At 38.3% G+C, this 129862-nt stretch overlaps 15 protein-coding genes across 25 annotated transcripts; 9 read left to right on the top strand and 6 right to left on the bottom strand.

The window, feature by feature from the left end:
- Window positions 1-4233: 4233 nt before the first annotated feature.
- Window positions 4234-10987, bottom strand: LOC141899973 (cell growth-regulating nucleolar protein-like). Of its 2 annotated transcripts, none has more exons than XM_074786636.1 (9): window positions 10860-10987; window positions 10242-10389; window positions 9474-9588; window positions 8843-8950; window positions 8653-8748; window positions 7773-8108; window positions 7045-7156; window positions 6484-6584; window positions 4234-4494 (listed from the first exon to the last, which is right to left on the bottom strand). In XM_074786636.1, exons 2-9 carry the CDS (start codon window positions 10361-10363, stop codon window positions 4354-4356), a joined length of 1131 nt encoding a protein of 376 aa, XP_074642737.1. In that variant the 5' UTR covers window positions 10364-10389; window positions 10860-10987; the 3' UTR covers window positions 4234-4353. The 2 variants fall into 2 exon arrangements, with proteins under 2 accessions (XP_074642737.1, XP_074642736.1); XM_074786635.1 differs by lacking the exon at window positions 10860-10987 and adding an exon at window positions 10607-10687.
- A 159-nt stretch (window positions 10988-11146) lies between these two features.
- On the bottom strand, window positions 11147-18675 carry LOC141899971 (cytoplasmic dynein 2 intermediate chain 2-like). Of its 4 annotated transcripts, none has more exons than XM_074786631.1 (12): window positions 18553-18675; window positions 18000-18081; window positions 17393-17477; window positions 17160-17298; window positions 16281-16410; window positions 15482-15663; window positions 14558-14700; window positions 13813-13892; window positions 13192-13364; window positions 12648-12805; window positions 12230-12435; window positions 11147-11279 (listed from the first exon to the last, which is right to left on the bottom strand). In XM_074786631.1, the coding sequence occupies exons 2-12, from the start codon at window positions 18056-18058 to the stop codon at window positions 11150-11152; spliced, it is 1485 nt and encodes a 494-aa protein (XP_074642732.1). In that variant the 5' UTR covers window positions 18059-18081; window positions 18553-18675; the 3' UTR covers window positions 11147-11149. The 4 variants fall into 4 exon arrangements, with proteins under 4 accessions (XP_074642732.1, XP_074642735.1, XP_074642734.1 ...); XM_074786634.1 differs by having other exon boundaries at window positions 18440-18566; XM_074786633.1 differs by lacking the exon at window positions 18553-18675 and adding an exon at window positions 18440-18508 and having other exon boundaries at window positions 18000-18264.
- A 1266-nt stretch (window positions 18676-19941) lies between these two features.
- LOC141900086 (equilibrative nucleobase transporter 1-like) lies at window positions 19942-25496 on the top strand. The gene is made up of 10 exons (XM_074786817.1): window positions 19942-20422; window positions 20958-21004; window positions 21238-21314; window positions 21431-21523; window positions 22138-22393; window positions 22477-22635; window positions 22709-22810; window positions 23787-23976; window positions 24272-24395; window positions 24666-25496. Exons 1-10 carry the CDS (start codon window positions 20025-20027, stop codon window positions 24795-24797), a joined length of 1578 nt encoding a protein of 525 aa, XP_074642918.1. The 5' UTR covers window positions 19942-20024; the 3' UTR covers window positions 24798-25496.
- A 5369-nt stretch (window positions 25497-30865) lies between these two features.
- LOC141898386 (equilibrative nucleobase transporter 1-like) lies at window positions 30866-34059 on the top strand. Its single transcript, XM_074784244.1, has 4 exons — window positions 30866-31055; window positions 31141-31299; window positions 31374-31475; window positions 33866-34059. The coding sequence occupies exons 1-4, from the start codon at window positions 30866-30868 to the stop codon at window positions 34057-34059; spliced, it is 645 nt and encodes a 214-aa protein (XP_074640345.1).
- A 5594-nt stretch (window positions 34060-39653) lies between these two features.
- LOC141898385 (equilibrative nucleobase transporter 1-like) lies at window positions 39654-47557 on the top strand. Its single transcript, XM_074784243.1, has 10 exons — window positions 39654-40013; window positions 40212-40308; window positions 40532-40608; window positions 40722-40814; window positions 41289-41544; window positions 41630-41788; window positions 41863-41964; window positions 44354-44543; window positions 44986-45109; window positions 47546-47557. Exons 1-10 carry the CDS (start codon window positions 39654-39656, stop codon window positions 47555-47557), a joined length of 1470 nt encoding a protein of 489 aa, XP_074640344.1.
- Window positions 47558-48488: 931 nt separating this feature from the next.
- LOC141899275 (protein FAM136A-like) lies at window positions 48489-51397 on the top strand. The gene is made up of 3 exons (XM_074785475.1): window positions 48489-48680; window positions 49358-49498; window positions 51031-51397. Exons 1-3 carry the CDS (start codon window positions 48597-48599, stop codon window positions 51229-51231), a joined length of 426 nt encoding a protein of 141 aa, XP_074641576.1. The 5' UTR covers window positions 48489-48596; the 3' UTR covers window positions 51232-51397.
- LOC141899273 (uncharacterized) lies at window positions 49848-68369 on the bottom strand. Of its 2 annotated transcripts, XM_074785472.1 has the most exons (18): window positions 68022-68368; window positions 67221-67356; window positions 66324-66500; window positions 66097-66244; window positions 64266-64448; window positions 63833-63920; window positions 63344-63468; window positions 62864-62922; window positions 62673-62742; window positions 62195-62279; window positions 60008-60083; window positions 59639-59704; window positions 58487-58660; window positions 57617-57774; window positions 57336-57486; window positions 56808-56881; window positions 56604-56708; window positions 54872-56092 (listed from the first exon to the last, which is right to left on the bottom strand). In XM_074785472.1, the coding sequence occupies exons 1-18, from the start codon at window positions 68292-68294 to the stop codon at window positions 55979-55981; spliced, it is 2262 nt and encodes a 753-aa protein (XP_074641573.1). In that variant the 5' UTR covers window positions 68295-68368; the 3' UTR covers window positions 54872-55978. The 2 variants fall into 2 exon arrangements, with proteins under 2 accessions (XP_074641574.1, XP_074641573.1); XM_074785473.1 differs by lacking the exons at window positions 54872-56092; window positions 56604-56708 and adding an exon at window positions 49848-49917 and having other exon boundaries at window positions 68022-68369.
- Window positions 52057-54123, top strand: LOC141899274 (leucine-rich repeat-containing protein 42-like). The gene is made up of 4 exons (XM_074785474.1): window positions 52057-52728; window positions 53160-53278; window positions 53358-53627; window positions 53890-54123. Exons 1-4 carry the CDS (start codon window positions 52301-52303, stop codon window positions 54084-54086), a joined length of 1014 nt encoding a protein of 337 aa, XP_074641575.1. The 5' UTR covers window positions 52057-52300; the 3' UTR covers window positions 54087-54123.
- A 1886-nt stretch (window positions 68370-70255) lies between the features above and the next one.
- On the bottom strand, window positions 70256-71007 carry LOC141898383 (uncharacterized). Its single transcript, XM_074784240.1, has 2 exons — window positions 70625-71007; window positions 70256-70436 (listed from the first exon to the last, which is right to left on the bottom strand). Exons 1-2 carry the CDS (start codon window positions 70762-70764, stop codon window positions 70256-70258), a joined length of 321 nt encoding a protein of 106 aa, XP_074640341.1. The 5' UTR covers window positions 70765-71007.
- Window positions 71008-71826: 819 nt separating this feature from the next.
- LOC141900075 (uncharacterized) lies at window positions 71827-88140 on the top strand. 5 transcript variants are annotated; one of them, XM_074786798.1, is made up of 2 exons: window positions 71827-71885; window positions 77389-88140. In XM_074786798.1, the coding sequence occupies exon 2, from the start codon at window positions 77509-77511 to the stop codon at window positions 83791-83793; it is 6285 nt and encodes a 2094-aa protein (XP_074642899.1). In that variant the 5' UTR covers window positions 71827-71885; window positions 77389-77508; the 3' UTR covers window positions 83794-88140. The 5 variants fall into 5 exon arrangements, with proteins under 5 accessions (XP_074642899.1, XP_074642897.1, XP_074642895.1 ...); XM_074786796.1 differs by lacking the exon at window positions 71827-71885 and adding an exon at window positions 74356-74479; XM_074786794.1 differs by lacking the exon at window positions 71827-71885 and adding an exon at window positions 74722-74818.
- Window positions 88141-91593: 3453 nt separating this feature from the next.
- On the top strand, window positions 91594-93577 carry LOC141899265 (protein HGH1 homolog). Its single transcript, XM_074785461.1, has 4 exons — window positions 91594-91713; window positions 91876-92540; window positions 92763-92953; window positions 93307-93577. Exons 2-4 carry the CDS (start codon window positions 91877-91879, stop codon window positions 93526-93528), a joined length of 1077 nt encoding a protein of 358 aa, XP_074641562.1. The 5' UTR covers window positions 91594-91713; window position 91876; the 3' UTR covers window positions 93529-93577.
- On the bottom strand, window positions 93566-95142 carry LOC141899266 (RWD domain-containing protein 4-like). Its single transcript, XM_074785462.1, has 6 exons — window positions 95052-95142; window positions 94600-94680; window positions 94360-94469; window positions 94227-94272; window positions 94035-94142; window positions 93566-93934 (listed from the first exon to the last, which is right to left on the bottom strand). Exons 1-6 carry the CDS (start codon window positions 95073-95075, stop codon window positions 93743-93745), a joined length of 561 nt encoding a protein of 186 aa, XP_074641563.1. The 5' UTR covers window positions 95076-95142; the 3' UTR covers window positions 93566-93742.
- Window positions 95143-102406: 7264 nt separating this feature from the next.
- On the bottom strand, window positions 102407-107676 carry LOC141900169 (uncharacterized). The gene is made up of 5 exons (XM_074786936.1): window positions 107643-107676; window positions 107093-107313; window positions 106774-106971; window positions 105696-105826; window positions 102407-105605 (listed from the first exon to the last, which is right to left on the bottom strand). The coding sequence occupies exons 2-5, from the start codon at window positions 107298-107300 to the stop codon at window positions 102738-102740; spliced, it is 3405 nt and encodes a 1134-aa protein (XP_074643037.1). The 5' UTR covers window positions 107301-107313; window positions 107643-107676; the 3' UTR covers window positions 102407-102737.
- A 46-nt stretch (window positions 107677-107722) lies between these two features.
- Window positions 107723-109959, top strand: LOC141900170 (uncharacterized). Of its 2 annotated transcripts, XM_074786938.1 has the most exons (4): window positions 107723-107855; window positions 108241-108498; window positions 109081-109169; window positions 109247-109959. In XM_074786938.1, the coding sequence occupies exons 2-4, from the start codon at window positions 108260-108262 to the stop codon at window positions 109684-109686; spliced, it is 768 nt and encodes a 255-aa protein (XP_074643039.1). In that variant the 5' UTR covers window positions 107723-107855; window positions 108241-108259; the 3' UTR covers window positions 109687-109959. The 2 variants fall into 2 exon arrangements, with proteins under 2 accessions (XP_074643039.1, XP_074643038.1); XM_074786937.1 differs by lacking the exon at window positions 107723-107855 and having other exon boundaries at window positions 108154-108498.
- A 13848-nt stretch (window positions 109960-123807) lies between these two features.
- Window positions 123808-124968, top strand: LOC141900571 (uncharacterized). The gene is made up of 2 exons (XM_074787528.1): window positions 123808-123840; window positions 124444-124968. Exon 2 carries the CDS (start codon window positions 124444-124446, stop codon window positions 124945-124947), a length of 504 nt encoding a protein of 167 aa, XP_074643629.1. The 5' UTR covers window positions 123808-123840; the 3' UTR covers window positions 124948-124968.
- The last annotated feature ends 4894 nt before the right edge of the window (window positions 124969-129862 follow it).

The following is a 129862-nucleotide window of genomic DNA, read 5'->3' as shown; positions in this document are numbered from 1 at the left end:
TTACTTAATACACCGGGCTCGTTCATTATGATATGACCGCGACCTCAAAAGTATGTTTTAATCTACAGGGTAATTCTAATTAGAAGTTTTTTTCATCAATATCTATCATATTTTAGTCCGGTACCAAAACTCGAAGAAAATTCTAAACAACTTCCTACGCTATAAGGAAAGACGTTATAATGGATAATGGCGGATATTGAATATTTTCGGACTGAAAGAAAAAAACATAGAAAGACCGGAATTTTTATGGAAAAAGAACACGCAAAAAGATGTGTTACTGATATGTATCTCCAACGTCGATGCATTACTATACCTTAAAATTCTCCAAGTATCAACTCCTGGGCGTTTCGCGTAGAAATCATTGCATTTATCATATTTGTACGTTTCCCATTCTCAATAATCTTAGGAGAGAATAATTATATCAAATAGTCAAATAAGAATGCGTACGCGGGCACTATTTATATATCTAGCTAGTAAATGTAATCCTACTCCCTTCAAGTAAAATTGGTGACTCTGCCCCATGAATTTAACGTTTTGGTATAGATTTTGCACCGGCCAACAAATAGATAATTTCAAATTTCCGTTGTCATTTGCACATGCAATAATAGTAACGTATGCACACCGCGTATATAAAGCAATAAAACTTTCGTAAAGAACAATATATTCGAAATGAAAATACAGTTTTTTAAAAGAAATTTAGCGATTTTTCTAGAATGTTCCCTCCAATCGTCTCTATCGAACTATTGTAGCTCTCCATTTTTGTATCTTCATCGTCGGCGTTGCTTAAAGACGATTTGATGATTTCAACGAATTAAGTACGGCGGTATGGAATATGTGTTGCTTTCGCAGTTGCGTTGCTCTATAAATATTGATATATGAAAGTTTCTACGATATTTTTGTGTAAAAACAAATGTAGCACCAGTCGCGTGTGGCGCGTGCGGACGATTTCTGCATTTTGGCTCTAGATTCGCGTGTGATAGCTTTATCATAATATATATATATATAATATGAGTATTCTAAAATCCGATAAAAATATCCATGACAGCTCTCTGATTAACGAAATGAATTACTGTAAATAATCATATGAAAGAAAGTATACTCGTACAATTACGAAGAACGTGAAAATGAATAGAAATGTTTCGCGCGTACTTCTATAACGGCGAGTCTGTGTAAATAGACGGTGACACAAACCAAATAATTTATTTTGTATTTTTTATGCTTCCACGTCTTTGTGTATTATTGTGATTCCATATAGTTTAAAATAAGAAGATTCGTTATATAATAATTGTCAACAGGGTATATATAAATAAATGTATATACATCGCATGGTATATACGTGTATTCGTATATCGGCGTTGGTGTATGGATGAAATAGCGGTTTTGATTGAAAAACGATTCATTAATATGAGTAATGTTGGCGTCGGCGGTTCCTGTATTTCCGAACTTAAGATTGTAGACCCGCGTCAATCTAGCAAATCTAACCAGACATACATCTAAGTATAGCCACTCATTAAATTTAATGATGGGATGAATATTCTAACCACCAGTGTCCAAAACGTTTGATTTTATTACGTAATCGAAGAACAGGGTCGTAGTTTAATTGATTTTAAAGCAAACATTTCGAAATTAGAAATAAACTATAAGGCTTTACGCGAAATCTAATTCATTCTATCTATTCTTCTATATGTAAAATGATTATTTTGATGACATTTTTGTTGTTTTTTTTTAAACTCATTGATTGAGATTTTTATTTTTTTGTTCCGGAAGCCAGGGTCTGTATTTCAAAACCATTTCGTGCATCATATTGTATATGTTACTGTAGCTTTTTTGGGGACAGAGATGCCGTTAGTGGGCCATAGTTGTCGACGAAATTCTTTTAGATATTTTGGTCGACTTTAGGGGATATTCTATATAGCAGATATTATTCCTGAAATTTGTACCAATACAACAGCAATTTCAACAGTTTTGAGTTGAAATTCAACTCTGCTGACTTGTATTTTTGAAAATTCGAATTGTTATACTTATATATAGATATCAATAATTGTGAGACGGGTTCCAGAAAATTACTCGAGCCAGGATTTAGTTATTTAAGCATGTATTGGTACCTGAATCTGTACAAAAGCACCGCCTGCATTATCCCTTATCACGATGAATGCTTTTATGCAGGTACTAAATTTCCAAAAAAAAGAAAAATTATTAAGACATATTTATTCTAATGGCGGCAACTATGGTCCAATAAACAATATATGTGTAAATATATTCTTTGATTGCATAGCTGCTTGTAACATAGGACAATCAATGTTTATGTTTTACTGTAGTGTCATTGTCATAGTATATGACCAAAGTCATAGATATTTTGTACAGGGTCGATTTAAGAAAGCAATAAATAAAAAATTTTACAAAATTTCAACAAATATTTTGTTCCTTGATATTTCTTAATCCCTAAGCTCATTATTACGGGGGCTGAGTTACCTTTCTATTTAAGGTTGCCCTTTTTGCCTAAGAATGTCTTCCAGTTGACTCCCTGTAGGACCGACCGGAAAGTCCTCGCTTGTCAGGGTTTCATTTCATCATTAGCCGAAGCAATAAAGTAGGTTTGAGTCGAACCCAATATACGAGAATCGCGCGTCATATGCGCCTCACGTGCTGGTTTAACGTGGAAATAACCCCTCAAGGAGCTTCGTAAACTATACCATAAAAACCACCAAAGTGATCAAATGACTACACGTTCTGTGATCCTGGGGCCAGTTGCATAGTCATGGCTTAGATTTAAGACTGGTCTAAGACCAACTTAGTTCTATACTCAATCTAACAACTTAAGACCAGTCTTAAGATTTAAGACCAATTTTGGACTTAAGTCACGACTGTGCAACTGGGCCCTGACGTTTCGGGCAGAATGCTTCTATCCATCCCCACTCAGAGTTTGTTCAAAATGAACCTTTTTGAATAGAATCTTATGGTGGCTGATTCGGGCACGGGCCGCGTAAATAAGAAGCACAGAGAATGCAAGGTTTTTTACAGACGCTTAAAAGTCGTTTCATCACGCATTAAAACGAGAAATAACCATGATTAAACGGTATATTTTCGTTTTATCGCGCGATAAACGAGAAAAAGTCGTTTTATCGTCACCTTTTCGTTTTCTTGCCAAATTAAAAGGGAAAATGGAGAAAACGGAAATTTTTGTTTTCCATTTTATCGAGACGTCGTTTTTTCGCGTTTTATATCGCTATTTTTTCGTTTGAACGCGACAATAAAACGAAGAAACGAAAATGTCCTGTTTTATCGTGGTTTTTTTACGTTATTGAGTAGTAATTTTCGTTTTATTGCGCAATAAAATGACTTGTAAGCGTCTGTAAAAAAAAGATTTGCAACGTCTGTGATTTTTTTTACATGGCCCGAATCAGCCACCATAGTTTCCTGAGTTTAGTTTGAATCAGATACTAGTCCAGGGTTTATACGGTTTTCATCGGTGTACTTCTGGAGAGGGGGCGACTGAGGGGGAGGGAAGAGGGTGTGAGACATACGGGGAAGCACCAGCTTCCGTCCAAATAAATTAATAATTGTATAGTTTTTTAATGGTCTCAGTGCACGTTTGGTCAAAAATGGAGCGCGCCCGTCTTTTGTCGACTGCTTGCTATTTAGGCACCGGTATGTTGACTGATTTGGGCAAAACGTAAAATTCGCAAAAAGACACGTAACGCCAGAACGGAGAAAAACGTCGAATTTTCCTCTTTTTTCATTTGGAGTCCTGATGCCCGATTCTGGCAATCCAACGAGAGCTCAGGCAACCAGTCTTTCACTACAATTCCGCGGCAACCGGTCTATTTGATTGGCAGAGTCGGTTCATGTTAGTGTACAAAAAATCCGCTTACGACGAGCATAGCGGCAGCACCTTTTGTTCATTGATATTTCATATACTTATATATCGTTTTGTTTGTCCCAAATGATCCGTATCAAGCGGAATCTACAGCACAATGGGTGTTCATTCATTCCCACATTTTTAACGAATTCATGCCCATGTAATTCCTTCCTAAATCGCTTGTATTCGTTTTTGCCAGTTTCCCTTTTCAGCCATTAATTCTATCCCCATTTCTTTCTGCCTCTAGCATCAGCAAATCCAAGCCTCGCCTCAAATTCATCGTAGAGTTCAATGCAACTTGCAGCTTACCGAAAAGGTTCCGAAGATTCAAGAACAATCGGAAATCCACCATAACATATGACAATATTATCAAATTCATCTTTAAAATATTTATTCATAAAACATTAACATAATGTTTTCACACAACCTCGCACTTGCATTCACGCATCCACCTTATATAATAAATGCATCGTTTAAACCATACACCGCATTCTTCAACCCTCGTCCACCAGTTTCACGCGTTCTTTTAACACTTTAAATCGCGGATGCGCGTTGATCTTATGACTGAATTTAGCCCATAGTTCGTGTTCCGACTTCGTTCGTTTGCCGCCTTTTTCCATGTACTCTGCTATCACCTACATAACAGAAATAAGTATGCATACACCAGTATAAAAAACAACAATCCTTTCTTACCGCCCTCCCATTTACTGCCACCCCCACCTCTAAACAAAAACTAGGGGTCCAGGGACACCATGCCCACTTGGGAAGTGGTTTCAAATGCTCAACAATCTAACAATTTCAATATTCAACGCCCTCTGGTGACCATATACAAAAACCAATGACCTTGAAACTCAATACTATCATAAAACACGTCAGCAGCTACGATTTTGTAATTGATTGTGATAACAAAAAATGCCTCGTTACTAATTTAATATGGAAATACTAAGTTAATCTACTATTCAACGCCCCCTGGTGACCATATTCAAAACCCAATAACCTTGTAACTCACCATATTCATAGAACATGTCATGAACTACAACTTTGCAATTGATCATGGTAACAAAATATGCCTAGGTACCAATATAATAAGGAAATACCAGGTTATTCTACTATTCAACGCCCCCTGGTGACCATATAGACTAATTTCCTTAAAACTCACCACAATCATAGATGATGTCATGAGCTACAACTTTGCAATTGATTGCAAATATGTATTGGTACAAATATAATATAGAAATACTAAGATATTGTATTATTCAACGCCCCCTGGTGGCCATATACAAAAAACAATGAACTTGAAACTCACCCCAATCATAGAACACGTTATACGCTACAACTTTCTAATTCATTGTTGTAACAAAATATGCTTAGGTAACAATATAATGTCGAAAAACTTTTTCCCACCTACGAATGAGTACTAATGACACCAAGATGGCCGCCAATTGCGTCATAATTGGCGGATCAAAAATACCTATCTCAGGTATAAAACATCCCTTTACAAAGAATACCCATCACAAATTGCAATGAGAAATGGCAAACCAGTAGGAAGCTACAGGACCTAGAATTCTGGCCAAAATTGACATTTTTGGGCACTAAAAAGGTCATAGGACGGCCATCTTGAGTCAGATGGACCCAATTTTTCTTATGCTGATGGGCCCTTGGTAGATTCAAATATATTCGAAAGATCATATAGTCTTCAAAGTTTCCCTCGTAAACTTCGAAAATGTGTAAAAAGTCCTGATTTTGGCGAACAACAATGGCTGCCAGTCGGCCATCTTGATTCTGATAGGGCCAGTTCTTGGGCTGAAGATGTGTCTAGGGTAGAAACATGTATAAACCAAATATCAAGACATTACCTTGAAGTGTCTTCAAAACTTCCCAAAATAACTGGATTCCGTCTACGGACGGACGAACGGACGGACGACGGACAAAAAGTGAACGCAATAGCCCGCTGGGACTAAAGTCCCAAGTGGGACTAAAGTCCCAAGTGGGCTAACAAAGTAAAACACCCCCGATATACCGCCATACTCTCTATACCACCAAAATTGTTCTGCACTGATGTGAATGGCATTTCGGGAGTTGACTGTAAGTATTCATCTGCAGCCTGCATGCATCAGTATGTGAAGTCTGTACGATGGCTGTTTTAAAGTGTTAGTGTATTTGGCAATTCAAAATTGGAAGTAGGGTGGGTTTGATTTTCACTGGTACGGCTGGTCCACACTGGTCTGAAGCGAGTTGACATTGATTGGCCCGGCCCATATCTGATGGCGCAAGGTGTCAACCAAAAAATTCGCATTTTTTCAAGGGTTTCGGGGTCATCCCCAGAGAAACTTTGTAAAATGGTTCCGTTTCAAAGACTCTGGGACTATTTGAGACCATTGTTTTCCGGTACCATGATCCACGTGAATTGAGTCACTTTGTTTATGAATGTTTACAGATCCTAGTGTTTAAGACGCAGCTGTTTCATAATCCATCACAGAATACGTTTTCGGGGAGATGGGAGCAAACCTAGCTGAAAAACCTTCATGAACGAATCATCATCTGCAAAACCATTGCCCAGCTCGACCAGCCTTGAGTCAACAAGTGTAAAATACTGTAAATAATCTATGTATCAATCCACTCACTTTCTTTTTCAGCTTGTTTATTCCCATCTCTTTATCAGACTTGTGTTCTAACAGACTGACAATCGTCTTCAGCCAGTTGAATTTCTTACTACACTTATCACCTGAAGAATAATACCGGTACAGCACAAGTTATCAAAGTCTTGTTATTTTTCCAAACTGATCTGATTTTCAACTATTGGCAAATTCGGTTGAAGTTAAAACTGGTCTGTAAATGCTGGGCATCCATTAGGGTCCCTATTGATCAGTCAATCCAGGTTATAAGGAGTTTTAAAGGAAAAAAGTTTTAGATTTCGAGGAAGTGTCTGCATCACTTTTATATCCCAATTACAGGAGACTCCTAAATAGCCACCGTTTATCTTGGTAAACCATTAATTTGGTGGTTTTGTTATCGACAATTATCATTTACACTTCTAAACATGGGTTCTAATTCGATTATCACCTGGTCCCAACTGTACCCATTAAGGTGTAGGCGTAGTAGTACAATTTGCCTATTTCTCAAAATTGAAGGAGTTTTTAAGGAGTTTTGGGCATTTCTTGAGTTAGTATCGTTCCATATCTCACCTGTGTCTGGTTCAACTGGATGGTCGTGATTTGTATTCGGTGCTATACTTGTATCTAACTGACTCGTTTTATTTTTCTTCTTTTCTTTATGTTTACCATTTTCGACAGGCTTCTACAATATATTTCGGACAATAAGTCATGAAACTGTAACAAACAAATCTTCTTTCACATTACAAGACCCAGGGAGAAAAACACTAGTTAATTGGAGGGTAGTAACAAAGCAAGTTAAGAGTTACATAGGCGTCCCCAGGAATTTTCATAGGGGGTTCGAATAAGCATCAATCCAGTAGAGTAGACCTATCCACAATGTTGGGTGTTTGGTAAGCCTACCCAAAAACACTTTGTGACAATTGGAGGCTTTAGCTAGAGATATTTTCCAGGCTCTAAATGAATCATTAGAGTTAAAAGTCTAGTCAAATTCGCAAGAAAAATCTTGAACATTGATTACATAGTATCTTGAAAAGTACGCTATCTCGAAAAGGGGGTGCGTCCGCTACCCCCGCACCCCCTTGGGGACGCCTTTGAGTTAGAGTCAACCTCAAAATCAAATTCAACAATTTTCAAATATCCAATTCTGACTAATGCGTGGTGTATCAAAACAAAACTAATAAGGAATCTCCCAGATCTCCATTTCAAAATTTCATCCCTCAGGGTAACGGTAGATTTAGATTCCAATATCAAGGTTGTGTAAACTTTTTTTCCCTGAAGAGACTTTGACGAATACAAACCTGTTCCGCGTCGGTATCATCACGTTTAACTCTCTTAGCTTCTGTGGTCACCCCTTCATTCTCCTCGCTCTCCGAGTCGTGCTTTCGTTTCCTCTTTTTCTTCGTTTTTTTCTCACCGTTCTCCTCCGCTTGGTCGTGTTGATCGGAATTTTTCTTCTCTTTTTTCGATGCTTTCTTTCCGCTTCTTTCTTCCTTTTTCTCGCGTTTATTCTTTTTCTTTGTCGTGTTTTCATCGTTTTCGGTAGGAGCTTCTACTCGAGTCTCTTCAGGTGTTTGTGTCACCGTTGTAGTTTTTTCTGGCTCTACGCCTTTCTCGGCCTTCTCAGCTTCGGCTTTCTGTTAGAATACAAAATTCCAACTAACTAACATGACTTTGACAAATCCTGTTAACTTCTTTTCTGGCAATAGACAAAGGCTAGCACAATCCTCAATTTGCTTAACCCAAATTTCAACGATACAGTTTCATTTTCCCAATCTTTTCAAATCTTCTTGCAAAGCACTAATCATCCTATCCCCACAAGGGTAGCAACTTTCCACAAATCTACGAATTCTCAGATTTTTCCATGTTATAATACAAAAAATTCCCCGAGTAAATCCAAGGAATTTCTTTGTCGAAAATGAGAAGATTTAATCATTTTTAATGAATCGCGCATTGATAAAGACAAGTGTAGCCGATAACATAAATTTCCCTGAGTTTTCCCTGGTTTTTCATGATTTTTCTGATTACCTGAGTTTTCTAGGTCAGAGACCACCCTCCCCTCGTCAAAATGTTTTAAAATTTAAAATTTGGAAACAATGGTGAGAAAAAATTCATCAACACCTAGCTCAGAGTAATTGCATGTGGCATAGATTGGAATGTATCTTGATATCATCGGTTTACCTGTTTATCTATATTAGCTTCAGCTTCGAGCACCTCCCAAAGTTTCCCGACTAGATATTCTTTGAATTTCAAATTCAAACTACTCCTGGCAAAGTTCTGAAAAGAATTGATGAATCAGTTAATAGATATTGGTAAGATGACGGCAAAATGGACTTTAGTAGAACGATCGCGAGGAAATAAATATCCGTACCAGAAATTTAGCTTTCTTGCGAGGAATATTTGGATACGACTGAAGTCGTATGAGTAAGTCTTTCAGTTGGATGTCGTTTTTATGTTTATCGATGGCTCTCTGACATTGCTGCAAAGAAAGATCAACAACTTTTGAGAATTCAGATTACAAAACAATGTGACAAAGATCAAGCAGGCTTTAGCAATCCCTAATACACCACCTAGCTTTCGATAAACTGCCAAACCCGCCTAACACAAAGTTTCTAAGAATAGAACATCTGTGTTTTGTTTTGGAACTAGTCAAACGTAACCCGTTCACTGCATAGGACGAGCTGGGCTTGTCATAAAATAGGCATTTGATGTGCGCCATCGGCATTTGCAAGGCTCATTGCATCTGATAAAAATTTTTATTCAATATTTCTAGTTATTTTCATCGAAGAAACATCAGGAAATATCATAATGAATACAGCCCAAAAAAATTAATGGTATTCTTTAATTTGAATTTTTTTATTTTTGACCTGGGGACCCCAGCACACCACAGTGACGCAGCGAAAGGGTAAAAGCCTGATATGCAGCCAACCGCTTTAAATCCTAAATCATCGATGTGAGAGGTATATAGGGGGTTGGGAATTGACAGTACAGTTAATCCTTACGTCTATCCAAGCTGACTGTTTCACTTCACCCTTGTTGACAGTCGGTTTGTAATTTTTCCCAGAGTATTTTTCCTGTTCGCTGATACACTTTACGTGTTCATTGTAATCGTTACCCCTGTAAATGAAATAGAAAAAGAATGAAACAATTTTTAAAACAAATACAGGGTGGCTTCTTTCCACTAACTGACACAAATTCCCTGTTTTCCTAGAAAATTCCCCGAGTAAATCCGACGAATTTCTTAGTTTAAAATGTTACAAATCATTCTTTTTAATTAACCGCATATTTATAAAGAAACCCAAATTTCCTGATCTTTCTAGGTTTTTTGTAAAATCTATCAAAATCGTGAGAGATGAAAGGGGTTCATGAGAGAAAAGAGACTCAATGATTTTAAAAGTTTAACGATATGTTTTCATATATAAAAATGTTGTTAAACTTTCAAATCATGTAGTCACTTTCCTCTTTTTAACCCCTTTCATTCAAGACTTTTTGGATATCCTTCAAAACAGTCTAAAATGGATTAGAAATCTATGTTTTAGGTGAACTGCCAGTCCTTTCTAGTTCTAATAAGACTTTTATCAAGTATGTAGCACCAAAACTGACTGAGCTAGACCACCTGATATGCTCTCAAGTCAAGTTGAAAGGATCCGGTTTGAGTTGCTGTGTTCCAGTGGATTGAATATTTTCTTTCTTAAATTTGCAGTCGAATTTTAACCCATAGGGAAACGTCCCATCCCAATACTTTTCTTGACCCAGACTGAGATATTTACCAAAATTCTTTTCCGCAATCAACGCATGACACCACCTGACAATTGCGACATTTTCGACAGTGGTTGTCGACTTGGTTCTTTTTCATACTTTCACCGCACGCATTACAGTTAAAGAACACCATATTTATGGGGTTTCCAACTTCTCACTCTGAAAAGAGAGCGAAAATCAAGCATTTGCGTATCCAAGCGGATGCCATGATGTTCCTGTTTTCGATAGACATCGGGCGGTAATTAGTACGGCATCCATTCTCGCATTCACATTTGACGCCTTGTTTCGACAAAAAAAAACGGTTTTTAAATTCTTCAAAGCATTGATACCCTCAATTAAAATACAAATATAATATATCGGAAGCTTGTTAGCTTACGTCGAGCTAGAAATGGTGAAAAAAGTTCAAGAAATTACACCGAATTCCAACATGTACGTGGCAATGGATATTTCGCGAAGCCCGGCGCAAATGACGTCATCGGCGGTGGATGACGATCGTTCGGGTTCGAATCCGAATTTACCTTGCGACCAAAAATCTCTGGAAATTTAAAACTTTATCTTGATACTAATAGTGGTTTTAAAAACCTGACCAAAGAGCAGAGTTAGGAGCACTGAGAAAATCAAAAACATACTTTGATAAAATGTGTAAATGAACCATACGAATGATTTTATTCTACAAATAGATAAAATATACAATTAAACTACTGTATACAAACAAATAAATACACACTAATATCATATCATACAAGCATCGTTTATATAAATGCTCAATTAGCTGATGACAAATTCTAGGATGCACAGAACGATGTGGACGGATAGAGTTGTTGATTAGGTATTCTAATGTGATCACAGATCGTCAATATCGAAATGAAAATAAACAGTCACGAGTTCATTTATATCCAGATACGAACAGCTTCGAGGATTAATCCACGAAGGAGTCGGCTAACTGATTGAATTTCTCTTCTTCCTTGTCGATTTGCGTTGTTAAGTCGTTGCTGAGCTGCCAGATTTTTATGCACCCGTCTGCTCCGCCAGTCGCCAACAATCGATTTCTGAAATGATGATAATCATGACCGATGTTTTTGAGTTTAAAGACCGATAATTCTGACTAAGGTTTTAACGCTTTCACTGCTCTGGCTCGTTAATATTAACACTACAGGACTGGGCCCAGTTTCGCCAAAAAATTCAAGCCTAAAACGGTTAAGTTCTAATTGTTGTCCTCAATCAAAACATGAAGTAACCAATGGAAATTACACCAAAAATGTGAGTTTAACTTTTTTGTGAAACCGAGCCCAGGGGCCGGTTTCATGAAAAAGTTTAAGCTTAAGACGGTTAAGTTTGAAATGTTGTCCTCATTGAAAACATGAAGTAATCAATAGCAATTACGCCAAAAATGTGAGTTCAACTTTTTCATGAAACTGGGCCTGGAGATAACTTTGTAAAATTCGGTGTAGACGCACTGAAAGGGTTAAATGGATTTGCAATTCGCTCCAAAGGTAATCGATTATAACCTTTTTCAAGAGAGTTTGCGTCCCTTTATGGTACGGATAGTGGTTTTTCTACGTCAATAATTATCATTGGTGCACATTTGAAAAGTTGGGTATGATTAATTGTAATCAGTTGGTAACCAGCAATATCGAAGTACAGTCACCCCCAATATACCGCCCTCCCATATACCGCCAACCCCACAATACAATACAAATACATAGTAAAACACCCTCGATAAACCACCATATTCTCTATACCGCCAAAATCATTCTGCACCGTTGTGGTGGTTTATCGGGGGTTTACTGTACATGTATGCAAGTAGCAAGAATCCTACAAAGATCATAAGTATGCTATATTTGTGGAAAAGATGAACTTAACTCCCTTTATAACTCCTTATTTAGTTAATTCTTATGCGGTATTCCAAAATTCAAGGTATCGATCTTGGAACTCGCCACGTGAGGTTTGCTCAAGACCCCCTGAGTATTTGATACAATAGTTACTGATTACAACTTACAAATGATTGTTGAACTGTAGAGTGAACACCGGAGATTTATTCGCGCTGGCCTCTAGTTTATATTTCGGCGCATTACTCAATTCCAGGTCGTAAATGATGAGATGTCCACTTTCCGATACCATAGCGATCACCATCGGACGCACGGGCGACCAGTGAGCAGAGAACAAATACCCAGCACTAGGTTCGAAGGTCATTATTGGTTTGGACTAAAATGGCAAAACAACACCAGAATTCGACAGTTATTACCATAAAAATTTTTTCATTTGTTATCAAATAAGTTAATTCTAAACAACTATAATCCTAGACTATATCCAAATAATGCTGAAATTAGTCATTTCTAGTTAATTTTGACATCATTCACCCTCAGCTATACCGGCGCTTAAACGTATTGAAGAAAACAAGTTTTTGAAAACCTTACCAGTAACATGCTGTATAGTCTGGCGGATGAATCCGATCCACAAGAAACGAACAGATTTCTATGAAACGGAGAGCAATCGACTGAATAGACCGGACCAGTGTGGGTATCATAACTGAATGTTACCGGTGATGTCAACATTACTGAAGACTTGATGTGACCTAAAATGGAATAAGAAAGAATGACATAACTTTAAAGTCAATGTTCTACTTTATAGTATAGTATAGTTTAAATCTTGATATATCAAACTAGGCAACCAACAAAATTAACCCTTATCAGTTGCTTGCCGATTCAGACTGGTTAGAAGATTGTTTGAATGAATTGGGACCGAAATTTCCAAATCATGTGCTTCGATTTAAACAAAAAATTCTGTATATTAGGCCGCTGATCACGATAACATGAAAAGACCTTTTCAATTGAGATCAGAAACTATTAGCACAAAGGATACGTTTCTGCAGTTGCTGAGTAACGAATTAATTCTAATTCAAGAGTGAACTCTAAATTCACAACTGCGAGGAACTGGTTCCAGGCTACGAGTGGTACTTACTACCAGCCGGAGTTCCTCGCATACGCATCGAACATTTGAATAAACCGCCACACTCCGAACCGACTAAAAATGTCGACTTATCATCACGCGAAAACGATATACAAGTGACGCCCATCTCGTGGCCTTGTTGAGTTCGTGTCGAACGCGGCAGGCTCTCTGTCAGTAATATATGTCTACAAAATATGAAACGCACATTACCTGCATGCAAACTCGCCTTCATCTTCGCGACTAATGTCAATTTCAACCAGACTTTAGAGCAAAAGAGTCTTAATTGAAAGGGGTTCATGAGAGAAAACAGAGACTCCATGATTTGAAAGTCTAACAATATGTTTCCAAGCATACCAACTGTAGTTTGGTGTGTAGGCATGGAAACATATTGTTAAACTTTTAAATCATGGAGTCTCTTCTCTCATGAACCCCTTTCAATGAAGACTTTTTTGCTGTCCCTCAGTACAGTGAATAATGGACTAGAAAACAATGCTTTAGTTCAAATACCACTCCTTTCTGGTTCTAATAAGACTTTTATCAGGTATGTACCACCAAAACTAGGCCACCTGATGTGCTCTCAAGTCAAGTTGAAATAGACATTAGATTTTTAAGTAGGAAATTGTTCGAACTCACCCTTCGATAAGGTTTAGTTTTCGCTTCTGTAAATTCAACTGCCACGTGAGCATTTTACCATCACCGCTGACGCTGACAAGCTAGAGAGTGAAATGAGGGAAAAATCTGCGAGTTAACCCTTTCAGTGCTGACTAATTAATACCCTATAGTGCTGGAGAAAATTTGAAAATTCTAAAAAATTCCACCCTAGTGTGTTGAACAATGGGAATACCACTATAGTGGTATTCCCATTGTTCCACCTTTCAGTGCGTCTACACCGCATTGCAGTGTATAAATCGGTGATGGATTTTGCTAGTACGCTGCACCGCGGTGCATTGATGTAATTAGTAATTAGTTTTTATCTCTATTGAAAAATGGCAGCACCTGTCAAACATAGTGAAATTTTAGTAACTAGCAATACACCGCACCACGGTGTAGACGTACTGTAACGGTATTCCCGCTCTACAACACACTAGGGTGGAATTTATCAAAATTTTCAAGTTATCTCCAGCACTATAGGGTATCAGTTAGTCAGCACTGAAAGTGTTAACTCAGTTTATCTTAAATCGATTTAGGCCTTAATCCTTTTCGTGAAACTGGGCCCTCAGGGCTTGTCACATATCCACCCCTAATGAAAGCTCCGCCCTCGTATCCTGGCAAACACCAACTGATATAATTACAAAAAGGTTAAATAGTAGGAAACTCTGATGGAAACCAGCTATATGTGACAAGCTCCTTGGTAAGTTTACTTTCGTTCAATACGTACGTTATATTTTGTTGACGTTTTTGATTGAAGATCTTTGACCCAATGAACTTTCGATACCGGTTCACGATGAGAATCATCTCCTATACCAGAACTAGCCGCTACTATATCATCTTCATTAGCCGTGTCCCATACAATAACCTCCCCTATTGGATACAATATACAGTACACACCAAATCATCGGTGAATACATCAAAATAATCATAGAGGCTGGAAGCTGAAAGTTGACTGGTGTATGTATCAAACGAGGGGGACGTTTAATTCGACAGAGATATTCACAGGCTAGATTCTGACGGTTGTCTAGTTGTCAGGACTTCTGGAAAAGGGTCTGATTTTAGTCGATGGAGATACTCTGCTTTATGAAATTTGTGCCATGTTAACCAGGACTCAGTTTTATGGACTGGTATTAACTTTAACCCGTGGGTTAACTCAATTGAAAATGAATTGATTTAGCCCCCGGGTCAAAAGGTCAAAAGTTGATACCAGTCTATAAAACCGGGCCCAGGTGTTTATCAAGGATGGATACTGGATTTTTGGCAAGTTGATAGAAGATCCTGTATTCACACCTCCTGCATTAACATGTCTGCTGCCACAGTGATAAAACGGTGCTGCCCCCAACTACCACTAAGAGTATACTCGTAGCTGGATAAGTATTACTCGTAGGTTAGCATTGGATCTGTTACATAGTCGGCGTTTGCTCGAAAATTGACTAATGAGCATCAAGAATGAAGCAGAGTTTGTTCACACTGCCCGTTATTCAGGAACTGTGTCATTCCCATGTGCCAGAGTGCAAATATCTAACTGTAAATAGGAAGAATCAGCTACGAGTATATTCGTAATGGCACTGGTGACCGAACCGGAGTCAGTGGAAATGCATCTCTCTCCTGGCTGACATGGATATTATCAGTAAAAATTAAATCGACCTACCGTTGAATGTTCCGCCCGCAATTAAAGCCGGTTGATTCGGATGAAATGAGATGCACATCAAACAACTCGACAAATCGACGGTTTGCTCCGGTTTATCGGCGTCCAAAGATCGACGATTCAGATTCCAAAAACACAAACTCGATTTATGCGTACACCAGTCCTCGTGATCGTATCTTCCATAACTTCACACTGATTAAGGATTTTAATCTAAAACTTACAGGTATGAGAGCGGAGAAATACCAAAAAGTTGGGAATCCTCAAAGGGGGACGAGAAGAGTGGTGGTAAATTATTGTTATAGTTATTTTGAAATGGCACATTTTGATGAATTCTGACTAGCTAAAGGGTGAGCAAATAGAAGTAAATGAAATTTTTTGTCGCGTTTGCATGGAAATTTTGTGTCCTATTCTCATGGGCATTTATGTCATTGTTAAACAGGCATATTTTGTCCAGCATGCATGGACATTTTTGTCGGGTTTGCCAAACACTTTCTGTCCTGCCCCCATTGATAATTTTTGTCCTTTTTGACGGGCATCTTTTCCCCTGTTTGTATGGACATTTTCAATTTGTTTCTGAAAAGTAACTGTCTTACCAATGTGAGAATCAATCATATGTTCTAAGGTACATGTATTCAAAATGTAAAAGCCATTCTAAAATTAGAGAGTATCTAAGCAGCTTTAGACTACTTCCAAAAATGGATTAAATCATCTATGAAGTCATCACGGGCCTACATACTAACCACGCACATCTAAACAAATTCTTCATCGCAAAGATAAACAATATCTAATAGGTAAAGGATACGCTGCAGCAATCACAGATCCAGTGCAATTCCATGCTAAACTTGTCACCTCTAAATCTGTTAAACTCGCGTTCTTCAAAGTGTGAATACACGAAACTGATGAGTTTTGTTCTTCCCACATAACGCGATAGCCTACAAATAGAGCGATTTAAAAATATTTCCATTCAAGCCTACGACATGTACATATCAAATTAGTCTTTAAGTAAAATTTTACCCTACAATGAAACACTTTAGATCTAATTCAACAAAAAGATGAATTATATTCTAGAACAGTGGAACTTTAGTCAGAGTTAAATGAAAGTATCTCATTACTGAACCATGCATCGTCCCTCGGCAGGGATTCAAACCTGATGGCATCGCTACACTCGGCCACGCCACGAAACCCTGCCACACTAGACCGGGTTGGCTGTGCATGCGCAGGTTTACCACACGAACTTGCGGCACCAATCAGATTGCTTGTTGTAAAATCGTTCAGGCAAATTTCACGCAAGAACTATAAATGGGAAAACTCGGGCTAAATTAAAACGGAATAGGCCTATGTGATTGGCTAATAATGACTCATTGGCTCATTCATCTAAGCTTCAAGTGTAGCTGCGCGATTCGTACCGTGCTAATATCGATGCCATAGGTTCGAATCCCTGCCAGGGGAGGATGTGAACTGTGTAGCTGTAGCCGACATGAATCAAAATACAATCAAACCCGCTAAATGGCTGATAGGCTTAATCCGGATTTCGGTCTGATCCGGACAATATTTGCAATCCATTTGTTCATTAATTTAGGCCTACAAGAACATGTCTTTGAATTCGGATTTGCCATAAACCCGCTGAATTTTGTTGGTCTCAAATGATCCGAATCAAGCGAATTCTACTGTATTGACTAACCATCAAAAGCATGGCTTCTCCTGTTACTCTCTAACTGTCTGGCGATGTACGGCTCCCATTTCTTCAGAAATTCGATCAAATCATCCGAGTCATCGCATATTTCGCTGAAATCTTCTTCAGGCTGTTCGTCGGTTTGCACCTATGATAGTAATATACATGTTTATAACTCAATACAGTTACGAAGAATATCAATCTAGCTCGGGTTGGCTGGTTTAATCTCTCTTTATACTCACTTGAGCATTTGCTTTTGAAACACTTTGGATCCCTATTTCATCCGAAATAATTTCTCGCGTTTGCGTATGGGCTTCTGCCAGTGACCTGAAAAATAGCACCTCGCACATATATCACCATCACGCTTTTTTTTGGCTAACTACAGTAGACTACGCTCAAGTCGGATCCAATCGACAGGGACAACCAATCCATTGCGAAGTTTGTTGAAATATTTTTTGTGAACCATCTACGCAATACATAATATACAACTCGGATATTGTATTGATGCCTAATTATAGCATCTATAATTATATAGGTATATACTATACTATATACTATATTACTCGATATTGCTAGGCATTACTATGGGTTCGGTTACATCTTATTACTTCATATTACTAGACATTACTTCATTTTACTTACATTACATTACTATCAGTTACTCTAGGCCTACTTCAGATTGCTATACATTACTATACGCTACATCTTATTACTTCATACTACTAGAGATTACCATGGGTTACAATACTATTCTACTGAAAAAATGTCATTTTCATGACTTGAATTATACTTGCTTAGTGCTAAGCTTTCCCCCCTTATCATGAACTTATAAATTATAGGGCCTAGTACCTTTCTCTTTTCCATGTCGACTTGATTTCTATGGCATCTAACGATTCATCATTAAACATAATCGACGCCTACTGTATTGCAACTAATCAAATGAAAAACAAATTATGAATAGTTGAGTAAATTCTTTAACATTCTACCATTCACTGCGATGACAAGCGATGTTCGTTCAGAGCATTTAGAAACCCAATTTTCCCTCTTAATGGGGACCCTCAAAACTTTCTATGTTCATGTTGTTTGATGCTTTTGTCTAAGTTACCACGTACAACTAGAAGTAGTCAGTAACCTGACTGTGCCGTGGTTTAGTTTCACGATCGGATATTTTCACAACCAACGATTAGGTAACTAACTAAGTAGGTAGGTAAGTCAACTTGCCTCTCGTTGTTGTAGTTAGTTACCTACTAATCGTTGGTGGTAAGTTTTATAATCGGATGGGCTTATACCTCTACCAATCGGATGTGGTTTGTGAAAATATCCGATCGTAAAAACCACGGACAGGTTACTGACTAACGGTGGCCATGAAAACGATACGATACGATAATCTTAAGTCAAGAACCTTATCTTATGAATGAAAGTCCACTAGCTGACAATTTGGTTGATGTTTATCTATGAGCGGAATGTCTGCAGAGTTTCCAGAACCTGTCAATTGAATTGAATTCAATTTATTTTGACATGACAGACCTTTCACCACAGGTGAATTGAATTGAATTGGTCCCGAAAAAAACCCAAACTCACGACCATATTGCACGAAACGGTGAATTCGAAAATTCAATGCATCCTCACCAACGTAACATTGTTGCAGGAACTACGTACATGAATGAGTAATATCATATCAGCTGAGTCCATCGATATTTTCACTTCTTCGTCTCTATCTAATCCAATCCAGGAGATGTCCTGTCCTGTGGCATGGTGGATAAGGTGTTTGACTCACAACTGAGAGGTTGAGGGTTCGAATCCTAGTGAAACCATGCATTCAGGCAGGACACATATCAGTGTTCGTCGACTCACTGATTAAAAAAAAAAGACGCTGTGGGACAATGCGGGTCCTCCACATTACTCTAAAGAAGAAGAAGAAGAAGAAGAAGAAGAAGAAGAGATACGGACGAAATAAAAAAAGATAATGAACGGGGGAAAATTGGCGAAGAAATTCAACATGCCGGATCCAGCAAAGGAAAGAGATAATAGGAATCAACCCAAATGCATAATATAATTCATTTTTATTACAACGATTTTTTACTGTCTTAAAAAGAAACCTAGCGTAACCATAATTTACGTTTACTCCTTATCGAATGTGCTTTTTTCAACACGCTCAGCCAAGATTTTTGAGGATAGGTACATCCTTTGCCAAAAAGGGCACGTCCTGTTTGCGAAAAAGTACGCAGTAAAAACAACTACTTTGCTAGATTACAAAAAAATCTAGCCTTTTTTGACAGATTTCTTCATTCGAATTCGAAAATCTACAAACGGGAAAATTAGGGCACGCATTCCTGCGTGAAATGGTTAGGCCGGTTTCTTGAAATATTCTTACTTTGAATAACATTCTTCTTGCCTTAGATTTTCAACATACATATTACGCTTGATGCCATTTTTCATCACTTTCAGACACAAAACCCTAATTTCTTTCACTGCCCTTTCTTTCAATTCCAGAAAATTCTCAACGTTTGCCGAATATCCGAAACATCTCTCAGCAGGACCCAACCGTTTGAGGTACACCCTCAGGAAATTCAGCTCGATAAAACATTTTTTTCAAATTCATTTCGATTTTTTTTCGCCTATCCAAAAAGGGGAGGCATGTGAGGTACCCTAAATCCGCTATTGCTATAATTGTGTGATAACTCCATTCATAAAAGTGATCACGTGTCACAATCACCTGATTCGTCATTCACCCGTATATATGATAAAATGACTTCTTTTAGGTCGAATTTCGGCTAATCTCGTGAAAAGATCTGTGGCCCCAAGTCGATTAATTTTACTGTGCTTATCTTTGCTCAATGCGTATACAGAGTAATATCTACTCTAACCGCGAGCATGGAAAATTGTCACCGTAATGAACGTATGAAGAACATATTTGCGTTTCTATTTGGATGGGTGGAATGTTTAATATTTGCTGGCAGTATATTCGGTTGGGTGCCATTAGTTTTTGTCCTTAAGCAAGACGGAGTCTATAGCCATTTGTGCAACATCGGTCTAAAAAACGGTAGCGATACGGCGAGTGATTCGGAATCCAGCAGAAATGAAACATCATTTGCGGAGATCGTGACCAATGACGACAACAATACGAGTGTAGCCTATTCGACTTGTCTCCAACAGAATGACATGCTAATGTTAGTGTTTTCGATAGGCGTAGCAGCTCTATGTTGTTCTGCTGCAGTTATTGGTTGGTTGTTAGATAAACATGGAACCCGAGTTACGCGAATTACCATCATGTAAGTTGATATAACGTATTCAAACGTATGCTGTTTCATGAACGGATCTAGGAAATTTGGAGGGCGGGGTCCAGAAGAGAAGAAGAGGCATTTTTCGGATAGAGAGAGAAAACAAAAGAAAATTGACCGCATATTTTCATCGTTCGTCTAGCTGAACAGAAGATATTTAGGAAATTCGGAATGCCGGGGTCGGGAGGAGAAGAAGAGGCATTTTCAGATAGAGCGGCCATTTCATAGGCTACTATCAGATATTTTTGAAGAAATACGTCAGGAAATATGTAGTTTCCGATAGGATGAATGTCAAAATTGCTGGTTTAAAGATCTTTGACTTAACGAAAAGGGCAATCTTAATGAGCTTTTGGTTTTTTACACGAGAAAACCAAACTTTTTGAATTCTCGGGCGAGAAAACAAAAGAAAATTGACCGCATATTTTCATCGTTCGTCTAGCCATACAGAAAATATTTTATTATAGCCCGAATCAGCCACCATAGTGCATAATGATGAATAAATGTATTTTTTAAATTTTCGTTTCAGCATTATATTTGCCAGTGGATGTTTAATGTTGGGTTTTGCAAGTCCAGGTGCGTAAATTACGATAACTTTTGATCTAGGATTGTAACAGTGGTTATAGTTTGCAACCCCAATGATATTTCAAATAAATTATGTAAATTGAGCATAAAAATCTGTTTTCATGAATCAATATGGTAAATATGGGATTTTCCCCCATGACAAGGCAAGGATTGGGGCCCAAAAGCAGCGATACTCTCCTGATATTTCGACATCTGATCAATGATGGGATTTGTGCAATTTCTAGATGTTCCTGTCCTCGTATTTCCTGGGTTAGCTGGTATTGGTATCGGAGGTGTAGGCTTGCTTGCAACAAATATGCAGGTACGTACGTCATGGTACAAATATGATCATTTCATTTGAACAACAACGAAGATAAATATTGGTAGAGGTATAATTTTGTTTTATTTTTATTAAAGATTTTGTAATTTTCTTTTTAGATTGGCAATTATTTTGATACCGCTCGTTTAACTGTTGTTACGTTATACAGTTCTTCATATGACATTTCCGGTTTTGTAATGTTAATTATGAAGGTAATCCTTTAAGCCTTTTTTAATTACTTGGAGAGCATATATTTTTTTTTTCAAGAAATAGTGGGAGGGCGAACAGAATTGATTGTGATTGATTGAACAGAATTGATTGTTGGAATTCAAAAAATTTTTGCAAATCATGAGATTGAAAATCAAGACGGACATAACAAAAAAAATTCATTAAATAATCGTGATGAAGACACGCAGGAGGACAAAAAATTTTACTTCTTTCTAAAATGATGATTTTTGCAGAATTCTGGGCGGCGGATCCGTACTCCAAGTAATTAAAAAACGCCTTAGCCTACTGCTCGGATAGCGAGCTAGATCGCCATTGATGAGACACTTTATCCGTGTTGAGACAATAATATGAAGAGAATCCCACAATAATAACACAAAACTATATCCTAATAGTCATCTTCAGATGACTTATTAGGATATAAATATATTCGAAACGTTGAATAAGCTATCTATAACTCGAAACGTTGAAACGTTTTCGGACTTAATTTTTCGTTATCATTGTGGGATTTTCTTATTATTAGCGAGCTAGATATTTTCTAATATTAGATACGTCTAATGTCGGTTTATGTTTTGATTATCAAGTGGAATCATTCTTGCAGCATTTGCACGGCAAAGGTGTGAAGCGATTACACTATTTCATTGTCCTTTGCGTATTGAGTGTGGTGATGGTGTCAATAAGCACGTTCGCCCTGCTTCCTAAATTCAAAATTTTCCCGAAAGATCATCCGCGAGGAAGTGGTAAAAATCGATCGAACGACGACGCAGACGCCAAAGTAGGATATATAGCTGGTACAGTTTTAGTCGAAGATGAGAGAAACAAAACGGACGAAATACAAACTTCGTACGAACCGAAAGGTTAGACTGCATTGCTGAAGGTGCTGCCTATTAGGATATCATAGTCGGCCCACAACTCACCTAACACAGGTTTCATTTTACAGTTGATGAACGTAAGGTGAAAGCTTTGACATATTATTTGTTCAGTAGAGTCTATCTATTAGAACTGATGTGGGAGGCTATAATTCAACTACAATTCTTCTATTATATGGGAACTTTAAACCCAATGCTCACCCGCTTCACTAAAAACGATGTTGATAAAGGTAGGGCTGATTGTTAGGTAAACCGCAAAATACCCAGTAATAACAGTTAGATTATGTGTTTGATGTTTTACAGTGAGTTTTTTCACGAATATATTTTCCTATATTCTGCTTGGCGGCATATTTCTTGGACCATTGGAAGGATTATTTTTGCACTTGGAGAAGAAACGTCTTCATCGTATGTATTAAAGTCTATATATTTCCATAGTTTCATGTAAACCGTGGCATAATTATCTTGATAACTTCATCTATGAGATTATCATGCACAATGGATCTGTCTAGAGTCGGTCTTCATACCTGGCAATATAGAATTCGGTGATAATCTTGCCGGGGATCCTTATCGGAAACAGCCCACGAGTACGACGGTTCACGAGTCCGTGGTTTACGGGTCCGACAGTTCACGAGTCCGAAGGTATAATATAATTTCAAGCGAAGATAAAAACTTTTATACATGCAATGCAATATCAGCTCCTGTAGGGGGCCGTGCATAAAGTACGTAAGCTTGACTTCCGTATTTTTCAGTATTCTTTACACCTCACCACACGCTTGGTTGCGGGATCGGACCACTGACCAGCTGTCGTACATTACTTGTTGGCTATTGTTTAACCGCTGATAACCGAAAGTTCAATAATATTTCCTGAAAAGCCAAATGATATATTTGCTGAGAACTCAATATGTAAACTTTAGCATCCAAGAAAATTACCCTATAAATTGTTTACATGAACCCGAATCGAAATGTCCCATTACAATAACATGTAGCCCTACGTGTACGTCGATTTGATTAAACAAACATGTTCTAAATTCGACCGATCATCTACTGAATACATATCTGTAGGCTACCTCAATTTCCGATCTAAAAGGAGGTGTGACTGGTGGGTCTCCAAAGCACATCAAATCAAAATCAATCAATCAAATAGATGAGGGAAAATTACCCCATTTCAAGAGCAAATATCCGATTCGTAACTCTCGGACTCGTGAACCGTTGGACTCGTGAACCGTCGGACTCGTGACGTGTAACCTTTTTTACACCTCTGGCATTTTTACCTCGGCTGGTGCATACCAACATTGTACACATCTTGCATTTCGATATTGATACATAATTGACAATATTTGAATGAAAATTGTCTTGTTATTATTTATCTATAATTTTACAGGTGATAATCCGAATTATTATGATCAGATAAGACCAGCTGCATTACCTCAGGCATTCTGTAGTTTTGTTTGTTTGTTACTGTCGGTACTAGTTTTGATTCCTGTTGAAGGTCTACTTTACGTACAGTTCATCTGTCTCGTTGTATTCAGAGCGTTTCTTTTCGGTTTGAGCGCGGCTTTCCTTTTCATGGCGTAAGTACTGGTTAATTTTGAAGTTATAAGATAGCCGAAATCACACGGCGCCGGTTTCGCCCTGCAGGACCGGATCACACCAAAGTCAAATTTGGCCCGTGCCTAATAATTACAGAGCGCGTTCACACGCAATCCTTTTGACCCGTGCTAAAATTTGGCTCGGGCCTGGTCCGACGTTTTTGGTGGGGCCAAATTCGGACCCCGTGTGAACGGTGAATGGTCCGGGGCATAAACGCTCGGATGATCGCAGCTGATAGGAGTTTCATCTTATCATTTCTGAATTTAATAACCGTAGATTCCCAGTGGAACATTTTGGTCGATTGTTCGGATCTTTGAGGATCATAAATGGTGGAATCATAGGCATGCTTCAGTATCCTTTGTTTAAATGGGGAGAAGGACCACCTATTAATTACCTACCAGTAAGTATATACCCGTCCCACTTAATTTCTATGAAATGTTACACGGTACTGCTGATTAGAAACATGCCATGCCTGAATTAAACTGTGAAGGCACATCTCCATCGACGCATAGTGCCCCAATTTATCACCGATCCAACTTATCGCATATATAACCCTAGAAATTTAGGGAAGGTGCAAGAAAGTCCCGTTAATGTAGTTAAATTGTTTTAAATGTGTATAAACATCTATAAAATATATACATGTATTTGAAATTTTCATTTCGAATTTTAGCCATCGCTATTTATGATAGTTGGCGTCGTATTGTCATTTCTACAACCTTTATCTGTGATGTTCGGGGAAAGAATCGATCAACTGACACGGTGGTGTAGGCCTATAAAACAACAAGGCATTTTAACCTCATGATTCCCTTTTGTATACTAAGTCAATATTTACAGTATAGATTCAATCATGTATCTTTTGTAAATTGAAGCAAAGAATTGGAACAGACCAAAATCATAATTTTCTGTACTGTAACGGAGGAAAAAATCATACCGTGCTCGTCTGACCGTGAACATTAGAAGATCTCGTTTTCCACTTCGCTGGAGTCCACTCTGATCAAGACGCCTTCGGAACTAGGCGTTCGACTGAACTTCATTCAGACAAAGAAGTCAAATTACCTCATTCATTCGTGTGTATTTTTCATTGGATTGTCAGGACCCGCGGGAATTCACTCAAAATATCACCGCGCTAAACAGACCTGTCAATTCAGATCCCGATCTCGACAAAATGGCACGCGCTGCCGAGTGCGAGGTCTCGTAATTATTGTTTATTCCTATTAACTGTAAACTTAATCTATCTGTCGTAAGTGAAGAATTCTATATTCATTCATAGAAGTTCTTAAACAACTGCTGTTGCATCTTAATAACCGTCCGTGATGATCGTCAACCTGGTCACATTTATTTGAATAGATAAAATGAATTCTAGTCCACATGAACAGGTAATTGTTAACTATTTCTTATCATCGTTACTAATCTCATTTTTTCCTATACGTATAGGCTCGAGCTCTTTCATCATCTAAACTTACTCAAAAATATAACTTTTCTCAAACCTGTAATTGTAAAATGTGAAATAAATGAACTTGAACATAAAAACTTGTATCTTTATCGATGCATCTTTAGCTTGATCATCAAAAATGGCACATCTTTTAAGTTAAAACAGTAGAATGTATGGTTATACCTCGGAGATTAGGAAATTCCAAACACAGTAGATCGAACTTACTTAATTCGGATGACTAGGGACTGCCAGGCAAAATTTCTGCTCCAAATAAAGAAGTTTCCAGTTTCTATGCGCCATTTTGTGGCAGTCCCTCGAGGTCCCCATTGTTGCGATAATTTGCGCTCATTTTTAAAACATAAGTTTGGATTGAATATCACATAGTTCTGCAGTCCCTTGGTCGATGAACTTAATTTATACACCATTTTAAAGGAAATGAAATGCAGATATTTGTTGGCGATTCTTGAAATTTTTGAATGCAACAATTGAGAACAGTGACGATGTGAGTCCATGGACCGCATATCTTAACGGCGCGTAAAAGAAATCGCAATATTTATTGATTTTGAAATATCTAAGTATCTCTTGAAGCTGTATTTTCTATTTTTGTAGAGGTTGAAAAGGGTTATTTGCAGTTTAAGCCTGCGTTAAAATCTTTTGAATATCTTTGCTGACGACTGATCTGTACCCGCTTGAGTTTGAGATCACGCACAAAAGGGGTCTCCAACTGCGCATTGCAATTTCACTGAACATTGAGATTTGCAACAAGAAATCTTTAAATGCAATTTGATTTCTTCACATTTTCCATGGGGATATTTTGAGATTATAATCCATAACTTGTTTATACTGTATTTTGGCGGGGGCAATTTGATTAGCCTGTTTCGGGATCCGGTTTGTCCCGCTTTGAAGTTTGAAAGGCCCAGTTGGGGAATTGTCGCATGCAGCCCGTCCAGCCTAGCGCCGATTTTGTGTTCGGTGAAATCATAGGCCCAAAACGTTTTAGAGTCCATGGTGAAATGTGCCAGTCAATTTAAACGCTTAGGACATATTTCAACACATATCTCTCTCCCTCTGGTAATCCCTCATCCTGGGATCATACGATGAATTTACTGAATCTCAACCTTCTTGCTGGAAAACATCGACCAGATAACCTTACTGATATAAAATTCCAATATTATATTTGAAGGGGTTCCTGTCCCCCATTTGATATTCTGTTTTAGGGGGTCAACGTCCAGTTGGGCTACTTAAAGCTGCGCCGCATATTCAAAATTATATAAAAACTTAGATTTTGTTCTAGTGTCCATCCATGAGTGATACATTCTGTTGGCAAGCAAATTAGGCTCTCAACTAGGCCACCTTTGCAACCAACACAGAACGTCCCCACTCTTACAAGAAATCCTTCAATTTCCCAACGCAACAAAAGTCAAATTCCTCAAAGCACTCAAAGTCCATTTTTAACCATACGAAAATAAAGGTAATATATAACCATAAGAAGCAATATTAATGATATCAAACCAGTATAAAATCTTATTTTTGCGATTTCTTTTCGCAAATCTCAATGTTCGGTTAAATGGCGGTGCGCAGTGGGAGACCCCTTTTGCGCGTAATCTCAACTCAAGCGGGTACAGATCAGTCCTCAGGAAAGATATTCAAAACATTTTAAAGCAGGCCTAAACTGCAAATAACCCTCTTTAACCTATGTGAAAATTGGAAATATAGCTTCAAGATATACTTAGATATTTCAGAATTAATAAATATCGCGATTTCTTTTACGCGCGGTTAAGATATGCGGTCCTTGGTTTCATATCGTCACTGTTCTCAATTGCTGCGTTCAAAAAATCCAAGAATCACCATCAAATATTTGCATTTCATTTCCATTAAAATGGTGTATAAATTAAGTTCATCGAGCAAGGGACTGCAGAACTATATGATATTCAATCTAAACTTATGTTTTGAAAATGAGCGCAAATAATCGCAACAATGGGGACCTCGAGGGACCGCTACAAAATGGCGCCTAGAAACTGGAAACTTCTTTATTAAGTAAAATCCGATTTGTCAATCACTGATCACGCGTCACAATCACGATTCATCATTCATCCGTTGATAATAAAATGACTTGTTCTGTTATGACACTTTGTACACTTAATTTACGATATACATACATCACAATACACGCGAGGTCAGGTTCAAGTTAAGTTAAGTTAAGTTAAGTCTATTGCTCCACAATTAACTCATTGCACAGAGTTAAACATACAATACAATATATTTATAGAAAAGAAAAAGCAAAAGAGAAAAATTAGAAAAATTACAATACACGTATATACACATAATAACAATACGGCGAACATGACAGATATTAATAGAATAATTGCAAACCTTTTTTGATATATATCGCCAAATTGAGAAGGAGTGATCCAGATAAGTTGAACAGATTTTGGAGTTGGCTTTGGTGTGGGGAGCGCCAGAAATATCTAGGGATGAATTCAGTTCTTAAATTTTGTGAAAATGGACACACTAAAAGAAAATGAAATTCGTCACCAACCACTCCCATATTACACTTAGTGCATATTCTTTCATTTCGCTCAATATGGCGATATCTACCCTCCTCTATAGATAACCTATGATTGGAGCATCTGAAACGGCACATCTCTACACGGATGTTTAAAGGGATGGAAGTTAAATAATCTTCAAATTTGAAACCGGCTTGATGTTTAAATTTTCTGTAAGATGCAGCAATTGGTGATTCATTGATTTTCGCGTGCCAGTCTTGGGTATACTGGTCAGTCAGTCTTTGTCGCAAAGAGCAGTTAGGTGGTTGATGTCAGGGACTGCCTGGTTCTCCCAGAAGTAACCGAGGCCATTTCTCACAAGGATATTCTTAACATGACAAATCCATTATTAGATTGTCCATTGATGTGCATGTAATAACCATGTTTATATATTAACGAAGAAATATTGTTTGTTTCATTGACTAATTTGGCCCAGAATTTCACCATTCTGATTTTAACAAAAATATACAAGGGGTGGCGTCCCAGTTCACCATCGATGAAAATACTAGGGGTGGATCGCTTTACTCTAAGTATGTACTGAAAAAAGATAACTGGACTCGTTCAAGTACCTGGGGGTTTTCAAAACCCCAAATTTCGCAGCCAAACAATAAAATTGGTAATACCATGCTATCGAAAAGTTTTAAAGTTATATCTAAGTAGGGAGTGCTCGCTGGCCTTCTTTAGTACAAAAAATAACGATTTCCTTGCTTGCTCCGCTAGAGTTTTATGACATTGAACAAAGGATCCTGTATAAGAAAAAATTATACCCAGGTGTTTATAACTATCAACTATTTCCAGTTTCTGGCCGTTTATAAAGAAATCAGGTAAGATCCGTAACCGTCGTTTAGAAAAAATCATCACTTTCGTCTTATCACAATTAATACATAATTTCCATTTTTTACAGTAGGCATACAGGTTATCAATTAAATGCTGAAGTCCTTGTGGACTATCGGCGAATAGGACCGTATTATCGGCGTAAATGAGTACGCTTAAGTTTAAGCCACACATTGTTCTGCAGACCGGGTATATATCATATATATTAGGTCAAATTTCGGCTAATCTCGTAAAAAAATCAATGTCCCCATTGAATTCGACAAGAAGCGATTTCTGCTGTGCGTAATATCTATATGCTCAAAACGCATTCAAAGTAATATCACACGCACAATCTAAGCGTGAGCATGGAGAATTATCACCGTAATGAACGTCTGAGGAACTTGGTTTCGTTTCTATTTGGATGGTTCGAATGTTTAATATTTGCTGGCAGTATATTCGGCTGGGTGCCATTAGTTTTTGTCCTTAAGCAAGACGGAGTCTATAGCCATTTGTGCAACATCGGTCTAAAAAACGGTAGCGATACGGCGAGTGATTCGGAATCATTTGCAGAGATTGTGACTAAAGATGACAACAATGCGAGTGTAGCCTATCCGACGTGCCTCCAACAGAATGACATGCTAATGTTAGTTTTTTCGATAGGCGTAGCAGCTCTAAGTTGTTCTGCTGCAGTTATTGGTTGGTTGTTAGATAAATATGGAACCAGAGTAACGCGAATTATTATCATGTAAGTTGATAACGTATTCAAACGTATTCATATGCTGTTTCATGAACGGATCTAGGAAATTTGGAAGGCCGGGTTCCAGAAGAGAAGAGGCATTATTCGGATAGAGCGAGAAAACAAAAGAAAATTGACCGCATATTTTCATCGTTCGTTTAGCCATACAGAAAATATTTTAGTATAGCCCGAATCAGCCACCATAGTGCATAATGATGAATAAATGTATTTTTTAAATTTTCCTTTCAGCATTACATATGCCAGTGGCTGTTTAATGTTGGGTTTTGCAAGTCCGGGTACGTAAATTACAATAACTTTTGATTTAGACTTTCTAGGTTTGTAACAGGGGTTACAGTTTTGCAACCCCCAATTTTATTTCAACTATGTAAATTGAGCAAAAAAATCCGTTTTCTTGAATCAATATTTTCGCTTGACAAGGCAGGGATTGGGGCCCAGAAGCAGTGATACGGTCCTGATATTTCGTCAACCTGCTCAATGATCGGAAAATTTGTGCATACAGATGTTCCTGTCCTCGTATTTCCTGGGTTAGCTGGTATTGGTATCGGAGGCATAGGCTTGCTTGCAACTAATATGCAGGTACGTCATGGTACAAATCATAATTTCATTTGAACAACAGCACGCTTTTGAATATTTTTGATAGTGATATAATTGTGTTTTGTTTAAAGAAAAAATTGTAATTTTCTTTTTAGATTGGCAATTATTTTGATACAGCTCGTTTAACGGTTGTTACGTTATACAATTCTTCGTTTGACATTTCCAGTTTTGTAATGTTAATTATGAAGGTAATCAATAAGTTAATTTCTTGCCGATTAATCACACAACCTTAAGTTCCTAGGATGCCACAGAACCGCATCCCTTTCATTTTGCTGAGGCCTTTTCTAATTAGTTGGAGAGCGGGGTATTTTTTCAACAAAACGTTGGGAGGGCGAAGAGAAAAAAATGAAAAGGAAAATACATTTTTTCTTATTATTTGAGCATTTTCCATCCCAGAAGGACTTCAGAAAAAAGGAGTGAAAATTGTGATGAATTTCATTCAAATGATAGGAGACAAGTAATTAAAAAGGCTTACTGCTCGGATAGCGAGCTTACCTTAATCGCCATTAATAGCACACTTTATCTGCGTTGAGACGATGATATAAAGAGAATCCCACAATAATAACGAAAATTTAAGTCCGAAAATGATTCCTTGAGTAGTTTATTCAAGATTTTGTAATGTCAGTTTATGTTGTGATTATCAAGTGGAATCATTCTTGCAGCATTTGCACGGCAAAGGTGTGAAACGATTACACTATTTCATTGTTCTGTGCGTATTGAGTGTGGTGATGGTGTCGATAAGCACATTCGCCCTGCTTCCTAAGTTCAAAGTTTTCCCGAAAGATCATCAGCGAGGAAGTGATAAGAATCGTTCGAACGACGACGCAGACCCCAAAGTAGGATATATAGCTGGTACAGTTTCAGTCGAAGATGCGAGTAACCAAACGAACGAAATACAAACTTCTTACGAACCGAAAGGTTAGACTGCATTGCTGAAAGTACTGCATATTAGGATTTCATATTATCAGCCCACAACTCATTTAACACCGGTTTCATTTTACAGTTGATGAACGTAAGGTGAAAGCTTTGACATATTATTTGTTCAGTAGAGTCTATCTATTAGAATTGATGTGGGAGGCTATAATTCAACTACAATTCTTCTATTATATGGGCACTTTAAACCCAATGCTCACCCGCTTCACTAAAAACGATGTTGATAAAGGTAGGCCTAATTGATACGCAAAACCGCAAAATACCCAGTAATAACAGTTATACTATGTGTTTGATGTTTTACAGTGAGTTTTTTCACGAATATATTTTCCTATATTCTGCTTGGCGGCATATTTCTTGGACCATTGGAAGGACTATTTTTGCACTTGGAGAAGAAACGTCTTCACCGTATGTATTTAAGTCTATTTTCTATATACATGTATGTAAAGCTTGCCATAATTGTCTTCTATGATCTTATCATGTACAGTGATCTGTTTGAATCGGCCACCAAGTACCTGGCAATATAGAACACAGGTAACAATGCCAGAGGAAAAATCAGGCAAAAATACCAGAAGGAAATATGCAGAGATTATTTACTGTAACATGAGAATTTGTAAACATTTAACATGACATTCACATACTGCATGCACAGTTGAAATATTGTGAATCCGTAATTCATAAAAGACAAATAGACAATTAAAACATGAGAATGTATTAACATTGAACACGATAGTCCTATTTAGAATGCAGGTAAAAATCCCTCTCGGTTATAAGCAAAGATCTACCGAGTACACATCCCCTGAGTAAAAGATCCCCAAATCCTTAGGTTGTATATACATGCAAGTTAAAAAGTGGGGGATTTTTACCCACTTTTAAGAATTGGGGATATTTTCCCCGTAAAAATCCTACTGGAATCCCGAGAAAAAACTTCTTCTAGCAAAAATCCCCCCAAAGTTCAGTTTTCAATCAAATTAGAATACAAATCTTAGGTGAAAATTAGAGCATGACATTTTTCAGAACAATATTTAGGAATACAGGTACATAGATCTTGTGGGATTTTTACTGGGGGATTATTTACCTGTTTCCTCTTATTCACACTAGATGACATTTAGATACAACATATTTCTAGATTATTGTAAATTAGAAAAATGAATGCATTGTTGCGATCAATAAATTTCATGTATCTAAAATAATATCAAATCAACAATGAAATGAATAGTTTAGGAGACGATTTGACACCCAAGTTTTTTTATGATAAATCGAATCAAAAGTTTCTGGGAATCACTTGTTTGATTTCAGTTTGAACACTTATGTCCGTACTGAAAAAAACGCAACAATTTCCTTTTGGCATTTTTCCTCTGGTGTTTTTACACCCCTGGCATTTTTATTCTGCTGGCGCATACAGACATTGTACACATCTTGCATTTCGTTTTCCCAAGTGCTGCTTCATGTTTTATTGAATAAGAAAGTCGTTTTGATGTTGATACGTAATTCAAAATTCGTGAACCGTCGGACTCGTGACGTGTAACCTTTTTTACACCGCTGGCATTTTTTGACGCCTTATAAAACGTTACCATTATGAAACCTAAACAATGTTAACCATTCAGCGTCATTTTACAAACGACAACCGTAAATCGATGTGCAAAACGTCACAGGTTTATGTGTACACATACAAGCTATTTGGCAAAATATTATTGATAAAGATGTAGAATGGCTCCCTTTGATTATATAATGACGTCTATTTGAACGTCGAAATGTTATATTGCATTGAATATCATGAGAAGACGTATTGTAATAGTAAAGGATGTATGATTATATCAGGAGCGGCAGGCATAAATAGAAATGATAAGTAAATCGGATTATTCGGTTAAATGGCGGATGTATACACGATTTGGAAGTCTGATATAAAAGTCAGACCCTGACATGGGGATGCTAGTGGAATGACGAAGCTATCTACGATCTGAGTAGGGCCGGCGTGAATTTCATCGGCGGCTACAAGCGGTCTATATAAAAACGTGTTAACATATAATTTCAATATTCAAATGTTTTAGAAAATATGTTCGATACAAGGGGTATGCAAGTTTCATGAGATTAGCAATTTATAATAGCATAGCTGCCATATACGGCTCCGCGTCCATTGATGGTGTATAAGGTGACAATTCAATTCAATACTTTATTGATCATTATTACATTGAAATTCCGGGATAAAATTTAAAAAACTTACAAATCTTAAAATAAGAAAATACAAAATACAAGACACACGGTTAATTCATACAGAATAACATGAATAAGTTCTTTAAATGACAATGTCTACTTCAACCCAGACTCAAGTCTAGGATATCGAGTGACAGCCAAACCGGGCCCCAGGACCGGGCCGGCTGGCTACACGATATGCTCAACGTCATGATGAAGCAAACATCCAAAGAACTCTTTCTTCAACCATGGAGGTAATGAGGTTGCAAACCAGCTTAGAGGCAAAAGTGAATCGAAGTCGGCCACAAGTTGACAATTTTTTTAAAATTAGACCAGTTGAAGACTGTATCATCTACCCAATCGCCAAATCTCATAATTCCCCAAATTTCTTAAAACTTCGATTTCAAATTTGCAATTCCACATTAGCTTCTCCCAGAAATTCTACATTTTTTCGCAGGCGTCAAATAATTTATTAAAGTTAATTTTCTTGTTACCTCTGCTGGCGCATACCAACATTGTACACATCTTGCATTTCGATATTGATACATAATTCACAATATTTGAATGAAAATTGTCTTGTTTTTATTTCTATTACAATTTTACAGGTGATAATCCGAATTATTATGATCAGATAAGACCAGCTGCATTACCTCAGGCGTTCTGTAGTTTTGTTTGTTTGTTACTGTCGGTACTAGTTTTGATTCCTGTTGAAGGTCTACTTTACGTACAGTTCATCTCTATCGTTGTATTCAGAGCGTTTCTCTACGGTCTGGGTGGAGCGTTCCTATTCATGGCGTAAGTACTGGTTAGTTATGAAGTTATTAGATAGCTGAAATAACACGGAGACGATTTGGCCCTGCTGGACCGGATCACATCAAAGTCAAATTTGGCCCGTGCCTAATTACAGAGCGCGTCCACACGCAAACCACTCACTCGATACATAATAATGCAGTGGCAAAGCGAAGCTAGTCACTTCCGGGTGGAGTCAGTAGAAATTCACGTACGCAAATGTGACGTCACCCGTGCTAGAAATGCGGTCAGTCACACCTGGAACCAGTAGTAATTCAAACGCAATCATTTTGCCCCCTGCTAAAATTTGGCTCGGGCCTGGTCCGACGTTTTTGGTGGGGCCAAATTCGGACCCCGTGTGAACGGTGAACGGCCCGGGGCATAAACGCTCGGATGATCGCAGCTGATAGGAGTTTCATCTTTTCATTTCTGATGCTAATAACCGTAGATTCCCAGTGGAACATTTTGGTCGATTGTACGGAACTTTGAGGATTGTAAATGGTGGGATCATAGGAATGCTTCAGTATCCTTTGTTTAAATGGGGAGAAGGACCACCTATTAATTACCTACCAGTAAGTATATACCCGTCCCACTTAATTTCTATGAAATGTTACACGGTACTGCTGATTAGAAACATGCCATGCCTGAATTAAACTGTGAAGGCACATCTCCATCGACTTATAGTGCCCCAATTTATCACCGATCCAACTTATCGCATATATAACCCTAGAAATTTAGGGAAGGTGCAAGAAAGTCCCGTTAATGTAGTTAAATTGTTTTAAATGTGTATAAACATCTATAAAATATATACATGTATTTGAAATTTTTATTTCGAATTTTAGCCATCGCTATTTATGATAGTTGGCGTCGTATTGTCATTTCTACAACCTTTATCTGTGATGTTCGGGGAAAGAATCGATCAACTGACACGGCGGTGTAGGCCTATAAAACAACAACACATTTCAACCTCGTGATTCCATTTTGTATACTAACTAGCCAATATTTGCAGTGTAGATTTAATCGTGTATCTTTTGTAAAATTAAAGCAAAGAAATGGAATTGGCCAAAATTATGATTTTGTGTACTTGTCTAACGGAGGAAAAATCTAACTTTTCTCAAACCTTAATACCATCCACATGTTTTAAGTTGAAACATGAATGGTTATACTAGGAATTCTTACTCATTGGACTTACTTAATTGGATGACTATAGGAACTGCCAAGATTTCAGATAGTTTACGTGGTTCCAGGTTCCCTTTTGTATACTAAGTCAATATTTACAGTATAGATTCAATCATGTATCTTATGTAAATTGAAGCAAAGAAATGGTATTGACCAAAATCATAATTTTCTGTACTGGTCTAACGGAGGAAAAAATCATACCGTGCGCGTCTGACCGTGAACACTAGAAGATCTCGTTTTCCACTTCGCTGGAGTCCACTCTGATCAAGGCGCCTTCGGAACTAGGCATCGACTGAACTTCATTCAGACAAAGAAGTCAAATTACCTCATTCATTCGTGTGTATTTTTCATTGGATTGTCAGGACCCGTGGGAATTCACTCAAAATATCACCGCGCTAAACAGACCTGTCAATTCAGATCCCGATCTCGACAAAATGGCACGCGCTGCCGAGTGCGAGGTCTCGTAATTATTGTTTATTCCTATTAACTGTAAACTTAATCTATCTGTCGTAAGTGAAGAATTCTATATTCATTCATAGAAGTTCTTAAACAACTGCTGTTGCATCTTAATAACCGTCCGTGATGATCGTCAACCTGGTCACATTTATTTGAATAGATAAAATGAATTCTAGTCCACATGAACAGGTAATTGTTAACTATTTCTTATCATCGTTACTAATCTCATTTTTTCCTATACGTATAGGCTCGAGCTCTTTCATCATCTAAACTTACTCAAAAATATAACTTTTCTCAAACCTGTAATTGTAAAATGTGAAATAAATGAACTTGAACATAAAAACTTGTATCTTTATCGATGCGTCTTAAGCTTGATCATCAAAAATGGCACATCTTTTAAGTTAAAACAGTAGAATGTATGGTTATACCTCGGAGATTAGGAAATGCCAAACACAGTAGATCGAACTTACTTAATTCGGATGACTAGGGACTGCCAGGCAAAATTTCTGCTCCAAATAAAGAAGTTTCCAGTTTCTATGCGCCATTTTGTGGCAGTCCCTCGAGGTCCCCATTGTTGCGATAATTTGCGCTCATTTTTAAAACATAAGTTTGGATTGAATATCACATAGTTCTGCAGTCCCTTGGTCGATGAACTTAATTTATACACCATTTTAAAGGAAATGAAATGCAGATATTTGTTGGCGATTCTTGAAATTTTTGAATGCAACAATTGAGAACAGTGACGATGTGAGTCCATGGACCGCATATCTTAACGGCGCGTAAAAGAAATCGCAATACTTATTGATTTTGAAATATCTAAGTATCTCTTGAAGCTGTATTTTCTATTTTTATAGAGGTTGAAAAGGGTTATTTGCAGTTTAAGCCTGCGTTAAAATCTTTTGAATATCTTTGCTGACGACTGATCTGTACCCGCTTGAGTTTGAGATCACGCACAAAAGGGGTCTCCAACTGCGCATTGCAATTTCACTGAACATTGAGATTTGCGACAAGAAATCTTTAAATGCAATTTGATTTCTTCACATTTTCCATGGGGATATTTTGAGATTATAATCCATAACTTGTTTGTACTGTATTTTGGCGGGGGCAATTTGATTAGCCTGTTTCGGGATCCGGTTTGTCCCGCTTTGAAGTTTGAAAGGCCCAGTTGGGGAATTGTCGCATGCAGCCCGTCCAGCCTAGCGCCGATTTTGTGTTCGGTGAAATCATAGGCCCAAAACGTTTTAGAGTCCATGGTGAAATGTGCCAGTCAATTTAAACGCTTAGGACATATTTCAACACATATCTCTCTCCCTCTGGTAATCCCTCATCCTGGGATCATACGATGAATTTACTGAATCTCAACCTTCTTGCTGGAAAACATCGACCAGATAACCTTACTGATATAAAATTCCAATATTATATTTGAAGGGGTTCCTGTCCCCAATTTGATATTCTGTTTTAGGGGGTCAACGTCCAGTTGGGCTACTTAAAGCTGCGCCGCATATTCAAAATTATATAAAAACTTAGATTTTGTTCTAGTGTCCATCCATGAGTGATACATTCTGTTGGAAAGCAAATTAGGCTCTCAACTAGGCCACCTTTGCAACCAACACAGAACGTCCCCACTCTTACAAGAAATCCTTCAATTTCCCAACGCTACAAAACTCAAATTCCTCAAAGCACTCAAAGTCCATTTTTAACCATACGAAAATAAAGGTAATATATAACCATAAGAAGCAATATTAATGATATCAAACCAGTATAAAATCTTATTTTTGCGATTTCTTTTCGCAAATCTCAATGTTCGGTGAAATGGCGGTGCGCAGTGGGAGACCCCTTTTGCGCGTAATCTCAACTCAAGCGGGTACAGATCAGTCCTCAGGAAAGATATTCAAAACATTTTAAAGCAGGCCTAAACTGCAAATAACCCTCTTTAACCTATGTGAAAATTGGAAATATAGCTTCAAGATATACTTAGATATTTCAGAATTAATAAATATCGCGATTTCTTTTACGCGCGGTTAAGATATGCGGTCCTTGGTTTCATATCGTCACTGTTCTCAATTGCTGCGTTCAAAAAATCCAAGAATCACCATCAAATATTTGCATTTCATTTCCATTAAAATGGTGTATAAATTAAGTTCATCGAGCAAGGGACTGCAGAACTATATGATATTCAATCTAAACTTATGTTTTGAAAATGAGCGCAAATAATCGCAACAATGGGGACCTCGAGGGACCGCTACAAAATGGCGCCTAGAAACTGGAAACTTCTTTATTAAGTAAAATCCGATTTGTCAATCACTGATCACGCGTCACAATCACGATTCATCATTCATCCGTTGATAATAAAATGACTTGTTCTGTTATGACACTTTGTACACTTAATTTACGATATACATACATCACAATACACGCGAGGTCAGGTTCAAGTTAAGTTAAGTTAAGTTAAGTCTATTGCTCCACAATTAACTCATTGCACAGAGTTAAACATACAATACAATATATTTATAGAAAAGAAAAAGCAAAAGAGAAAAATTAGAAAAATTACAATACACGTATATACACATAATAACAATACGGCGAACATGACAGATATTAATAGAATAATTGCAAACCTTTTTTGATATATATCGCCAAATTGAGAAGGAGTGATCCAGATAAGTTGAACAGATTTTGGAGTTGGCTTTGGTGTGGGGAGCGCCAGAAATATCTAGGGATGAATTCAGTTCTTAAATTTTGTGAAAATGGACACACTAAAAGAAAATGAAATTCGTCACCAACCACTCCCATATTACACTTAGTGCATATTCTTTCATTTCGCTCAATATGGCGATATCTACCCTCCTCTATAGATAACCTATGATTGGAGCATCTGAAACGGCACATCTCTACACGGATGTTTAAAGGGATGGAAGTTAAATAATCTTCAAATTTGAAACCGGCTTGATGTTTAAATTTTCTGTAAGATGCAGCAATTGGTGATTCATTGATTTTCGCGTGCCAGTCTTGGGTATACTGGTCAGTCAGTCTTTGTCGCAAAGAGCAGTTAGGTGGTTGATGTCAGGGACTGCCTGGTTCTCCCAGAAGTAACCGAGGCCATTTCTCACAAGGATATTCTTAACATGACAAATCCATTATTAGATTGTCCATTGATGTGCATGTAATAACCATGTTTATATATTAACGAAGAAATATTGTTTGTTTCATTGACTAATTTGGCCCAGAATTTCACCATTCTGATTTTAACAAAAATATCCAAGGGGTGGCGTCCCAGTTCACCATCGATGAAAATACTAGGGGTGGATCGCTTTACTCTAAGTATGTACTGAAAAAAGATAACTGGACTCCTTCAAGTACCTGGGGGTTTTCAAAACCCCAAATTTCGCAGCCAAACAATAAAATTGGTAATACCATGCTATCGAAAAGTTTTAAAGTTATATCTAAGTAGGGAGTGCTCGCTGGCCTTCTTTAGTACAAAAAATAACGATTTCCTTGCTTGCTCCGCTAGAGTTTTACGACATTGAACAAAGGATCCTGTATAAGAAAAAATTATACCCAGGTGTTTATAACTATCAACTATTTCCAGTTTCTGGCCGTTTATAAAGAAATCAGGTAAGATCCGTAACCGTCGTTTAGAAAAAATCATCACTTTCGTCTTATCACAATTAATACATAATTTCCATTTTTTACAGTAGGCATACAGGTTATCAATTAAATGCTGAAGTCCTTGTGGACTATCGGCGAATAGGACCGTATTATCGGCGTAAATGAGTACGCTTAAGTTTAAGCCACACATTGTTCTGCAGACCGGGTATATATCATATATATTAGGTCAAATTTCGGCTAATCTCGTAAAAAAATCAATGTCCCCATTGAATTCGACAAGAAGCGATTTCTGCTGTGCGTAATATCTATATGCTCAAAACGCATTCAAAGTAATATCACACGCACAATCTAAGCGTGAGCATGGAGAATTATCACCGTAATGAACGTCTAAGGAACTTGGTTTCGTTTCTATTTGGATGGTTCGAATGTTTAATATTTGCTGGCAGCATATTCGGCTGGGTGCCATTAGTTTTTGTCCTTAAGCAAGACGGAGTCTATAGCCATTTGTGCAACATCGGTCTAAAAAACGGTAGCGATACGGCGAGTGATTCGGAATCATTTGCAGAGATTGTGACTAAAGATGACAACAATGCGAGTGTAGCCTATCCGACGTGCCTCCAACAGAATGACATGCTAATGTTAGTGTTTTCGATAGGCGTAGCAGCTCTAAGTTGTTCTGCTGCAGTTATTGGTTGGTTGTTAGATAAATATGGAACCAGAGTAACGCGAATTATTATCATGTAAGTTGATAACGTATTCAAACGTATTCATATGCTGTTTCATGAACGGATCTAGGAAATTTGGAAGGCCGGGTTCCAGAAGAGAAGAGGCATTATTCGGATAGAGCGAGAAAACAAAAGAAAATTGACCGCATATTTTCATCGTTCGTTTAGCCATACAGAAAATATTTTAGTATAGCCCGAATCAGCCACCGTAGTGCATAATGATTTTTTAAATTTTCCTTTCAGCATTACATATGCCAGTGGCTGTTTAATGTTGGGTTTTGCAAGTCCGGGTACGTAAATTACAATAACTTTTGATTTAGACTTTCTAGGTTTGTAACAGGGGTTACAGTTTTGCAACCCCCAATTTTATTTCAACTATGTAAATTGAGCAAAAAAATCCGTTTTCTTGAATCAATATTTTCGCTTGACAAGGCAGGGATTGGGCCCAGAAGCAGTGATACGGTCCTGATATTTCGGCAACCTGCTCAATGATCGGAAAATTTGTGCATACAGATGTTCCTGTCCTCGTATTTCCTGGGTTAGCTGGTATTGGTATCGGAGGCATAGGCTTGCTTGCAACTAATATGCAGGTACGTCATGGTACAAATCATAATTTCATTTGAACAACAGCACGCTTTTGAATATTTTTGATAGTGATATAATTGTGTTTTGTTTAAAGAAAAAATTGTAATTTTCTTTTTAGATTGGCAATTATTTTGATACAGCTCGTTTAACGGTTGTTACGTTATACAATTCTTCGTTTGACATTTCCAGTTTTGTAATGTTAATTATGAAGGTAATCAATAAGTTAATTTCTTGCCGATTAATCACACAACCTTAAGTTCCTAGGATGCCACAGAACCGCATCCCTTTCATTTTGCTGAGGCCTTTTCTAATTAGTTGGAGAGCGGGGTATTTTTTCAACAAAACGTTGGGAGGGCGAAGAGAAAAAATGAAAAGGAAAATACATTTTTTTCTTATTATTTGAGCATTTTCCATCCCAGAAGGACTTCAGAAAAAAGGAGTGAAAATTGTGATGAATTTTATTCAAATGATAGGAGACAAGTAATTAAAAAGGCTTACTGCTCGGATAGCGAGCTTACCTTAATCGCCATTAATAGCACACTTTATCTGCGTTGAGACGATGATATAAAGAGAATCCCACAATAATAACGAAAATTTAAGTCCGAAAATGATTCCTTGAGTAGTTTATTCAAGATTTTGTAATGTCAGTTTATGTTGTGATTATCAAGTGGAATCATTCTTGCAGCATTTGCACGGCAAAGGTGTGAAACGATTACACTATTTCATTGTTCTGTGCGTATTGAGTGTGGTGATGGTGTCGATAAGCACATTCGCCCTGCTTCCTAAGTTCAAAGTTTTCCCGAAAGATCATCAGCGAGGAAGTGATAAGAATCGTTCGAACGACGACGCAGACCCCAAAGTAGGATATATAGCTGGTACAGTTTCAGTCGAAGATGCGAGTAACCAAACGAACGAAATACAAACTTCTTACGAACCGAAAGGTTAGACTGCATTGCTGAAAGTACTGCATATTAGGATTTCATATTATCAGCCCACAACTCATTTAACACCGGTTTCATTTTACAGTTGATGAACGTAAGGTGAAAGCTTTGACATATTATTTGTTCAGTAGAGTCTATCTATTAGAATTGATGTGGGAGGCTATAATTCAACTACAATTCTTCTATTATATGGGCACTTTAAACCCAATGCTCACCCGCTTCACTAAAAACGATGTTGATAAAGGTAGGCCTAATTGATACGCAAAACCGCAAAATACCCAGTAATAACAGTTATACTATGTGTTTGATGTTTTACAGTGAGTTTTTTCACGAATATATTTTCCTATATTCTGCTTGGCGGCATATTTCTTGGACCATTGGAAGGACTATTTTTGCACTTGGAGAAGAAACGTCTTCACCGTATGTATTTAAGTCTATTTTCTATATACATGTATGTAAAGCTTGCCATAATTGTCTTCTATGATCTTATCATGTACAGTGATCTGTTTGAATCGGCCACCAAGTACCTGGCAATATAGAACACAGGTAACAATGCCAGAGGAAAAATCAGGCAAAAATACCAGAAGGAAATATGCAGAGATTACTGTAACATGAGAATTTGTAAACATTAAACATGACATTCACATACTGCATGCACAGTTGAAATATTGTGAATCCGTAATTCATAAAAGACAAATAGACAATTAAAACATGAGAATGTATTAACATTGAACACGATAGTCTTATTTAGAATGCAGGTAAAAATCCCTCTCGGTTATAAGCAAAGATCTACCGAGTACACATCCCCTGAGTAAAAGATCCCCAAATCCTTAGGTTGTATATACATGCAAGTTAAAAGTGGGGGATTTTTACCCACTTTGAAGAATTGGGGATATTTTCCCCGTAAAAATCCTACTGGAATCCCGAGAAAAAACTTCTTCTAGCAAAAATCCCCCCAAAGTTCAGTTTTCAATCAAATTAGAATACAAATCTTAGGTGAAAATTAGAGCATGACATTTTTCAGAACAATATTTAGGAATACAGGTACATAGATCTTGTGGGATTTTTACTGGGGGATTATTTACCTGTTTCCTCTTATTCACACTAGATGACATTTAGATACAACATATTTCTAGATTATTGTAAATTAGAAAAATTGATGCATTGTTGCGATCAATAAATTTCCTGTAATCTAAAATAATATCAAATCAACAATGAAATGAATAGTTTAGGAGACGATTTGACACCCAAGTTTTTTATGATAAATCGAATCAAAAGTTTCTGGGAATCACTTGTTTGATTTCAGTTTGAACACTTATGTCCGTACTGAAAAAAACGCAACAATCTCCTTTTGGCATTTTTCCTCTGGTGTTTTTACACCCCTGGCATTTTTATTCTGCTGGCGCATACAGACATTGTACACATCTTGCATTTCTTTTTCCCAAGTGCTGCTTCATGTTTTATTGAATAAGAAAGTCGTTTTGATGTTGATACGTAATTCAAAATTCGTGAACCGTCGGACTCGTGACGTGTAACCTTTTTTACACCGCTGGCATTTTTTGACGCCTTATAAAACGTTACCATTATGAAACCTAAACAATGTTAACCATTCAGCGTCATTTTACAAACGACAACCGTAAATCGATGTGCAAAACGTCACAGGTTTATGTGTACACATACAAGCTATTTGGCAAAATATTATTGATAAAGATGTAGAATGGCTCCCTTTGATTATATAATGACGTCTATTTGAACGTCGAAATGTTATATTGCATTGAATATCATGAGAAGACGTATTGTAATAGTAAAGGATGTATGATTATATCAGGAGCGGCAGGCATAAATAGAAATGATAAGTAAATCGGATTATTCGGTTAAATGGCGGATGTATACACGATTTGGAAGTCTGATATAAAAGTCAGACCCTGACATGGGGATGCTAGTGGAATGACGAAGCTATCTACGATCTGAGTAGGGCCGGCGTGAATTTCATCGGCGGCTACAAGCGGTCTATATAAAAACGTGTTAACATATAATTTCAATATTCAAATGTTTTAGAAAATATGTTCGATACAAGGGGTATGCAAGTTTCATGAGATTAGCAATTTATAATAGCATAGCTGTCATATACGGCTCCGCGTCCATTGATGGCATGTGTATAAGGTGACAATTCAATTCAATACTTTATTGATCATTATTACATTGAAATTCCGGGATAAAATTTAAAAAACTTACAAATCTTAAAATAAGAAAATACAAAATACAAGACACACGGTTAATTCATACAGAACAACATGAATAAGTTCTTTAAATGACAATGTCTACTTCAACCCAGACTCAAGTCTAGGATATCGAGTGACAGCCAAACCGGGCCCCAGGACCGGGCCGGCTGGCTACACGATATGCTCAACGTCATGATGAAGCAAACATCCAAAGAACTCTTTCTTCAACCATGGAGGTAATGAGGTTGCAAACCAGCTTAGAGGCAAAAGTGAATCGAAGTCGGCCACAAGTTGACAATTTTTTTAAAATTAGACCAGTTGAAGACTGTATCATCTACCCAATCGCCAAATCTCATAATTCCCCAAATTTCTTAAAACTTCGATTTCAAATTTGCAATTCCACATTAGCTTCTCCCAGAAATTCTACATTTTTTCGCAGGCGTCAAATAATTTATTAAAGTTAATTTTCTTGTTACCTCTGCTGGCGCATACCAACATTGTACACATCTTGCATTTCGATATTGATACATAATTCACAATATTTGAATGAAAATTGTCTTGTTTTTATTTCTATTACAATTTTACAGGTGATAATCCGAATTATTATGATCAGATAAGACCAGCTGCATTACCTCAGGCGTTCTGTAGTTTTGTTTGTTTGTTACTGTCGGTACTAGTTTTGATTCCTGTTGAAGGTCTACTTTACGTACAGTTCATCTCTATCGTTGTATTCAGAGCGTTTCTCTACGGTCTGGGTGGAGCGTTCCTATTCATGGCGTAAGTACTGGTTAGTTATGAAGTTATTAGATAGCTGAAATAACACGGAGACGATTTGGCCCTGCTGGGCCGGATCACATCAAAGTCAAATTTGGCCCGTGCCTAATTACAGAGCGCGTCCACACGCAAACCACTCACTCGATACATAATAATGCAGTGGCAAAGCGAAGCTAGTCACTTCCGGGTGGAGTCAGTAGAAATTCACGTACGCAAATGTGACGTCACCCGTGCTAGAAATGCGGTCAGTCACACCTGGAACCAGTAGTAATTCAAACGCAATCATTTTGCCCCCTGCTAAAATTTGGCTCGGGCCTGGTCCGACGTTTTTGGTGGGGCCAAATTCGGACCCCGTGTGAACGGTGAACGGCCCGGGGCATAAACGCTCGGATGATCGCAGCTGATAGGAGTTTCATCTTTTCATTTCTGATGCTAATAACCGTAGATTCCCAGTGGAACATTTTGGTCGATTGTACGGAACTTTGAGGATTGTAAATGGTGGGATCATAGGAATGCTTCAGTATCCATTGTTCAAATGGGGAGAAGGACCACCTATTGATTACCTACCAGTAAGTATATACCCGTCCCACTTTATTTCTATGAAATGTTACACGGTACTGCTGATTAGAAACATGCCATGCCTGAATTAAACTGTGAAGGCACATCTCCATCGACGCATAGTGCCCCAATTTATCACCGATCCAACTTATCGCATATATAACCCTAGAAATTTAGGGAAGGTGCAAGAAAGTCCCGTTAATGTAGTTAAATTGTTTTAAATGTGTATAAACATCTATAAAATATATACATGTATTTGAAATTTTTATTTCGAATTTTAGCCATCGCTATTTATGATAGTTGGCGTCGTATTGTCATTTCTACAACCTTTATCTGTGATGTTCGGGGAAAGAATCGATCAACTGACACGGCGGTGTAGGCCTATAAAACAACAAGGCATTTTAACCTCGTGATTCCCTTTTGGATACTAATTAGCCAATATTTGCAGTGTAGATTTAATCGTGTATCTTTTGTTGTAAAATTGAAGCAAAGAAATGGAATTGGCCAAAATTATGATTTTTTGTACTTGTCTAACGGAGGAAAAATCTAACTTTTCTCAAACCTGTAATTGTAAATGTCATTATGTTGTACATGTTCTTTTTTATGAAATAAATGAACTTGACATAAAAACTTAAACTTGTATCTAAATCGATACATCTTATGATCATCAATAAATGGCAGTCCCGAGTCATCCGAATTAAGTATAAAGTTAATCTACCATCCAGATGTTTTAAGTTAAAACATGAATGGTTATACTAGGAATTCTTACTCATTGGACTTACTTAATTGAATGACTATAGGAACTGCCAAGATTTCAGATAGTTTACGTGGTTCCAGGTTAAATGGACATCCGAATTAAATGAAATTGCCGGATTGAAAAGTCCGAGTTATACTGAATTATCATCATTATCATTGTCAGAATATATATGTCCTTTTCGGAATATGTATGAAGCGGACATGCCGCAATAATATTAGACATTCTACCATTACCTTAGTTTACGCCAGTTCAGTCAGGGATTCGCAATGATTTTCATTTTAGTAAATTGGACCTGCCATCTCCTAGTGAGGTGCCGACCAGCTGTGATCTCAGGGTCTTGAGCCCGATCTATAAAATGAGCCAATTCAATTTTTCTTTTTTCATCATTTAAAAATCGATTTACAAAGGATCAGTTTGGTAAAAAACGCCACGAAACGATTTATACAGACCGATCGCACGCAAATAGGTCTTAAGTGAGGTAGAGACCGGCAACCAGTCTACCCTGATTCGTTCCTGAAAATGGTAGGGTATGAAAGCCGGCCGCGGTCGCGGCCGCGGCCGCTGGTATGAAATACAGTCGCGGCCCCGGCCGCGGCCGCACAAATTGCGGCCGCTGGAATATCTCAATCGGAGGTCTTTATTTTGTAATGACGTTGTTATTGCCTTTTTTTATTTTGTAAGATTACCGTTAGTACTTATTCTCATTATTGCATGAATAAACTTATCTATATATATTTCAAAAACAAAAGATTTGTGTTGATTGAATTGAAATGTAAACTATACGAGTAAAATCCCACAATGAATGAATTAAGTGATAAAATGTTTATTGAAACATATAAGAAATATTTGGTGGTTACTACCACTCTTCTTCAGTCATTTTAGACTGAAGAAGGGTGGTTTCTACCACCCTTCTTCGAAATATTTCTTATATGTTTTAATAAACATTTTATCACTAAATTCATTCATTGTGGGATGGGATTTTACTCGTATCGTTTTATCACGGATATTGTGATCTGCAATTGATTCATCATGATACCCACGGATTTTCGATTGAAATGTAAACTATGCAACGCCTAATCACCACCCCTAATTGTGAAGTAATGGTTTGCAACCTAGGCAGAACCTTTAGGTTGCATAGCGGTACATCACAATTAGGCGTGGTGATTAGTAACAAGATTTTAAGGCTTATTAGAAGTCCCAATGTCCCTGGTTTAAATTTCCAAAATTAATTATTTACATATTACATATTTAACTAGTTCGGAATTCCATCACCTCAAGCCGTGCCGAAGGGGACGGGCGTTCGGGGCCAGCGAACGAACTCCCAAAAAATTCCCTAAAAGTAGTGCCCTTCAAAAAAAGTTAGCGCCAAAAAATTGTCAAGATTTTTCGAAATTTGGATTCAATTTTCATGCTTTTGGAAAATGAAAAGTAATTTCTTCTCAAATGATTTATTCAGGTACCCGGGCACTACATATTGATATATGCACTTCATATATATACGGTGAAAAGGTGCCCTTTTTAAATAGAACTGCCGCTCAAAAAGGCTCGGCACAGGCCTGCAATATTGTCCTTATTCAGCAGCGTTACGAAAGCAACACGTGGCGCATGGAAGAGTAACCACGAACATCCTTAAACCAGCAAGTATTATCGTTCTATGCTTTAATCTTTAATTTATTTGTATGAATTTCAGAAAGTGCCTTAAATGAAGAACGGAACAGTTTTCTCATTTCGACGCCACCTGTTGAACCAAAAGCAGGGGATTTTAGGGTATTAAAGATAAGGTTTTGCATTTTTATTAAATTGAGGATTTTTTCAAAATCGATTACAGTAGACACAAGTTTACAGCAATTTACTCTTTTATTTTTCAGAATGCTGAGGCAATTGCAAACGCCGTAACTCCAAAAATTATGCGCCAGCAACATTGTGATATCTTCAGATCATACGTTTCGAACCGTATATTGCATTACAGCTCGCGCAACTGCAACAAAATTTGTGAAATGTCATTTTGCAGTGAACCAACAAAAAAGGACGTTAAATGGATTCAATGTGATTTTTGTATGCGTTGGCTGCATTTCGAATGCCAGAAGATTAATGGGAATGTAGCTCGGGGAAAGAAAATCGATGTGCAGTGTGCTGTGGAGCACCAGATGTCTAACTCTAATTTTAAGTAAACTTTTGAATATCAGTATGTATTAGATAAAGCGGAAAGCAGTGATATGCTATATAGAGGTTAAAGGGGAGAAAACACAAACAATAAATTCTACAATATTTTCAGCGAGAAAAGTAGCTTTCTGTGTGGGCTAAAGCCTTAAGAACAATATATTACCTTATTGAATGATAGTGTGTTAGATGTATAATGTATTAAATAAAAAATTTTGAATTTAATCAGGTATTAAATAAAGCGCATATCTTTTCATTAAATAGTTGAGTTTTTAATTGACTTCTCTTTGTGATTTGGCACAATTGACAGCGGACGCAATTACAAAAAAAGACCACAGGATGTTATTACAAAATAAAGACCTCCGATTGAGATATTCCAGCGGCCGCAATTTGTGCGGCCGCGGCCGGGGCCGCGACTGCATTTCATACCAGCGGCCGCGGCCGGCTTTCATACCCTACCCCTGAAAATTACATCGACGACTAAAGAGTTTTACTCTAAGTTTCCGGGTCACGCTTTTTACTGCAATTTACCCTGGTTTTTCACTTTTACTGACCTAGACTCGATTAGATCGACTCCCAAAATGGATCAAGCACAAAACCGAGTTCAAACGGCAGTCACAGAGACGTTGAACGAATTGGACAAGACACATTTACGAAAGATGCAGGTTTGTACCCCGACCGCACCACACCACGGCACCTTGCCAATTCAATTCACAAGTTTATTGCTTCTGTGGTCACTCCAGAAGGTGAATTATTTGTTGGAAGTGGATATTTGGCTCGGTCCAGTTTTGTCTGACGTACATACACATATTTAGCCAGATATTCACGTCTAAATGAAAACAAAAACAATTTCAGTAAAACTTGTTGTTTATTTCTGAATGCAAAGTCCTCACTGAACAAATTGATGCGTAATAAAGGTAGATAAACTGTTTATTGACCAAATTACGGACCAAAACGTCGCACGGAGAGCAGGTGTGACAGACAGTAGGTTGGACATCGCGCATGTGCAGTTAAGTGTGCAACTTTTTCAAATCAAGGCCAAAACTAAAAAGGGAAAAAGAATAAGAGTGGAAAGCACAAGGCAAGCAGGTTATTTGAGCCCTGACCAGCTGCATACTACAAGCGCTGCATTTTTCTGCTATATAGCTGAGGCGAGTTGCATTGAATGTTTTAATTCTTTACCATTATTAGCCCTTATCCTAACCTTAAATAGAACAAAACCTGACCCTAATTATTATCATTTACTTTGTTTTATTTCTTAGACCTATATCTATGTGTATCCATTTATGAAATATAACCTATTCCAGTCATAAATCCGCTTTCTAATTTGTTTTACTTTCAGGCGTCTATGTACAGATGTAGTACGAAATGTTGCGAGGACAATTATTACAGCATGGAAGACGTTCAGCGATGTTTGGAGCAGTGTTCGCGACCAGTGCAATCGGCCCAACAATATATCCAGGGTGAAATGGAAAATTTTCAGGTTGGAACAGGTTGTTAGGCCAAAAAAAAAGATGCCTGGTTTCTCATGATTTTCAAATCCCGCCCTCATGGGAAAAATCATTGGCAAATTAGCGATAAAAAATAAAGTCCGCCCTCCCGCATCATAGCTCGAAAATAAATGTGTTTTTTATGAAAATTGAAATCCGCCCACCCGCATTGATATAAAAAGCATATCGTCATTATTTTATCATTTTATTTCTCTATGAACATATTGAGAAAAGTTGATCGTATAAATTTCATCGGCACCACTGGTGACTCGAGCCCATATCAACGTCAGAGTCGGTTACCGTAAGCCTATGTCTAACGCCAAGGTCGCTGTGGAGCTACCTCCCGGTTTGATTTCTGGCGTGATTCTCATTTCGGAGCGATTTCTCTTTCATTTTTCGTGCTAATGTGGTGCTAAAAATAAAAAAACTACATCTCGCATCTGAAGAGAATATGTCGAGGGATATTTTTATTGTTATAATTAAGATAAAAAGACACCTCCCGCATCTCAAAAAAAAATTCAAACAATTTTTATTTCTACCTTATAAAAAAAAAATACCCGTTCATAAAGATAAAAACTGCCCGCCCTCGTCATGGTACAAAACAAAAGTGTGATGAGAAACAAGGCATCTTTTTGGCCTTACGTCAAAGTGTTAGTTTAGTCTAGGCTAACTATAGTTTGATCTTAAGTTTAGCACTGTCCGCTATCTTGGAACTAAAGTCAATTAATTGAATTGATTGATGAGACTTGTTTTTCCGCGATAGTTTCCTTAATCTCAGGGGTTCATACCTTAGCATTAAGATAACAACAAAAAATATCTTAGAATATAATGTAGTGGAATATGGCAGAAAAATAAGTCTGATCAAATAATAGATAAACTACAGGTCTGAACTATATACAGTGATTATGCTCACTCATGAGGTTCGCTATTTTCGAACTACCTTACATTTGGTTTGTCTTCTGTCAAAAAATGCTGTGAACCTTGTTTAACTGGGACCGGCAATACTGGTCCGAGGTAATTGAAAGGCCAAGTTAAGGATAGGAAATTGCCTTAGGAAGTCAGAGAAATAACAGGCCTCGAATTTGGGCAAATCTGACCTACAGCATTTCTTTTCCAGTGTTCCTGTGTTACTATTAGGCCTAGAATGAATAGGCTGTAAGTACTCAAGCACTGTGCGTCGTATACAGGCAGCTATGAATAGAACTGCCATTGCCTCTCCTGTTTCTAAACAATGTAACAAATGATTGAGTGACGGATCATGATCAAAGCACTTGTAGTTATAACTATGTATAAACCCACGGCAGTCAGTGCCGTGGGTAAGGAGACAAACCCACAGCAATAGTTTTAGGCTACAACCAGCAGCAAATGCCCCTGGTGCCATTGTTAATTTCGAGGCCTGAATGATTTCGTTGTTCTGTCCTAGTTCGGCAAGGTTAACTCTAGTAGATAATCACAATAACCAAAGTTTGTCCGTTTAGTTGTGGTTCTTTTTGATTGAATTTGTGCTTCGATCTTTCTATTTCAGAATCGTTTACAAAGATGTGCCATGGACTGTCAGGACCGGATCCGCGATAAACTAGGGCCGAACACGAGCGACGTGGACTCTTCGAAACTCCGGAAAGAAATGGAAGCGTGCGTTTTGAAATGCGCCGATTCCCACGCGGGATTACTACCGAATATGATGAAAAAGATTAAGGAAACTCTGAACAAGGATTATAAATCGTGAAAACTATATATCAATCATTTAGAAGAAAAGATTTAGCGAATTTGGATTGTAAAGTAGATTTTTAATACTGCCAACCTATGATAGATGGACTAAATTATTGTTTTAGAGAAATTTGTTATTAGAGTTGAATGAATATAGTATTACGTGTATATTATGTGGATTAAAGAACTGATTTGAGCGTATGATTTGTCTGAAATATTGTACTCGTTCTGCCATGGAAATGTGATAAAGTTTTAACCCTTTCAGGACTGACTGATTAATGCCCTAAAGTGCTGGAGATAAAATTTGAAAGTTTGAAAGTGCATCATTTAACAGGCATATTGCTTGTAGTGTTGTGCAACAAGGGTGTATCCTTAGTTATGGCTAACTGTGTTTAATGGGTGCTGTCATTTTTCATTAGAGATGAAGATTAATTACCAATAACATCAATATGCGGTGCAGTGTACTAGCAAAGTCCATCACTGATTTTTACAATGCACCAAGGTGTAGGTGCACTGAAAGGGTTACTTACAAATGAAGATATGCTCTAAATTAGAGTGGAAAAATCCTTATTTTGTTTGTTACCTTTATCTGGGCAATTGAATATTTATGCATATAAACAAAAATATCTGCTGCCTGTACCAGAAATAGAAGATTAGACCAAAGTTAAGCTAAAGTTTCTGTATTTTTAAGGGGTTTGAAAGCCTTCTACTTGAGCAGCCCCCATTTCATATGTCTTACACTTAACAATGCAAATTGCAGCCTACGGGGAACACTTGTTAGACAATTGGTCCTAGTCTTTTAATTTCATTGGGGGCCGGGGAGACCCACAAGCATTTTTGCAATAGTGCATATGTTTCTCTTGCAATGTGTAGAGGGAGTCTACTATTTTTACTCTACTGTGACAGAGTCTACCAGCTCTGCCATTTTGTGGCATCTTTTTCGATTTAAAGAAAGTCTTAGGTATATTGAAACTTTAAAGCATTCAGGTGATGACCATGGGTTGTGTGTGCCATTATGGCAGCTAGCCATGGCCGCAGACAACATGATTTATTTCATTGCAGGTTCTTGACAGCGTGATGTTAAGATCATGTCTGGTGTGAAGAAGAGAAGAGGTGATAATTGCGCGATCAGTTGTGAAAATGACCTTAACAATGTCGTGCGCTCGCCGAGGAAATTATTTCAAATTGCTATGGAATATGTCGCCATCAATGTACACAATGTAGAATCGTTCGAAGGTTTTCCGGTTGAAGTTGGTCGCCAGATTTTTCGAATGGCCGAAGTGAAGCACGTATTCTTATCGATTGATGCACGTTCGAAGCTGGCTATGTCTAAATTTACGGACACATATCAAGAACTCGTACTATCCAGTATGAATCTCAGCAGATCTAACGTTTCGCTGTGCTTGTATGAGGAACACTTTTCAGTATTTCTGCATTTACGCAAATTGGACATTTCTTATTGTACGCTCGGGGATGATCACGATTTTCTCCTGCATATTTCGCAATCATTGCCAAAGTGAGAAAGTTATTTGTAATCTTTCCTTTACGATTCATCCCTTTAGTACGTATAGGCAAGAGCAGTTAATGTGCATTGAGTAACATATGTTCCAGTAAACTCTGCTTTACTTGGTAGCATTGGAATTGATAACTATCTGAATCCAGATGTTGGAACATTTAAAAAGAATTACAGTCTAAGTCCATTATAAAATGCCATCTTTTTTAATGCCACTGCTCACCTAACATCAACATTTTTCGCAGAACAAATGGCTCAATTTCAATGGAAATGCCATTCTTTATATCGCCATATTTTTCATTGGTTCCAACAATAGCGTTTTAAAGGACTTTAGCTGTACATGAGTCTCTGAGGGAAGTTTCAGATAAGGACCCTACTTTAAATGTACCGGTAATCAAAAATGTTTCCTTCATTTGGCACGTTGAATTTTTCAGTTTGGAGTATTTGTCACTAGTCAAATCGGGAACAACAGACAAATCTCTACGTCTATTGACGATTCCAGTAGGTGCAAAGAAAGGTGGCCTTAAGAAACTGGAGATTCTTCATCTGGCAGGTCGTATCCGTAAAACTATATTTAGTTTTTGACTTGTTTAGAAACTTGTCTTACTGTGTATGTTGAACGCTGATTTCAGGAAACAAGCTGGTGACCGATGCAGGAATCCGTTTCATTAAACGATTTCCGAACTTGAAATGTATCGACTTAAGTGACACTGCTGTCCAGAAAACTGGCGTTCAAGGTCTGAAAAAAGCAGGCTTCGATGTTATACCCAGGTCCCAGGCAACTGCTGTTTGCGAAACTATTGAAAATGAAGGCTGGGCAGCAGATATATTGAAAGACTGGAGTACTGTTGAACCTAAAAGCTGGTGTCAACCAAGACCCACTCAACAAGGAATTAATTTCTGTAAATATATATGTAAACCAACTTAATCTTGATCAGTATTACCAAGATTTTATTTTATTTTTACGTTACTGGCCACTCGACCTTTATTGTTCTGGTTATGTATAATATGAATTTGCTTGAATAATTTGATCAGTCCCAAATGATCCACATGAAGCAGGTTTTGATAGAAATACTTTCGCGATTCACCCTAGTTAAATATACAATGTATCAATTAGCTTGCATTCAATTTAAGTAATTAATGATTACTGTGTTGAAATTTTAGATAAAACTAAGAAGTTGCATCAGGCTGAGGATGAAGATGTGAATTGCTATATTCCAATACGCGAGTTGAATTTTTGTCGTTTCAATAAGAACAAAAAGACTACATTCGATAGTACTTCTGCATCGGTATTACAATCATACAATGAGAATACTGGCGATAGTGAGGATGATTCAGATTTGTTAAAACTATATATGTAGCCTTTTCTATTACTTATGTACCTATCTGCAAGTACAGTGTATAATACATCTATTATAATGTTGGAAAATCTGTTCTATCTTAGTTAGTTTATATGAATACAACTTAATTAAAGATGTGTTTACGTACTTCAAAAATAGCTTAGTGTTAACTCTTTGATCCGTGGAGATTTTACGTCTATTCCGAGGACTTCAAATACAGTGGAATATCATCATTACATCAAACTGCTGTTGACAAGCAAATCATTGCATCGACAGTTATTAGTAGGAAGTCTGGTATGAAATTGAATTTCCATCCAAATATTCAGTTCATACACATGAATAAGACCTCGCCTAACTCGGACAAACTGACTGGCAAAGTCCCAGTTATGGATAGGAAAAAACATTAGGCAGTCTGACGAATGATTTCGTTTTTGTCCAAGTTAGCCATGTCGGAGTGAGGCGAAATTTAATACAGTACATAAATCCAAGAGCACTGCATTGCCAAATACTACATGTACACGTGTTTTCTTCGACATAACCAATCATTGTGTTGAATAAGTACTTATTTGGACGATTCATCGATGTGTTACATGTACCAACATGAAAATTCAGGAATTTTTATTGATGCTTTCATTGCCAGACGAGCCCCTACACATCACATGGAGGGGAAGCTCATCAATGAATGGCCTCGGAGACATTTTCGTCATATATTCTTTACTTTTCCTCAAAGATTGAATCAACATGTAGGTATTTAGACGAAACTTCAATAAAATATATATTTCTTTAAAAACATAAATACAAGGTCATTTATATAGTACAAATATGGCGACATAAAGTTTTGCTCATAAGAAACTAAATAAACTTTGATATTGAAAAAATACACTACTCATGGTCTTGTTATAGGATCATGAGTCGGAGGGATGGCATAGTTGGTTGGATGGAATAGTAACTTAATACTTTTCGAAAAGATGCAATGTTCATTGATGGTCATATTCAAAATATCTCAAAAGGAAACCTTGCAAAAAGTTCAAGATTCTTCATGTATATGTATTGAGATTCACAAAGCTGATGAGATAGATTTTTTAGATTTTAGTAACATCGGAATTGAATATTTAACTCCTAATGTATGTTTGATTCCAAGGGGACAGGTTTACTTTTGAGTATGTATGTATATCTACAGCACCATCGTATTTTCCTAGTAACTCGTAGTATTTGTTCATTCTTTAAATCTGATTAATAATGAATAATCTTAAAATAAAAATGCGGAATTTGTTTCAAATCTGAAAAGAACATAGAGCCCTCCTTACTCTATTTAGTAGAAACGGGCAAAATATTGCCAAGTTATAAGTTAAACCATATACCAAATAAATAGGAATATGAGATGGGAGGAGTCTACTGCATGTATTCATGGGCGTCCCGAGAGAGGGTTGGGGGACAGAATGACCCCCTAATTGGGCGATAGTGCCCTTTAGAATGATGGAAAATACCTTTTTACATACTTCATAAAGTACACAATTTTTCTGCTATGATTGCAATTGAGATCAAAAATAGTTAATTCTATAGACTGGACTACAACTTTAACGTCCGAAAATTGCTGTAAGTATAATGATGGGACCAGGGACTATGATAGTTGTCAAGTTATAAAATTTGAAATCTGGGTTAGACCCATTTAAAGAGAAATTTGCCCCCCCCCTCTTGAAAAATCCTGGGGACGCCCATGGTATTGATATATTGACATTCCATATATCAATGCAGTTTCACTTTATAGACCATACAAGGCCATTATGTACAGGCATTCCCACAATTATCACAAAATCTTTTCACACAACAAGAAACTTTTTCAGTCAGTGAACAAAATCTCTCACGATTCTTTAGCGTCAGCGTTGACCGGCGTACTCTTGTTGGCTGGGCAATTAGTGAATTGCGTACGACAGAACATGCAATGGTAGAACTTGGTTTATGTCAAATATGATGTATTCCTGGCACATGTCCGCATCGTGGGAATCTTTCAACAGCCTACCAGGAGTCTGCAATGAAGAGTTATGTCGTACCAATAGAAAATGAAAAGAGTAACTCATCGGTCTTGTAGAACATGCTTCATACTTAGATCAATACAGTAGACTCCACCTATAGTGGTACTGGTCTTTTCAGTAATCCATTCAAACCAGTGGAATGATAAAACATTTTTCTGTCCCTACTGTTTGTTAATGTAAAAAATCTAAATCTTTACAGGTATTTGTCTATATCGGTAACATTTTGCCAGTCCCGGCATTGCCACCATAGGCGGAGTCGACTGTAGCTACACAAGAACTAATTGTTGATCAAAGTAACCAGGAGTCCAACCCAGTTTATTTTTAATTTTGACCTCTGGATATTATCCGCAGTCCTCGCTAGAAGTATATCATGTAAATTCTAAAAACATATGATTTCTCATAATCTGTATAATGCGAATCCAAATAAATTTCATATAATCAGATGATCCCGATTAAGCGGGTTCTAGGCCTACTGCAATTGTCAGTTGTTTACTTAATTGCTTACCACTACAGAATCGTATCCGGAACTGGCCGACGAACGCGTGTGGTCTTTCTTCTTGATAACCTCTACTTTACCGATAGATACTTCGGCGAGTAAAAGCTTACCGAGCTGAAATTACGATACAAAGTCACCATAATCAAAAGTTGCATTGTTGGGGCTTTGAACAATCAACGAAATGTAAAAACCTTTTTACGCTAGTACACTTACTGCTGAAAAATTAGCTGCTTTTGATGGGAACAATGAGAAATGTAAACCTCTTCCGTACTCGCCATGAGTAAAATCTGAAATGTAAGTACATTTGTAACGAAATGTTTAAGCATGATATTGCTATACATCGCATAGGGCATAATCCAAATCAGGGGCCAGTTGCATAGTCATGTCTTAGACTTAAGACCATTCTAAGACCAACTTAGTTCTATAGCTAATCTAACAACTTAAGACCAGTCTTAAGATTTAAGACCACTTTTTGACTTAAGTCACCACTGTGCAACTGGCCCCCTGAACTGTTAAGACTATGATGGAAAGTGTAGGATAATTGGAAGTTGAAACCAGGGCCGAATTGCTTAGCCATAACCTAAGTCTAAAAGTGGTCTGAAATCTTAAGACTGGTCTTAAGTTGTTAGATTGGCTGTAGAACTAAATTGGTCTTACAAACTAAAGACTGGTCTTAAAAACGTAAGCCATATGACTATGGAACTGGCCCCTGAGGATTAATCCAGTGCTCTGAATAATTACCTCTTTCGGTAAATCCATACTTGAGAATTTCGGATAATCTCTTTGGGTTTTCCAAAGAACCACAGTAATAGAGTCGTGCTAGCATTGACGGCTGATTCAGTAATCTTTTTTTAGTTTCGTACCTCTCAACCACTCCTGGGGTTAAAGTAGCCTAAATAGTTGAAGAAAAGTTATTGGTTGAGATATCTTGACTACAATTTGCCTATTACCAAATGGCTACTGGTATTATAAGTTGCAAGGTTTACCCTACAATTGGCATCGTATCAAATCCACATCTCTACCTTGTTGATCGACTTTACTTCACAACTTTGGGTGACTGATTTATCTGATTTCATGCTTGCTTTGAAGTCTTCCGTCACGCGAAAAAAGTCCTGCGCATCGACCATATGGTCATAGGGTTCTTGGTTATCTTTCGGATAGACCATATATCTTGTCTTCTCTAGACAGCAAATGAAACGAGAAATGATTTCACACAAAACATGGAGAGATGAAAATGTCTATATACCATTACTGGTTATATGTATGTACCGTAGATTTACGATCAGAATAAAAGTGATATTGATCAACTAATCAATGTATAAAAATGCGTCCCAATGATGATTCTAATTTTCAACGCGTATGGTTTTAATCGTAATTTGTGCAAAACCTCTAAAAATGCCACTTGTTGGTGAATTTTGTGCAAAAAACCACTGCAGTTTTAATACAGTGGGTTTCTTGCAACTGCAGCAGATCTTTTTTCCCAACCCAGATTTTTATTTGCAATTGAACAAAAAGGGAATTTTTCATGGAAATACATCTATGTAAAATTATAATAAGGATGCTGGCACTGTTGCGGGCAATGTGTTTTGATAATGTTAATTTTCCCTATACGATTACAAAAATTTTGTCCAATATCATTCTTGTAATGTTAGGTATCATAACATTGTTTGTCTTTCATGCATTGTTTAATAGAAATCCTTCTAATGGTCAAAACTACTTCAAGTTGAATAGCTGTACATCATATCAATTTTTTTCAAAGATAAAAGTGATCGATTTGATCAGATGATCGATGCCACCGATTAAACTTTTCAGTCAAATTCAGCAGCATTATTAGTTCATTAGCTTCACTATTCAATAACATTCCCCATCAAGTTAAGAACTTTTTTACCTACCGATAACGTTCAAATCGCTAAGTTCTGGTGGGATATCCACCGCTTCGCTGAAGAAACTGTCTTTGTGCTCCATCTTTTTCTCTTGTTCGCAGTCCTGTTTAATACCGCACTGTCGTTCTAAGTCCCTGATTAACTGTTCAGTTTGGCTGCTGTCGTCTTTCTCAACGCTATAAACTGCAACATCGAAGTGAAGGCAAGCTATTATTGCTATTATCATTACTTATTACCATTCGCGAGACCATAAACTTTGTGGTCTTCGTCGACGACGCTAATCGCATTCAATATACACCCATTTGACGCGTTGATAAGGCCGAGTGCCCCTAGAAGGTATCAGATGCATATGCAGTGGGAGTTAATTCGAACAAATTACACCGACCAAGCTCCAATTGAGATCCCGAGTTTCATACTGACGCTAGATCGCTTATTAATTTCAACGGTCCGTATTTATAGATACAGCAGCAATAAAGCTTCATCGCCTGCGCTGTAACCGGATTAAAACGAAGGCTCCGTCATAACCGTACACCACAGAGGGGACGTAGCAAATATTTAATCAGCGCCGACGTACGGCGCTACGACAATATACGATGAAATGTCCTTTTGTTTGCGACGGATAATGGATATCCGCGTACGAGGTTGTGTATTAGTGACACGCAACATCAATCAATATTGCTAGTATCTGTTAAATGGACTGCGCACATTCACAAAGAACAAAATAGAATAATTTCGCTGATTTTTTATGTTTACTATATAGAAATGCGAAGGAAAATTTCAGTTCAAGAAAAATCAATCCAATCTCAAGATATTTGAAACATCTTTATAAATAATGAAATCACAATTTGTTGTCATCAACGTAAATAAAACATTGCATTGACAATGATCTCACAGGGCTCAGTTTCACAGTCGTGAGTTATTGTTAACTCTGTGAGTTAAAATCAATTCATTTTCCATGAATTAACTCTGAGTCAAATCTTAACTCAGAACTGTGGAACTGGGTCCCTGGATAATTTTGTTCTTACTAGCACCTATATCAACACACTGCGGTTTCATTTTCCGAGATTATTCAAAATTTGTGAAATATTTTTTGTCCAATTATTTACGTCTTAATTGATTTCTTTTTTTGATTTCAAAAACTATATTTCGTTTTCAACTTACGGCAATCATTGGAACCGGAAAGAGAATTCCTGGTCAAGGAAAGTCGAAACTTTAGAAAATCTTTTTCTGAAAGAACAAGCCACCAACAAATCAATCAATCAATCAATCAATCAATCAATCAATCAGTTTTAACTTAATAGTTACACCGTCCTATATATGATAAAATCATACATTCAGGTTCCCGCTCATTAGACCAGGGGTCTTACCTGGATGAAAGTATATTGAGTTAAACCAAAGGTCCAAAATAACACTGGTCTATCAAACCTATCCAGGGGTCACCTGAACTTATAGGCCTAGTTGAAGTAAGATTCCACTTACATCATCATCAAATAAATCTCACCATTCTTAAAATAAGAAACACAAATTTACCTAGTTCATATTTGTCTTGTTCAGCGTTCAATTTTTCAGCTTTTAATTTCAGAATATCTTTTTCCTGTTGCGTAACCTTGAAACGAAAATGATCTTTACCTATCAGATATATATCGTGGATAAAGCAAATCAACGTAGAACCAAGTCAAAATAGACTTCAAAAAAATTCTTGAAATTCAAGGAATTAAATTCTTGATCACAACTTTTTTAAAGTACATGGGGCCTATGCAATAAATCATCATGAAACGAAATTCCAAGAAATGTTTCTTAGTGCAGTAGTGCATATCGTAGAACACTTGACGTTTCTTCTTGTTTCTAGTTGCAATCTTTAATTGTTTAAATCATATCTTCACCTATACCAGAAAAAATATCCCATGCTATTTTGAAATACCCGAATTAAAAGATAACCAAAAAAATTTGTACTTGTCAGACCTCTGAATTAATTCAACAAGCTAAAAGATATCATAAAACGTTTTTCTGAACCGATCAAGAAAAGAATAATCAATGATACCGGTAACTCTGGTAAAAAACTTCTTTGATCTTTGATCTTTGATACACGTATCAAACGTGCTTGTGATTTTCATTTCGTATACTTACAAGAGCAAAATGTAGCTGATCCTCACAGATCCAGTAACCACATTAAGAAACGAGACTTGTGCACTTAAAACGCACAAACATACTCCTCGTATTCAGTGTTATATGACCCACATAATAAGGAGATTAAAACAATTTTGAATATCGTGAAATCTGGTTTCATTAACGACAGGTCAGGTGGAACACAAATACATTGAAATTAACCGGCTAATAAATAAACAGGTAGCTTTCAGTCGGCCCTATAGAAATCGATTTTTATGACGCTGATGACATAGTAAACGTTTTCGAAATAGATTGAAAGGCAAGTTTTTACACTACACGCATTTATCAAAACAATCTTGAACGAACTGACGGATTTAATGCACGAGTTACAGTATTAACTCTTTCCCGGCCTACTTCGTAATAGCGGTCAGACTGTCAAATATAGCTTCACGCCTGCTTACAGTAGATTACACGCACATCTATAACCATACCATATTTATGATCGTCTACATGGCTGTTCGTGCTATTATTATTATTATTATTATTATTATTATTATTATGTTAAGACACTTCCATATCAAAATCACAGTCACACAAAGCGTGTTCACTATGCGAGTTATCAATGTGTAAGATTCGTATTTCATCCAAATATTAAAGAAAATTCAGCGTGATACCGGTGTAAGTGTAACAGGGTGGCCACTTTCCGCCAATTTACAAATTTCCCGGGTTTTCCCTGATTTTTCCATGTGATTGTAAACACAGAATTCCCTGAGTTAACCAGAGAAATTTCTAAGTTTAAAATGTTACAATTCATTCATCTTTCATTGAATTATGTACTGATAAAGAAACACGTGGTCAATAGCATTATCCAAATTCCCTGAGTTTTTCCAAGTTTTTGGTAAAATTCGTCAATTTCCTGAGTTTTTCAGATCTTTCTGAATCCCTGAGTTTTCAATGAGTTTTCAAGTCAGTGGCCACTCTGCGCCTATTTAAACTTGAGGCCCAGAGACACCATGCCTACTTGGAAAGTGGTGTCTGAAATGTTCCACAATCTGACTATTCTAAAATTCAATGCCCCCTGATAAATATGGGCTTTGAGACACCAATGAAACTCGCCAAAATCATAGATGTCATGAGCTACAACTTCGCAATTGAATGTGGTAAAAATTTAAATATGCCGAGATCCCAAATATAATATAATATCAATATAATGGAAATATGATTTCACTATCCATTGCCCCTTGGTGAATGCAGAAATGTACGGTAGATACATACATAATCAAGATCATATATCAAATCATAATGAAAACTTTCCACAAAGACTGGATTTGGCTAAAGGCAGACGGATGGATGTTGGACGAAAACTGTTCTATAAAACTGGCCCAGCCCTAGATTTCTAGGTACTAACAGTAAGACGGGCATAACCAGAACCATTTTAGGCCAACAAATTGGTGAGAGATAACTGATTAACTGGTGACATGGTGAAAATAATGACTTCAAGTGGGTGGATCTTCAACTTTTAATACATCATCAAAATCAAATAACCAGTACCTTATTATCATAGGCAATTTGTTTATCTCAGCATAAAGTCTTTAAATGAATGTAACTCACCAATTTCCTCAAATGAAGAATCTCATTTTTGTATCGAGTAATACATGAAACTTGAGCTTGGTATGCTTCAAGCGTTTTATCGCGCCTGAAACCAAATGATTATAAAGAATTAACCTGTTCAATCTTTATAACAGCTTTATAGCTACTTGAAATTCATTTCTAGTTTCTCATCAATTCTGAAATCCGAGTGCATCACAATATGTCTAATAAAAAAAGAAAAGGAAAAAAACACGTGCCCCCTCAAACCAAAAATAGCATACTTTGTACACCCACATTTTCAACTTTTTTTCCGTTGTACATAGTTAAGTATTATCGATGACGAATGTCAAGGTCGTAGGACCGCCAGTGCAAATGATGGTAGGCAACAAATCGAGTTTATGCCGAGAAATTATATATTATTTGGTGCTGGCATCTCTAAATGAAAATATAGTTCATATTAGTGGCCAAAGTCAAAGAGTATTTAAAAGATTTTTCATACCATTTTTTAAGCTCTTTATCCATACTCGCTAAATCCAGTTCATTTGTAGTTTTTCCTAAAAGACTATGACCTGAAAATTGACAATTGGCGGTTGTGTCAAAACATTTGGGATTGATTTAATATTGCCTAGTATCTTCGATCATGTAATAGGGCCTATAGAATGCATGAAAAGTGTGGCCCGTGATACTCACTGTGGAACTGAGGTAAGAAGCACATTAACGTGCAGTTGGTAAACTGTTCTGCAAATTCACTGAAAATAAATGAATAACCAAACTAACACAAACCATTCAAAGAAATACAAGGACATTCTGGGATGCAGGTAGATTTGATGCCAGTTTAATTTCATATTTGACACTTAAAAAAAAAAAGACTGGGCAATTCAAATGTTTGTCATACACTTACATAACAAAATACAATTCATTCTGAGGATGAAAGCCTATTTTAGAATTTCTTTTGACAAATTGGGTTATGTTTGATTTTGAACACTCACTACATTCAAACTATCTATTTTCTAAATTTCTAAGTACATTATCACGTACGATATAAATCAATTATAGAAAGGGGTAAGCCCATTCTTGAAACATGCTTTCACCAGCAATGAGCCAACTTGGATGATTCCTTGACACACTCTTGACAAAATGTGCGCTCACTTTCATTTCAACGTTACTTACGTCCATTTATTATTGAGCACCATATCATCGTTAAAGCCATATTTTTGAAAGAATTCGATTGCTGAATTATCAGCGTGCACGACTACGGCGTCGTACTGACCAACAACCATCGGGTCTTTCACTTGCTGGAAAAGAAAAGTCAAATCCATCATCAGACCGAGGATAATATTTGATGTTAGGGTTGAATATCGTCCCGGCTCCAGTTTCATGAAGAAAATCAGGATCAAATTGTAGTAATTTAGTTATTGAAAATGGGAATCGTTGCTACTAAAGGCAGATCATGTGAATCCTATGTAATTGCTTTTTTAAGTGGCCCTGAGACCTGATTGCAAAAAACAAAACAGGCTATTATTAATTTAATCATTGAAAATAAACTTTATAAGCTTTATAGCTGTTGTTTCCAATGGTTCGCACGTACCTTGTGCGATATTCAGACTAATCAACTATCGAATGTATGCAACTGAGAAGAAAGCCACATTTACAACTTACTTGAAGTAGATATTTTCCTATTCCCCATCCCTGGAATCGTTTACGCACAGCTATAAGCGTTAAATGTATTACTCGTTCCTGGCCACGACTGAAATAACAAATACTCATAATTCTAAGTATCGCAGACAGTGCAGAATTCAGTTCAATTCACAGATTACTTCAGTCGGACGCAGATTTGGATGGGTGATTGTTTTAATGATATATTCACTCATTCTAACAGATCAAAACCGTCTTTCAAGATCATCTTTGCACACCTTTGCAGTCTTAGCTGATTAACTGGTCTATTTTTACAGAGGCTTGACTTCGACCAGTCAACAATGAATTAATCTGAACTGGCCCAAAAAAACAATAGATATTGAAATATTTTGACATTGCCGAGTAATATTTTTGCATTTGGGTCACAGATTTCTTTCATTTTCGATAGGAATATTACCAGAATTTCTTGTCGTAAGTGATACAGCCGACGATTCGGTTTTCGATATGAACGTGTTTTGACTCGTATTTTCCGGTATGATTCAATCGCTCTTTTCGTCTTTCTTTCACCATCGACAGAAACGTATTTATACCGAGTGAGAAATCGTCTTCATCGTCATCATCATCATCATCATCTTCATCACTGAAAATAAATCATGATCAATTTCTAAGAGCGTTAGTGAATGTGAAACAAAATTAATCCTGTTCTTCAGGAAAGTTCATATAATTGGAAAAATATCCGAGCTATACAAGACAGTTATTATTCAATATAAACTTCTGTGTATTAATCCTGTCAGTGTGTCTACACCGCAGTGCGGTGTATGAATTGGTGATGGATTTTGCTAGTACACTGCACTGCGGTGTATTGGTGTAATTGGTAATTAGTTTTTATCTCTATTGAAAGATGGCAGCACGTGTCAAACATAGTGAAATACTAGTAACTAACGATACACCGCGCCGCGGTGTATACGCACTATAGTGGTATTCCCGTTATTCAACACACTAGGGTGGAATTTTTAAAAATTTTCAAATTATCTCCAGCACGATAGGGTATCAATTAGTCAGCACTGAAAGGTTTAAACACTAACAATTCACATTTCGAGTGTTGCCTCGCCAAAAATTTTATTGAAGACAACTGGAAAGTTTATCGTTTTAATGAATTTTATAAACTCATCAAAAAGTAATTGCTTTATGCGTTTAAGAGAATATACAAATATACTGGCAGCCAGTTTATTAAATTTAAATCGTAGAGAAGAAATGTCTCTAAGTAGACTACATGTTTTTACGATCACAGCTATATATGACCATAATTTTAGCAATGTGCTTCATCCAAATTGCCCTAATTGCAACAACAAAAGACTCGATACAGTTCATCTAATTTTAAAATGCCAGCACCCTCCTCATCGCAATAAAATCCATAGCCTACTCCAGGACCTTGCTAATGAAATTCAATTATCTACAATGCAGCAATTCCTTTCAAAATGACTTATTGATAAATGTAAATCTTTATTGTTTGGTAGTCCAGACCTGAACTATAATACTAACATCAGTATTATCTCACTAACCGCAAAATTTGCAAATCTAAATAATTACTAATCTCATTATGACTACCGACTGTGAAATGATCAATACTGTGTGATAGTGGTGATGTTGTTATTGTAATAATTATTATAACCAATATTTTCTTTTTTACTATTGTCATTATTATTGATACTATTATTTTTGTCATTACTATTATTATTATAATTATTATTATTATTATTATCATTATTATTATTATTTTGTTCTTAATAATTGTAATAGTCTTTTTTCTACATAGCGGTTTTTTGAATGTTAAATATTTATAACTATGCTATTAATGTCAATTTTGACCTTAGCAAAATAACTTATTGTAAAATTTTCCCTGAAATAAAGCTATATATATATTTGAAAAAAAAGTTTATTTGACAAATACATCTATCAACTTCTCAGAGGTCAACCCAATTGGAAATAAATTGGGCTATTCACTACTAGTTAACAACAACAACTAAACTTGGTTTGTAATTTGGCAACCGCCTAATTGGGTAAAAAATATTCTGGTCCCAACTGTATCAATTAAGATGTAGTCTAATGAAAAATTTCTAATTGCCTACTGGTAAAAATTAAAGGGATTATACAGAAGTTTGGACATTTTGCTCAAATCAAAGCAGTTTCAAGCGCCTTTAAAAGCATTTTCCATTTAGAAGGAGTTTTAAAGGAATCAAGGAGTCGTAGGGACCTTGACAGGCCGTTAACATTTTGTATATACAGACCTTTCAGAATCTTCTTCATCTTCTGTATCGCTATAAACACAGGCGAATGTAGCAGGTTTGTCTTCATCCTCGTCGACATAAATATCCTCATCTTCATCTCCATTATCGTCATTTTCTTCTTCATTTTTCTCTTCATCCTCCGTTTCACCTTCAGATATCGGAAAGATAAGACACCTATGATACAAGGTATAATTTCGGACAATCACGAAAAATATTCAGATACCAACCTGATTCTTTCTCATTCGTCTCTCCATTTATCATCTTGCCATTTACTTTCTCACTATTTTCCTCATTCACGCGAGATGTTTCCGCATTTTCTTGCTGTTTTTCAAAATTGTTATCCTTTTCAGAACCATTTACCGATGATGCTTTCTCACGTTTTTTTTCTAATTCACTTACGACATCTGAATCGCAAAAAAATGACAATAATAATAATAATAATAATAATTTTATTTTGTAAAAGACAATGTAAGAGCAGCACTCACAACGGTAAGTATTTGCGAGCCAAAAATGTCAAAAAAGTTCTGTTGCAATAAACATTTACATATTTACATTCAAGTCGGCTTAAGTCTGATGAGAACAACAATATTTATACAAGAGAGACAAAATCCGGCTAAAAAAACTATTGCCAATTTTTGCTAATTCATTTTCGGTGGATCTTAATGAAGGCGAATGCACCTTGCCAGCAAATCAAAAAGATCAATCATATGCCGCCTAAACTCTCCCATAGCAGCTTGAAATATCACTCAAATCAAACCGCCAGAAATTATCTTATGCCACTTAAATTGTAACAAATCAATGAATATTTTTCATAGAACTCTCTACAATACAAATACAAAATTTAACATTTCTGTATGCACATTACAAGATCAACACTCTTATTACACAAAGAATGAATCATATGATAATAGTCTATGATGGACAGCCCAAGGAGCCTATAGGCTGTAACTCTACCAGATTGGACTGCCCATACTGGACATTTGGACCATGAACGGAGTTACAATCAACCAGTATACAAAAATCCTTCATAGGATGAAGTAGTAACAGATCCGTGAATTACCACATTACACCACGTCAAAATCTGCCATATTTATCTCGATACGGATTAAGCAAGTACAGTTTACCTTGTATGTCTCTAACGAGAATGATAGTTCGAGCCAGTTTCTCACATACGGTATTATACAGTACATCGGGAGTCATTTCAGACAGTGATACATCGTATAATCCGATCACAGCGTGCAGTAACTCTCTATTCGAAACCTGATAAAACAATTCGAGAAATATGAAACTACAGTTCTAAGACCACAACCCACAGATTAAAGTAGTTTAGTTCCAGAACTGGATATCTTAAAGACATAGGCTTAACTGATTAAGGAAAGTTAGTCACTTAATAGGCCTACTGGTTGGTTGAAATTTTCATCTCGAGCAATGTGAAGTGAAATTTCATTCTATATTCAATTGATTTCAAATTTTCTATAGGGGCCTATCTATAATAATATTCTTCAGTACTTTTATTCTGTATCAACATTTTTGCCATGGGTTTTAAAATTTATGGAGGCAAATTGAGATGCTGATGGTCTTTGGTAAAATGCTTCTGCTGTAGCTCTGATTTTCCAAAATTCAAGGCCTGTGGCAAGCTAATTAGTCAGTAACCTGTCTGTGGTTTAGTTTAAAACGATCAGATATTATCATGAGTCATCCGATTACATATAAGCTTACCACCAACGATTAGGTAACTAGGCTAACTGGTGATCAGCTAGATTAACGCCATTTCATTCCAAATAGGCCTACAAGTGTCGTAAATTAAGCCTGTGAAGTTTGTTAATGGCAGGGTTCTAAATACAACCTGATTGAATTTTCAATACAAGGAAGGTCAGGCAGGATGCGATGAAAGGTTGGCATGACTGAATGCCGAGATTTCTTACCCCTGGAATGACGCCATTAGTCGCATCAAAATCTGTCTCCTTTTTGTCTTTGGCTTTATTCTGGCCTTTCAGCAATCTTTGAAAGTCCACTATAAGCGGTGTTAACGAAAGACAACTTTTTTTCGAACTGTTTGCGGAGGAGGAAGTGGTGCTGGCGCCGGCGGTGGATCTGGATGATGTTTTGGAACGCACAAAATCTTGTTTTTGGTCGAGCTGCGCACCGACCATGTATTCAGTGGAGAATGAATATGTGTCATTATGATTGCATGACATATTTGCGTCGGTGTCAACGCTTCCGCGAGCTCCTCTGGATATATTTACTGGCGATAAGTGAGCACAAATTGCCCATTCGGGTACTACAGTCGCCATGTTGTAAACAAACAGTTACTTCCGCATTGGGGGAATTCCATGCTCGACTGCCAGTGGCTGAACCGGACAACTGGACAGGACATTTAGTCATTTAGTCGACGCGAAACTTCGAAAATGTATTTTGTTTTATAAAAAAAACTATACTGAAATAGGATTTCATTCAAGACTGCGTGCCCCACCCGATATTTCCTGAATAGAAATAGTATATAATATATATAATATATAAGTGCTAGATTTCTGAGAATTGATATTTGATATGTGCCAAATTGTAAGTCAACAATAAACTTCATCTAACAAATCAAATGATGAAAAGCTGTCATGAATAAGATCTGTATCACCCTTCGGGTAAAATTGATTCATCAATACTAGTGTGAGTTGACAGTACGTGAGCCCAATCTAAACAGTATGGCACGATAATTGGTCAACCAGTGTGTAGTGTGAATTGTGAATAGCTTTACGAAATCTAAAAAAATGAATGATGAATAACTATTCATGTACAGATATAAAAAGACTTTATTATAGAACTGTGAGGATTTCGCATAAAGTGAAATTAGTTCATCAATATATGAGAGGAGACTATCACGATCATTGATCAATCCTATATGAAAATCTGACGAGCACACAAGGGAAACTCGATTATTCTACTTTAAAGTTTCTGTTACTCGAATTAACATGAGTGTTGAACAAATGCTGAATTCTACTGAGATGCAGATTGTCGGTGGTCGATCTTTCATCAACATCGTTCTAATGTCTGTAGAAAACAAGTCTGGTATCTACCGTACTGTGTCACTGGCCATTCTACCCATCATGTTCCTGTTAGGTGCCTTCGGAAATTCAGCTACTTTCCTGATTATGATAAGTCACAGATTCCGCAGTTTATCTTACGCTAACTATCTTATCGTTTTATCAGTCAGCGATTTTATGTTCTGTATCGGTTTTGCGCTTATGCCCGTTTTACAGTTTGTCTTACTGCACGTGGAAACTGGTCCAATACCCTTGTTGGATTCGCTGATCAGTTGTCGAATCTTCGAATATGTGATAGATTCTATCGGTGCCAATAGTGCGTGGTTAATAGTAGCAATATCTTTAGAACGTGCGGCAGTTGTGCTCTTCCCATTCACATCTCGTTTGATATGTACACCAAGATTCGCCCGATGCGCCATTGCATTCATTTTCGTAATGAACGCACTAGTAATCGGTATTCACCCTTCAGTAGTAATGAATTTTTTGGATAGTTTTGGATGTTACTACAAGTTGTCTGATCAATTTCTACTTTTTATGCAATATGTAATATATGTTTTTCTTCTGCCTTTATCTCTGATTCTAACATCAAATTCTGTTATAATAATTCAGTTATTCAGAGGTTCAAAAATTGTTTCGTCTGATCAGAAAACTACAAAATCAAAACGCACGACAATAATGCTTGTAACAGTTTCACTCGCATTTGCAATATTTACACTTCCAACTTCTATTGCTGTATTTTTACCAATCTCAAATTTTCTTTTAGATATTTCGGCTCAGTTCCAATTGTGTAACTATATAGTTAATTTTTACATATATCTTTTATTGGGACGGGAAATTCGTGAATATTTCTGTTTGAAAATCCGCTGTCGAAACTCACTCAAATAACAGGCCACATTCTTTTTATACTAGTGGTATCGTAGTAGCACCCAAAGGATCGGACAGCATTACTGGTGAAACCTTGGGCAAATCGTGAACTCTTTTAGAGTCCATGATATAATGGTATTTGGAATCAGAAACTCATAGAGGTAGCCTCCGTACAATCAGACAGCTCCAATAAAACAGAACACACTTTAAAATACTAATATTTTTATTTACAGATTATTGATTGAATCTTGTATAAATTAAGTATCGATTAAATTACATGTTTCAAGACGTCTCAATTCTCGCGCATGCGCCATCGCTTCTGTGATCATAGCTTGTTTTATGCCATTGAGTTTGATATGTTCATTCGCCTGACACATGCGCTTCCATAGTGTGTCCAAATTATGGATGTTCTTTTTAGTGACATTCTGGATTTTATGCCTAAAATCGGAAAACAACAAACAACATTTCATTATTACTGATATTACTTTCTCACGATTAGTTTAACATTTCAAAGTTGAATATTTACAAGGTAATTGAGGATCGCCCTGACGGCAAACTTCCCTCCCTCCCCTGGTTGACGGCACCCCTCCCCGCCCCACACACTCCCTCCCCAACGCTCCCCTCACCTCTCACGCCCCATTGACGATGTCGACGTGGTATTTTTGGGTTGACGTCCTTTAAACGCATCATCCAAACCGTACGAGAATAACTCCTGGATTAATACTATATAGAGTAGAGTAACTAATATCCCAACTACAGGCAACATTCAAATACTCCTCGATTAGATTTTACTTCCGCGTTTAAAAATCCAACTGTCACGCGCCGTCGGGGAGTAGTAACCACGACGATAATAAATCTCAGTGTTGTCGCTGCTGCTGCTGCTGCAGCTGCTATACAGAACCCACACGCTGTCTCAATCACTGAGAAGAAACTTTTTTTTACACGCGGGTATGAGTACACTCGGGTAAATGTCAATCTGAGAGTACGTTTCTTAGCAACAAAAACTCACTTCGCAAGGCTAATTATTAATTCCGATGTTTTTTTTATCATAAACCGAGCGCATGCGCAATAAATAGATAGCCAACGGGGTTAATTCATAGGTGATGAAGCTGGCACCAGCAGCAGCAGCAGCAGCATCAGCAGTAGTATGGGGAGTAACAGAGGGATTCTGTCTTCTGATCTCTCAGCTCAGATGATCATGTGTGTCGTGGATTCATCGATCAATAACTGACGGGAATATTCTCAACCGTCGTCATTGTTGGAAATCACTTAAAATCAAATAGAAATCAATAATTGATATTGATCTCAGATTGTGTCACGTGTCCACTTGTTTCTATTCATCATACTGTGATGAATTACTAACAGAATTCCGACAGAGATTCCTGACACAATAACCCGCAACTACTCAAATTCTCGATTCGGAGTCGGGTTAGTTCATTCAATATACGATAGATGGCGAATAAGTGCTGGTCGGTCATAAATCTCTTATCGCTATTTACGGCGATTAATCGATTGTTTAATTGAGTGTGAAACTACACAATTAGACCCTTCATCAATCTGTCATCCGGAGCTAACCAGATCTTATCAATCATATTTTATTAAATAATCCCCCACTCCCCACTCCCGTGCACTCCGGGTTTCAGTCAGACAAACTCCCGTCTAACATACGTATATACACACACAACCTTTTTATTTTTGTGTTTAAAACTTTATCGTCTTACAAACAGGTGTCTATAACATGATAAGAAGAGATTGAGTCAGGTTGTTGATGAGAAGGAGGGTTTGGTTTACTAGCTGCATACAGCAGACACTGTTAGCCGCAGTCAGTCGGGGTGCCCTCCTCATAAAGCTGAGAGAGCATTGGACAACACTTCTCTACAACTGAAGGTAAGAATACAATAACCATGGTGACTCGATTGTAGTATAATTGCTGTAATAAGGATAACTCTGTAGCCGAGGGTGGCGAGGGCGGGATGATCAGAGGGCACATAGGTATGCTACCTTAGATGAGTTTGCTGTGACTTATCGAGAGGAGGGAAAACTAATGGGCTAATTTTATCATCTCTCTCTGACCCCGCAGAATATTAGGGATATACCAACCAAGGTATTCAAAAGTACAATAATATAGTAGTACGGGAATATATGTGGTGGTGATTGATGGATGGTAGCCGAGTTGGCGTATGTTGTGGTACATGATGGATGGTAGCCGAGTGGTGTATGTGGTGGTAGTATATATGTTGGATGCGTGGATAGGAGCCGAGTTGGTGCTCTGCAGCAACTTGTCCGCCAGGTATAGCTTGCTATACATCACTCAGTGAAGTTACAGGAGAATAAACATCTATAAGAAGTTTTATAAATAGCTATGGTAGACATTCCGCACTTTTCACTAGTGCAGGTATACCCATTACCAACAGTATCACTACCACTATGACCACGTGCCATAGTTTGTATCTGCCCCTAAACCCTACAGCTACCCCTGTACAAAACCCTAACACCTGTACCCCAAACATCACAGCGGTACCACAAACACCGGCGGTCAGTTGCGCAAAGTATGGTACGTAACAATTATCACAAATATAAAGTAGTTTCTATCCACCTGCCAACCTAACGGCAACTTTTAGCAATGACGCCCGCTGTTTATAGGTGTTATCATTTTATTAAAACAATGTAAGAAATGTAGTACATATAGATATAAATCTTAGGAAGAGAGTTCAAATATCCGAATAACCATAGAAGCGATAACATTAAAAACCTCATTTTCTAATGAGTAAATACAGTTTATTAACACGAACGTTTTCGGGATCATATCCCCTCATCAGGTGAAATACAAGTGAATCAAATGATTAAACTACAGGTTTATATACAACATAAGTTACAAAATTACATTATACCTGAGATACGTGGACGATATTTTCGGCATATTTCGAAATGTATCCAGTTATAGACTATTTTTTGAAGAATTGAATCGCCTCCATTCTAACCTTAAATTCACTTTTGAACTAGGTCCTAATCTATTACCTTTTCTCGATACCGAAATACAAATTCCGTTAGAAACCGGTAGTGACTTTATATCTCGAGTGTACAGGAAAGCTTCCAACACAGGCCTACTTTTGAACTTCAACGCCATGTGTCCGTATAAATGGAAAATAGGACTCATCAATACCATGCTTTTTCGTGCCTACAATATTTGCAGTGATTGGACCATCTTTTCAGAAGAAATCAATTTCTTGAAAAATCTGTTTAAATCTAATGCGTTTCCTATTCATGTCATCGATCAATGTATTAATAGATTTTTGAAATCAAAACAGAACTCAGAACCTCAACCGAAACCTGTTGAAGATGGAATTGATCTATTCATTTCATTACCGTATATTGGTAACCCGTCAATCCTATTTGCCCGAAAATTAAAATATCTATTTAAAAGGAATTTTGAAATCAACTTGAAATGTGCATTCACTACGACCAAAATTAAGAATTTTTTCTCTTTGAAATGTGCTACCCCTAAATCGCTGAAGGCTAAAGTCATATATAAATTTAATTGTTTATGTGATATAAACACTTCCTATATTGGGAAAACTAAACGACATTTGGCCATCAGGATTAAGGAACACAGATCAAAGACTTCTGCGATTGGACAACATCTCGCAATTTGTCACACTTGTGATCAGGAATTCAGTAACAACAAATTCAAAATTCTAGACAAAGGTTCATCTGATCTCGACTGTAAAATTAGGGAGGCCCTGTTTATTAAAGCGCAACGACCCTCTTTAAATCAACAATTATTTCAAAACGGCTCATCCTTTATCCTAAATGTATTCAAATAATTAGTTTGTAATTAAATACTTGGTTTGTAATTAGCTTAGAATTTAGCACTTGTAATTTTGTAACTTATGTTGTATATAAACCTGTAGTTTAATCATTTGATTCACTTGTATTTCACCTGATGAGGGGATATGATCCCGAAAACGTTCGTGTTAATAAACTGTATTTACTCATTAGAAAATGAGGTTTTTAATGTTATCGCTTCTATGGTTATTCGGATATAGATATAACTCTAAACAACAATGAACAAAAATAAACAACTTAAAACAACACTTAACAACTCTTACTTATGATACTTTTTTATACGTAGAATTGCAGTTTGGGGTTGAGATTGTTTACTAGTCGGCTTGTAGAGTATGGAACCAGCTGGCGCACGGGGCGGCACACGAGGTGGTGCACGAGGCGCATGCACGCGCGTCTTTTGTCACCTTTTAAACATCTGTCGCGTGTACACCCCTCTAGTAAGAATGAACTGACCCGCTGTCGTCTGCGCCGCGGCCGCTACTGATAAATCAATATTACTGATGATGTGTACGGAGTTTGTACGTGAAATATTCAACGGGAATAAAACTCAATCTATTCTAGGATTAAATTGATAAATAAATATGATTGTTATAGTAATTGAGTAAGATGATTATAGAATGATAAACATTTATCGGGTAAGTTGCGCTTATCAATGTTGTATGTGATGTAGAATGGAATCTGCATCATGTTTAATTATCACCAGGCCTAGTTTTTACCATTGCCTCCTCATTCTCTCGCTCGAGCCGCGTTTCTTACATAGTTGGCAGCGTCTTGAACAGATGTAATTTGATAGGTGCAAACGATGTTTATAGTATTCCATCTTTCTCTCTGCTGCAGCAGACTGAGAGACTGGATGTTTAGATAGATACAAGAAGGCAGGGATACGGGGAGAAGTGATTAGCGCTTCAGCATCCTCTTCCTTTTTTAAAGTAGGCCCCAGTTGTGTAGAGATTTAATCATCTTACTTTTACCTTGTAAGTACAATTTACATTTTGTTTCTTTGAGAATTTCAATGACTTTCTTACTAACTCGTTTAAGTTTTGTTATTATTTTAACCTATTGAGAATAATGTGTAGTGGGAGGGGAGATGTGAGGGGTGAGGTTATGGGTGGCGAGGGGCAGTGAGGATAGAGCAGTGAGATAAGGGTGAGGGGTGGTGAGGAGCAGTGCGATGAGGTTGAGGGGGCGTAAAGGGCGACGACGTTGCTACAATTAACAAAATGTAAAATGTCAATATTGTTTTAGTAATGATTTATTCATAAAATCGATTAGCTTTCCACCTTCCTGCTGCCCCTGTGCCACTGCTGCTGCTGCTTCTGCTGCTGCTGCCGCTGCTGCCGCTGCTGCTACTCCTGCTCCTATCCCGATTCCTGTCGAAGTGTTAATTTCATGGCTCTGAATTATTAACACTTGTAATAGTTTTGATATAAACACTGATACTGAACCTCTGAGGAGGTGACTTTGTAATCGGGGGCCGTTATGAGCCGTGAGGGCATGTACGGAGCCGTGGGAGGACCCAGACTGTGAGGAGGCATATGGGCTGGTGCTGGTGTAAGGTGAGAGTTATGTTATTGATTGTGAGTCACACACAAATCCTACACTCTCCAGCAGCAGCATTAGCAGCAGCAGCAGCAGCAGCAGCAGCAGCAGCAGCAGCAGCAGCAGCAGTAGCTAACGTAGCACGTGGTTTGAGTGTGAGAGTACTAAACACAAAACTGTGAGACTGAATTAATCGATAATCCTGATAGATCTCTACTACCAATTAGTGATAGTGAGAATCATTAAATATTGATGAGTCACCCTCTCCCAGCCGTAGGCAGTCGGCTTTAGCGAACAAAGGGTTAAATATATATCTACATAGCATCGGGAGATGCTGGTTATCGTATTATCCGTCTCTACACGGGCATCCTTACCCGGTAAGGATTCGAACTTGAAGGCAGCGGTACACTCAGCCACGGAACAAGCCGTGCCAGCCACACTAGTCCGGGTGCGCAGGTACACGCGGAGGTTTGCCGCAGGTAGCGGCAGCAATAAGATTCCTTGTTGTATAATCGGATGAACTATAAACGGTAAAACCCGGGCTAAAATAAAATGGGAAAAAACTGCGCTTCGTATCATGCGGGCGAGTTTCGATGCCATCATGTTCGAATCCCTGCCGAGGGAGGGATACATGCGCAGATTGCTCGTTGCGACATAATCGCTGAGGCACATTTCATAGAAAAACCCCGGCAAAAATTATACGATATTTCTGGATTGGCTAATAATGACATCATTTAAGCTGAGCTTGTAGCTGCGCACCTGGTCGAGTGTGTTGTGACACAAGGGCTTCGTGCTGTGGCTAGCGTTGCCATCAGGTTCGATGGGAAGGATGTTTATGCGCCGGGTATTTGACTGATGGCCAGGTATGTCTGGTGACCAGGTATATGACTGATGACCGGGTATTTAAGGGGTTACCTAGTATTTTACGGGTTACCACGTATTTGACGGGTTACCGGGTATTTGAGGGTTACCGAAAAGGGAATTGCGCAGCGCTGATTATATTGCAGTGCACAACAGTCTGTCAGTGCGTTGTTTGTTCGCTTTCTATGTCTGTTGGCTCCTGTAGAACATGTGCTGTTTAAGATTGAATATTTCCAGGGTCCCCGACTCTTTATCTTATCCTAGATTTAAAAATTTGAGAGAATTTTACGGTCGATTTTGTGCATTTTGCTTCGCGTTGAATTGATTTGAAAACCTGCGGTTTTTATGACGATAAATAAAAGTAAAAATAACTAGAAATCGCTTGAATGGTTTAAAATTCCACATAAATAACGGAAAACAGATAAAATAGACAACGGTAGAATACTGACACTGGCAAGTGAGGTAACATATGTTCTACCTCAGTATTGTCATCAAATGCGCTCAATAAAATATTTTTCATTTTCCTCTTCTAAATTTCATACTAGTATACATTAGTTAGGGTATCAAGGGTATCAAGAGTTGGGTGTTCAGCTGTTTGTTGTGTCAACGGGGGTTTAAGGATGGTGTGTAGGCCTGTTAGGATTACTAGGTAGTATATAGGGGTGGTAAGATAGAATAAGGTGTTATAGAGATTGTGGTGTAGGTATGTGATGTATGACAGGGTATACGTATGGTAGGATGATGTAGTATAGGGATTGTGGTATAAGGATCGGGAGAATGAGATGGTAGGTGGTATTTATGGTAGGGTTAGGTAGTATTAGGCGTATGGTAGGGTAAGGTGGTATAGGGGTGTAATGTGGTAGAGTTAGATAGTATAGGGATGGTATGTATGGTAGGGCGAGTGGTATAGGGGTGGTATATTGGTAGGGTTAGGAAGTATATGGTGGTATTAGCATGGTAAAATGAGGTGGTATGGGGATGGTGGTATAGACTAAGAAATCAGGTGTACTCGTGGTTATTTAATACTGCGCAAATTAATAAAATAGTTTTTATTATATGAGTTAGTCTAGTGCTGTGCCGCACATGTTGAATACAGTTAGACTGTTTAATCCCTCTAGTTCTCTATCTCTTTATCTCATTGCAGGGTGTTTATACCAAGGAGAGTAGAGATATATTCGAATACACAACTCGCTCAGCTTGCTTTTCACTTTGAAGCTGCTTTTATTTCGTTGGATATTTTACCCATTATTCGCAGACGGACATTATGGAAGAATGCGACGTGAAGAGAACAACAGCAGCGCCATCTGACGACGTCAAAATCGATAACAGTGAACACGATGAAATGTTACATAGCGATGATTCGGGGGTAGTGAGTAAAAACGGAGAGAATGGAGATCATCATGGCGATGAGGAGGTTGATGAGGAGGAGGTAAAGGAGGTTATGGAGAATGATGAAACTCAGGGTATTAACGGAGGTCACATTGAACAAGCTGCTGATAAAAATGATACGGATGCAAATAAAGAATATCAGGATACGGAGCCTGAGAAAGATAAAATTGTTGCTGCTGTCGAAGAGAAGAAAGAAAGTGATGATTTAGCGGTGAATGGAAGTGATGAAACACGAGGAGCAATAGGAGACAAACAAACAGGAGACGAGCAGTTGAGTCTTGGGGCTAAAATACGAGCTTCATTCGGATTAGGAAAAAAAGGCAACAAGAAAAAACAAAAAGAAGTCAAAGATGAAAAGGTCGACACGCCCCCCACTGAGGAGAATAATAAACAAAAAGATAAGAGGAAGCTACGAGCTTCATTCGGAATCGGGAAAAAGTCTAAGAAGAAAAAGAAAGATGACGATGAGACCAAGAATGAAGATAAAAAGATTGATAAGAAAGGTAAAGTTCATCTTTCATTCGGAGTCGGAAAAACGAAGAAAGATGAGGAGGATTTGAACGATAAAACTGTAGAGGACAATAAAGAGAATGAAGAGACAGATAAAAAAGAAGATGATATTGAGATGAATGATGAAAATGAGGTGAAATTAGAGGAGTATGAACCGGATACAAAACCGGGTGTAGAAACGAGTGAGATAAGTGAATACGAGCCAGATACTAAACCGACAATAACAGCAGCAGCAGTAGCAGATGATGAGACAGAGAAGGAGTTAACACTACAGTTCACTGAGAAACCTGAAATCAGTGTCCAATCCCAACCGATAGCAGTTTATACAGATCACATAGAATATGAACCCGAAGATAAAGATGATATGATTGAAGAGAGATCCGACTCTAAAGATGACGTCGATGACTCTAAAGATGACGTCGATGACTCTAAAGATGACATAGATGACTCTAAAGATGGCATAGATGCCTCTAAAGATGAGATAAATGACTCTAAAGATGAAAAAGATGACTCAAAAGACAAGATTGAAATGGACGAGAATTCCGAAAAACCAACTGAAGATGAATTGTTGGAGTCTGATGCGATTCATGAAGATCAACAAATAGTAGATAAACCGGAGGAACCGGTCACTGAGGTCATTTCTGAAGTTGAGGTCAGTCCAGATGTTGAAGTCAGTCCAGAAGTTGAGGTCAGTCCAGTAGCTGAGGTCAGTCCGGTAGCTGAGGTCAGTCCGGTAATAGTCATCAATTCAGATATGACACAGCAAGATGAAGATAAACCTGATAAATCTGTCGCTGAAGGAGAAAATAAAGAAAAGAAAACTGGACATAAAATAAAAATACCATTCTTTCATTTTGGAAAGAAAAAGAAGAAAGACAAAAAGAAGAAGGAAAAAACTGAAGATAAAGAAAAAGCAGTCGGGTTCCGAGCTTCGTTCGGTTTTGGTAAAAGAGGAAAGAAGAAAGTGAAAGTAATTGATGAAAGCCAGGAGAATCCCGTAACGGAGAGAACAGAGCGATCTGTTTCGCTAGAACCACCAGCACCGATACAATATACTCCACCACAATTAGTAGAAATACCGGAGCAAACAACTACAGAAGAGACGCCTGCAGAAAAGACATTTGTAGACGGGACACCCATAAACGAGACACCTGAAGAAGAGGTTCTAGTCGACGAGACCCCAATAGAAGAGACCCCTACCGAGGCGACAACTGCTGAAGAGAGACCTGTAGAAGAGACACCTGTTGAAGAGACGCCTGTCGATGAGACACCTACAGAAGAGGTACCTGTAAAGGAGATACCTGCAGAAGAGGCACCTGTAGAGACACATGTAGAAGAGATACCTATAGAGGAGACACGTGTTGATGAGCCTACAGAGGATACACATGTAGTAGTGACACCAATCGCTGAGGCACCTGTTGAAGAGGCACCGGCACCAGTTGAGGAAATACCTGTCGAACATACACCCGAATTAGTAGAACCAGCTGAGGAAACGACACCTGCACCTATTGAGGAAATACCAGTAGAGGTGAAACCAGTTGCAGAAACATCAGAAGGAAAACTTGTTGATGAAAAAGATGGCGATAAAGACGCAAAAGAAACACCTGATTCCGACAAACATAAGTTTGGAATCCATTTAAGTTTTGGAAAAGGCAAGAAAAAGAAAAACAGGAAAAAGAAAAAGAAGCCAAAAGATGAAGAAACTGAGAAGAAAGAAGAAGATTCACAACACAAAAAGAAAAAATTCCATTTACATTTGGGTCTCGGACACAAACCGAAAACAACAGATCCGAAAGACGAAGAGAAAGTGGAAGATAGAAAAGAGATTGAACCAGATGAAGCAGACGTGAATAGATTCCAAGCTGAAGATAATGAAACAATAACAGCAGAGGTTCCAATTCCTTTACAAGAATCGACTCCGACTGAGGAAGAAACTTCACTTCTTAAAGAAGTCGATTCTGAATTAGCAAAAACAGAACTTCAACCGAAAGATGAACCGTTGAATCTGGATGAAAGCGATATGTTACCTGTCGGTGATATGAGTATCTGTATAGATAATATATTACCAGAGCCAGAACAGAATACAGAAGTATCACAACCGATCATAGATGACACCAGTAAACACGAAGATGACATCACAATTGTGACAGAAGGTGCGATAGCGATAGAAGAACCAGAACCAATAATTACCGATGAGTTAGAAAAGCCACTACCAGAAGCTACAGCAGCTGAAGCAGCAAATGAGGATGAGAATGCGGATGTGGATGTGGATGATATAGTTATTGTAATGGAAGGTGCTGTAGCTGTAGATGAAGATGAAATTAAAACAAACGATGGATTACTTAAAGAAAATGACGAAACGGAAGTCGTGAAACCGGTAACGAATGAAGCATCAGTCGAGGATGAAAAAGATGAAAATGCTGCAGATGATGCTGTTGATGAAGACGAAGATACACAAAAACCTGAAAAATCTAAAGATCGCTCGAAAAGTCCGTTCAGGTTTCATTTTCATTTACCTCATTTCGGTAGAAGGCATAAAGATAAAAAGCAATATGACAAACCGGAAGAAAAAGACCATAAAGAAGCAGAAAAGAAGAAGAAAAAGAAGAAGAAGAAGAAGCTGTCTTTTGGAAAGAAAGATAAAGTGCAGCCTGAAATAGTTGTAACTGATCAAAATAAAACAGTTGACATTGAGAAAGAGACTGAACAAGCAGAGGCAGCATCAGCCGTGCCAGAACCAGCAGCAATAGTGGTCGATATCAATGAAGAAGTTGAAGTAAAACCTCCTGAACCCGAGATACCTGTGAAAATTGAGGTACCTGAACCTGATATACCTGAACCAGAGGTTCACGATGAACTAGATTCAGTTGAGCCAGTAATAGATACAGAATTACCACTGGAGGAAGAAACTGTGGAAACTGTGAAAGAGGAATTCTCCTCAAAATTCATTGATCCTGACGATGAAAATTTGTCAAATAAAGGTGAAGAGATTTTAATCGAACCAACCATTCCGGTTCTCATTATTGAAAAAGTAGAAGATGATGAACCAATCACTGAATCAGCTGAATCAGTTACTGAATCTGCGGAACCAATCAATGCTGAACCAATCAGTGGTTCTGCTGATGTTGTCAAAACTGTTGATCTTGACGATGGGTTTGATACAGAAATTATATTGGAAGGAGCTGTGGCTATTGATGAATCAGAGCTGAATATCGAGGAGGAACAACCAATTGTTCAAATAGATAACTCCATCGTCGAAGCTTTTCCAGAATCTAAAGAAGATGAACCTAATGATGAACCTAAAGAAGATGAAGATAAGAATGAAGAAAAAGAGGACGAAAAGGAACCCGAAACTGAAAATGAAAGAGCTCCTAAACGTAAGCTGTTTGCATCGTTTGGTTGGGGAAATAAAAAGAAACAGAAGAAGGATGAAGATCAAGTTGTTCCTGTATCTAAAGAGGATGAAACTGAAAAAGAAGAGTCGAAGCCTAAGAAATCAGGAATTCGAGCGTCTTTTGGTTTAGGAAAGAAAAATAAGAAAAAGCCAGACGGAACGAAGGATAGAAATGAAGATGACACTGATGAGAAACACGATAAAGATGATAAAAAGAAAAAGAAGAGATTTTTCAGTTTTAATTTCTTCAAGAAAAATCCGAAAACTAAAGAAGATCCGAAACCGGAGGAAGAAGAGGAGAAGAAGTTAGAGGAACCGAAACCGTCTACATCGACAACACCTGAACAGCGAAATGTTGACGATGAACAGGTTGTTCCTAATGTCAATGAAACTGATGTTCAATTCGCTGAAAGAATCGCTAATGAAATCGTCGATGAAGTTTTAGAAGAAGTGAAAGAACAACTTTCATCGAAACCGGTCACAGAGGAGGATATAACTGATCAGTTACAGGAGGATGAACCTGACACCGCTGCTGAATTGGCCACACTTACAACACCTGAGATTAAAGTTGATGAAGTTGAGGATTTGCCTGAAGAGTTGGATGAACCTGAAACAGAAGAAATTCAACATCATCCCGAACCAATTCTTATCGTAGAACTGAAGGATGACGATTCGCCAGAAATTAGAATTGAGGAGACCATACCTAACGAGACAATAGCACCGGATGAGACGATAGCGCCGGAAGAGACTCCAGGACCAGACGAGACAGAACCTGACGAGAAACAGGCGCCAGAAGAGACACCAGCGCGGGACGAGACACATGTGCCAGACGAGACCGGACCTGACGAGACACCAGTGCCAGATGAGACACCAGCGCCGGATGAGACCGGACCTGACGAGACGCCAGCGCCAGAAGAGACAGGAGAAACTGATAGAAATGAAGAGATTGAAATTGTTGCTCCTGTTGTAGAATTGAAGGTAGAAACTGCTCCCGTTAAAGAAACTGAGGAAGATAAATTGAAGAAGGAGAAAGAAGCAGCAGATAAAGACAAGAAAGATAAGAAGAAAAATAGAGACCGCGAAAAGGCAGAGAAAAAAGAGAAACAGAAAAAAGAAAAAGAAGCAAAAGCTCTTGCCAAAAAGGAAGAAAAAGAAAGAAAAGAAAAGGAAAAGAAAGAGCGACTCGAAAAGAAGAGACTCGAAAAAGAAAAGAAACAAAAAGATAAGAAAGACGGCAAAAAGAAAGAGAAAGAAATCGAGGCAGAAGAAGTAGTAAAGCCTCAAACCGAACCCGTTATTTCTCAGACTCCAAATTCTGATTATTCTTACCCGAGCGGAGAGACGGGACCGGTCGATACCTCTACTCCAAAATCACAGAGCGATGATAATAACATACCTCCTCCAGTACCGACCTCTGAACCTCCTCCACTTACACCAGTCGTCACCATTAAACCTCCTAAATCTGAGCAAGAGGTCGAACAGGAGTTACCTTATATAACTCCACTAATAGTTGCCGGGTCTGAGCCGCCATCAGCTGCAGCCACACCTGTCAAAACAGCTGCACCTGTCAAACCAGCCGTCAGATCTCCAGAAATAGAAGTCATCGAACCAGTGGCTCCACCTACAAAATCCGACTCACTACCCACGCCTAAACCGGAAACAGCGGAAGTTGCTCCGAAACACCACTCGTTAGCGGTTCCGAAACATGATGAGAATTCTAATAAAACGGGAACAATTCGACTTTATTTCGCCAATCAGCCAATACGTGATGAGGATAAACGGGCACCTGACGCGTTTATATTACCAGTTCTATTCAATCAATACTCACACATATATCTCACTAATCCGCAGTATGAAGAATCACGCTGGCTGAGTGAAGAGAAGGGCCTACGTAAATGGATGGATCAACAAAAACGTCGTATCTACGGAGCCGCCATTAAAATTAAACGCCGCAGCGATGGTAACGGATTATTCGTGAAATTCCGTTATCAAGACGGATTGATCGGCCGTAACAATTGTTACTACGGAGACGTGACCATACAGAAGAACGCCGATGACGTCGCCAAAGTCCTTCATTGCGTCATTTATACGGATGACGACGAAATTTATACGTTAGAACTGAAAACACCTCCGTCACATCAGGAAAATCACATGGATGGCAGATTGAACCGGCATCATATTCCTAGTGGAGCTAAGGGTTGGTGGGACGCAGCGATTCAACGACCACATAATAAGATTCAGGTGTATTCTATATAAACTCCACCTGACACTGCCGCCCGCCCGCACGCCTGACTGCCTCATTCATCATTGCTGTTTTCTATGAATAGAATATATTTTTATAAACTGGAAACTATGTGCACCGTGTGCGTTCGGACGTGTGCACACCGTGTGCGTGCGCGCGCGGACACATCCAGCCAAATCAAACAATGCAAATTGTTCGAGCTTTGTAAAGATGCGATGGACTATTTTTGGTGATTGATAAATCATGAATAATTTCGTCGATTGTTTGACTTTCGTTTGGATATTAACCGCTAGGAGGAGTTGCGGCTGGAGTTTGAGGTTTAGGGACATGTACCGGCTTTGTCTGTCTGTCTGTCTGTCTCTGATCGCTGCCGGAACTGCGCATTCTAGTCACGGATTTTCTCGCGAGAGGTTGTTCGTCTTCTGTAACGATAATTCAGTAAAAGGTTCGGGTTTTTTTCTGTAATTTCGTGTTTTAAATTAATGTAGAAATTAATGATAAAAATGAATGTAAAAATAATCTGTTAAACCAAACCAATAATGTACGACGTCGTCATGGCAACTCCTCCCGTGCCCACCACGCCGTCTATATTTACGTATAGGTGGCGTGTCTATCGATCGATTACAGTGTAGGCTTATAAACCCGCTTTGGGCAGGGGTCGCTTTAAACTTAAGTCTAGAGTAGCGACATTTACTCTTCACTTAATCCCTTCTACATTGTACCGGATAAGGGTCCCCCGGTACAATATACAGGATAAGGGTCCTTCCGGTACAATGTGAGAGGCCTACGTACATTGTTTCGCATTTTCATATATCATGATATATATTTATTTATAGCATGTTATTTTTCGTGTTTGAACCCGAGGCAGCACCAATCATTCTAAACAGGGACGGTCAGCATCGAGGGGGTCGTGCGTGTAATACGCGGCTCTGCCGTCGATCTTTACCCTGTTTAGTGTGATCCAGGTTTGAGTAAAACTCTCACAAATCTCAAATTGAGATGTAAGCTGAGATTTTCTAATGACGTGCTATTTTCGTATAAAACAAACAAATGAATCTGGAAGATTCTTCTGGATGACTGTATAGTTAGTTCTGTATAGCCACGGAATGAATAAATGTTTGTCTAATTCTTGTATCTGTTACAACAATCTAAATCACTCCCATTTCATTCTGTTTCGCTCCTGTTCTTTCTGTGTGTTTACATTCACTGTTGACACTTTTGGTTTTTGTCCCTGCTTTATTTCAGTCTTGAAAAACTTTGGAAGTTTTTTGCTTTTAGAACTTTAGTTATAAGTCTAACACTGAACTCACCGCCAGGTGGCACTGCGCAGGAGTTGCATGTCGATTGTCTTCTTACGTAGAATATCTCGTTAGTGACGTCATGTTTTTTGTTTCCGTCAATCGTGATTGATGTTGTTTTAGAAATTCGTTGATATTTTATTGTTTTTATTTCTGTAAATTTAACACGATTGAGAACGATGATAATAATGATACATGTAACAGCATGAAAATTGACTCAAGTAGTTGTAGTACTACCCGGCGAGGTAGTGGTAGTACTACTACTATCAGGAGGATTAGGCTAACTAACGCTAACCCGAGGAGTGAGTTGTTGAGAGATACTATGCGCAGTAGTAACGATGTATTGATTTTATACATTGTGGTTTCATTGTTCTCCTAATATCACTGAATGTACGGTTTGAAAACCAATAACAATGTATTGATATAACAGTTTTAACAACATGCATATCCCGCAGCCGGTAACGCGAGTGCCAGGGGGGGATATTAGTCTAAGGAGGGACTGCGGCAGCCAGCCTAGGATTCTGAGAATAACATGTGACTGATTCCAATGAAATGACGAATGAATTCAATGTGTGTTTGATACATGTATAACTGTGGTGGTCTTTCATCTTTAGCTTATTGTCACTAGAGGTCACTGCGGCTGTGACCTCCACTTCTGGTCCGTTGCTGCTGTGAACTCTATCTATCGTCGCTCATCTTTGCTGAATTTTCCTCTTACTTCAACTTTCGCTTTTGATGCAAATCTTAATTGCTTTTTCGCCCGATGTTTAAACCACAGTTGTATATACATACCTCACACACCTACCTCCCGATGCCTATACCTCCCTCCTTTCGCTATACCTCATCCCCTCCTTATACCTTCCCCTCCCTACTCCCTATACCTCTCCGCCCAGCTCGAATCCCCGTCTCATACCTCCCCTACCCTCCCTATACCTCATATATCCCCTCCTTATATCTCCCCTCCCTATAACCCGTCCCTCCCTACCTCACTCCCCTCGCTAACCTCTCCTGCCCCTTACCCCTTCCTCTTTCACCTCCCCTCCCTGACCTAGGTCCCCTTTCCCCATACCCCTAGCTATTTTTATCAGATAGCGATATTTAAGGCGTATTAAACTGTCGGTGGTTTAATAATGCTAAATGGAATCCAGTCACACGTATAATCAGAGTTCTGAGCTGGATCTAGGGAGGGATGAAGGGAAGATGACTCATCGGTCTCTTTGTCAACTTGACACAAAGACTCTAATCCAGCAGCAGCAGCAGCAGCAGCAGCAGCACTGGCAGTGACTGGTCAAGCATCATCAGCTTAGCTGGAGTGGGGTATATCACACTGCTGGGGGTCCCGGCCCCAGGGGTCCGACAGATATTATACATACATATCACTAGTCGGATATACAAATCTATGTGTAATAGATGTGTGTAACATCTGTTAGACGAATGGCCTAGGCCTACTAGTACATCAATGGATTAAAACCGGCTGCGGCACGCGAGGATCAATCTGTTTATACAAAACACCTCCATCAGATCGATTACAATGTATAAGACTCGATTAAACAGAGTTACCGCTCAGAGACGCCCCGCTCCCGGCGCCCTTCTCCACTCAATGGCGCCCCTTTTCTCTTATCACTTATTATTGAAATGTTGATTTATTAACAAAAATTATCACAAGCAATATGAAACGAGAAGTTGGCGAATTCAGCTGCAGTAGCAGCAGTTAGTTTCCACCACTATCCATCACTCCGTTACCACGAATCTGCATTATCTCAGTTACCATGGTAACCGTCTTGTACAGTGATTTGGTTGTTGGTTGATATCGATTCGCGAGGATATTTAAATCTTCAGTCTGTCGATTATACCATGCTACAGTAGGGTAGACAGGTGTTTATACTCGATAACCAGGGCTCACTTCATCCACGGTTTTTTCTGTTTTAATTCCATTGATAAAAATCATGTAAATTAATCGACAGTTTGTTGTTATTTTGAGTAGTTTTTTATTATAAAATTCAGCTTATAGCATAACGAACACATGTGATATATATACATATGTGTTTCTGGTTTGTGTAAGGGTTAGGGTTGGAGAGTCACCGGGAGCTGTGAGAACCACCGGAAACTTTTGTTTTTTTACTGTTGCTGTTGCCAAGAATCTAAGAGCGGCGAGTGAGAGATAATTTCATCTCTGGCAAACATTGAAAATTGCATCTTAGAATAAATATTTATGAAAGTGTTTGATGTTGCGCAGTGTTTGAACTGTGAGGCTCCTGACGAGTCGGTCGGGCTCCTCGTCTCCTCGTTCAGCTCATCGTGGCTCCTCACGAGTCAGCCTGGCTCGATCCACATGAAGCTCCTGCTCAGCTCCTCGTGGCTCCTGTTTCTCCGCTGATATTGTGTATATAATGTATATTCGAAACTAGCTGCTCAAAAACTCGAAATATTAAATTCATACACATTGTAATTCTTCGTGAATTCGTTTTTAAATCCGGTGCTTCAAATATTTTTATAATTTTTGGAAACCAGAATTAATAACATATAAGCTGAAATATTTCATTCATTTCGGGTATTAGATTAATGTAAAAAAAAGTATAGAAACAACTAAAAGGGGATTTGTAAATAATTTTTAAAACGCATTTAAGATATCGCTTAAAATTCGCTTGAAAATAACATAAAATAACATTAGATAAAAATGGTAATTATTCAAATAAATTATATGAATGTAACACGGATTGTGATTGGTGGAAATCCCCTTTTAGATATGAATATATAATTATATTAATACATCACGTGACCTATCTACAATTGTTGTCAAATTTATGTTTGTTGTCGAATAGTTTAAAATTCAATCATATTTTATTGTGTTTTGATTTTATTTTGTTGTAACAGAATTTATAGAACAGACTCTAATAATGTAGTAAAATCCGTTGTAACCATAGTAACGTGTATTGTAACGGGTTATTATGGTTACGAATTAACGATGTGTCCAAGGAAACACGTTTAAATGATTTCGGGTTCGTCTCGTACTTTGGAAGCTGAAAGTTTCTCGGATTTGTAAATAAAAAACCACATCATCATTAATTTAAATATCGAATTGAGTTTTTGTTTTCAATGTTATCTGAGAGCGAAATTCGCCACGTTCTACTGTGATGGATCGTCAGTTTCCGGTTCCGGTTGATAAAGAGCGCTTCAACTTTAATCGATTTTGTTTGAGTGACGTCAGAGAGAGCGAGAGATGAGCTGTGTTTATAGTCTGTTTCAGATAAATGTAACTGTTTGATTAGTTTAATAATCACACACCACATACTGTGATCGAAAATGAGGTTGATGTTTTTTTTACCTTGAGTGAAGGACGGTCATCATCATCAACCTCCCCTCCACAATCAGATCATTGACCGATTTTTATGAAATTTTATAAACTGTACAACAGGTGATATACAGACGTGTGTGGCACGTTCAGGCCCACGAAGTGATAGAATTTCGCGAGGTCATGCTGGGTATGTATACGATCCCTATGAGGCGGATCTGAAGGTCTGGTGTATTCTTACCACGTTCGATATGCTGTAGAAACCCCCAATATATCAAGGCAACATGGACCCCGTAGCCGTCCTCCCTGTAGCCTGCCCTGGTACTGTATTCCAAGTATTATTACTCGATATGTGGTAGAAACCCCCAATATATCAAGGCAACATGGACCCCGTAGCCGTCCTCCCTGTAGCCTGCCCTATGCTACTATATTCCAAGTATTATTACTCGATATGTGGTAGAAACCCCCAATATATCAAGGCAACATGGACCCTGTAGCCGTCCTCCCTGTAGCGCCCTATGGTACTGTATTATTACTAGAATATTTCGTCTCTCTCCCACAATTACATCCGTCAGAGGCAAATAGAGATAGAATGGGGGGGGGGGGGTAGAAATTTATACAACATGCGCTATGCTGCCGGTGTCGGGAATATTCGAGTTATAGCATTCCTTTCTTTGCGTGCAAATCAATATCTCACACTAGCGCGGCGAAGTGTAGAAGGGTCTCCTTCGATATCTCTTCCATCAAACCATCGAAATACGTCCGAAACGTACATACGCGCTCCAAGGTCAGAAAGCAAAACCCGATATTTCTATTCGATCCTCAAAATGGGGAAAATCTTAAGTCCCATGACCTTAAGTCCCCGTAACCCTAGCCAGGACTCAAACCGGGTCCAGGATGCCAGCAGCTGCTGCTAGATTTTAGACAATAGATCAGTAGTAATTGACGGAGTCCGTAAGTTTGCCTGGTCAGCCTTTTTGCCAGAAGTCCGATATCGCTCCCCGAACTCGCTTCCACCAGCCCGGGGAACAGCTTTAGCGTAGTGGGTTCGAATCCCTTGACGGGTGAAGATGGGTAAGTGTGGTGGTCAGTCAGGTGTGATGTGGCCATTCACAAACAGTATCATATTTGAGTTTCCATCTTCTGCCAAAAGATGCATATGGTCTTTCAGACGAACTAATGATGATGCGGAATAGGGTTGATATTGGTTTTGATTTATGTCATAAAATGAAAACAACACGCGCGTATACATATCGTCGGTTACCATGAAAAAAGAACATTCTCAACAAGACTAGATATAGAGATCGAACAATGCAATCATGATTCATCCTCGCTTGCCAGGGGTCCGGTATCACTCCCGAACTCGCTTCCACCAGCCCCCTGGCCTCACGAAGCGTGATTTCATTACTGGCGCTGTTGCGCGTGACGTCATATATCGATTTGCGAAATACTTCCTTGTTCGGTAAAACGTTCGCTGATTGGTTGATTTAACGGGAAAACCAACAGATGTCTACTGACGGTTTGTTACAAGCGCTGGTTGGTACGACCGGATTCTGGTCGGCTAGTAACGACTCCAACGACTCGTGAGGTCAAGGGGTTCGGGGAACAGCTTTAGCGTAGTGGGTTCGAATCCCTTGACGGGTGAAGATGATCATGATTATATTTACATACATACCTCTCTACAAGATATAACACCAGCTCAGACAACCAGCTGGGACTCTAAGAAAGTGAACAACAGTAACAATAAAGGCTCATGAAAGTTGATACCTTGTTTCTCATCAAATCGCAAAGCCGCCCGCGTCACTCCCGAAAGCCACAAAATAAAAAGACAAAACTAAGTCCGAAACGGCCGCGTCAGATTGTTTTCAGTCGGCTCTTTTCTTTTAAATAAAAACACCTCACGCGTTGTATGGTGATCTTTTTATGCATTTCGCTTTTATCGATAATTAGTATTGTGTATTAGTAATGCACTTATTGGACATATTGGTCGATTCAAAGTTTAGATATGATAATAAGAATGGCATTCCCAACCATTCACATGATGATTGGGCATGTGACCCTGGAGATTATATATGCCATTTTAGACTGCATTTATTTGAAATTGTGTAGTTTAGATGTTTTAGATAAAGAAAATAAGCAAATGATTATGGTGCTGCCCACTTTCTATGAATCAAGACTCTGAAAAACTATATACATATATAAGTATTACACAGTGAATAATTTTTGGATTTGAAAAGAAAAACCTCCCGCCCTCGTCATCTTGGAAAATATGAAAATACGAGTATATTTCCCCTTTTTTATTTCAACAAAAAAATTCGCCCGCCCTCGTCAAGAGATTTGGATGAGAAACAAGGTAATCAACTTTGAAGGGCCTAACATAACGTATTTTTACTAACAAAATATTGTGACGAACTCTGGAGAGGGACGCTTGGCATCCCCGGGGGCCTCTGAAGGGCTTGTAGGTGGTAACTAACTCAGGGAAGGTGGGGGACCGGGTGGCCCTCGATCACCTGTGTGCCTGAGGAAAGGAGCCGCGTACATTAAGCACGCGCTCGACTTTCGGGTATTAATCCCCCTCCCCACGCTCTCAGTAGGTCTACATCATTTATCGCCCCTTGCGTATACCAGAAGTGAACCCCCCCTCCCAAAAGCAACTATCCCAAAGAGAATGCTCGTCCCGTAGGGCCAGCATTCAGTGTTCCGGGTACGATATACCGTGGTCGACGAAGTGAAAGACCGAGAGAGGGGAATTCCTGGGAACGTTTCGTCGTGACGCACTTTTTGTACGGATTTTCAGCTCCCCTCCCCGACGGGCTTCCGTAGGCGTACGTACTGACCTCCAAAACAAGCAATAATGAACGCTTATCGAATTGAATTTTGTGAACTGTGAACTGACTCAAGAGAGAAAGCTGGTTAAAACTTTTTTTCAAAATTCGTTAAATTATTTCGGGGTTCTGCTACTCAATTCGCTGAGACTTAAACTACTAGCTCGCCATCTATCGTATCCTGTGCGTCATAATCATACCTAAATCACGCGACTCATATCTAATGATAGAAGCGAAAAATCATACACCAACCACCTATATGTGTTTTATTAATATCAACCAAAAATTTGAAAAAAAACAAACTAAATTTAGTTTGTGTTACTGAACTTTTCTGATGTCAAAGAAAACGGAGGCAGCCTCGCCGCTTCATCTAGGAGTTATCCATCACGGAGTGCTCCGTCCGGCCACCCATTTCCGGTTTATTCCTTTCTGGCACGTGTGGAAAACAATAAACTTTACGCGAATAAACAGATTTAGAAATAAGATTCGATGTTGCACTGATATCAGAACATTATCAAGGTGTGTACTTATTATAATCGGCCCGTATCATGTTTAATTCACGGCCTTGAATCATTTAATCTTCGCCTACCATGTTCGACTTCATTTCTGAATCTCCGGGTAGGGGGCAGCACGTTACGGTGCCGATATTAACGTATTGCGGGCTGTTTTTCTATATTTCAGTATGAATACAGTGAAATTAGACGAGGAGTTCGTTAATTTATTAACGAATAAAGATCGTCCGGAATTGAGAGGAATCACGATACAATGTGTTTTGGATATGACTGATACGAATGAAGGAATTCAAACTCTGTCTCGAAACGAACCGAGTTTAAACGCGATATTTCACTGCTGCTTAGAAGACGATCAGCCTTCGTTTGTGAAGTACGCCTATAAGACTCTGATCAATCTCAGCGCCGTCGATTCCGTTTCGTGGAAAATTCTACAGTTACAGAATTCCAGCGATTTAATTATGCGATTGTTTCGCGTAGCTCTGGATTCGGAGAGTAGCGATTCGGATCTCGCGTGTAAACTACTCTCAAACGTCACCCGTTTCGAGAAATGCGCCGCTAAAGTGTTTAAAATTGTCGACGAAAATTCAGATTCGATCGGCTTCGATAAAATCATCAACGCTTTTTGTACGAAAGGCTACAATTCGAAAGGAGAAAGTTTGGATTATTTGGGCTGCATTTTAGCGAATTTAACTCAAATCAAAGAAACTCGTAAATATATATTGGACGAAGAGAGATGTGTGATACAGAGGATTCTGGTGTTTATTAGTTTCTTGGATTCGAAAATCCGACGAAGAGGAGCGATAACACTAATTAAAAACTGCTGCTTCGAGATAGGTGAGAACTAGATCACACTATAAAACCTGCCCCTCCACCTCAACATGGACATAATTCTTCTAGAATTGTTCAGGCTTCAAACTCCATGGGAGTAGGGAATGAATTGGCGGTGGTTCCAGGTAACAAGGGGATAAAACAGGGCCTAGAAAGAAGGGTTCACTAGGGTCTGAGCTGAGTAGTGTACAGACTTTGAAAGATATTTACGTTTTTCTATATTTGTAGATTATCACGAGTGGCTGCTGAGTGAGAAAGTAGACATTTTACCATATCTATTATTACCTCTGGCTGGAGGTGAAGAATATGACGAGGACGACATGGATCGATTACCTCTAGATTTACAATATTTGCCTCCTGAGAAACAAAGGGAACCAGAATTAGAACTTAGACTTTTACTAATAGAAGCGATACTTAAGGTAAATCATCCATCCCCCTCTTGCTGCTAGGGTACAACTGGATGATCTGGATCCAGAACTGAAGAACCGGAACCTGAATTGTGGAACTTGGTCCAGAAGTACGGAGCTGTATCCAGAACTGTGGAACAGGATCCTGGAACTGGATCCAAAACTCTAGAACTTGGTCCAGAACTGTTGAACTTGGTTTAGAAGTGCTGAGTTGTACCCTCTACACTGTGGAACAGGATCCAGACCTATGAAACTGGATCCTGAACTATGGAACTGAATGAATCCGAACTGTCAAACTCAAGCATTCTCAAACTTGATCCAGTTACATTTGTACTGAGTAACCAGTGTTTTTCAATATATTTCAGATGTGCGCCACTAAACCAGCTCGTCAATTCATAAAGAGTAAAAATACATACGTGATCGTAAGAGATTTAGATAATTGGGAAACGGATGAATCAATTAAAAAATCAATACACGATTTAATACAAATATTGATCGGAGATGAGCCCAGCGAGGAGCATAGCAACCTGCAGGAAGTGGAAATACCAGAAGATATTCAAAAGCAGTTTGAAGAAGATGCGAAATAACTATCTATCACTGTCAGCCAATAAAAACTGAGCTAAATTAAATTCTATTTTGTTATTTATTTCTGATAATTGAGGCAATTTAACTTAATCCACCTAGACTTCCGCACCGTCTCACGATATCAATCCAGTTTTAGATATCCACAGTTTGACTGCATCCACCGAGTTTAAGTATCATCCACTCTTAGACTACATCCACTCTATCCACTTAATAGTTTTATGTATCTGCAGTTTGACTGAGATGTCTGACGACATCCACCCAGTTCCATCCTCGAGACATCTCTCCTTTATTGTCTAATCTATTGTATAATCTGCGTTTTTGTTGTTTTGTTAATTGTTCTTTTTTCTGTTTATTTTTGGTCGAATCAATATCCGTGCCGTTTTCCTTTAACGAATCGTCAACAACGTCCTGCAATAAATCAACGGTATCAAATCAATATAAACTCCAGCTCAACCCCCCGTAGACTGGACCCTCCACCAGTAGACTGCCCCCTGCCAGTGTATCTTGCCTGTATGATTGTCGTATTTTCCTGCTGATTTTGCATCAATTGCTGCTGATTTTCTTTCACCCATTCAAATAATGTGTAACTCATGGCACAACCAATGTTTAACTCGGCCTAAAACAGAGCAAGTTGAAACACTTGATACTCAATAGAATGACTGCTCAAGGAGAGGGAGAGAAAAGTCTGTTTGATACATACCTCTTGAAGCAGTTTAGATACAATTTCATTTATAATCGATTCATTTCTACAAAAGATAAAATGATTGGTACTTTGATAAAGGTGACTAATTAATAATTGACAGAATTAATTAGTGATTGAATGAAAAACTTACATGTGTTTATTGTAGAATAAATTGAGATTTATTTCTGGTAATTCACTCGGATATGATTCACCCCAAACTATTTCAACTAATAATGATTTATAATCACCATCTTCACCGACCTGAAACAATAAGAGGGGTCACTGGTTAATCAGAGCGGGGGCCGCCGCCAGGGGTCCACCTGAGGAGGGAGGGGACCGTTAGTTTCCCTTAGACTTCAGTCTGTTTAACACTAAACAGTCACTAACTGACCTTATACTGGAATTTATTCTGTTCAATTTCTTTGAAAGCTTCGTCTCCTTCATAAATAGATCTGAGAACTTCTAATTCTTCCTGTAAAGACAGACACAGCACCCGTCAGAGACGGAGAGGAGGCGACTCGGACAAGAGCGCGAACTAATTGGCGATGACACTTGTTTGTGTAATGTGTCTCACTCCTCACTGACTTTTGAGGAGGGTTAGATGGCCCAGCTCTCTGTAGTCGTATTCACGTGCCTTCGCCCTGGCCTCAGGTAGTCGTATTCACGTACCTTCGCCCTGGCCTCCAGGCCTACCTCAGTACCTGTGGTGGTGGACTAACTAACTCTACTAACTGCAGTTTAGGTAGGTCACCTTTCCACCGTGTGGCACTAGTGTTTGTTATGGTCAGATTAGGTACATAACCATTAGGGAACCTAAAGTGCAGTCGCTCCTTTTGTTTTTACCTGTTGTTCTTCCTGATAATTCATCACAAAACTGAATACAGCAGCCGATTCCTTCAATAAAAATCATCAATTCAATGCATCGTTATTAAGTTTCTATGTAGCTGTAACTATATTGACATACTGGCCGGACCCATCGTCCGGTACTCGTTCATTAAAGTACATTGTACTATCAAGCCCGACCCGTTGTGGATTGTCCGGGAACCCTTCTCTTCGAGATTTCATTTCAATCATCGCATAAGTATGATAACTGGGCGAGCGGTCTGAGTGTTCGACTCATGGAAGCTAATCGCGTTTCACCCAGGAATAACTTCGGGTCTCTCGCCTCTCCGGTCGGGGACTAGTCCGGCGGATATCTCCCAGTCTCCGCCGTGACGCGAGAGACGAAGACTGCTAAATGGTTAGAGTAACGGTTGGCCGGGGTAATGATACCAATTCCATGGTTTGAGCCAGGGCGCTATCAGAAATTACCCGACCGCACTACCTGTAGCCTACGCGCCGGCCGAATTCAACACCGCGACGCTTCCGTGGGTAAAGCCGGCGATCGAAAATTTCGCAATTTATTAGTTGTTTTTAACAACCAATTTAATCGTTTTCAATCCATTTATCTATTTGACTAGTGAACACTAGATTCAGGTGTTCATTTTATCGTGTTTCCGACGTGATGCAGCTCAGACTCGGTGTACGAGCCTGAGGTTGCATTCGAAACCGGGGACCACTGCAACCCGGCAGCGACTTCACCAGGGACTACATTTGGTCCGGATTGGGCCAGTCGGCATCAACGTCGTCAGGGCACCAATCTCAGCGCCAAGGGCCAGGCATAGGGCCTACCAAAAAGCAGAAACAGTCCTTGATTTATTTGCGGTCAAAAAGGACAAGAATGTAAATTAAGGAGTCTCTCATTCTAAATCATCCTCAAGGAGGAAGAAAAAAGAAGTTCCGTTCGTTCACATCGTCAGACGAGCATTTTCTTGTCTTTAGTTCAAAATCTTCGTGCAGTTCGTCGGAGGAAGATTCTTCTTGCGACGACAGCCATGAGGATGGTGATACCCCCACGGTCGAGAGTCTATCAGCATTTATGTAAGCACTTCTCATATGAGCCCGAAGTAAGGACCGAATGCAATTTGTCTCACTAAATGAAGAATTTTTATTCGGAATACTTTGTTGAATAGTCAAAGACTGCTGAGAAAATCTTGATTTGGATTTTCTTGGTTTTTCATCCAGTACCGAACAAAAGCACCCACCCTTGATGACGATTTCCTCGAGTTGCTAATTAGGCAATGGGCGAAGTTTGCATGACCCGAAGGTAATCGCGTAAATTGGGTCCAGTCTCCACCATTAAGCTAGGGACGTATTTTTTCGCCCGATCGCCGCGAGTGAATTTTTGTAAATCGCCCGAAAAAGTCGGTCGTGTGGCCGCTCACGGCGACTGCTATATCGTCGGCCGACTCAATTATTGGGTGGGTTTAGTGACTTTTGGCTTCGGGTCCTCCTTCAAATGTCCTCTTTGGCATTGAGTTACCTTCGGGTGATATAAAGATAATCATCCAAAGACGCAAGCGAGATCACCCCTATCACATTTTCGACCATAACTTTGCAAAACGTTTTCTTGACGCGGGCAGTGATGAGAAACAATGAATTCTTTTTTGTTTGAACTAAGATGAGATGTCCAAGCACGTAGTGTAAGGAATAAAACTCATTGTCGCAACACTAGTACACTCTCACACAGTCAGTACACTCTCACATTGCCAGACACTCTCACACAGTCAGTACACTCTCACATTGCCAGACACTCTCACACAGTCAGTACACTCTCACATTGCCAGACACTCTCACACAGTCAGTGCACTCTCACGCAGTCAGTACACTCTCACACAGTCAGTACACACTCAGACAGTCAGTAGTCAGTGCACTCTCAGACAGTCAGCACACTCTCAAACAGTTAGTACACACTCAGACAGTCAGTACACACTCAGGCAGTCAAGACACTCGCACACAGTCAGCACACTCTCACACAGTCCGTACACTCTCAGACAGTCAGCACACTCTCATACAGTCCGTACACTCTCAGGCAGTCAGTACACTCTCATACAGTCAGTACACTCTCAGACAGTCAGTACACTCTCAGACAGTCAGTACACTCTCAGACAGTCAGTACACTCTCAGAGAGTCAGTACACTCTCACACAGTCCGTACACTCTCAGGCAGTCAGTACACTCTCAGACAGTCAGTACTCAGACAGACAGTAGACTCCACTCTCATTAGCTCCGACCTCATAACATTACGTATATCTGGTGACATAGATTTCAATGAAACAATTCTTACATTGAGAGGAGTATAGTTCATTTATTTCCCTTGTAGCCAGTAACCAAAACTGACTGATGGTCACCTAGTGCTATTTTGACCTGTGTATTCCCTGTAATGAACTGATAGACATGTTCAAACCTGTTCAGATGTTTTACTACGAAACATTTCACCATTTACAAATGAATTCTCGTACAACGAATATCAAATATATTTGATTTAGTTACATTCATATATATTACATATATTCACAGTAATAAACTTTCAGAATATCTGAGTAAATTGAGTTAGATTTCTGAGAATTGATTTTCTGTTCGCTGTGAATCGTGAATAGTAGCTGTAATAAAGACTTTAGTGATATCTTCGTATCAAAGTTGAACGCATTTTCAAATACACAAGGTCGGTTCCAGAACATTCTCTGACAATCAGTCAGACAGTCAGTACACTCTCAGACAGTCAGTACACTATCGGGCAGTCGGGACACTATGGTCAGACAGTTTAGTACACTATCAGATAGTCAGTACACTCTCAGGTAGTGCACTCTCAGGCAGTAGTGCACTTTCAGACAGTCAGTGCACTCTCATTTGATTTTCATGAATCATGAACTCTACTCAGATTCAAATCGGTCGAGCTTACGGTGGTAACATTGTTCTCATGTCTCTTGTGAACAGATCTGGAAGCTACCGTACTGTGTCACTGGTCGTTCTACCAATCGTGTTCCTGTTAGGAGCCTTCGGAAATTCAGCTACTTTCCTAATAATGATAAGTCGCAGATTCCGCAGTTTATCTTACGCTAACTATCTTATAGTTTTGTCAGTCTGTGACTTAATGTACTGTACCAGTTTTACACTGTTGCCTGTTTTACAGTATGTTCTCTATCATGTTAAAGATGGTCCTATATTCATCATTGGTTCACTTATCAGCTGTCAAATCTATGAATTTGTAATGATACTCGCAGGCAGCAATAGTGCGTGGTTGATAGTAGCAATATCTCTAGAACGTGCGGCAGTTGTACTCTTCCCGTTCACATCTCGTTTGATATGTACACCGAGATTCGCTAGATTGACTATATTGATAATTACTTTAGTGAATGCATTGACTATATGTCTCGCACCTGGATTGTTGGTACATTTTACCGACCGGTTTTTCGGATGTTACTATGAATTGTTAGCCCTAATAACTCTAATTGCGGCATTTGTCGTCTACATTTACTTGCTACCTTTAACTTTGATTCTAATATCAAATGCTGTTATAATAGTTCAGTTATTCAGGGGTTCAAAAATGGTTTCGTCTGATCAGAAAACTACAAAATCAAAACGTACTACAATAATGCTTGTAACAGTTTCACTCGCATTTGCAATATTTATACTTCCAACCACTACTACTTCACTTTTACCAATGTCACCGGAACAGAGAGATTTTCTATACGACTTATTTGTTCAGTTTCAAATGTGCAACTATGTGGTAAATTTCTATATATATCTTTTACTGGGACGAGAAATTCGTGATTATTTCTGTATGAAAATCCACTGTAGAAATTCAGTCAAATAACAATTGATTTCACCCTTACTTTCTGCTTAACACACATTGTAACATCATCAAAAAGCTCTAAGCATTATCGATAATGCTCCATATAGGGCCATTATAGTTCAAGAAACACAAAATCTTAGAATTACTTGATCTAATTCAATTACGAGTTACTTAGATTCAATTTTAAGGGTTACTTAAATCTAACAAAACTATCCCTCTGCCTATTAATAACCTCCTAGACAATAATCGAAAATGAACTAATTTTTTGCTACGAATGTCGGTACCGCATTGTATTAGAAAATGCTATTGATAAGAGAATGATAGCAGGTATCGATCGTCCCTACATCGACAAAAAAAACTTAAAAACTAGAGCTGATCAGTGGTATATGGTTGGCATCCCGAATATTCCCTGTTCGAACCTACTTTGTTCGACCTTTCGTTTTAGAATGAAAATTGAAAATGGAAATACATGTATTTCTATTTTTGAAGTAAACAATTGCCCTTGAGAATTCCTGGCTCCTGTATTTGATGTAGTTGAATAATGATACTATTTTGACTCGTGTTTTACCTGAATAGAACTGATGAATTACGTTTATTTATAGTAAAACATTTAATTTAGTTAGATTCATATTATATACCGTATAAAACGTTCACGAAATCAATGTCCTGTGTTAGATTTCTGAGAATTGATTTTCTATTCGCTGTTAACAATGAATCTCACAGACGAATTTTAGTAAAGACAGTTCGTGATATTTATGTTGAATTAATTTTCCGATCCTCGAGAAGACACAGTCAGTTCCAGAACATTCTAAGACAGTCAGAACATAATCAGAGAATCAGTACACTGTCAGACAGTCAGGACATTATCAGACAGTCAGCACACTCTCAGACAGTCAGTACACTCTCAAACAGTCAGTACATTCTCAGACAATCAGAATACTCAGTCAGCATACCCTCGTACATGAATTCTACTCAGATTCAAATCAGTCGAGCCTACGGCTGTAACATTGTTCTCATGTCTCTTGTGAACAGATCTGGAATCTACCATACTGTTTCACTGGTCATTCTGCCAATCGTGTTCCTGTTAGGGGGATTCGGGAATTCAGCTACTTTCCTGATAATGATAAGTCGCCGATTCCGAAGTTTATCTTACGCAAACTATCTTATCATTTTGTCGGTCTGCGATTTAATGTACGGTACCAGTTTTACACTGTTGCCTGTTTTACAGTATGTTCTCTATCAAGTTAAAGATGGTCCTATATTCATCATGAACTCACTTATCAGTTGCAAAATGTATGAATTTGTAATGCTGCTTGCAGGTAGCAATAGTTCGTGGTTAATAGTAGCAATATCTCTAGAACGTGCGGCAGTTGTGCTCTTCCCGTTCACATCTCGTTTGATATGTACACCGAGATTCGCTAGATTTGCTATATTGATCATAACTGTAGTGAATGCATTGGCTATATGTCTCGCACCTGGTTTGTTGGTGCATTTTACAGACCGGTTTTTCGGATGTTACTATGAATTATTTGACCAAAAAACATTTCTAGCTGTAGGTGTCATCTACGTTCATCTTCTGCCTTTAACTATGATCATTACATCAAATTCTGTTATAATAGTTCAGTTATTCAGAGGTTCCAAAATGGTTTCGTCCAATCAGAAAACTACAAAATCAAAACGTACAACAATAATGCTTGTTACAGTTTCCTTCGCATTTGCAATATTCATACTTCCAACCACTATTACTACATATTTACCAATCCCAGTGGAACAGAGAGATTTTCTTTATGACATATTTGTTCAGTTTCAAATGTGTAACTATGTGGTTAATTTTTACATATATCTTTTACTAGGACGAGAAATTCATGAATATTTCTGTATGAAAATCCGCTGTAGAAATTCAGTCAAATAATCAGTGATTTAATTTTTTGACGCCGTAAAAACCGTTACAATAACGTTTACATGTATTGATACCCAGTATGTAAATGTATATGTACTAGTATAATAACCACAAAAAAACGTGGAGAGAGAACGATATAATAAAATCCACTATTTACAGAATTAAAAACCGATAATTCATTGCATCAAAAAATATTAATTTGGCTTTTTGTCTCGCATCCGGTTTTTGATACTTTGAATCTGTAAATCACTGACGTCATCGGGCGTTTCAAGATTACAATTACAATTGTGAATTTGGCGTTTATTTTGTAATATATATTTCATGACTCTTTCATGATAAATTGTAATAATCATTTTTGAGAGCAATACGCCATTGATATATGGGGGCTAGACTGGTTACCGCTTAATAGTTCAATGGGGTACCCGCACCGCTACTGTGGCACTCGGGGATTCCACATATGGCGGGCGAGGATCCGTCAAGTGTCGCTAATAGATAGTTGAAATATTTTTAGCATTTTAAACTTATTTGTCAGTAATTCATTTATTGAGGGATTTTCCTTGCATCTTCCTTTCTGGATGCCAAAAGAGATTTGTTTGTATTGCGACTGAGTATAGTTCGTTGTAGATTTCTTTAGGTACCGAAACGTCTGGATGTACGTACGTTTTGAAGGGGTGGACTCTTTATCAATTTGGCGTATTAGATAAGCTTTCGCGGCTGCATCGTTCATCGTTAAACCATTAGATTTGTTCCAAACCGCTGACAAGAAAATATTGCCTGTGGGGGGACTATTGCTACAACAAAATCGTTTTCGGTTTACTTTCAGTTTTTCACCATTTTGGTCCAGTTTCCAAAAAGCTTTGGCAGCTTTGATAGAGATTTCCACTTGATAACATCGTGGATTCTACAACGATCAGTTATGGGACAGCGCATCGCGTTTGAGTAAAAAAAAACAGCGGGCTGTAGATGGCACTCGAAGCTCTTGTGATTGTGAGTCGGCATCCGTCCTTTTAAATCGTATCAACTTCGGCGGTGGTGATCTGATGATTTGATGAATCTATTCGAAGCTGTGTTAGATTGAAAAATTAGACCAAATCAAATTTGATTAAACCTTCTTCCGCTGCTAAAGCTGTACCGCTGGTGGATACCGAACCCCTGGCAAGCGAGGATTGATATAATACTCACATGCCTCAGGAAGAATTTTAAAGCAAATTTTATTCCCGAAATTTTTTCATTCCGGCTATTTTAATCAGTTTTCCAGCTCACTTCTTCCTCAGACTAATAAATTTCGGTTTTTATGTCACACATGAACTAGGCCATGTCAATTACCCAGAAGTGGTGTGTGCTTGACTTTTGATATTTTCATAAGTACTGGTATCGTACTGCTTCGGCAAATTTTCAGATAAACTTGTTGGATAAAGCATAAATCAAGGGCAAGGCCTTAAAGAATTGTTCCCAAAGCAGCATTAACTAGCACCAAGTAGACTTGCTATAAACCATGTACAATTTAAAAGATGAAAATGATTTATAAGTAATTTAATTCTTAAAACTAAAATAGTCAGAATTCAGACAAATATTTGAAACATTTTACACAAAATTTTAGTTACATACATTCTAGGATAAATGCTTACATTTTATTGCATTTGACATCAAACCATCACCAACAACCCCCCCAGTACGCCTGACCCCCGTACTAATAACCCCTGTATCAATAAGCTATGGCTGTATATAAAGATAAAAGCAAAGATAACTTGAAAATACAATTCGTAAAATCTTATACATACATTATTTACACTCAATGTATCTTATTATGTAGTTAGTTACAATGTACATGTATCTACATACATAGTCCGTTTGCTACTATGTCTCTGAACATAGTACAGCAAAAACAATAGACTCAGTTTTATTTTGAACTGGGCATATCCATAGTAACCGTAGCGGAAACGATTGAATACGTTTTATTTTGAACTGGGCGTATCTATGGTAACCGTAGCCGTAACCGGTAAATCGGTTTTATTTTGCGATCGTAAAATATTGAGAATTTTCATCGCGAGATTCTCGACTTGTTCGAACGTTTCGACGTTTTGAATTTGAAACGACGACGAAATACACGTGGTCAATATTTTGCGAACGTCGTTCGCTCGATCGTAAGCGACTCCGTTTTTATCGGCCGATCGTAGTTTCTGTTCGTTCCACGGAATCAACAAAACCACCTCATCTTTATTCAATACTAAATCTCGTTTACCGCTTCTAATAACGGACGAAGTGGCGCTCTCCGTCGGTGATGATTTCGGTTTGATATTGCGCAGATTGATAGGCGTCACCGCCGGTGTGGCAGGCGTTATCGTAGGTGTAGCGGGAGGTGTTTTGACTACCGATACTAACTGCGATTTCAATTGTCGTCCCTTTTCGATGTTCTCCTGCTGTTTTTCGAGTAAAGCTTGTTTTACGTTGTCGCTCATTGATTCTTTACGTTTCAGATAAACCTCCAATTTCGCTCGTTCCATGATGTTTTCGATGAACTCGTCGCTCGTCTCCTCGCCGACCGCCGGTTCCTTCTCCGTTTTCATCTGATCTTCTTTGATTCTTCCGAGTAATTTGGATTTCCACGTCGGTGAGTTTTCGTTGCCTATCGGACTGGTCGCCAGTCTGTTTTTCCTGTGAATCGGACTGGTCAACTGATCCTGGTCCGGAGATGTCGACTTGTCTCCCGGCATTACGACCTGTAATGATTTCACTTGTATCGGTTGATCCCTGTGTTTAGTGATTAGATAGGGTATCTGACCTCCGCTCTGATTCACCCAGATGATACACTGCCCGTATCCTAACGAATTCGTAACCGATTTCAAATTCTCCGGTGGTTTAATCTGTTCGGCAGACGGAACCAACAATGATTTCGTTTCGACTCCGTTTTTATCTTTAACCATCGCCGTGAAAACGGTCGGTTTGCCCGTCGCCGTCGACACCGATATTTGCTCGGCAGACGCCGCTATCGACATCGGTTTACCACTAGGGGGCGCTGCTTCGACGAGAGACGAAGCAACCGACGATTCGGGATCGGAGTCCATAGCCGGCATTTCTACTTTGGGAGCCGGTAACGGTGCGCAGGTGATGCGCGGGTCGTTTCTGTAGAAATCCGGTAAAGAGAACCAGGTCTCGTCGCAAAGATTGAACGCAGCGAAAAAGTGTTTACAAGGGTTGTTAGTGAGTTGCCAAATATTACACTCACAGACTGGAGTGGTCAGGTTAAATACAACTCTCTGATTACAACTGGGGAATAAAGAGATCGAATACGTGCCGTCGTCCCCGAATCTATCGATTTCGCTGCGTTTGAAATTCTCGGCGGCCATCTTCTGCAACTGACAGTGGCGCACGAACGGCTTCGGGCGATCCTTCAAATAATCGGGAACCTCGGAGAAATATTCGTCGTGCAAGATGTCGCCGTGCTTCATCAGGAAGAACTGGCGGACGTCTTGCACGTGTTCGGTGATCAGATAGGAGAGCACGTTCGAGAGAGCGAGGTTCGAGTGCGGCAGAGGAATATTCGAACCGTCGGGGAATCGCAATCTCTTCTGTTTCAACAATCGATGCACCTCTTCTTTCATCACCAACGAGCGCTTGTCGGCGACGAATTTGAGAAAATGCGGTAAATCCTCGGAGACCCAAACGCGGAATTCCGGCGACAGTTGCCACAGATACGTCAAACTGAGGTCGTACGCGAATTTCTCGATTTCGAGGTCGACCCTCGAGTGATTGTTAATCATCTTATTGAGATGATCGAACACGGTGCGGACGTCCTGATCGGTCGACTTCTCGCACCATCCATCGAATTCCCTATTGCGGATGACGTCGTTGACGGCGACCTCCGTTTCGGGGAATATTATCTGCAACGAAGCCATCAGTATATAGCAGAAGTCGACGGTGATGTGTTCCGGTTGCCAGAGAGGATTCCAACAGAGCAGCACGCGGATACAATCGATCAGCGCGTCGGTGCTATCCTCTAAATTCACTATCAGAGCCGCTAGATACAACTGTTCCTTCACCTTCACATACAGTGTATAGAGTCTGAAATCGTAGCCATCGATATACCGATGAGCGGCATCAAAATAACAGACGGTACCGCACTGTTGTAACAGATCGGACTGCCAGGAATCCTGATATATAAACAGGAATCCCTGACTGTTATACTGAGCTAACTGAGGTTGAGCGGACGTGTGGATCTCGTTGCCGTTGCACAGGAAGATCTTCGAATCGGGGAAATCTTTCTGCCACACGTGAATTTTCTGTTGCAGATTAATCATGTGAAGCTGATCGGGCGAGTACCTGGCCGCGATAAGACGATGGCAGTTGATCATCTTATCAGTTGGGTAATAACTGCGGTTATCCGGCAACGGTCTCATACCTTCGGCGCATAATTCGTTCAACACGTATTGACGCAGCATCGATTTGATCGTTTTGTTGTCGTTACATCCCTCAGCGACGTATTGATAGATTTTTTTACGCACTAACGGGTGCATGCGCAGTTTCATACTGGACTCGGCGCCGACCGGGTGATTGAGATGAGCCGCCGGTAGCGGTATAGATACGTAGACTCGAATCTCCGAGTTCACCGTGCCCTGACACAAAGCCTCCATCAGTTTATTACGCAACGTGTTCTTTTTATACTTCGATATATTCGGATAGCGCGCGTAGCCGGGGAACGTTTTGAACTCGCGGAAATGCAACATCGCCGGACATTCGTATTTCACGCTGGACGAGGAGCGACGTTTTTTTGCCGGCGGAGGATTCCCCTCGGTGTCATCGTCACCGCCGTTCTCTTCCGTCAGCTACAATTATATTTACAACGACATGTTCATTACAAAAGTGGATGGCTCCAGGCAGCTGACGAGATGGGTGGCTCCAGGATTTATACTCACCGGTATCTTACTACGACTTCCAGGCTTGTGGTAGTTTTTACCGAAGCAACAACTGTAAGACTTCACATAATTCATTAGAAACGGTTCGCCATTAATCGGTATAACTGGATGAGACCACATGAACGCTGGCTCTGAAATATACAACATCCGATTATAGAGAGGAGAGTGATGATAGTGAGAAGGCGAATGGGAGGGGTTTAACTGGATGAGACCACCTGAACGCTGGCTCTGAAATATACAACATCCGATTAGAGAGAGAGAGTGGGAGGGGTTTAACTTGATGAGACCATGCACAGTGACATGAATGCTGGCTCAGAAACATATCAGGTTAGAAAGGAGAGGGAGAGTGAGAGGGGTTGATAAAGGGAGTGCAGAGGGGATGGAAAGGAATGCCGAGAGGAGGGAGTGATAGGGGTGAAGGGGAGTGGAGAGGAGGGAGATGGGTTAGGGGAGTGTGGAGAGGATGGAGAGTGAGAGGGGGTGTAGGGGAGTGTGAAGAGGAGGGAGAAAGTGAGAGGGGGTGTAGGGGAGTGTGGGCGAGTGGTGGTTAGGGGAGTGTGGGAGAGTGGTGGTTAGGGGAGTGGGGGTTAGGGGAGTGCAGAGAGGAGGGAGAGTTAGAGGGGTTAGGGGAGTGTGCGGAGAGGAAAAGAGTGAGAGGGGTGTAGGGGAGTGTACGGAGAGGGGGAGAGTGAGAGGGTGTAGGGGAGTGTACGGAGAGGGGGAGAGTGAGAGGGGGTTAGGGGAGTGTACGGAGAGGGGGAGAGTTAGAGGGAGTTAGGGGAGTGTGCGGAGAGGAAGAGAGTGAGAGGGGGTTAGGGGAGTGTGTGGAGAGGAAGAGAGTGAGAGGGGGTTAGGGGAGTGTGCGGAGAGGAAGAGAGTGAGAGGGGGTTAGGGGAGTGTGCGGAGAGGAAAAGAGTGAGAGGGGGTTAGGGGAGTGTGCGGAGAGGAAGAGAGTGAGAGGGATTTAGGGGAGTGTGCGGAGAGGGGGAGAGTTAGAGGGGGTTAGGGGAGTGTGCGGACAGGGAGAGAGTGAGAGGGGGTTAGGGAAGTGGGGATGGGGGTGAGAGTGGATACTTACTCATCAGTTTCATCTCTCCACTATCTGCTGCAGCTGCTGTTGTTGGTTCTGTTTTTACCTCTGTTTCTATAACTCCCTCCTCATTTTCCTCCATAGTTTCCTCTATTATTGATTTACTGATATCAATTGAATCTTCATCAAAATCATCGCCATCTTCTTTCTTTTTCCTCTTCTCTTTATTAACAGCCATCAATTTACCTATGAATGATAAAAATAAATCAGAGCACCACCTAGTGAGTGTTTCGGATACTAACCCGGGTATCTGTTAAAGTAAAGTAAATCGGAGTAACACCCCCTAGTGAGTGTCTGTGATACTAACCCGGGTACCAGTTATGGTATAAACCGTATTTCATAGCGTTTTGTACGAAGTTTGCGGATTGGGCCAAACGTAAACCATCTAATAATTTATCAGCAGCATTCTCTTTCGTTGTATCCAGGTAACCGTGGATATAATTATCTTCTTCTCTTTGGTCTTTGATGAATTCATCGATAACTTGATGAACTCTGCGTAGAATATAATCAGACATCGCTCTACGTCTTCTGAAATATTCAAACAGTATCTCAGTCTGAGACGACTAATTTTTTGCGAGATTATTTTTGCATCATTTGTTAAGTTAATTTAAAAATTTAAATCCTGGCGGGGGCATCACAAAATTAAACTACATTCAATATAGGGCAGTTCGGGACTGATTGCGAATTATCCCTCTCCTCTCTCATTCTTGCCGCTAGGGGGTCAGGGCTGATTGTGAATTATCCCTCTCCTCTTTCATTCTTACCGTTGTTTTGTTGCTGTTATTCAACGATTCAGTTTTTTCTACACATTTTTCTCTACATCTTAAACACAAATATTTACCTGAATTTCCACTTACAAATCCAGAATTTCACGTATTTCGCATCGGTTTAAAACGGTTTTCTTCAGTTGGACTGGTTGCCGGTAAAAGGACGCGCTATGTCCCGGTTGTAGAGACACCCAATTCAAGGTCGTTGAGATTTAATAACATTTTACGGTTTAAAATCGTTAAAATCCTGCCCGCGTTTCCTCAAATTGTGGCTTTGATTGATAAACTGTGATGTAAATTTAGGTAAAGTTTGGTGATTTTTATTCGTTGCGTTTTGAATGTTGAAATCTGTACATTTTGAACTCATTATTCTCATATCTTTGTGCGTCCAATTCAAATTCATTTTATTCTGATATTCCTTAATACCTTAATGTAACCCACGGCACAGGGGCTCGTATTTGAAGTTTGGGGGTGAACTGTAGCTTAGATCATCCAGTATCCCTGGTACTATATATATACAAAGAACTTTTAAAAAACGGACTTTTAGAGAATGGACCCTAATCCTCACCCTAACCCTAAAAAAGTTATTTTTATATATATAGTACCAGGGATACTGGATGATCTAAGCTACAGTTCACCCCCAAACTTCAAATACGAGCCCCTGTGATGTAACCCCCAATTCGAACAGTTTCAGATACCGACAAACGATGTCTACGACCGCGTCAAGAGAAAATGATGATGATTGGTGTTTAGAGGCGAGTGATGATGAGAAGGATGACGATCCCAGTGTTACTGATATTATACAATTATACAACAAACTGCGAGACAACAATGGAATATTGCAGTTCAACTGGATTAATCCGGGACGTGTGTTGCCTAGCGATGCGGAGACTATAACCGATGTGACTGATAACAATGATGATGATAGCGATGAGGAAAATGAGAAGTAAATATCTACCTGATGATGAATGATATCAAAAATACATAAAGAGGAATTAATGTATTTTTGATGATATTTCTAGGATTTTTCTAAAGGGTGTCGGAACCGATATTAAGCAGAAACCATACTTAACACCGCACTAGCCAAACAAGCATTTTCAAATCCTCGAAATTGCTTGAATGTTCTTAAAGAATCTAGATTTTTGAAATTCGAAACTTGAGAGGGATATTTTCTGGACCTGTTTAAGGGAACGTAGGGCTAAAAAAAATTGATACTTTGTTTCTACACTCTGCCGAGTCTTAAAGTTGACCCGACCGGCCACGTATCTACCCTATACATTACTTTTTTTAAACTCGTGATCAATTTTTACATAACAGACCCCGCCGCTATAGAAATGAACTTTTTACAAATTTTATCATATTTTACAAAAATGACCCGGCGTTGCGGAGAAACAAGGTATTATTTTTGTTTAGCCTAAAAAAATTTGGAACAAAATATTTAAAAAGGAGGTCAGCCACACCCAAACCCCCCTTGGTGACGCCCCCTGGTGGAAGATTTGTGTGTTATTTATTTGTTCGATATTTTTAGGAATGGAGCTGATGACGAAATACCGACTGAATTTGATTTCGATTCCTTCTCATCGGAACCTTCAGAAATAACTCCCAGACGTACCCCAGGTAAAAACTAATTTGCCACAGATCGCTTCACTCGCTGCAGCCCGCTACCCTCACCAGAGTCGGTTGTTTATTTTCAGCTACTAGTAAAACTCCGCGAACTCAGAAACGTGTTGCAACAATGGATAAAATTCTAGGCGACATTTACAGGAAAAGAAAAGAAGAAACGCCTAAGTCTAAGGCAACATTGTTTGAGTCGACTCCAAGCAGTACTAACGTGTTTTCAGGACTCCCGGAGTCAACACCTAGCAGCGCTCACAGATTCCAAGGACTCCCTGAGTCAACTTCTAGCACCTCTCCTTTGATCCCAGGACTCCCAGAGTCGAATAACACTGAATGTTTTCTGGGACACGCAGAATCAAGTTCGCATGTTTTGCAAGGACTCCCAGAGTCAACTGCTAGTCCTCGTATATTTCCAGGACTTCCGGAGTCAACTGCTAGTTCGCGTATATTCCCTTTAGTTCCATATCCTGGTTCTCCATCTGAATCAACTTCCTCTAAACAAGAAATAGATGATTGATTATTTTATTGTAAATATGTTTTATTTTTAATCTGAACATTTTTTTTTACTTTGAGAATTTCATATTTGGTGCTAATGATTCTCAATTACTCTAATTATATGTGTTGCATACATAGTTTTAGAATGATTATGGTAACTGTAAGCATTTATTACATTGATTACGGTATTGCGTATAAGCTCATTAGTTTTTATTGTATGTATATAATGTGTATTTTTATGGTTTTGATGTTTTTATACGAATAAGAATTTTGAATTGGATAAAAACAGTTTCATTTATTTTCACACCGACGCCATCTCGTGGTCGGCACTGTAACTAGGGCGCTGGGACGGATGCATGAGACGATGCCCTTTTCGTAAATCATTCACCCCCAAAACATCATAATCTCACCTAAAAGTCCTGATGATAATCTAGCCTAAATATGTGTTTCCGCATGTGGGTCTCAAATCATACAGGAACCAGGGGCAAATTTAGAAAACCTTCCCAAAAAAGGGCACCGATATCTAAGAAGGTGATAGGTGACTTCGGCGCTAGGAATAGGATCGATGCCAGCTGTAATTGCTGGGTTCAAGCTCGTAGCCAGGATTTTGAAAGGGGCGTTCTAAAATTATAAAAAGGGCACTTTTGCGTGTTCTGTATCCCAAGAAAGCGAGCATCGTATGTTTAAAAACAGAATTCTATAGCTATTCCAATTTTAGAAAATGATGATTTATTTTTGTATAAATCCGTAGTTAGATATCCGCGATAGACATGTTCTTGGATTCAGCCTTTCGATGTTCTATTAATGTGGTGGGTTTCAAGGTCATTGGGTTTTTTATATGGTCACCAGGGGGCGTTGAATATTGAAATTAGATTGTTGAGCATTTGATTTTGACAATGTCTGTGGTGTAACCGCCGTATTTTATTCGGGGGCAAATCCGTTGGTAAAGCACTTGAGATTTTCTGAGCAGGCGACATCCAACCAGTGACTCCTGCGAGTTTTGTTTATGGTGTTAACAACGTCACATCTGGACCATGCACCTGTACTTACAGTATCAAAGTTGCCGAATTCAGAAAACTTTTTTCTATAACTTAAGTACGACTTAATACGTTGTATTCTTCTATTTAGTTACATTTCACTGATTCTGCTGGTGTTTTCTTTATGAAAAGTGGACCAAAATAAATGATTTAACCAATAAATCTCTGAGATGAAAATCGAGAGAATATTTACAAAACCTCCCTTCATGATGTCGCCCCTTCGGGGCTCAGATTATAGGGTATGTCGCACAAACGGATTTTCGGTGGCTACGCACCTGAATAGTTATCTTACAAATCGGAGTATCTCATCTAGTAGCACTAAACCTGATTACAGTGCAGAATTAGAGCAGGTTCACTTGAAATGTCGACAGCACAAAAATTTCCACTATGCCGTTTTTAGTGAAAATATGGCAATCTTTCCTGCCAGAAGCCTGGAGAATTCATCCTTTTCTCCCCAATTTCGCAAATCGGACGCCTTCTTTGACTGACTACGGATTGGAATAGGATTCACGTGGGGAATCTGATCCAGCGGTTCGATGGTTAAGGCTAAAAAAAATTGATACCTTGTTTCTCCGCTCTGCTGAGCTTAAATGTTGACCCGGCCGGCCGCCTATCTACCCTATACATTACTTTTTTTTAAATCGTGATCAATTTAACCATAACAGACCCGGCCGCTATAGAAATGAACTGTTTATAAATTTTATCATATTTTACAAAAATGACCCGGCCGCTGGGGAGAAACAAGGTATCATTTTTGTTTAGCCTAATCGTTGGGGTAGTAAGCTTTTATAATCGGATGGGCTTATATCAACAAAATATGCGATCGCGAACTTACATGTAAACCACAGACAGCGGGACAGGATCAGCAGGTTCAACATGTTTGGTTTCTCATTGCTCTATAAGTTTATGAACACAACCAGATGAAATTGGTGAAATCACAGTCTTATGAAATATAGGGGTCACAGAGTCAAGCGCGCCCACCGGAAATTGATTGTGCCTGTCAGTGAAAGCTACACCCGCCACGTGACGGGCGGGCGGCTCCGGACTTATGTCACAACAATCTGATCCTGACATGTGTCATCGAAGTGTGTTACTTAAATTCAAGTGTTTCTCCAAGCGTTAAAACAAAATACTATAGAATGCTTATTTCAGAACGCATAGAATCAAACTGCAGTCGAGATTTCATCAAGGATTCATCACAGAGAGGTAAGATCAATCTCCGCTCACGACTTTCCGAATACTATCAATTAGTTCGCTCCGAGCTCTACTTAGAACCACTAACCTAATGATTATACATATGAAAATTAGATTGTCTTACTGCAAAATTGAATTAGTTACATCGGAAGAGCGTTGCTAGAAAGTTACCATGCAACCACCGGTGCACTCAGTTACGCAGTAAAAAGTAGTTTGAACTGGAATTTTAGGCTCCAAATGGAAATGTCATCAAATAGAAATTGTTATTCACATTGAGTATATGGTATAGTTTTACTGGAAATTGATTAACCAAGAAAAATTGAGTCCAATTTTATTGAAATGTAGAAGAAATTGAAGGGCGGTATAACCAAGTAAACATAAGCGAACGTGGCGCGCGGCCCGGATCCTCGCCTGGGAATCCATAGCAGCATTGCCGATGCCCCGACATAGGACAGAAAATACAGTTATATCATGATGTTAGAATGCCAAAATAAATGCCTGGTCAAATAAATTCACATTTGTTGATTGTACGTCCGCGTAAGTTCGGTTTCAAAGCTGAACCCCATTTGTCGTTTACACAGTGGTTGAATAGGTTCGAATCTGTCAATGCATTTTATTCTATGTATCGGTATTTCAATTTACTACAATTCCCATCATCCTGAATGTCTTTGCAGAAAACCCGTCATCGCTGCTTTGCAGCTATATTTTGTGTTTTATTGTTTCATTGATAGATGTGGATAATGAAGACACTTGGACGAGTTTGTATTCTAGTTGTACTAGTGGTCGCTTTACTCGTCGAATTCAACGAAGCTGGAAAAGATGAAAAATGCCAACAAAGAATAGATAAAATAAAAGAACGCCACCAAAAAGAGAAGGCGGACCAAAATGAGCGCTTCAAACAAGAGCAGGAAGCCCAAAATCAGCGCATCCAACAAAACATGGAGAACCAAAAAACGCGTTTCATGGAAAATATCGCGGAACAAAGCCAACGCTTCCAACTAAAACTGGACGAGAAAGATGTGCGAATAAGGGGACTACAACAGCAGCTAGCCACGAAATGTACATCTGAATCAGATATAGCTGAACCAGATGAAGTTGAAGAACCAGAGGAAGTCGAAGCAGACGTGGCTGCGAAAGGAAAGCGAGGAAAGCGAGGAAAGCGCCGGGGTGGAAATAATAAGCCGAAGAAAAATCAGCAGAAGAAAAACGACGCATCAGATCGCGGTAGAAGATTGCGCCGCAATCGCAGCAGAGGTTAAAATATATATATACAAAAAAATATGTACACGAATCGCGAGAAAACAAATACATCTAAATGAAATAGAATCATAAATGAATTGCTTTTCCCATGTTTGTTTCTGCGGGTTTAAATCGATATAAATTGCTGACGCTTCTAGCTTCGATCGGTGGCTGGAGCACAGTCGAACTCGGGGAGGGGGTGAATGAACGAATTTATGTTGCCTTAGAAATTACAAGAGTAATGCTGAAAAGACAGAAAATCCAGAGAAGTCAAAAAGCAACTTATGCGAACTTATGCGTTACGATCGCACGCACATACGCACGCAGGACAAATTTCAATACTTAAAATATCAATCATTCAAATAATGAGGGAAATTATACTACTCGATTAACTGTCTCTTTAATTACAGTGTTTCCTAAAGATATCAACACATTTTGATTCTTTAAGTTCAACTGATGGAAAATTCGGTGCTAGTCCAGTATAGGACATGATAGTGCCTGTGAACAATTACACTGCGTTATTCGGTTAGTGTTTACAGCAGTTTGACCGTTGACAGTCGACAACTTAAGTAAACTACAAGAACAGGTGGCAACCTGTCAACCAGAACTGAAGTACGAAAATTATCCCACCCCTTCAACTGCCAATTGTGTTCATAATTTTCATTTGTTTTCTCATAAATCCATTGCGTATAATGAGGTTGCGGATGATTTGGATGATATTGGCATTTCGAAACACAAAAGGCACTCATGTATATGTAACATTCACATATAATGTATCTAGATAGCTATTAAAATTGGTTGAAGGGTTTTTGGAGGACGCATCACAGTTATTGCACGGTGGATTTTTTATGTTGATGTGACAAATCTTTGGTCCTAAATAACCTTGGGAAAGTGTTTAGTATAGTTTAAAATGTGAATGATTAGGGTTAGGGTTAGGGTAAGCATTAGAGTTAAGGGTTACTATGAGGCATCAATTCAGGAATTAGTGAACTATACCATTGGCAGTTGGGAGTTTCTTTGTTAAAGAACATGAATATATCATCATATTATAGACACGTGACGCTGCTGTGTATGTCTCCACTGATATGTATATCTCCACATCAACCACCTGTCGAAGACGAGTCCTGTTAGTATATTATAAAATGATATATAAAATATTATATTAATTGATTTTTGGGAATAATTGATTAGGTGAAAGATGTTCCCGAAACAGAAGATAAGACACAGGTACTTGACACAAAAGGATTTTGACCCCAGTATCCTAGGTACTATATATAAGTCTTTTTATATATGGTACCTAAGGGTACTGGGGTCAAAATCCTTTTGTGTCAAGTCCCTGTGAGATAAGACAATTGGTATACGCGTTAACACGGAGCCTAACTGGCAAAGGGGCCTATCGTCAACCGTCCGTACAGCTATCACCTTACTGAGGGTGTCTACCTGTCAACCGTCGTGTGCAGTCATCGCCTAACTGGTGTGTAGGGTGTTATCTGTCAACCGTCCTGTGGAGTCGTCACCTAATTGTATTGTAAGGGGTTTACCTGTTGGCGTCCTGTGCAGTCATCACCTAACTGCAGTGGGTGGCATCCGTCAACCGTCCTGTGGAGTCGTCACCTAACTGCAGTGTAGGGTGTCATCTGTCAACCGTCTGTGGAGTCGTCACCTAACTGGTGTGTAGGGTGTCATCTGTCAACCGTCCAGTAGAGTCATCACCCTAGTATGAAAGGTGTCGCATGTCATCAGCTGTAGAATATGGATCCCCAATCAAGGATCTATTTTCACGGAACTTCTTTTAGTTCCATATTACTACGCTTTTATATTTCAGCTTGCGCATTAATCCCCCGATTTACTCCAAACGTATATCTACACGTTGCACTATAAGTATGACGGCGCAGAAAGTACTACCACATATCACCTGTCCTTCGGGAGCTTCACTGGCTACCAATCCAGTCTCGCACGGAATATAAAGTTATCTGTCTTGTTCATCGTGCGTTGTACGAGAAGATGCCAGTTTATCTGTCAGACATGTTGAAATTGGTGGAAGGCAGAACACGGTCATGTGTCAACCGCAGCCTAGTTGTACCGCGTACCAACAATAAATATGGCGATCGGTCCTTTTCTCATAAAGGTCCATTATTGTGGAACAGTCTACCAATCGGAATCAGAAAAATTGAAGATGTGACCGCTTTCGAAAAGCTTTGAAAACTTTATTGTATAGATGGCATTATGTGGAGACAGCGCACTGAGCGTGGAAACACGGATTCTGCGCTATACAAGCTCTTTATTATTATTATTATTATTATTATCATTATTATTATTAGGGTTTTCTGTTACATCACAGAAAACCCTATTGAGATTCGCGTGTTTCTTATTATTATTATTATTAGGGTTTTCTGTTACATCACAGAAAACCCTATTGAGATTCGCGTGTTTCTTATTATTATTATTATTAGGGTTTTCTGTTACATCACAGAAAACCCTATTGAGATTCGCGTGTTTCTTATTATTATTATTAGGGTTTTCTGTTATTTCACAGAAAACCCTATTGATATCCGCGTGATTATTATTATTATTATTTTCTTCCACACTATTTTTACCAAAAGAACATAGGCTTTGTTACCTTACCGCTGTTTCATATACAATCCATATAATATCGTTCAACTCACTGAGATCTACAAAAGCGCTGTCGGGCCGTAAACATCGAAAATTTAGCCCCATTCAATGGGGCGACATGTTTTTCGAGTCGTCATCCCGAAATCAACCCGCAGGCCGACTGTCACTTCGATTATCAATTCAAGTATAAATGAACTAATTTATTGCCGCAGACTTCACATTCAGTCGCGGTCTTCAATCAGTGATTTTAACAATAGCCCATTTTCCTCATCAAATCATATTACCGATACACTGGAAATTTACTAATTTAGATTTTAAAAGCACTGTCGAGCCGTAAACATCGACGAATCGACGTATGTTACTACATCGTCGTTCCGGGGATCAGCTGCGAGTTTCTCCTCATCATAATCAAATCGAGTACAAATTAATTTATAACTACCAGTGATTTGGCTGCGGGTTTCAAGCAGTTAGTTTAGCAATACCTATTTTTCTTTACCAAATTAACTGTGTATTTACTAAGATAAATCATAAGTGTACCGGGGAGTAGTAGGCCTAAACTAAACACGCCGAAGAGATATAGCGAAGAAAAGCTGTTATGTCGACGAGGTATCAAAATAAAGAAATGTATTACTTTATTCGGCCGCGGGCTTCAACCTCTATATCAATACCATCAATACTCTATATTTCCTACAATACATACCGATCATTGTCAAATCCACAAGGTATTTACTAAATACAAGTATACAACACACTCCTATCCGTATGCTGACATTCGGAGTAAGCGTTCGCTGTGGAGGAAAGGAGATCGTTCGCTGTGTCGCTTGAAGTGTTTATCGAGTTTTACGCGACCTTAAGGCTTTAGTATGGTGGCTGATAAGGTAAAAAAACACGAATATGCAAATGAGGGCGACATAACGACAAAACGACAAAACTAAAATAACGCGAGAAAACAATGATTTTGATTTTGTCGCCAGCGAAAAATTCAATATTTTGACTTTATCGCCCACGACAATTCATTACTTTGGTTTTATCGCCAGCGAAAATTCATTATTTTGGTTTTGTCGCCCGCGAAAATCCTTCTTTTTAGTTTTGTCGCCCGCGACAATTCATTATTTTGGTTTTATATTTTGTTTTTGTCGCCCGCGACAATTTTTTTTTTGGTTTTGTCGCCCGCAACAATTCAATATTTTGGTTTTATCGCCCGCGACAATTCAATATTTTGGTTTTATCGCCCGCGATAATTCATTATTTTGGTTTTATCGCCCGCGACAATTCATTATTTTGGTTTTGTCGCCCCGACAATTCTTTTTTTTTGGTTTTGTCGCCCGCGACAATTCATTATTTTGGTTTTGTCGCCCGCGACAATTCATTATTTTGGTTTTGTCGCCCCGACAATTCATTATTTTGGTTTTATCGCCCACGACAATTCATTACTTTGGTTTCATCGCCAGCGACAATGCATTATTTTGGTTTTGTCGCCCCCGACAATTCTTCTTTTTGGTTTTGTCGCCTGCGACAATTCATTATTTTGGTTTTATATTTTGTTTTTGTCGCCCGTGACAATTTTCTTTTTTGGTTTTGTCGCCCGCGACAATTCAATATTTTGGTTTTATCGCCCGCGATAATTCAATATTTTGGTTTTATCGCCCGCGATAATTCATTATTTTGGTTTTATCGCCCGCGACAATTCATTATTTTGGTTTTGTCGCCCGAGACAATTCATTATTTTAGTTTTATCGCCCGCGACAATTCATTATTTTGGTTTTATCGCCCGCGACAATTCATTATTTTGGTTTTGTCGCCCGCGACAATTCACCATTTTGGTTTTGTCGCCTGGACAATTCACCATTTTGGTTTTGTCGCCCGCGACAATTCATTATTTTGGTTTTGTCGCCCCGACAATTCTTTTTTGGTTTTGTCGCCCGCGATTCAATATCTTGGTTTTATCGCCCACGACAATTCATTACGTCATTCATTATTTTGTCGCCCGCAATTCAATATTTTGGTTTTATCGCCCACAACAATTCATTACTTTGGTTTTATCTCCAGCGACAATTCATTATTTTGGTTTTGTCGCCCGCGACAATTCTTGTTTTTGGTTTTGACGCCTGCGACATTTCATTATTTTGGTTTTATACTTTGTTTTTGTCGCCCGCGACAATTTTTTTTTGGTTTTGTCGCCCGCGACAATTCAATATTTTGGTTTTGTTGCCCGCGACAATTCATTATTTTGGTTTTATCGCCCGCGACAATTCAATATTTTGGTTTTATCGCCCGAGATAATTCATTATTTTGGTTTTATCGCCCGCGACAATTCAATATTTTGGTTTTATCGCCCGAGACAATTCATTATTTTGGTTTTATCGCCCGCGACAATTCAATATTTTGGTTTTATCGCCCGAGACAATTCATTATTTTGGTTTTATCGCCCGCGACAATTCAATATTTTTGTTTTATCGCCCGCGACAATTCACTAGTTTGGTTTTATCGCCCGCGACAATTCATTAGTTTGGTTTTGTCGCCCGCGACAATTCAATATTTTGGTTTTATCACCCGCGACAATTCATTAGTTTGGTTTTATCGCCCGCGACAATTCTTTTTCAGTCCACTTGGGACTTTAGTCCCAGCGGGCTATTGTGTTCACTTTTCGTCCGTTCGTCCGTTCGTCCGTCCGTCCGTAGACGGAATCCAGTTATTTTGGGAAGTTTTGAAGACGCTTCAAGGTAATGTCTTGATATTTGGTTTATACATGTATCTACCCTAGACACATCGTCAGCCCAAAAACTGGCCCTGTCAGATTCAAGATGGCCGACTGGCAGCCATTGTTGTTTGCCAAAATCAGCACTTTTTAAACATTTTCGAAGTTTTCATGGGGAAATTTTGAAGACGCTTTGATCAATTACCTTGATCTTTCGTTTATATTTGAATCTACCAAAGGCCCATCAGCATAAGAAAATTGGGTCGATCTGACTCAAGATGGCCGTCCTATGACCTTTTTAGTGCCCAAAAATGTCAATTTTGGCCAGAATTCTAGGTCCTGTAGCTTCCTACTGGTTCGCCATTTCTCATTGCAATTTGTGATGGGTATTCTTTGTAAAGGGATGTTTTATACCTGAGGTAGGTATTTTTGATCCGCCAATTATGACGCAATTGTCATCAGTACTCATTCGTAGGTGGAAAAAAGTTATTCCACATTAAATTGATACCTAAGCATATTGTGTTACTACATTCAATTGGAAAGTTGTAGCCCATAACGTGTTCTATGATTTTGGTGAGTTTCAAGGTCATTGGTTTTAGTATGTGGCCATCAGGGGGCGTTGAATAATACAATAACTTAGTATTGCTATATTATATTTGTACCAAGGCATATTTTGTTACCATGATCAATTGCAAAGTTGTAGTTCATGACATCGTCTATGATTGTGGTGAGTTTTTAAGGACATTAGTTATACCATATAGTCACCAGGGGGCGTTGAATAGTAGAAAAGCTTAGTTTTCCCTTATTAGATTGGTACCTAGGCATAGTTTGTTACCATGATCCATTGCAAAGTTGTAGATCATGACATCGTCTATGATTGTGGTGAGTTTTTAAGGACATTAGTTATTCCATATAGTCACCAGGGGGCGTTGAATAGTAGAATGGCTTAGTATTTCCTTATTAGATTGGTACCTAGGCATATTTTGTTACTATGATCAATTGCATTTCATGACATGTACTACGATTGTGGTGAGTTTTAAGGTCATTGGGTTTTGCATATGGTCACCAGGGGCGTTGAATAGTAGAATAACTTAGTATTTCCATATTAAATTGGTAACGAGGCATATTTTGTTATCACAATCAATTACAAAATCATAGCTGCTCACATGTTCTATGATTGTGGTGGGTTTCAAGGTCATTGGTTTTTGTATATGGTCACTAGAGGGCGTTATGTATTGAGATTGTTAGATTGTTGAGCATTTGAAACCACTTCCCAAGTGAGCATGGTGTCCCTGGACCCCTAGTTTGGTTTTGTCGCCCGCGACAATTCATTATTCTGGTTTTGTCGCATGCAACAATTCAATATTTTGTTTTTGTCGTCCGCGACAATTCATTATTTTGGTTTTATCGCCGCGACAATTCAATATTTTGGTTTTAACGCCCGCGACAATTCATTATTGTGGTTTTATCGCCCGCGACAATTCATTATTTTGGTTTTGTCGCCCGTGACAATTCAATATTTTGGTTTTGTCACCCGCGACAATTCATAATTTTGGTTTTGTACCCGTGGTTTTGTCGGAACATTAAATTTTTTGGTCGAACAGTGTGTTAAGGTCGTTTTGGAAATTTACTCGGTCTGGTATATTTTGGATTACTGTGTATGTCATTTGTCAGGACATTAAACAGAAGACGACTTAGGATACTACCTTGCGTGACTCCACTAGTTAGACCGTCTCAATTCAAGATGAGGCGTCCCGTTGATTTTAGTAATGGCTGATGTTGAGCCTTATCAAATGCTTTGTTGAAATCCACCGTTGAACAGGATTCTAAGACTGTGCAGAAAACCCGTTATCGCTGCTTTGCAGCTATATTTATTATTATTATTATTATTATTATTATTATTATTATTATTATTATTATTATTGTCGTCGTCGTCGTCGTCGTCGTCGTCGTCGTCGTCGTCGTCGTCGTCGTCGTCGTCGTCGTCGTCGTCGTCGTCGTCGTCGTCGTCGTCGTCGTCGTCGTCGTCGTCGTCGTCGTCGTCGTCGTCGTCGTCGTCGTCGTCGTCGTCGTCGTCGTCGTCGTCGTCGTCGTCGTCGTCGTCGTCGTCGTCGTCGTCGTCGTCGTCGTCGTCGTCGTCGTCGTCGTCGTCGTCATCATCATCATTATTATTATTAATTATATAATGTCGTATTTCGGACTTGGGCCGAGAATTCCATAAAATTAGAACAGAGACCTAATACCGCAAAATTGTTTTTAACGGTCCACGTACGTAATGGGGTATGTGTAGATTATTCATACTTCGCGTCTGACGACGATGGATGGACCTGAAAATTGAATTTGACATACTTACATACTTCTGAAAAGTATACCAGTGTATTCGAATTTACATAATACAACCGGCCACCGCTGTAATTTGTTGATGACCGCTTGTGATCAAGTTAATTGGAATCTGATTCTCGCGGCACATTTATGTAGCTAAAGTTATGATTGCAGATTTATTTTGTAATTTGTCTAAAAAAATGTTGTGATTTGCAGTGTCGAATGCTTTGGATAAGTATAGACACCAACTGTTGTTTTTTCATTATCCAAATAGCATGGAATTTTACCACCAAGAGACCACCAATACCAATACCACCGCTTTTGTGGAGGGGTCCAATTTTTGCACTATTTAGGTCATCCGGTATGATTCCAGTTTGAAAGCTTTGATCGGAGATATGTGGCAGATGGGATCCTTAATCAAATCAATACACTCGTGATAACTTTCATTTTAATTTCATCAATACCTTATCCTTAAACAATTTATTTTCTACTATTTATTTTTGAACTCGTTGCGTGTAGTTAGAAAGAAGAAAACGTTCATTAGAGGGATCTTTAATTTCAAGAAATCAAATTTTTATCTTCTACTTTTGTTCGATTGTTGTCTATCTTAAATGCATCAGGTAGTTGTTTATCGTTTTTTGTTTTTCCCGGAATATCGTTTTTCGAAGATTGTTATTCTAGCGGACACCGGGTAACCAATGGAGACGATCGATGAAGAACAGGAAAATCTGATCAAAGCGAGGAGCACGGGTAACGACTTCTGGAGAGGTTGGAAGTTTTTGAATAAGTTCCATGGATATTCGGTATTGCAGTGATCCAATCGAGAAATAAGGCTTGTACAAGTGATTTATCAGCTGACTCCGATCAGTGAGATATCCTCTGATAAGTATGGTGGCTGATTCATAGATTCGGGCCACATTAAAGAAAAAAAAAATTAAAATGACACTCGGTCTCCACCAATTTTTTTCTAATTCTACATTTTTCGTTTTATCGCATCGTTAAAACCAGTTTTTCGTTTAAACGCATCATTAAAACGAAATTTTGGTTTTAACGCATCGTTAAAACCAGTTTTTCGTTTTAACGCCGCGTTAAAACCGCGTTAAGGTTCTAGATACTACAAATATGGTTCTAAAACTAGGTTCTACAAGAGGGCTTTAAAACTAGGATCTACGTATAAACACAGTGCTTCACTGTGTTCATCGAGGTTCTACAAACATGTTTCCAAGTTACTACAAACAGATTCTTACATGGGTTCCCCAAAATCCCGACTGATCAGCGCCAACCAGCTACAAATTACAACTTAATTATCAATTAAGCATAGGCCAACTCTTACAAATAATGTTCCTGTCTGGAGTGTCTGGTGGCATTGGAACTTAAGTCTAGTGCAGATTTAGAGCGGGTTCAGATGAAATGTCGACAGCATGCTGTATGCTTTTTTAATTGGAGAAATGCCAATCTTTTTCAGAAGTCTGGAGAATGTATTGTCACCCAATTTCCCCGCCATTGAAACGCAATGTTTTGTCACCTAAAGACCCTTCCATTAACCTCTGAGCACCCTCTGCAGGCCTATAGCCTCCAAAGGGGATGCGTTTTAAACTACAAGTGGACCTAAACCACGCCAGTAAAGCCAAGCGTCGAAGGCTCAAAGATTTGATGCGAGTTGGTCAGCTTTCATTTGGTTTCAATATCTGGTATCTGATCAGAAAACAGCAATTAAAACACTGAATTTAAAAATAAGAAACTTTTTGCAGTCACAAAATGTTATGAAATAGCAAGGACGGCGGAAGGTACGGCCATCCCAAACCGTACCTAATAGGCAGAAGCGCGTAGCGCGCTCTGGTCCGTCGCAATTAATAACTGCGCGGAAAATTTTGAAAAATTCACTTATGATACACAATTGGGAGCATTTAAGAATGCATCCGGTTCGTCTATATCAAGCCCCAATAGCGGAGTCCCGTGCACCGAAAATTTTCGAGGTCACAATTTGCTGGTTCTATAGCCACACATCAAGAAATTGACAATTATTGTCATGGCCGCCATAGGCATTGTGGCGATTTGTTGGGGAGATACTTGAAGGTAGTTAAAATAAGAAGGTTGCTACACTGGATTTAGAAATCTATAGACACAAAACAGGCTTTTTAATATCGTGATGAAACAATGTACAAGATTGGGATAAGCAAACTTGAAAATATCGTGAACAGGATTATCTTGAGCTGCTATATTATACTACATGTTTATAATATCAGAAATATACAAATAAAACATGTAAAACTATGAAACACACATTTACTATCAGTATTTACAGTAAATTAGACTACTGAATGATACCACCAATGACCGAAGTTTTAAGTTAAAGAAATTTTGAAACATAATCGGCAAAATTAATGGTCCAGCCGTACTGGCCGTACCGGTTCCGCCAGCCCTGAATAGGGGTGCCAAGCCCATCGGAAATTGATTCTGTGCCCGCCACTGGAAGCTACACTTGCCACGTACTACTGTCACCACAATCTGATCCTGACATGTGTCATCGAGGTATGTTACTTAAATTAAAATGTTTCTTGAAGCGTTAACGAAATACCAGTACTATTATAAAATGCCTAATTTTAGACCGCTTCGAATCATAACAGACCGAGATTTCATCGCGGCGTATCAAACAGAAAGGTTAGATGATGATTATTCTCCGCACACGATTTTATCATAGTTACGCACGCTCCTCTTGCAACCTCCAACCTAATAATGATATTAGATACGTACATCAGAACGAAGTTCTTAACGGCAGTTTCGTTATTCCAAAATTAAAACTTTTCTGCAAAACAATTCTAACCCCAGTTTCAGACACAAATATGCACAACTATTCCTTCCCAAGTGGTAGGTCCAAAATTCCATACCACGAAGCAAACATCGAAAACACCAATAGAAGAAGACCTGTCGTCGATAACCCTAAGTCTAGCTCAGGCGTAAACCTAACCCAGGCAGGACTCGAACTGCGACCTCCTGCATAGCCAGCCTAGAATGCGAACCGCTAGATTAGACTAGTAGATTGACGGAGTCTGGCAGTTTATCTGGTCAAGTGGTGAGCAAAGTTCGTGGTGTGATCAGTCGGCAGTAGTGACTGGTGATCAGTCAACAAGTGCAGAGACTGGTGATCAGTCTGGTGTAGTAAGTGACTGGTGACCAGTCAGCGAGTGCAGTGACTGGTGATCAGTCTGGTGTAGTTAGTGACTGGTGACCAGTCAGCAAGGGCAGTGACTGGTGATCAGTCTGGTGTAGTTAGTGACTGGTGACCAGTCAGGTGTGGTGACTACGATCAGTCAGCAGGTGTGGTGTCTATCAATCAACCCAGCCATCCTTCAGGTTCCGGGTAGGGGCCCAGCTCCGGACCCCGCGATCACATTTATTTACCATGGGTCAGTACACGGGGTCCGGACTCCGGTTACGGATCCCGCGATTGCATTAACTTACTTATTAGGCCTATCCCTGGAAGATGGTGTGCATTTTTGTTGAAAATTATCTACCTTGCTTATTTTGTAAAAAAAAATGAGACGACTCAATTTGTGCCCTATCTAATTTGGGGATGAAAAAATGAAAAAGGGCACGAAATGTTTGCGACGTTAGCGCGATCGCGCCTGGTGTGGAATAGATCTTGGTGTAATTTCTATATGTGTTTTATTGATAGATGTGGACAATGAAGACATTTGGACGAGTTTGTATTCTAGTCGTACTAGTGGTCGCTTTACTCGTCGAATTCAACGAAGCTGGAGAAGGTCAAGCATGCCAACAATTAACAAATAAAATGAAAAAACGCCACCGAGAAGAGATGGAAAACAATAATGAGAACCACAAACAAGAGCGGGCAGACCAAAACGAGCTTGCTCTGAAAAACCTCGAGGACCAAAAACAACGTCACTTGGAAAATATGGAAGAACAAAGGCAAGTCTACCACCTAAGACTGAACGAGAAAGATGAGCGAATAGAGGAATTGCAACAGTTGCTGGCCATGGAATGTACATCTGAATCAGATAAAGTTGACCCAGATGTAGCTGAACCAGATAAAGTTGAACCGGATGAAGTTAAAGAACCAGAAGAAGTCGAAGCAGACGTGGGTGGAAGTAAGCAGAAGAAGCAAAAGAAGCAGAAGCAAAATGGCGCAGGTCAGCGCCGCAGTCGCAGGAGAGGTTGAAATATATACACGCATTTGTTGGAAAACAAATACAACGTGATAAAATAGAATCATAAATAGATTATTGGTTTTTTCTATGTTCTTTTGTGCGGATTTAAGTCGATATAAATTCCTGGGCCCGGTTTTATAGATTGGTATTAACTTTAACCCCAGGGCTAACTCAATTCACTATCAATTGAGTTAGCCCCCGGGTTAAAGTTAATACCAGTCTATAAAACCAGGCCCTGATGTTTCTGCCTCGATCATTGGCAGCTATGCCTAACCCGTGGGGGACAGCATGAGGAAATTGAGGGTAGTAATAGGGGTAATGGGCTTTCAGGCCAAAGGTCGAACGGTCGAGCCCATTAAAAAACAAAATATTAAAAGTAATTAAAAAACTATAATATATTTTCATAACCGCGTGCATTTTATATCAAAACTAAATATTTATTCTAAGATATCAATAATATAAAAAGCATATTGTATTAAATCAATTGGTCGCTCCACTTCGCTACCGCTCCGCTCCGCGACCAATTGATTTAATTACAATACACAAATTCAAATAATCAAATATATTCAAATGATAATAATTATTCTATTATTCAACTGAAATGCACGCGGTTATGAAAATATATTATAGTTTTTTAATTACTTTTAATATTTTGTTTTTTAATGGGCTCGATCATTAAACCTTTAGCCTGAAAGCCCATTACCCCTATTACTCTTAAAATATTCATATATATATGAATAACATTTAAATTATTGAACTTCTAAAATCAATTTTAATAAAAAATATAGTATTAAAATGGAAGCAAATAAATACTACTGCCCAACATGTAATATCGATATAGATAAATCCCCAAAAGCAAGACACAATAAAACTAGAACACATTTGTTTTTAGTCCAGTTGGTTAAAGCAAAGACATTTATCGAATTAAGGAACTCAACATATAGTGAAAAATATGTTGAATCGTTATAAACGCCTGATAATACTCAGCTATATAGTTGGTTGTATTAGCTCTAGTAAACATATGTTACCAGCTTATATTTCAATTGTAAAGAGTTAATTAATTTCATTGATCTAAATGCCTTTATTATTGATTTTTTTTCAACTATATTTACAAGTCTCAACGCGTTGTGTATTATACATCATACGGCGGACGTTAGCGAATCACAAATCTCATAATTTACAAGTCTCAACGCGCTTTTTAGATGTTTCTGGACAACTAAGCTCTAACCAATCAAAAATCTCATAATTCGCAAGTCTCAACACACTTATTCTAGATGTTTCTGAGCATAGAATAGTATAAATAGGCGCGCACATCAGACGCTTGACAGTCTACGGGTGAAAAGCAATTAGTTGCGTATACACACACAGAACGAAATACCAGCATATATCGATCGCTTTTCAACGGATATAGTCCCATAAACATTGTGTCATAACCAGGATATTCTCATAAACGCTGTATCATAACAGTCTCATAAACGCCACATCATATACAGTTTACAGTTCGTGAGTTAAATGTAAGTACAGTTTTTGTTTATTAAGGCCGCTAAATATGAAACCTTTAAATATATTTATGTGTAGAAATTTATATTTTGATATATCTTTTAGATAACTGTGGAACTAGGCCCAGAGTCAAATAAACCTATATACAACTGTGGAACTGGTGTCAAATTAAACACGCACAAACCGGTGGATATCAAACCAATAGAATCACCAAAAGATCTAAGAAGAAATATAAGAATTTCAAAAACATTAAGACTCCAATGATTAAGTTTAACATTTGTTGATGTAGTTAAATATTTACCAGTAATTGAAAAAATGTTTGTAATTATAAATTGTATTTATAGAAATCAAATGATGTATTAGAAGAAATAACTGAACAACTTGTATAATGTATTGTGTAAATCTGATTTGTGAATTTTTATGTTCAGTCGTTTCTATTATGTTTAACGCATGTGCATTAAGCAAAACCGGCCATAAATGGCCGCATGTGACACATGTAACGCATGTGTTGTTTCTATTTTACAGAATTTATAGAATGAATTTATAATTATGTTTAACACATGCGCATTAAGCAAAACCGGCCATAAATGGCCGGCCGCTTGTATTATTTAGATATCAAGGAATCGAAACAACTTATCAAAAGCAACGAAGAATGAAAAAGGATAACGTTAGTCGAAGAAATAGAATAGGATTATAAATTATTAACCAATTTAGTAAAAAAATATGTATAATAAATGGAACCAGAACAACCACAAACTATCAATATTACAAATAACACTGGCGTTATAAACATATATTACAAGAAGTGTTCTAAATGTGAATTAAATAAATCATTAACAGAATTTAGTAAGCGTAAGATTAGCAAAGATGGTTTTCAATATTACTGTAAAACTTGCATTAAACTATATACCAAACAATATCGAGAAGATAATAGAGAATCTTATAATGATTATATGACAGAATATATGAGAGAAAGATATCAAACAGATCTTAATTTTAGATTGAAACAATGTTTACGGTCTAGATTAACACTATTATTCAACAAAGAAACACATTCAGAAACATTAACTAATTTATTGGGTTGTTCAGATGAATTTCTCAAATCATGGATTATATTTCAATTCAATGATAAAATGAATATAGATAATTATGGGGATTATTACCATATTGATCACGTGTTACCAATATCTAAATTTAACATGAACGATGAATACAATAAAAAACTTATTTGGAATTGGAAAAATTTAAGACCTTTAGAAAAGAAAGAAAATCAAACCAAATCTAATAAACTAGATTTACAGTTATATTTAGAACAGTTAACAAAGGCAAAGAAATTTATTGATCAATGGAACAATAATCCAAATAATGAACAATACGTTGAGGAATTTGATATCAAGGATCCGAAATGACTTATCTGGACAGTTATAACTACTGCTCCTAATAGATAAACAAAAGTAGTGAGATATCAAATCCTAATTTAAATAAAAAGTATTTAAAAAACAATAACTTCAACTAGCTATCGAATTCTATTATATTTTTAATATTTTCTTTTCAAAAAGAGAATACTTTATATTTTGAATAGATCCGAATAGAAATTCTTTAAATTCAAATAGCTAGTATCAGTAGTCAATACTAGAATTCTTTAACTTTAACTAGCTAGTATCATTTTATAATACTTATAATACTATTCTTATTAAATTTCTCTAATATAAATGTCAAAGAAATCTAATAAGAATAGTATTGATATTGAAAAAACATTAGATGATTTAGGTATTAGTGATAATAAGGATACAGTTGTTTCTAATTCTATTCAAGTTAATAACAATATAGATTATGAATACTATTTATATTGTAAGCATCATCTAGAACTATTGATTGCTGGCGGGAAATCTAAGGACTTCTTAGGAAAAATAATAACTTTTCAAGAACTAGACTCTATGAAACCCGATAAAGTAATCAAATATTTTAAGATTTATGAAGAGGCAAGATTAGCTAGAATAAATGATTCTATTTCAGATGGTATTGTCAAATGTTATTCTAAGTTATGTAACCAGTTAATACCAATTGATGATGAAAATAAATTATATAATGATTTGAAAAATGACTACTTAGTTATGACTGAATTACAAAAATGGGTCGGTTATGCTTCATTTCAATTAGGATCGGTTATGACATTGATTTCTACTGGCGTCATAACATTTTCGAACATCAAACCTATGGAATATAAATCAGGTAAGAACGAAACAGATGACGCTGTACTACAACCAAACGTCGAAACAGAAAATGAATCAAAACAAAAATTAACTAAAATAAATGAGTGATGGAGTTAAGAAGAAGCCTACATCCGAGAAACAAATTAAATGGGCAAGAGAATTAGGTAAAAGATCATCAGAATTAAAAAAAGCTAAGAAAAAGAAATTAACTGATATAAATGAATCACAGACTTTATCTGATGGTGTCGTACGGCACCCACACGGTGGTATTGATTCAAATAATAATCCATCTAATTCTTCTAATGTTGGAAGTAATTATAAATTATATATTACAATTGGATTAGTAACAGTTATTATATTATCTGGTGTAATATATAAATCAAAATTCAAATCTGATGATAAAGATGATTCCAATGACAATAAACCTATCATACCCGAAAATAAGTCAAATCATAAAGTCATTGAAACTAAATCTAAATTATTATTAATGGATTAAAATATGATGAAAAAAGAACAATATTTAAGAGAGTTATATTATAACCCAGAAAGTGAAGTATCATATTCTAACGTTTCAGAATTATGGGATAAAATTAAATCTGATAATAGCAATATAAAATATAGTGAATTAAAATCATGGTTACAAAATCAACCCACATATCAAATTCATAAAAAGATGGATAAAAAATATTTAACAAGAAAAGTTATGGTTTCATATATTGACCAACAATGGCAAGCTGATTTAATTGACATGAAAAACTTAGAAGAATATAACAAAGGATATTTTTGGATACTAAATGTTATAGATATATTCAGTAGATACGCATGGAGTATCCCGATTAAAAATAAAACTGGTATAGAAGTTACAAATTCTTTCAAATTAATATTTAAAGAAGCTATCCCAGATAAAATACAATTTGATGAAGGTAAAGAATTTTATAACAAACATTTCAAAAAACTATTATCTGATAACGATGTAGAATATTTTTCAACACATTCAGATAAAAAAGCATCCGTTATAGAAAGATTTAATAAAACATTGAAAACTAGAATGTGGAAATATTTCACCGCTAATGAAACATATAAATATATCGATGTGTTAGATGATTTAGTTAAAGGTTATAATAATTCTAAACATAGTTCTATAAATATGAAACCTATACAAGCTAGAAAAGAAGAAAATTCAGAAATAGTTTGGAATAATTTATATGGAGCA

Source organism: Tubulanus polymorphus, chromosome 2, assembly GCF_964204645.1.
Source record: "Tubulanus polymorphus chromosome 2, tnTubPoly1.2, whole genome shotgun sequence".
NCBI classification, from domain to species: Eukaryota; Metazoa; Nemertea; class Palaeonemertea; order Tubulaniformes; family Tubulanidae; genus Tubulanus; species Tubulanus polymorphus.
The sequence above is the reverse complement of the archived record's forward strand: the minus strand, read 5'-3'. Positions and strand labels throughout refer to the sequence as shown.

What these genes read in the sequence shown, in the direction of transcription:
- LOC141900169 (XM_074786936.1), bottom strand. Translation starts at nt 107,300, where the DNA reads ATGTCTGATTATATTCTACGCAGAGTTCATCAAGTTATCGATGAATTC. An exon ending in ATACCATAACTGGTACCCGG is followed by an intron (nt 106,972 to 107,092) that starts GTTAGTATCACA and finishes TATCATTCATAG; the next exon opens with GTAAATTGATGGCTGTTAAT. An exon ending in TGGAGAGATGAAACTGATGA is followed by an intron (nt 105,827 to 106,773) that starts GTAAGTATCCAC and finishes TGTATATTTCAG; the next exon opens with AGCCAGCGTTCATGTGGTCT.
- LOC141899273 (XM_074785472.1), bottom strand. Translation starts at nt 68,294, where the DNA reads ATGTCATGCAATCATAATGACACATATTCATTCTCCACTGAATACATG. An exon ending in GATGAAGAAGATTCTGAAAG is followed by an intron (nt 64,449 to 66,096) that starts GTCTGTATATAC and finishes ATTTATTTTCAG; the next exon opens with TGATGAAGATGATGATGATG. An exon ending in TTCCGGTTCCAATGATTGCC is followed by an intron (nt 58,661 to 59,638) that starts GTAAGTTGAAAA and finishes TCGATGTTGCAG; the next exon opens with TTTATAGCGTTGAGAAAGAC.
- LOC141900170 (XM_074786938.1), top strand. Translation starts at nt 108,260, where the DNA reads ATGTCTACGACCGCGTCAAGAGAAAATGATGATGATTGGTGTTTAGAG. An exon ending in AGCGATGAGGAAAATGAGAA is followed by an intron (nt 108,499 to 109,080) that starts GTAAATATCTAC and finishes CGATATTTTTAG; the next exon opens with GAATGGAGCTGATGACGAAA. An exon ending in AACTCCCAGACGTACCCCAG is followed by an intron (nt 109,170 to 109,246) that starts GTAAAAACTAAT and finishes GTTTATTTTCAG; the next exon opens with CTACTAGTAAAACTCCGCGA.
- LOC141898383 (XM_074784240.1), bottom strand. Translation starts at nt 70,764, where the DNA reads ATGTTGCCTGTAGTTGGGATATTAGTTACTCTACTCTATATAGTATTA. An exon ending in TCGTCAATGGGGCGTGAGAG is followed by an intron (nt 70,437 to 70,624) that starts GTGAGGGGAGCG and finishes TTCCGATTTTAG; the next exon opens with GCATAAAATCCAGAATGTCA.
- LOC141899973 (XM_074786636.1), bottom strand. Translation starts at nt 10,363, where the DNA reads ATGGTGTTCTTTAACTGTAATGCGTGCGGTGAAAGTATGAAAAAGAAC. An exon ending in AACAGTCAGCTTGGATAGAC is followed by an intron (nt 8,951 to 9,473) that starts GTAAGGATTAAC and finishes CTTTCTTTGCAG; the next exon opens with CAATGTCAGAGAGCCATCGA. An exon ending in AAGCTAATATAGATAAACAG is followed by an intron (nt 8,109 to 8,652) that starts GTAAACCGATGA and finishes GTATTCTAACAG; the next exon opens with AAAGCCGAAGCTGAGAAGGC.
- LOC141898385 (XM_074784243.1), top strand. Translation starts at nt 39,654, where the DNA reads ATGGAGAATTATCACCGTAATGAACGTCTAAGGAACTTGGTTTCGTTT. An exon ending in TAGATAAATATGGAACCAGA is followed by an intron (nt 40,014 to 40,211) that starts GTAACGCGAATT and finishes ATTTTAGTATAG; the next exon opens with CCCGAATCAGCCACCGTAGT. An exon ending in GGAGAAGAAACGTCTTCACC is followed by an intron (nt 41,965 to 44,353) that starts GTATGTATTTAA and finishes ACAATTTTACAG; the next exon opens with GTGATAATCCGAATTATTAT.
- LOC141899971 (XM_074786631.1), bottom strand. Translation starts at nt 18,058, where the DNA reads ATGTTTAATGATGAATCGTTAGATGCCATAGAAATCAAGTCGACATGG. An exon ending in AAACTAAACCTTATCGAAGG is followed by an intron (nt 13,365 to 13,812) that starts GTGAGTTCGAAC and finishes CATATTTTGTAG; the next exon opens with ACATATATTACTGACAGAGA. An exon ending in GCGAGGAACTCCGGCTGGTA is followed by an intron (nt 12,806 to 13,191) that starts GTAAGTACCACT and finishes ATTCCATTTTAG; the next exon opens with GTCACATCAAGTCTTCAGTA.
- LOC141899274 (XM_074785474.1), top strand. Translation starts at nt 52,301, where the DNA reads ATGTCTGGTGTGAAGAAGAGAAGAGGTGATAATTGCGCGATCAGTTGT. An exon ending in ATTTCGCAATCATTGCCAAA is followed by an intron (nt 52,729 to 53,159) that starts GTGAGAAAGTTA and finishes TGAATTTTTCAG; the next exon opens with TTTGGAGTATTTGTCACTAG. An exon ending in GGAGATTCTTCATCTGGCAG is followed by an intron (nt 53,279 to 53,357) that starts GTCGTATCCGTA and finishes CGCTGATTTCAG; the next exon opens with GAAACAAGCTGGTGACCGAT.
- LOC141900086 (XM_074786817.1), top strand. Translation starts at nt 20,025, where the DNA reads ATGGAAAATTGTCACCGTAATGAACGTATGAAGAACATATTTGCGTTT. An exon ending in TGCTTGCAACAAATATGCAG is followed by an intron (nt 21,315 to 21,430) that starts GTACGTACGTCA and finishes TTTTCTTTTTAG; the next exon opens with ATTGGCAATTATTTTGATAC. An exon ending in CACCTATTAATTACCTACCA is followed by an intron (nt 24,396 to 24,665) that starts GTAAGTATATAC and finishes TTCGAATTTTAG; the next exon opens with CCATCGCTATTTATGATAGT.
- LOC141900571 (XM_074787528.1), top strand. Translation starts at nt 124,444, where the DNA reads ATGTGGACAATGAAGACATTTGGACGAGTTTGTATTCTAGTCGTACTA.
- LOC141899275 (XM_074785475.1), top strand. Translation starts at nt 48,597, where the DNA reads ATGGATCAAGCACAAAACCGAGTTCAAACGGCAGTCACAGAGACGTTG. An exon ending in CACATTTACGAAAGATGCAG is followed by an intron (nt 48,681 to 49,357) that starts GTTTGTACCCCG and finishes TTTTACTTTCAG; the next exon opens with GCGTCTATGTACAGATGTAG. An exon ending in GTGAAATGGAAAATTTTCAG is followed by an intron (nt 49,499 to 51,030) that starts GTTGGAACAGGT and finishes TTTCTATTTCAG; the next exon opens with AATCGTTTACAAAGATGTGC.
- LOC141900075 (XM_074786798.1), top strand. Translation starts at nt 77,509, where the DNA reads ATGGAAGAATGCGACGTGAAGAGAACAACAGCAGCGCCATCTGACGAC.
- LOC141898386 (XM_074784244.1), top strand. Translation starts at nt 30,866, where the DNA reads ATGGTGTCGATAAGCACATTCGCCCTGCTTCCTAAGTTCAAAGTTTTC. An exon ending in AACTTCTTACGAACCGAAAG is followed by an intron (nt 31,056 to 31,140) that starts GTTAGACTGCAT and finishes TTCATTTTACAG; the next exon opens with TTGATGAACGTAAGGTGAAA. An exon ending in GGAGAAGAAACGTCTTCACC is followed by an intron (nt 31,476 to 33,865) that starts GTATGTATTTAA and finishes ACAATTTTACAG; the next exon opens with GTGATAATCCGAATTATTAT.
- LOC141899266 (XM_074785462.1), bottom strand. Translation starts at nt 95,075, where the DNA reads ATGAATTATCAGGAAGAACAACAG. An exon ending in AGAATAAATTCCAGTATAAG is followed by an intron (nt 94,470 to 94,599) that starts GTCAGTTAGTGA and finishes TTATTGTTTCAG; the next exon opens with GTCGGTGAAGATGGTGATTA. An exon ending in AAAATACGACAATCATACAG is followed by an intron (nt 93,935 to 94,034) that starts GCAAGATACACT and finishes GATTTATTGCAG; the next exon opens with GACGTTGTTGACGATTCGTT.
- LOC141899265 (XM_074785461.1), top strand. Translation starts at nt 91,877, where the DNA reads ATGAATACAGTGAAATTAGACGAGGAGTTCGTTAATTTATTAACGAAT. An exon ending in AAACTGCTGCTTCGAGATAG is followed by an intron (nt 92,541 to 92,762) that starts GTGAGAACTAGA and finishes CTATATTTGTAG; the next exon opens with ATTATCACGAGTGGCTGCTG. An exon ending in TAATAGAAGCGATACTTAAG is followed by an intron (nt 92,954 to 93,306) that starts GTAAATCATCCA and finishes AATATATTTCAG; the next exon opens with ATGTGCGCCACTAAACCAGC.